We start from the raw sequence: 132,391 nt of genomic DNA, 5'->3' as shown, positions 1-132,391 counted from the left end.
CTGACCCTGGAGCAGGCCTGTGCTCACTGCCCAGGAGAGGGTGAGGTTAAAGGTGAGGCACTAGCACTGTTGGACATGGCAGGAAAATGATGGTTTAGCTCCTTCCCGCAGCAGGTGCTGCCCAGGACACACCTAAGAACCCCAGACAGGGGCAAAGACCAATCCTCAATGGGAACCTGCTGGAGGCCAGTAATGGTAACACGGGGGCGATTCACCCCTCGGGGGCCTAGACTAATGCACAGTGTCCCGGGCTAGTGCAGGGAGGTGTAACAGACCTGCAGGTGCTGCCGGGAATGATTGGGGCCCAAGGACTAAAACTCCAGCCGTGGGAAATTGACATTTCCAGCATGGGGCTCAGTCCAATTTGAAACAAAACTTAAAATTTTCAGCCTTTCCAGGGGAGAGGAAATTCCTAGGAATTTTCATTGTGGGACTAGGGACAGGAGGTGTTTCCAAGAGGAAATATACTCCTCAGGCCTGGTCAGCTGCTGAGTGAAATTAACATGATTGATGTCAGTTTCGCAGCTGCCCACCATCAACCAGCAGCCGTGAAATCATGTCAGTTTTACTCAGCAGCTGCCTGGCTTTGCAGGGTCTGCACTTCTGGGGCCGCAGGGCGTGGACCCTGCAAGCCCAACCCGAGGGCTCCCAGCTCCAGGGAGGAAGTTGGAAGCCTCGCAAGCCCAAGCCCAGGCGTGGGTCTCAGGGCCACCAAGCTCCCAGCCCAGCAGCAGGGAGTTTGGAGACCCTACAGTCCCCAACTCTGGTGCAGCCTCGGAGCTGCAGCCCCTGGACGCCCTGGATGTCGAGCAGCCTGCCGGGTGAGCCGTCAGGGAACCAGGGAGGTTTCGTTCCAAACTGCACCTGTGCTGTGATGAACGTTAACTGAACCTGCCACGTGTCTGTGAAACATTTTGGGCTAGACAAATCAGCATTTGCAACCCTGTTCTGGCGGACAATTCCTGACCAGTTCTACCGAGTCCACAAGTAGCTGTCCAAGGGACACTAATGGCTCCGTCCCTGCCCCCTGCCATCTCTCCGTTATAGCTTTCTACAACCCAGGCACTATTTGCACTTTGGAAACTGCTAAGAAGTGGTTGGGGAAACTTTCACTTGCCGTAAAACTGCAGCCTCTTGGGAACGAGCTACGTGGTGTGTTGGCTGTAACACACACACACACACACACACACACACACTAGAACAGAGGCAAGACATTTCAGATTCCTTCTAGGAGGCAGCAGGGGTATCTTAAAGTGACGTTTGGGTTGTCTCCCAAGAGCCATGCACAGATGTTCTCATACCTGCATAGAAAGAGGGCCTGCTGCCTTTAAGACCCCGCCTCGCTCTCCCCACAACCAGGAGAGGTGATCCTCAGAGTAGAAATGATGGGCAGGAGCAGAGGAGTAGCTTCAAGCAGCATTAACTCCCTGCACGGTCCTCATTAACGGTAAGAGAACAGCCAAAGGGGAACCCAGCCAATAGCAACCAGGCGACTGCTGGATCCACGCTGCCAGGCCCTGGGAGGAGGGGTCCAGAGGAGCCAGGAGACATCTGTGATTTATAAACTAAATGACTGCAATGACTGCGGTGGGCAGAAAACGGATTCCTACTTCTCTGCAGGGAACAGCAAGCAAAATGGTTGGTATCCAAGATACCTCCACAGCAACACTGCGGTGCAGTTCTTTGGCAAGGAGTTAAACTGTCCAAGTCGGGATACTTGTTCCCACGTATGGCCTTTCAGTGCTAACATGCCATCTGCGATGGTGCTTGTAAAAAGCTACTGGATAAAGAGCTGTAAATGACACTTGCAACTATTCGGATCAGTTTGTCCTGCTCTCCAGTCCACTTACAGGAAGAAGGGACTTGAGGTCCTTCAGGACTTAGTATTAAGTGAGTTTTAGCACTGCAGATTGTGTACAGCCCTTTCCCCTACTGGAGGGAGCGAATTGTTCAAAAGCGTGAATTATTTCACTCTCAGTACACTGCAAACTAGATCAAACACATTTGCAACTCAGTCTTTCTTCCTGCCTTCCTGAATTGAAGGCATGTGCGGTCAAGAGAAATCTGACTGCATCTGCAGTTGAGTTTCTTCCTGGTGGGCTATAGTCTGTGTGAGTGAGGGTCACACTTCAGGCAGTCCAGTGTAGTTCAGTGTGTGAGCTGATCAAGCCTGAGATTCATTGGAGGATTTAGGCGACACTGGCACTCGTTGAGGACCAGGTGCACTGGTCACCTTCACAGTCTCTCTTACTAGTTGATCACCATTTGTTAGTTTGTACAGCTACCCACTAGACTGTCTACACTGCAGATCTTACAGCAGCACAACTGTACCACTGCAACCACGCCACTGTAAGGTCTCCTGTGTAGCCGCTCTATGCCAGCAGGACCCACCTCTCCTGCTGGCATAATTAACCACCCCCAATGAGCAGTGGTAGCTACGTCGGCGGGAGACGCTCTCCCACCAAAATACCACTGTCCACATCCGTGCTTTTGTCGATGAAACTTATGTTCCTCAGGGAGGTATTTTTTCACACCGCCAAGTGACAAAAATGTTGCCGACAAAAGTGCTAACCTAGACAAAGCCTTACATTCCCATTAGACTCTAAAATTCACAGAATGAAGGGGAGGAATTGTCTAAAGTAGAGGCTTAAGCGGATAACAGATGAAGATTCAAGGAGATAAATTTAAAGTGCTTCAGAAGAACAGACTGTGAAGTTATCTGACAAGCAGACTTTAGTTTGTCAACTCTGCAACTGTGGCACTAAATGCCTAATAAAGTATGACTGAAACTTGTCAGCCATTCCTCAGTCGTGATCAAAATGCTCTTGGTACGTGATTGTTTTGTATCGCTGCAAACTGTCCAGTTTAATAAATGGTGCTTTTTAAAAATGACAACTTTGGCACCACTTATATGTATTTTATCCATGTGAGGGTGCACAAAATGAACTAATCAGAATAATTTTGTTACACTAGAGACGTATAATGAGTATAGTGTGCAAAACATGCATTTCAGGCTGTCTCTCAAATGATGGCAAATTAATCCCAGGTAGACACTTGACTTCAACTGGTTGCGGCAGTGGGGAGAAATGCAGTGCTAGCCGGTGTATCCAGAATCAGCCGTCACACTGCGGCCTGTGAGCCTGCATTAGACTGAGCCAGAAAGCGTCCGCTTGATTTCCGTAGAGTCTTTTATAGAAGAATAGCAAGAGCAGACAGGTGGCTTTTGCACTTTCTAACTTCCCGATGTGAAAGTGTGACCCAAGCCAATCCAGGATGCATTTGGCCTGTTTAAACGGTAAATGTGAACATTCTAAACGTGGGACAGGGACATGGTGTTGGTCGTGTGATTGTTTTTATGAACATCACAACGGTCTGTTAGCAGGACATTAGTGCAAACCTAAGCCATCAGTCCCCATAGCTTCCTAGGGAGCACACCCTGCCAAAAGAACTACTGAAGGGTGGTCATTTATCTGTAAAACAAAGTGTCAGGCCTGAGGACCTGCAGCTGGGCCTGGGATCAAGTAACCAGCTGAAAGACCTAACTGGCCAGATCACTGGATTGGTTGAGCGGCATTGCCCCGACTGCTCTTAAGTCCAGCAGTAGCACTTGGCCAGTGGTTGCCCAATGCTGTGATTGCCCCTTTCCCTGGCTTCTTCCCAGCCTTGCTTCAGTCCGCTTGATCCCTGCTTTGTTTCTGACTCCAGGTTCCTGACACCGGCTCTGACTCTTCGATCTCGATTCCAACTCCGACCACTAGGATGGATTGCTGTTGTTCTAACCAGTAGGCCGGACTGCTCACACCCCAGTCTGTGGCACAAAGCCTGGCACAATTCCCTTCAATTCATACACTCTATGAGTAGTAGTTCCTAGTCAATGAGAACTGCCTTTTCTCTGTTATTTACTTACCTATTGCTTCGAAATAACGTTTTGGGGATCACCCTGGCCAGTGAGGGATTCTGTCACCATCTTGGATGTCTTAAAGCCGTGCTGCTGTGGTTCAGTGCTCCGACACCAGTACCCACCCTGCAAGCAGGACTTCCACCAGCCTTGTTACTTCTTGCAGGGTGAGCTCAACAATCCCTTCCAGTCCCAAGTGCCCCCAAATCCAGCTCCCCGTGTTCCTCACTACCAGACACTCTGACTTTTCCCTCTGGTTCGTCACCGCCAAAGGCGTGAAACCCATCCCAGGTTAGCAGTTCACTTTGGTGCCCGCACTCCAGTTTGCACAACAGAGAAGCTGCTTGAGGTGCATATGAACAAAACAAAATCATTGATTCAAAGATGAAACAACAAGGAAAAGCAAACACAGGCGAAGTGCACAGAAAATAAACGAAGACACGAGCTCAGGCTTTATACGTCCCCATTAGCTAAATTCCCTCGTCTAATACAAGTGACCTATTGCCTTTGGACAGGTTGTTCCCAGCGTGCCCGTTTCCCTAAAGAGGATCCAGTGTTTCACGGAGAGCACCCCACTGAGATGCTGGCCCTCAGTTTCTGGATACCTTTCAAATCCCTTCCCCGTTAAGAGGGTTTTTTCCCCTTTTTCTCAAACTCTGGCAATTCATGGTTACACAGAGCAGGGCGTTTTCCACACAGGGGGTTTGTTTTCCAGTTCAAGTTGTTTCAATGTTTGCCCATTAACTGTGATGGTCCGACGTTGTCATGTCCTGGCTGGACAATGTTAGATGCTAGGGAAACACCCCTGCCTGATTGTCTCCCCCGCTGCTGTGAGGGGATGGTGCAGTTGCACTGTAGTTACAATGACAATGCTCTACACACACATCCCTGCACACCCAGAACCTGTACACACATCTCCTAATGACCAGCAAGTTCAGGACATTACAAGCTTTCATAACAAACCTTGACATATTTTGATACATAATAGCATTGTCTACAAATTCAAGGCCATGAAAAACGCGTCACGGACTGTGAAATCTGGACTTTTGTGTGCTTTTACCCTGTACTATACAGATTTCATGGGGGAGACCAGTGTTTCTCAAATTGGGGGTCTTGACCCAAAAGGGAGTTGCAGGGAGGTCACAAGGTTATTTTAAGGGGGTTGTGGTGTTGCCACCCTTACTTCTGTGCTGCCTTCAGAGCTGGGTGGCCAGAGAGCGACAGTGATTGGCTGGGCACCCAGCTCTGAAGGCGGCACCCCGCCAGCAGTAGTGCAGAAGTAAGGGTGGTAATACCATATCATGCCATCCTTACTTCTGTGCTGCTGCTGGCGGCAGCTCTGCCTTCAGATCTGGGTTCCCAGCCAGCAGCCACCGCTCTCCAGCTGCCCAGCTCTGAAGGCAGCGCCGCCGCCGGCAGCAGCAGAGAAGTAAGGGTAGCAATACCGCAACACCCTCTACAATAACCTTGCGACCCGCCCCCAACAACTCCTTTACGGATCAGGAGTTTTACAATTACAACACCGTGACATTTCAGATTTAAATAGCTGAAAACATGAAATTTACGATTTTTAAAATCCTATGAGCGTGAAAATGACCAAAATGGACCATGAATGTGGTAGGGCCCTAGTCACGAGGAAGTATCTATAGAAAATATTGTCAATCCAAGGTTTTAAGGTCTTGTCATTTTGAAGTGCAAGACCTTTAAAACAATGAAGGATTTACATGTCACCAAATCAAATGTGGTAGAACCGTGGAAATGTTTAAAACTGAAAAATCCGCAGCAGCAGCATCACAAGTGCTGCAAGCTATAATTGTGTGAAGAATCTATATATTGGGGTATTGCTCTAATTAAGTCTGAAGGCAAGAGGGCAGCAATCCTAAATGGCCAAATAAACTAGACAGCAAAGTCTATCAATATGTTCTAAGTGACAAATATTTTATCTTGCAAATAAATCAATAGCCAAAAACAAAGCCATATGCAACTACAGTAATGCTGTCTTGATATTCCCTCCCTCCACCCCCAACCTTGGTTCTCCCACTTGAGAGTCATTTGTCAAAGGTTTAAGATTTTAAAATCGACTTAAACTACTATAACCACCAATGATCTCATTGACATTCAGATTCAATGAGGTTCTGGACACATGTTGTCTTACGCGTAAAAAGTATGATCAAAGCTGGGGATACACCATAATATGCAAGTAAAAACTCCTTCCAAAAAGAAGCATCACTTAATCTTGTGTCAACAAAAGGAATGAGTTTGAAAATATGGTACAAGATTTTTCAAGCTAAGTGTAACTACCTAAAGCAATTGTGTGAACCGAACTTTGAAAATCTGGACCATTGTTAAAATTATCCACAAGGGAAAAACACAAGGTTAAAAAAAACCCCAAAATACCATCAAGTGTGCTAACAAATAAAGACAAAGCAGCTAAACATTTTTAAGAAGCTGGCGCAAGAGATATGGTGTAGGATAAAATACAACAAAACAGCAATGTCTAAGTTGCAGAGAAAAATTGGAAACTAGCTAAATACTCAGGTGATCAGTTATCAAACACCATGATCTGCAATACAGAAAAGAGAGCGATTATTTTTCAGAAATTCAGGAAAGAAGCCAGTAGTGCAGCATCAGAAAACAGTAGCCATAATGATGGCACATTAGGTAAGTTCATGGAGGACAGGTCCATCAATGGCTTTTAGCCAAGATGCTCAGGGATGTAACCCCATCCTCTAGGCGTCCCTAGCCTCTGACTGCCAGAAGCTGGGAGTGAACGACAGAGGATGGATCGCTCAATATTTGCCTGTTCTGTTCATTCCCTCTGAAGCACCTGGCACTGGCCACTGTTGGTAGACAGGACACTAGGCTAGATGGACCATTGATCTGACCCTCTATGGCCGTTCTCGTGTTATGTTGAGCACTAGGTATTCTTGGACACTTGAACTGTAAAATGCTCAATCAAGTAGTGTCTGGAGAATGAGTGAAACAAAGCAAGTTTGTTTGCTCTTTGCAGAAACACCTTTCACCATTTGTAACAAGAAAATGTTAACCAACACACAGAGACTCATCTAGGGTGTAACAGAAATTACCAATTATATTTGTCACAGACATAAATTCTAGTTATAGATCTCTGGTACTCACAAATTATACTTAGAATACAGAATTTCAATCAGTGCAAAATGTACAGTCAAAATTACACACAAAACCATATTGCAAAATATATACAGAATTATTCTGAGGACAAACTGATGTTTAAATATAAAAGAAAAGTCCACCTCTTTTTTATTTTTTAGTTACTACATTTTAGGAACATTAATTCATAGAGACAGATTACCAGCACAGTGGTCTGCAAGGCAGAAAACTAGAAACTAGTTATACCATGAAAACCCTTTTTTAAGATCAAACCACAAGTAAAGATGTGTGATATGCTTTAATAGTTTGAGGCACACAACACAGAAATAGAATTCAACCACATTAATAGCTACACTGTCAACAAACTGCTTCTAAGAATTATCAGGCAGAAGCACAAAATCAGCACTGCACACTAGCCGAACTATTCAATGGTCAGTTTAGCTTAGCTTGTCGGTGTAATCCACGTGGCCCAACATGTGACAACATTCACAAGAAATGCCGTATGACATCATGAAGTACCTTGTTTTTAAAAAACGTGTTCATCTTATTTAAAGAGCTAGTCCAGTGAAATCGGCTGCTTGGACTAGATGGAAATGGAAAATAACACAAGTACTCAGGTAATGATAATTTACCACATAATGGAACTTTTGCGTACAGGAGGATAATCAAACTTTTCTATGGCTAACAAAACGATCTGTGCTTCTCTGATTTTGATATCAAGGTATCAGATCCTGCCTCCCGTCCCCGCCCTTCATCTCAATCTACAGCTTCACCAAGGTATCTTACTGTTTGTGTCTCAGCCATTTCCAATTTAAAATTTTCTCTTCGCACTTTTGAAAAGCGGAAATGAGCCAACTACTTCTATGACACAGACCTCGCAGGATTTTGCTTTCAAGGAGTTAGGTTTAGGTTTTCCAAGCACCTGTATTTGCTCACTTTCAATACTGACTAATTTCTTAGGCACCTCTTGCTACTCCCTATTTGGCAAATTTAAAAGCATAAAGGGAGGAGAGCAATCACCAGAGCAGCATTTGCCCGATCTAGGATTCTGCATCCCTTACTGGTGTACATTTGGCCCAAGAGACAGCTGCCTTTGGAAGCACAGGATGGCTGCATGGCACATTCACTTTAGGCAGACAGGGTGATAACCAAAATTGTCACAATTTTGTGCCCAAATGAGGAATTTTTGTCCTTTCATCTGTAGGAATTCAGAGATGGAAAGTTAAGCCTCTTAAACAGGTGTTTATATTGTGAATTGTTACAAGAGAAGCGTAAAAGGTCAAGGTGATTAGCACAATATGGCATAAATTGAAGATAAATGAAGCCACATCTTCTGAGAATAAGTGTTCTCTTAATAGATAAGCTAAGTGCATTATGTCTGAAACAAGTTACAAAGGTGTTGCTAAACACAGAACAGAACTAACAGTGAAAGGATCATTTCACTGCCCTATAAAGAAAAAAATGCTTATCTGCTTTGAAATACATTTTTAAATCATGATATACACTTGTTTCAAGAGCTCAGACCAACTTTTTCAACACCACTTAATTGTTTATAAAACCATTTTATACATTATCAAAAATAAACTGGTCCTTTCGGAAGAAATGTTCAATCTAATACTTTTATCAGCACAGAGTCGGTTCTATCAGTTCATAGCAGAAAAGTGAAAATCCACGCTTACATATTTCCGAAGGGTTACTTACGAGCCCAAACTAAAAAGGCAACGATTCCACTCCTGGGCACGGGAAGTAAAAACAATGCTTCCAAAACGTAAAACAGTGCACTGTGTCAAAAGCGAACCAGAGTGCATACAATCAATAGTCACCAATCTGTAAACATTGGAACTGCTGGTCTAATCATACATTTAGAAACAATTTTAAGAAGTTGTGTTCAAACCACTGCATTCCATGTAATGCCTTTACATTGGTCAGTGCAAATGCACAGAGAGGTCAAAGAAGTGAAGGCCTTTTCAGTTGGACTTCTTATCACACATCCTGTGTGTCAAATTAACTACCTGTTAACATTATAAATAAATTTAAAATGAATCTCATGCATTATAAAAATTAGTCTATTAAACCTAATTCATAGAATAGCAGCCAATTTATAATGGTTTAAAGTTTAAATGAACTTTCAGTCAGTTAGATATAAATATGTATTGCAAAAATGTTACAATCTCCTCTCCTTCCCTAATGGGGCACTAAACGAGAGTACAGTAATTTCACTGAAATGAATGCTAGGGAATGTTACAATTACAAGAATAACTAGCATTTTAAATGGCATTCTACAGACTTCTTTGTATTTTAACCTGAAAGTGCATCTTAAGTCTGCAAAAAGGTTTTCCTTATTTACACTACAAACACAAAAAGGCAGTTCTGCCATACACTAAACAACGTCTGTTCTGCATTTACTTGTTAAGTGCAAAATGTCTGGAAAATAATGGAAACCCACACAATCTGGGATCTACGTTTGAAAATGAGCCAAAGTTCCCAATCTGAATCTGAGCCAGGTCAGTAGTAACTGAAGATCTTTGCATTTCGTGGCTGTTGAAGGACGTAAGTGGAAATGAATGGGTGGTCTCAGACCCGCTGCTAGTGGACGAGCGTTCAGATCAAACAGCACCACCAGAATTGGCACTAATTAGTCATCAGTTTCAGCAGAAGGACTGAGAACAAAGGACATGAAGGTGGCGCCAGCGGAGGATGGCAGAGGCACACAGTCATTGTGGTGGCGGTGGGAAAGCAGCCTGTGTTGTAGATTGAAAAAACGTCTATTTCCAGGTCGCAATACTGCACTTTTCAAAGAAATATTCAGCTGAACGATAAACAGACTGCACAAAATACACAAAGTATCAGGCAATGCTATGGTACGTTTTAAAGCATTTGCACTGCTATAGCTTTATCTTTGTTAAACCTTACCATTTTCAACAATTTACCCCAGCTATATACATTTGCTACAATGGTTTAATTTTGCTTGACATTAGGCAATGTTTAGCAATGACTGTACTTACACAACAATAGGCTGGGTGACTGGGTAAGTAACATACATGCATAAACACATCCATCCAAACGTTCATCCAATAGTTAGGATCTGGATTGAGTAGATAAGGTACTCTTAAAAAATGCCACTTACACAATAAGCTTGTATAGGATATGAAGATAATAAATATCCATTCATAAGAGTTTCATTCATTATTTATAGTCTTGTGACTACTAAGAGTATTTCCTAGATTTTTATTAAATGTATTACACAGGAAGAGTTGTGGTTTAGTTTAATATAAAGGGCCTGATTAAAATCTACAGGAAGATATACAGAGGTAAAGCTAAAATATATGCTGATGCTGAATTCTAAACTCATTGCTGGATTTTATAACCAGTGAATCTTGTTGAAAAATACAGGTTCCTTAGATCCATGAGGTTTGTGTTGGGAATCTTGATGACAGTGTCTCTCACGGACCGGCAAGAAGGGGCTCAGACCACTTGTGTGTTATCAATAAGGATCAGAAGCAAATGACATCAGAACCTAGTCACCCAGTTAAATCCACATGAGGATATACTGTGACCAGATGTTCAACTCGCCCAGACGACTTAATCGTTTTTTGGCAAAATGAGTCACTACGTTCACGAAGATCAACTTAGATTAAGCATCACTAAGTAGAAGCTTATACTACCCTAAACCAAACCATAAGTGTTGGAATAACATTGAGGGAATAAGTTACAACCATAAAAGCCAGAAATTGTGAAGTTATGGCTAAAACTCAGAGCAGACATTTTGTCCTTACCCTGTACTATTCAATAACATACGTATCTAGGACTGTATACCTTAAACATGCATTGGACCTGGGTTGGAAAGCTGAGATACTGAATAGCACTTTTAGTGACCCCCTTCTCCTCCCCTACTGACAAGGGCTGGAAAGCCAGGAGGTGAGGCCAAAGGCAACGTTCCAAGCAGGAAGCAGACAAGCAATACAAGTGTGCCCTGAGGCTGTAATCAGACAGGGGCCTACAGCACAGTGTACGTCTCCCTATGAGCCCACAAGGACCACCCATAAGCACGGCCCAGCCTCACCAGGATTCAGCCTCCCTCCCAATATCGTTTCTGAGCTCTCTGCGCCACGTTTTCTAAACCACTCTAGCTCCAAATTTGTTAATGCTATTTTAAGCACTGGCCGAGGGACCACCGTAAGTTTATATAATTATCACATTTTACAGCATTCTCCACTCAGAGCTGATAATGGTATGAACCATGCATTAGACCATCAAAATGTAATTATATTGCATTATCTCACTGGATTTACATAAAACCTAATTATCAGCTGTTACACATGTTTAACGTAACTTATAAGCAACGCCACCTTTCTGCAGGGAAGCCGCCGAGTAATTAATATGAATGCAAAGACTGTACGTGATTAACCCTATCCCCACCCACAGCAGGTGTAATTTTGATAAAAACAAAACTATAGCGCTACAATTCCCTAAGCATCTTAGCCTTTTTAAATACCTGAAATTGAAACAGCTTAAAAATAGTTACTCCAGAGAATTCTTCTCCGTTTTTCAATTGGTTTGCTTATTCTGTGTATATTCACTTTTCCATTCCACTTGCCCAAAAATCTGTTGCGTCTTGAAAACATACAGAAGATATTTCAGAACCAGACTAAGAGACAGAAAGGCCATAAACATTAAGCTTTAAAAAATTGTATCTATTTTCATTTCCAACGTGCCAATCACCAAACTGTCTAGATACCACATGCATCAGACTTCATTTCTGCATGAGCAAGGGTCCGAAGCTTCCCACCACTTCTTCTATCCCTATCAGTGTCCTCTCTGGTGGCTGCCTGCCAGGAAAGCACTATTGCACCAGACTATGGGAGGTATGCACGAAGAGATGGATCTTGCACTGTGCTCTAAGTGTGGAAAGAGTCTGGCATTTATACCAATCAGATGGCAGGAAATTCCACAGCCAAAACGTCTTCCAATTAAAATATGCTGTCCAAAGAGTTTCACCTTCGGGATTGTGAACCACACTATTTCAGATAACAGCCACTGCAATGGGGCAGCGGGGGAGAGAGACAGGACTGAGCACATTATGATCTGTGAAGGTCAGGACTAGCAGCATGAAACAGATCCGGAGTGTCAATTGGAGCCAGCGTAGGAATGGCGCACTGGTGAGATGGGCTCTCTGGTGAGGTCCGTGGAGGAGAGAGGCTTCCGTTTCTGCAGGCTCTTTGCAGTCAACTCAGATAGAGTCTGCAGATGACAAAAACATTCATCTCCATGGCTAGGCCGCATCAGAGAGAACAGAATCAATCTCTCAACTACGTAAAGTCTAAAAGCAGCTTTCCTGGCCACCGTTGTGCCTTGGATACCCATGAGCAGTGATGTATTTCCTTAGTCTGTTGACTTCACCCTGCGAGAGCAGACAGCTTGAAATACAATGCTTTCCTCCTCCCACTATCAGCAGAGGTGCCCACACTCCAGCTGAGCTCAAGCCGCCCGCTTTTCATGCACGTACCAACTTCCAAGCACCGAAGTGGAGCTGATGCTGTGTTCGAAGAGGGAAGATGCACATGAAAGTTCTGCACCATCAGCATGCACATATCTCACTCTCAACAGAGATCTTGTTCTGATGTTGAATAAGAGGGGATGGCGTCCTGTAGCGCTCTTACGGTAAGGACACATGGGGAAGAGGAGCAGCTGTCCCATAAGCGAGTAAAAAGCATCTCTTGATGACGGAGGGTAGAAACTGTTGTTAGATCAAGCCGCATTTGCACTGAAGTTTCAGCTCTGTCCGTGGCAATAAGCGGATTATCAAAGCCGCTGCCATGCCTTAGCTACGTCCGAAGCATGACTAGAAAGTGTCTATAACACTGGTAGAAAACAACCGCGTCAGGCGTTGACTTGCAACCACTTGCTGAGGAGACCGTGAAAAGAGGATGGCTGGCAAGAACACCAGCATCAATTGCTTGCTAAACAAAGGCTGGGCTTTTTCACGTTTTACGGTCGACAGAATGCCATCCTGGAGGTGGCCCTCACGTGGGACCTGGCTTCGACGGGCCATTCCACAAGCAGTGACGTTAAGAGTCTTTTCAGAGCCTCTGCTTGAGTGATTGAGCACGCTACCAATGCAGTCACCGTTTTTCTCTGATTTGCTGCCCCCCGAGCAGAGGTGGCTGTCATGTATTTCATCAGTTCTTTCTACAGCCGAGGGTAAGTGCGCCTAGTCACCTGCTAATAGGACTTAGGTTCATGAGGACATAGCTGGGAGCAGTTCCATTGGTCAAGACTTACCAGACACAACACTGAAAGATCTTAGTCCCCTTTCCCTGGGTGGGGTAGGACTGTACAAATTCCTTCCACCACAATGGTTCTACATCTTTTCACACTGCTGTTTGAGCCCATTCATTTCCACCTGACTTAGATCACCAGAGAACCATGGTGAGCTGAGAGGGATGCAAAGAGAAGGGGTGTTTAGAAAGGCCCATGCGGGAATGGCTGTGGACAACAGATGTAGTGTTCTACCAGACCTTCAGCACATTAGCCCCGGGGCTGGGCAGCATTCTCAAACACCCTGACCCATCATTCTGCGGCAGGTGGACAAGCAGTCAGATCACCTTTCTGGGAGGATGGTCATGCCCTAGCCTGGGCTTACAACATACACTGGTCCAGCTACATTACAGTACAATCACTATGGCCCAGATCCTCAAATGTATTCAGGCTCCTCTTCCAATGAAATCAATGCAAGTTAGGTGCCTAAATAGCGTTGAGAATCTGGGCCTACACCCCTTCTCCATGCCCCAAATACTACGCTACATTGGCAGCCTGCAAGAAAGAACCGTGGCTAAACAGTTGCGGGAATGCTGTTTGGCCGTTCGTTACTTTATTGCTAAATACTCGGTCATCTGAAGCCACAGCATTTTCTACAGCACACGACATATATGTTGCCAGACATACAGTCTTACTGAACACACACTATGCCTCAGAAAAAACTCAAGGAATTAAACTATTGTGTAGTTCCATTTAATGTTAGCCTGCCTCTACGTTCACATAGCGTGGGCTATGTCTACACTCCAAGCCAGGGGCGTGAATCCGCTGCTCGCGTACACATCTCACGGTAGCTCAATGAGAGCCAGTGCAGATACAAATAGTAGTGTAACCATGGCAGCACAGGCAGCAGAGACGTAGCTTAGCTGTGCCGAGCATGTGCCCGCCGATTTCAGGCTGGTTTGTACGGGGTAAAGTTTAGACACGCCTCCACTACTACGTATACTCACGCTAGCTTTCATCGAGCTAGCGTAGGCGGGGAATCGCACCCCTTGTAGAGAGGCAGCCTTAGTGAACTGATAGTCAATGAAATAGTCGTTTTCAGCAGCTTTTTGCCAGAATTAGTACCCATTCTTCTACTCTCTGGAGCTTGTATGGAAAGTCATAGTCAAAATACATTTACACATAGGGCTTTTTTTTTAGAAAATTAATTTGAAACAAGACAGATGAGGACTTGTGGAGGAGTATGGAGTCACCAAAGGTAGAACACCCAGCAGGGGAGAAAAATAAGAGCCCAAGAAGTTTGTTGTCTACATATATTACTGAGGTAAACTTTGCCTCCATTTACTCAAGAGATAGCTTCTGAACTGTTTGATGTGTTTGATGACTGGAAGAGGCTAGACCATTTCATAACTGTTTAAAACATATTTTTGTCCCCATCCACTTTGTCCAAGTAAACCACCTTGAAACGATACTGTCTTAGCCATTTTGACTTGAGTGTTTCAGCGCCGTTTTTCTCCTCTGTACACAGCGCTCTTCACGTTGGGATCATTATCATTACGGTTATTCATCTCGAGTAACATGGTCTCAAACAGCGACGCCTCAAATTGTGGTGTTTGGCCTTGTCCAAGAAGGTCACAGCACAACAGCAAAGAGATGCAACTACTACAGTTCTGTTTGTTGGAAGACTGTTGTTCAGGGTTAGTTTAACAGAACCTTGCGATGATTTGTCTATGGAAGATTATGTAACAAAAAGGGTAGAAATTTCTTAACAAAATGAAAACGCTGCAAAACCAAGTGTGAAGAGCTCCATAGGGTAGAGCTGTGTTATCTACTGGTACAAACCAAAAACTGGGCAATGGTTTAGGGAAGGCTACCAAAGGCAAACATTTCGAATGAAATTAGTGGTATATGAGTAGGTGTGCGTCAGCCACCTAATGAGGCACAATCATTTAACAAACCAAGCAGAACACAGTACTACTACAATGGACTAAAGGGCAGGCTCATTCGGAACCCTTCTTTACCAAACCCCTGCACAAAGCGGTACAGGGCAGGCTCCTTTCATCTACAGTAGCTGGGCTGCCTTTGTTCTGTAAAGGTCCGCTCAATTCAATGTCCCACTTCGGTGATTGATACATTATCTGTTCTTGTCTCTTTCAAGCTTCCAGTTTTTTTCTGCTTCTGTTTGGATTTTTTCAACATGTGGACCTTAAAGAAAACATTTGTAGAGACGGTTAACGAGAGCAACAAAACATCTCTTTACTCAAGCAAATTTAAGAAAGCTATGCTTAGTAATGAATAAAATATACATTAATGCTGCAACAGAAAAGCAAGTTAATAGAGATACTATTAACTTAACTCTCACTTGTCCTTTTTTAACCTCTTATAATTATATCACCCAAGATGACTAGCAGAGTCAAGAAAAGCCTAATTTCTGGTTTGCTTACTTTGCGCATTTAAGAGCGGTTTCGGTACAGTGACTCCAAATTGCAAAATGTGTCTCTCTCTCGCTCTCGTGCAAGAAGGGAAAAGTTTTTATACACTGGCCCTCTTTACAAAAAGGTTAATACTTTGAAAGAGACAAGGCGGGTGAGGTAATATCTTTTATTGGAGCAACTCCTGTTGGTGAGAGAGAGAGATGCTTTCGAGCTATGCAGAGCTCTTTTTTAACCTGAAGAAGAGCTCCGCATAGCCACAAATACTTTTCAAATAATAGAGGCACATTCTGCAAACTCCTCTTTTTTTCTCACGACAAAAGCTTGGCATTCGATGAGATTTCTGGAACTCTTTCTGTAGCAACAGATTTCTGCAGTCGTTCTTAAAGGGGTCATTCAAGGAACTTGTTTGTGTGGGAGTCATCAAATGCACTGACAGTGCAAAAGAATCATTTGGCTGCTTCATTGTCAGCAGAAACTTTAACTCCTTGGATGGGAGAAACTTTACTCTCAATCCCTCCAACCCCTCCTCTGCTTCCCCTCCCATTGCTCATACGTCTCATTTCTCCACTTTCTTGCTAGTGGATTCCTTGACCCCTGGACAGGGAGTGCACTGTCCCTCATGCACCATGTTCCTGGATTGTCTGAATAACCCTGGTCTTCTGCAACGCAAACAACGTAATTAGAACATGGCTCACTGCGGTCTCATGCGAGGCTAAGCCACATTACAAAACCCCCAGGGGGCTGTTTTCTTAAACATGATCCCTCGATACTGTAGTTTTGCTGGTGAAGACAGGCCCTTTAACTAATGTATGTGAACGTCTTTGAATTTCATGGTGTAGATTCCGTAGTGTATATTCACCCAACAGTGCTCACATTATGCTGATTAGCACCTTAAAAATGAAATGCGCTAGGAGGATGAGGAGCCAGACAAATAGCAGGAGACGAGTCAAACAAATGGCACGACTTAGACTACGGAACAAAACCAAACAGGAGAAAAATTTAACGACAACCATTTACATTTTTCTAATGCAAAAAAGCAAACGGACGAGGCAAGCTTACCTTCGGTCCTGCAACCGAAATGATCATCTGGCCTGGCGGCTGGATCCAGGGCTCCCCGTCTACTTGAACGGGCGTTGGTTTCAGAAGCGTCACACGGAAGTAAGCTCCTTGGGCTATGCGGATCCCTGATCGCAGACCGCTCTGTACTTGGCCCTATCAGAATATCAGAACTGCCATTATTTTCTAAAACTCTCTAGTATGTATTGGTGCAGATAAGCCTTAGAAAAGCAAGGACAGGTGCAGATCATGCCGTTGCTTAAGACTTTTGCAGCGCTGGAGTACATCCTGGCCTTTTCCTGTCTGAGCTTTCTACCCCCTAGAAGATTCCAAAATGATGACCTGACATTTTAAAAAGTAACACCCGTGTTAACCCCATGCCGCAGTAAGGCCCTGATCCGGAAAGTGGCTCCAAGCCAACAGACCTCAACTTCGGCTGAGCTCCACTGAACTCAAAGGGGCTCCCTGCTGCTGCAAACTTGTTTGTAGGATTGGGGTCTAGATTTATAAAGGAGTCCAAGTAATTGTTATCCTCGGCATACAACATTTATCAGGATTTGTTCACAAATATTTGTATTTTGTTACAAAAGACACCTAAAAGACCCGTAGAAAATATTGAGATTTTAAATTACTTTAAAAATAACAAATTTTAAAAATCTTATACAGAATCAAAAACATATTATCATAAATTCAAATAAAGTCTAGTTTTTCATCCTGCTAAGTGCTCTGACATCATAGGATTTTGCTATCTTAAGGTAATAAATGCCGCAGGTTATTTAATGCATTATGTTAGTAATTCCTTTTATCATTTTTTGCCTTATAATTTTATTGAGAAGCTTATGAACAATGTGGAATAAGATTACAAGTGGCTTCCACCACATTACATACACGTAACAAGTTTGGAAGAAAGGGATGTAAAAGCAAACCTCCAATAAATGAGTTTCAAATTGTTAAGCTGGAACAATAGGTGCAGTACCAATTATCCACAGCCTAATAAAGCAACCCAGGAAGCAAAATTGAAGCCATCTCTACCCATTCTAATTTCATTTTTTTTTTAAGTTATCAGCCTTTGAAATTTCATTCACCATCCACTTCTATTTTGAAAGAGGGTAAACAAAAGCACCCGATTGACCTAATCTATACCTCTCATTGTTTTGTGCAGCTAACATCTCTCTAAATTAAACAGTCCCATTCTTTATATGGACGTCTTTCAGGGCTTGATTCAAAGCCCTCTGAAATCACTGGGAGCATTTCCATTTACTTGAACAAGTGGTACAGCAGACCCCTCAATGCCTCTAAAACTTTTTACCATCCAGCTCCAGCTTCCTTCTATAATATTGCTGAATTTGGGCACCTGAACAAGGATTTCCAGAGCAGGCTTCAAAAGCTGTCTAAACCCACTCTCCAACTGCCGTCACAGCCAATGCCCCACAGCATGACAGCCAACTACTTTTATAGCCTAACTTGACTAATATATTTTGTATTCTTAAGATTCTTGGAATTTGTATTCTGACTTTTGAGTGCTTCATTTTACAACCTAAAACTATTTTTTGAAGGTGTTGTGAGCAAAATAGTTACCGTGGGGCAAATTCACAGAGATGTTTACCACGGGTTAAGTGAGTAGTGGCTGTTCTCACTTGCTCAGTACCCCCAAACAAACAAAAAGCGGGCACAGCACTGACTTACCATGTGCACAACACCGGTCACCCCCACGACTTCCAGTAAGCCATCATCGATTCTTGGTTTCTCAAATCGATTATCGTGGTCAGATCCCCAGAGATCAGCTCCAGACCCCCAACTGGAGCAGAGCACACAAACATGGCCGCTGAGAGTATGTTGGCATCTGACAATACTCGAGCAGCATCAAAATATCTGATCTGTTAACAATTTAGGAAGCCATTCTGCTCTTCCACAGATTCTCCTTGAGTGGGGTTATGTATTTCTCCTTTTCCACTTTACAAAACACGGTATTTGCCTTCCTAAAATTTGGTAACCTCTTGATAACACTGCTCGGGGGTGGGGGAGGGAGGAGGTGGAAGCAGTGAGGGAGGCCTAAGCAGGTTTTCAGTTGGGGAAAAGTAGATAAGAGGGAAACAGTTTCATACTATTTTGGGTTGCTGGAAACCACAGGTTAAATCTGTGAAGCCTTAACTTTTATGATTACTACTCAGAAGATTACCACAGTTCTTGGTAATATTAATACATTTTTTCTTTCGGAAGACACGATATATTGGAGGGAAGCTAAATACTGAGAAACTGCTGTATCAAATTATTACATTTAGGCATCAAATAGCTTTGTAGAATTAAGCACTTCAAATCATTCCACTGAAATCCTGCCAGTGGGAAATTAATATAATTTTACTTCCTAGAAAATACTTGCATTTCCAGTAAGATTAGTATGTTTGCCTCTCCAATGCACAGCTACTGCTCAACACTGGATATGATTTTTTCCCCTTTTCTAGTTTTCTTAGGAATAAAAAAAAAAATAGATTTAAAAAGAGAAAAAATCTGTAATTCTTGAAGCCATGCCCTAAATTAGAACAAAAGGTACAGCTGGTTAATTTCTCTTAACGGAGAACCCTAATTAATAGCGCCTTTTAAGATAGTTGCTACGGTTAAATACTATGGCAGCCCTTTCAGTAACTATTATACATTTGTGGAAACAAAAAGAAAGCCTGCATGCAATGTACGGGGAGTGGGTAAAAGTTACTAGAAATAAATGAAATAAGAAATAATGAAATATGAAAGGAGAGCAGAGATAGCAAAGCGGTTCTCATTACACTAGAAAAACGAGGGTTAGTTTCTATGAACTCAGGCCAGGACTTTCAGAAGAACTGAAGCGAGTTCTGTCCAAATCTCATAACAGTTGAGCAGCTAGCTCCTTTAAGCACTTCTGAAAATCCCCGCCAAAAAAAGTAAAGAACACCCCTTCCATCTAGTCCTATTGACCACAGAGATTTTGGTGAGTACAACAGGGTGTTTGGTGTGTACAGACACAGACTCATTTCTCACATTTTTACCTGGGGATATTAATGAAAATGAGTCCCTCGATACTTGGTAACTCAACTTCATGCTGGTCCACTTGAAGTTTTATCTCTTTGTGAAGGTTTCTGGTGTGATTTATCCTCTGCAGTCCAACTTTTACATAGACTCCTTTGTTGTGAAACCTATGAACAGAATAGCATTCTGTCACTGCAAGGTTTGACACTATATTGTGGCACTGTTTGAATTATGCTCATTTAAGCTAACACTTTTCTTCTAATTTTGGAACACGTTCATTTAAAGTTTCCTTTAGCTAAAATCACACTTAAGCCTTCTAGTTTTAATCAACAAATCGAGCTATTTCAGGTGATAAACTGTTACTTCATATCCACTTTAATGAATAGAGAGAAAGACAACTTAGGCATTAGGCATAGAACACATGGAAATATATACAAGTAAAGATTCAGAACTGCCTTTCAGAAGGCTTTCTGCTTGAAAATAATTTTATTTTAATCAAAATCTACTACTTTGAAAATGGAGTGTGAAAACACAGAATAATTAAAATGGGCACTGTGCCCATAACCCATCCAGAGTCTGAATAAACAGAGAGCTAAATAAGTCATTTGAAAATATAAACTGCCCAAGCTGTAGTGAGAAAAATTTCTAAATACTTATTATACTGATAACCCTCAGCCATTCTGTGATGTAGCTACTTGCAAGTGTTCCAATTTTACAGAGAAGAAAACGGAGGAAAAGGTTAACCCCTTGTTTACAATATTTTTAAATGTTATTTTAGCTAATACATTTTCATTAAGTGCTGTTTAAAATCAGGTTAGTAAAATGACACCTATGGATAAGTCATCTGCAGGGAGAGAAGCTGGCATCTCTAGATCTAAAAGCACGAATCTCTACTGTGTGAGCTAAAAGATCAGATCCACTAGCCTGCAGACCAGGGGTAGGCAACCTATGGCACACGTGTCGAAGGCAGCACGCGAGCTGATTTTCAGTGGCACTCACACTGCCCGGGTCCTGGCCACCGGTCTGGGGGGATCTGCATTTTAATTTAATGTTAAATGAAGCTTCTTAAACATTTTAAAAACCTTATTTACTTTACATACAACAATCGTTTAGTTATATCTTATAGACTTATAGAAAGAGACCTTCTAAAAACGTTAAAATGTATTACTGGCACGTGAAACCTTAAATTAGAGTGAATAAATGTTAGACTCGTCACACCACTTCTGAAAGGTTGCCGACCCCTGTTGCAGACAGTAATAGTGGACAAGTAATAGTGACCAAACCCCTGTGGTACTCTAATCACTAAATAGGTTCAAAGAACCACACTACATTAGCAGGGATTACATCAGCTCCTCAGGCAGACAGCATTTAGCACCTTTAAAAATGTTAGCTGGGTAAGGTGTGCTAACATATTTTAAATAGCACTTAATTAAAACATGTAACCCCTCCCCCCCCGCCCATGTCCCCCACACATTAGCTAACTATTTATTTATTTAGGAAGGTTTAACAGATTTACCATGCCATGCAAATATCACAGAGAAAATGCTTTTCGCTAGTCTAGACAAGTCTTAAAGGTGGCTTGGTAAATGCAGTAAGTAACATGTTATAAAGTACCCTAAGGTAGACAGGGCAAAGTTGTGTTTTAATACCTTAGCTAGGAGAGGTGAACTTTAGGCACCCCCATAGGCACACTCCATGGGACTCGTACACAGAAAATAAAACCTGAGGCATCTGGCTGCCTCAGTGGGTAAATCCCTGCCCCTAAAGTCTTTCTAGGAAAAAATGCCATGGAATAGCTGTGTCCAGCAAGGCCCTGGTGAGCTAGGCAGGTAACACCTGTGACTTATGTCGTGCTTCCTGCAGACTCAGGAAGACCTCATGCATCGGTTCACATTTTCCAGGTTCTCGTCACAAGGAGGAGGGCTAGAAACATTGTATTTTAAAGTGAAAGCTGGATTCTACAGCAGAATTCCACAGGGGCCTGCCAAAAGTCCCCTCACCAGGGAGCACCAGGGCTGTTATGCCACCGCCTTAATACTCCTCCTCACATATTTCAGTTCTCTAGAGAGAGGACCAGAATGTCAGTTTTGCCTCCCAGATACAGGCAGGAGCAGAGCGACCACATTTGAGCAGCGTGCACAGCACTGTACCTCAGGATCAGTAAACAGAACAACTGCAGCTTGACGTGGGGGTGGCCACAAACACTACTTTTTAAAAAAATGGTCCAAGGTGACAGACCAGGTGCAGGGACTTACAGTTCATGAACAGGGAAGCTCAATCAATAATGAAGTAGTTGATAACCTTCCCCACACATTTAAGTCCTTAGCTTGTTACCATGGTGACTGTCGTAATGAGTCTGTGACCCCAAAGCCCCTTTATGCCAACTGTTAAAGGGCACACCCTGGTCAGAATATTTAGCCAAACACCGTGTCTTGCTAAGTATCATGTAAAAACTGGTAACCCGTGGGTCAATACTATCACTGCGTGATGTATGTACAGATGGCATGTAAAGAGTTGTGTGCGCGTGCTGGGAATACTTTACTAAAATATGTTTTGGGGGCAGACTTGACAAACAAGTTTGCCCTAGACAAAGGAACGTTGGTTTGCCTGTGTCTCCAAAGTAAACTGAGCACGGAGATGCCCGAGACAATGAAAGTTACATTGACATATAAATCAACAGGGGGGCTGGGAAGTGACCAGGAAGAAAAACACAGCAGGGGAGAAGAACTTTATCTGGGGACCCACATTTCAAACGTTTACTAGACTATAAAAAGAAGGGGAGAGAACCCCTTATGTATCCATCACTTAAGGAACAAAAGAGGCCAGAACTCTTGGAATCTGTGAAAGGTGGATCCTTCAACAGTGTGGGTCGAAGACTCTGGGAACTGATTGTAGGTGAGAAATTGCCTGAGACCAGGACTGTGAACTGTTAAGTTGTAGACACTAGAAAGCGTGTTTTCACTTTTGTTTTACTTGTACCCATACCGGTCTCTTTTTCTCTTGCTTAGTGCCACTTAAATCTATGTTCATTATTAATAAACTTGTTTTTACTATAAAACCATCTCCGTGCTGTGTATAAAGGTAAAGAGCATATCCTCAGGGAGCCAACAGGCTGGTGTACACTCTGTCTCTTTGGAGACAGCAGACTTAATAAATTCTGTGTTTGCCAGTGAGAGGGACTGGACACTGCAGAGACGTCTCTGGGGACCTCGGGAGCACCGGACGTTACCTGAAAGGCAAGGTTAAGACTGGCAGAGTCTCAGGTGGTTGACTGGTGAGGCTACCAAAACTGGTGTGTCATAGTTTAAGCCAGGGCAAAGTTCTCCCTTGGTGAGGTAACACAGTGGTTTATGGTTCACAGCTCCCTGGGGAGTGCATTACACGTACTAAACAAACAATTACAATTAGCATGGGCAGCTGCGCCTACGGGCAGGCGTATAAAACAAATTAATTTTGGCTTTATCATCTCCTTGATGAGTCATATACCCATTAACAACAATCTTAAGGTGATTGGTGACAAATCTATTTATTTCTGAAAGGCAGCAACAATCAAGTACTTCTGCTGAGTGGAGAAGATCACAACTCAGTTTTCCGTCAGAAAATGCCATTTCAACAAAATCCAAATTTTTCATTGAAACGTATCTATTTCAACCAAATTTTCGAAGATGTCAAAACAGGACATTTTTGGAATGAAAAGTTTCAATTTTTCATCTCAAAAGGACTTTTCATTTTGAAATTTATTTTGCATAAAAACCAATTAACATAAAAAAAACCCGAAATCTAAATGACATTTCAGTTGACATGAGATGATTTTTTTCTTCAAAAGTTTGTTTTGCAAACAAATTTGACATTTCTGGGGACAAATAAAAGATTTTTGTGAGATGGAAAATCAGTTTTCCAAACAGATCTCCAAAGAAGCGGCCAATCTCATTCTGTTTACACACAAATCTCATTCTGTTTGGGAATTTGTCCTTTCTCCTCTCATGTACAACTCTTAAACACATGACACTAGAAGCCCCTATAGTGTCACCCATTACTAGACATTTGTAATTTGGTGCAGCATGATAAAAATCACCAGAAGAGACGGAATTGTAAATGTACATGTGGCTACATTTCATCTAAAGCAAATTAATAAATGAGACATTAGCAGCTGCTCCAAATGTTAATTCAGTATGCCTACAGCAAAAACACTTGAAGCCTATTCCTGTCTTTCCTTAGAACATTGCATATGAACTGCTATGTGCTTTTGGCTATATGAGGAGGAAAAACACGGCCTCAAGATACACAAAAGCTATTTAGAATGTCATTATGATTATACTCCTTACACTATAAACTCTGCTGACTAATTATGTCACTAGAAAGTTACTGCAATACTCCATGCCACGCAAAAACAAGCATGATTTTCCAAAAAAATAAATAAAATAAAGATGTTCAAAATGTATTACTGCATGTCAGCAAGCAAACTTAAGTACAACAGTCAAGACCATCTGTACAAGTAGCCACACCGAATTTGACCAAAAATATCTATCATTAAACATCAAAGAGAAATATATGACATGTAAGACACCAGGGTTGCTCCTTTACTTATGAGTTTGACCTTTCAAAATAACCTAAAGTGTAAGTCACTATACTCATAATGCGTGTGAGGGACAAAAAAAGCTTTGAAATTCTGTGAGAAGCTACTTTAACCCTACCTCCAAAACCAAGCACTATATTTTACCTGGCCTGGGAAGTAAGACCAAGACCCAAATTCCATACAGAATGCAGCATTGTATTAGGAAGGACAATAGAAGAGAAAGCCTGGCAGAAAGACACTCCATAGACACACATGTGCTTCAGAGTATTTTCAAGTCTAATGCCTTGATTCAGGCCAGTGCATAAACCCACGTTTAATTTTAGGCATGCACTTAGTGCTGTCCTGAATAGAGATGCTTTCCTGAATTGCTGTCTGTTGTGGGATCACACACTTATTCAATAGTAGCTAAAAGCATCTTGGATTTTCAAACTAGAGCTTTCTCATCTGATAGTTTGGCCCAGATTTACTTTATCATATGGCTCTGTATTGAACACGCACTGCTGAAGTTAAAATGCCCTGGGAAGTTGTACACATATTTTAAACTCCAGATACGAGCATCATAGATATTTTGTTTCTGAATACAAAATAGTGCAAAATCCTCACCAGAATATATCTCTGCAGAGTATATGCATGTAGTGGGTTTTTTGACTGATTTAAGGTTTCATTTTAAAAAGTTGGATTGGTATACCTACATTTATCAATTAACTGTAATGAGAAGTAACATTCAGCAACAAATTTAACCAAGCGGTAAGTACGGCATGGTATATACAACATGTGAATTTTATTTAAGATTATAACAATTCACATTTGCCTTGTATCATCAATTAGGAGGAATTTCCCTTTCTTCTCTACCCTTGAGGCCCCCTCATCCCCCACTGATATACTGAACATCATCTTCAAACACATACACAATAACTCATGTCAGACAAACTGAACCACTGCCTTCCTCCACAGAGTACTGTTCATCTTCTCATAGCTCAGTGGTTTGAGCATTGGCCTGCTAAACCCAGGGTGGTGAGTTCAATCCTTGAGGGGGCCACTTAGGGATCTGGGGAAAAAATCAGTACTTGGTCCTGCTAGTGAAAGCAGGGGGCTGGACTTGATGACCTTTTGGGGTCCCTTCCAGCTCTATGAAATAGGTATATCTCCATATATTTTATTTCTGCACTCATTGAGACAGGGAGCCCGTGGAAAAAATACTGTCGTCTAGTATCGTGCTGCTTAGGTACAAAGAAAGAAGTTAAGGTTGCATCATTTCCTGACTTTTGAGTACTTCACTTTACGATCTTGCTGTTCTTTTAATGTAGTTGGTTTTGTATGAACTATCTAAATACATGTGTCTGTGTAACTTTACATTGTATTAATTACACACATAAGGCTAAAATTATTTTCTCTGTGCACTGTTATAGTTACACTTTATAGTCAATACCTGTTATTTTCTGTTCTCAATCCAGAGGGTTGGAGAAGATTTAATTTTTTTGTGTGTAAGTAATATAGTTCTTGAATGTATTACTCTTACGCAGTACACACAGTGTGAAGTGCTATTTTCCCCATGTACTTTGTAATGTATATGAGCACGAACAGTAGATTTCCATTATCCTAACTCTTGAGAAAAATATACTGCTTGAGCATACTGATATCAAACTGTAATGGGGAGAGAACTGTATAATGTTTTATAATATTGATAATTGGTTGCAGTATTTCTGAATATAAATAATTAGGGTTTACTTAATCCATGATGATGACTGTTTGTGCTGGTATCATAAAGACAAATCAAAGGCTCTTTCAAGCACAATCAAAGATGGATATAAAACAGTGGTGGATTGCGCTTACTGAAAGTGATGTTGAAGAATTGTTGAATTCACTAATTACATACAGAGGCTATTTCTTTTTCTTGGTGCTCTTAGAGGAGGGTTTTGTGGGGGGTTTGTTTGTTTTTGGTGTTTATGATCAAACAGATTGTATTAAATAAATAAATCCATTGTAATAAATTGTAATAAATAAATACATCCATGGGAGCTCATAAATACACACACACACTCCAGTACGAAGTTGTACAAAGAAAATTCTGGACACTGAGTATTTGTAATGTGAATTTTTCCCTGCTTTATACCACTGTACATACTTGTACAAATGCCACCAGCTGCCATATATCCTAGATCAGCGATTTTAATATCAAAGTTATTGGAAAAGAAGTAAATTTCGAAACCATGACCAAGTGCTTCCCAAACATTGAACTTCTGATTGCCTCTAGTGTGCTATTTACTGTAAAAATCTGGCAGACTAACACTCGTCACATGGCTATGACTGTAACCTGATGTTTTGTTTTCCATTTTTGGAAGCACCATGTGACCGAGTACCCTCCCTGCATGCCCCCTTATGGGGGTGGGGCAGTGGTTCTGCCTCCGTCCTCCGGGTCTCCAGCTGATCCCCCTGCCTCTGGCGCATTCCCAGTTGAGGTGACTTAGCCCTCTGACAAGGTCCACCCCTTCTGGGGCTCCCCAAATCCAGAACAAACAAAGAAATGTAAACTCTTCTGTCCCTGCTGGGGCTCGGCAGTGTCCAGGGCCGGCTCCAGGCACCAGCAAAACAAGCAGGTGCTTGGGGAGGCACATTTCTAGTGGCGGCATTCTGGCGCCGGCCATCATAGGCACCGACTCCGGGGCATGGGGAAAAAGTGCCCCCGCCGCCCCAGCTCGCCTCCACTACACCTCCACCTGCTCCCCTGAGCGCGTCGCTGCCGCTTCTCCCCCCTCCCTCTCAGGCTTGCCAGGTGCAAAACAGCTGTTTCGCACAGCAAGGCTGGGAGGGAGGAGAAGCCGAGCGACGGGGCGCTCAGGGAAGGTGGCGGTGGTGGAGCAGAGGTGAGCTGGAGCGGAGAGTGGTTCCTGTACCCCCCGTTACTTCCTGCGCCCCCCCACCCTAGCTCATCTCAGCTCTGCCTGCTCCCCTGACCGTGCCGCTGCTCCGCTTCTCCCAGGCTGTTTTGCGCAGCAAGGCTGGGAAGGAGGAAGGGAGGAGAAGCCAAGGGGGGGGGAGCGCTCAGGGGAGGCGGCGGTGGTGGAGTGGAGGTGAGCCGGAGCGGGGAGCGGTTCTTCTACCCCCCGTTACTTCCTGCGCCCCCTTCCCTAGCTCACCTCCGCTCTGCCTGCTCCCCTGAACGTGCTGCTGCTCCGCTTCTCCCCTCTCCCTCGTCTGAGAGGGAGGGGGGAGAAGCGGAGCGGCGGTGCACCCGGGGGAGCAGGCGGAGCAGAGGTGAGCTAGGGCAGGAGGTCACGAGGGGGGGAGGGGGCCCGCAGGAAGCAATGGGGGTGGGGAATGCGGCACGCCCCGGGGAGGAGACGGGGCTGGGGATTTGGGGAAGGGGTTTGGAAGGGGTGGAGTTGGGGCAAGACCAGGGGCAGGGGGCCACAAAAAAAGGGGGGGGGGGGCAGCCAAATTTTTTTTTGCTTGAGGCGGCAAAAATCCCAGGAAAGTGCACACTTCCAAACTCGCCAGGGCTCATGCAAGCCTAAGTCAGTTGCTGGCAGCCAAAGAAGGCAACCGGCTCCTGCCAGGCCTAGCTTTCCACAGTCTGTCTTGGTTCCTGGCCCCAGGCAGCCTGCTCTCCTGCAGTGAAAGCTGCAGATCTGCTCTGCCTCCTGCCAGGGTCCACCCGAGCTGGGCTCTCCCTTTTTAGCACTTCCCTCAAAGCCTCAAACTTGCTTCAGGCAGGGCTGTTTCACCTGCCCAAAAAGGCAGGCCATTAACTCTTTCCTGGCATGTGGGGTGTGTGCACTATATCACACAGCACTATTTGTGAATGCCTGTAGAGTTGTTATATCATATACAGACCCTGCATATGTGATACTATGAACATTCAGTCCACAAAGGTTTTTCCTGAGATTACCTGCTATTAAATTTGCCTGGTTCTTCTTCTCTAGCATGGTGAAAGCCCAAGCTCAATTCTGCATCAATTCCAAGGCCACAATAGTTGTTCATTTGTACAATCTGAAAAACAAAACAAAAATAGCAGTATACTATGGTATACCATTGAGACTCAAATGTACGCAGCAGAGGGTCCCGTATTGGTATTGAAAATTTTCAGTGAAATGGACATTTGTAGATTTTTGAAGTCACTGCACACAAAGCAATTTAGGAGTACATTTTCTCTCACAGATAGCCCCAGTACAAAACACAACATTAAAATGAAGATATGAGAGTATTTATCAGTAACTTCTAGGTGAAAAACACTGCAAGGATATTGTAATTATCCCTAAACCAAGCATTCCAAACCCAGGACATTTGCAATTAATAAGGTTATATTTAAAAGAAATCCAAATATGGTAAAGCATCGAACTGCAGAGTTACAGTACCTAAACAATCTTCGCTTCACCAAGTGCTACCATTTAATAACCATATGACGATGACTGACAAATTGTAGTTTTCGTTGTCCCAGATTAAACCAATTTCCAAAGACATTCGTTTTTTTCATATTTCCCTTCATGGTGTCACTATAGGGGAGAACTTGGCAACTTGTCTGTGCGTGGAAGGAAGCATTAAACAGTATCACCTGTGGATTTACCATCACATCATGCAGCCTTCGTTTCTTTATCCGGAAAGATAATCTAAACACACCAGACCAGAAGATGGAACCAGAGAACACCAACATTTTCACATCTGTGTCCTGAGCAACTCCTGTGGTGCGAACCTAATGTTTCTATTATTAAATCCTCCCCAGCGTGTCAGTTTCAACCACAGCATTTTTCCTCCTGGCACATACACATTCTCTCTCTCTCTCTGCCTTCCATCTTTAGACAATTGAGACAGCCAGGACAAATCTACCCTTGCAACGCACTGTTATGAACGAGTGGTAAGCGAACCACAATGACTTCACCGCCTGATTCTGCTTAAAAATGAGGCAGATCCCTGAGTGGCTAATAAAGTCACAAGCCATGTACTGAGCCTGGGATGTTCCAGCAACTGAACTGCAAAGACAGAAGCTCCATTTTTTTTGTAATCGTCTGCTATTCTTCTCTTTTTCTCCTTTATCTTGTGCCTTGTTTTGTCTTAAAACAGAACCAGACTTTAAACAACAAATCCCAGGGTTACATCTGCAAACGACATTCTCCCTGTCCCAAACAAAGAGATCTGATGTCACGAGAGCCTGTCAAGCAAGATTTTCACTTAAAAGACACCGTACGCAAACAGGGAAAGAGATACAGTAGATTGTTCAATTAAAGTTTTACCGAACCAAACCTCAGTGATGTCTAGCAGAACTTTAACAACCAACTTTCTGGATTGTTTAACAAAGTGTAAGGATTCCAGTTCCATTATAGGGATCTGAAATGTAGCTTTTATCGTCCTCTCAGCAGAACCTATTCTCGCCTGAGCTGGGAACCGATTCCTTCTCAACCTCAGAAAGCAGACACGACTACTGTTAATCAGTCAAACATGCTTTGTGCCCGAGAAATAATTAATATCTTAAGTGTCCATAAAGAATATATTGTGTAACTAATCTCCGACTTCAAGCGTTTTAGAACTGTACTCAAAGAAGCACGTCAGGTTTACCTTTCTGCACACACGGGTTTAGTGACTGAGCTAAGGGCAGAACTTCACTACCCGCCAGATTTGCAGTTAGTAATTGATCTATCGGGGATCGATTTATCGTGTCTAGTGTAGACGACTCCGGAACTCCACCACTGCCAAGAGGCGAAGCGGAGTTGACGGGGGAGCGGCGGCAGTCGACCCTGCACCGTGAGGACGCGAGGTAAGTCGATCTAAGATGCGCCGACTTCAGCTACGCTAGTCTCGTCGCTGAAGTTGCATATCTTAGATTGATCCCCCCCCACCCAGTGTAGACCAGGGCTAAGTCATATAGAATTATTACAGTAACACCCAAAGGTGTGTTGAAATAAAAGACAAATCGCAAGCAGCTATGGTACACTATAATCTCATTCATCCTGGAATAAACCAATAGCTTTTAGAAAACAAAACGGTGACATACCTTTGGAGGATCAGGTTCCAAAATACCATTCTCTGCACTTTCAACAGCCTCCTGAGCATCTAAAAGGATGGTCCAGCGATCCATAAGTACATCATCAGCTTCATCTATAGATATCAGAATAGAGTAGGGATCTTCCCCACTATAGCCAGCTCCCCAGCGAAGCACCCTCCCTAAATCGTTACCTGGACAAGGAAAAAGCAAACTGTTAACTTGTTTAATCAACCAACTGACAGTGTGAAAGATAAATACCTTGTAATAGCTCCAACCACAAGGGTACTAGTCAGACAGTGATCACAACTTCCCAGCAGTAAAACTGAACTGAAAATGTAACTTTAGCGTACATGAAAAGCCTGTAAGTAAATGTTGTCTTTGCTGTTCTGTAAGTAAAAATTATTAAATAGATCATGTACTGCTTTATGTAAGAGACACACACAAAATAGGAATATTTATACATCATCACCTGAAAATTTCCTCTCACAGTAATAAGGTCGGGAGATCTGTCATCAAGGGTGCACCGAACTGTTAAATTTCAGACTGCTTGTGAGCAGAAGCAGGCCAGTCCTCCACTGAAAGAGGAGCATACACCTCCCTCTGCAGTTTCTACTGCTTGAGACAACTTCCACACCAATGTCAATGCCATCTTATTTTCCTACATCAGAAGTCGGGATGATAATATTTTGAAAAGGAAAAGTTTCTCCTACTGAAGTGCATGAGAATAATTTCCCCAGATAAAATAATCCCAAAGCTTTAGATATCAATTTCCATCTGTATTCTGGATGTCCACTTTGTTTCCACAATGGGCCGGGGCCATGGTCCTTATAAACTGAAGAAAGGGAATTTTAAAGTAAACTCAGATAAATTACCCTATTATTTTCTAGCATGCTGGTGTCTCCAGATCCCCTACAATGGGCTTTTTAAAGCACAGAACTGCATGTATCTCCCATTATCTTCGGTTAAAGTCTACCAATAGGGTGGCACTGCCTGGTTCACTCATGAGGGATTCCTTCAAACAATCTGATTCTCTGCATTCACTTGTTGAAGGAATGGAAGAACAGGCCATAGGACCTTGACATCTGCCAATCACAGCGATAAGGAGAGATGCGGAGGGGTTAAAAGAGTAGCTGGATAACAATTACATGAACTCAGGCCCACTGAAGCACGTCTCTGCATGACACCAGCATTCTCAATTGGCTCCTGAAGAGATTGGACTTTTATTTTTATTTTTTGGAAGCATCACTTGTTCTTTTCCTTTATGGCCATCTTCATCTTCTGCCAACATTCTTCCCAGATGAGACTTGTACCTAATGGTATCCAGCCTCGCCTCCAAACCTATGATTGATTTCCCTGGTGTCATGCCTATCGTGAATCCAAGATGCTCTAGAAATGGAAATGCTGTGTGTGGTTTATGCCTTCTCTCTATGCAGAGCCCTGATCAGCAAGCTGTCTAGGAAAGGATAGGCATGAACTCCATCCTTCCCTGAAGTTGTTATTAATAGTACCATGGGAAAGACTCAGAGCGTGGGTCTGACTGAATGGCATTGATTGGAGCTGAAACAGGTGGAACCCTTGTGCATAACAAGGGAATAGTTTGTGGGGTGGTAAATGGGTCGATGGAAGACAATCTGTATATGGTTGTCTGAGTGAACTTGAGAACCTCCATTTTGAACTTTGGCTCCTTTAGGAACTTGGTCAGATGTTCAGACAGAACCCGGCTCTGTTTTTCTCCCCTTCTTTGAGGACAGAAAAAGGAGTGGGAACACCACTCAAGTTCTCGCTACATGGGTTGCATTGTTCCGAATGGGTCCAGCCATTTCCATGGGACAATAGTATGCCTGCGGATTCTTGCAAAGCCTCAAAGAGCAACAAAGCCGAGAGCAGCCATTTGCTTACAAACTGAAAGAGCCTGGCACCAATTTTGGGGTCTAACTTCAAACAAAAGCTGGCTCTGAGGAAGTTGAGAACCTTACCTCCATAATAGCATATGGGCATTCCTTTTAGTACGGCCCCTGGCAAAGTGGTACTCTCTCCTGCTGAATTTCAGAGATGGCTTCAATTTGCAGACCAGACTGGGGCCAGAATATAAATAAGTTTTGATGACTCCATTACTACCTTATCCCTTGTATTTCTGAAAATATTCTCACACTGAAGTACTAAGAGCTGGGAACTGATATGCCTAAGCATCTAACACAGTGACCAAAGATTTGATGTCCAGAGAACAGGATAATGCTGGGACTGGCATAGCTGGTTACGGTGAGGGCATCTCAGAGTCCCGTGGCTTGACATTAGCCCTGCAGGGCAGAGGTGGGGGTAAGCCTGGGACATCACAAAGGCCAGTGGCATGACATAGTATATGATTACATGAAAATTATGGTAACCCATTAGTCTAGGTAAAAACTGAAGGGTATCTCTAGAGGAGGCGGCCAAGGTGGCCTCACGCAGACGGGGCTCAGAGGGACAACTCCAGTTTGTCTACAGACAGAGCCACGTTCCCCAATAGGACACGCAATAAGGCGAGTGAGGGAGGATGCGCAGGCCTCTCCTTTGGCTTTCTCAGCTCACACCTTCTCCCTGTCCCGCTGCAGGGTCACCAAACGCTGCAGCACTTCATAAGAGACCGAGCTGAGGAGAAAAATTCCCCAAAAGGCAAATGCAGCCATGGACCATGACTGGCATTTAGATGTGCAACTGTCAGTCAGAAGTTTGAAACGAAAAGGGGGGATTCTTCTAAGAAAACCTCGGTAGCAGGAAGGGGGGGTTGAGCCCTGCACCTGGCACTAGGAAGGCAAAGGAAAATGGTGGAGTTGGGGAACTCCCCAGCTGCCAGCAAAGCTCATGTCTGTTTCTGTCCTCAAGCTGCAAGCAGGCTGAAGTACCCAGTCGGTTGGCCGTTGCACAATGGAGAAAGTGTTGGCTACACTAGGTAGCCAGGCTCTGCCTGAAACAGAAGAGCTAATGCTGTTGACAGCCATGCCTTATCTGTAAGCAATATGTTGCCACCCCACAGTGAAGTAAATTCATTAGAATGTTCTACGTCCTGGTCACAGGCAGAATCTTGGCCAAGGCATTTAGCATACTGTCACGCACGATTCGCCTATTTGTGAATTTCGTTCCCAGTTAGCACAGTTAAGCACACGCATTTCATGAAAGGTTTTCTGCATCTAGATAAATACATTACCATGAGATACTGGCTGTATACTATGAATACATGACATGAAACCATTGTTCCTTATGACTGCATGTGGATACAAACTCGGAATAAGCGACCATGTTGGCAAGGCACTGGCATAAAACAACTTGACAAAATAAAGTGAATTCATAAAGGACACGGAGGAAGAAAAGTAAGTTGTTGGGTAGTGAAGAGGACACGTCACTTTATATGATAAATATTCCCCCCCCCCCGATGGGTGAAGAGAGACCAGATCTGCCTTTTAGTTCCTCATGCTGTCCGTTAATCCACGTTTCAGTTGTTAATTATTTTCTGCATGCAATAGGTTGAAGATCCTCAGTTTTGTTCCTTTTTTTCTTAATAAGCCTGTGAACTCATGCTGAGCTGATAAACCACAGAATGAGTGTGGGGAAAATAAGAGTTAATCACTTGCATCTGATAAGTTGTCTGAGTGCTATGGGAAGATTAGTTTATTCTGCTTTTCTCAATTCAGATTCCTAATTTCTCATTTTAAGTTTACATGAATGCTAATGAATTTTCCCCCAACCAATGCTTCTGACAGTGATCAAGAGAATTCGTTAAAAACTAATTAGTCTCAATACATTTCCGGCATCACAGATTCTCTATCAAATTAATCAGATTTCAATTCGTTAAGGATGTACAAAAGTTTTCATGTCTAATTTTACTATCGAAGAATCTTGCCTATAACCGTATTCAGTCAGTGAGACAGCCTCTAAATCAATGTGGAATAACTCTCAGGTGTATTCTACAGGAGGGGAGAAACACTCTGGCCTTTTCTTAGATGTAATTCTACAGTAATCATAAGGGCGGTGTGACAAAGTTCCTCCTCTGCCTTGGTGGGTCCTGCGCTCATTGGCGGATTTGCTCGCCTCAGAGGTTCATGGCAGCCCTCAGTTTGGCCACTTTTGCTAGTGGCTCAAACCTGCCATTCACTCAGCTCACTGGCCAGCGTGGGGGAAAGGAAGAACAATCCCCACAGTCTCTGTAGACCCACCTAGTGGGTCGGGGGACAGGCCAGGGACCTTCCCCTCTGGTGGGACCCACAGTCCAGGTCAACTCCTCTTGTATCCAATGGGGGGAGGGGGAAACCCGGGCCCACCCTCTACTCCGGGTTCCAGCCCAGGGCCCTGTGGATCACAACTGTCTACAGTGTTTCGTGTAACACCTGTGTGACAACTACAACTCCCTGGGCTACTTCCCCATGGCCTCCTCCCAACACCTTCTGTATCCTCACCACAGGACCTTCCTCCTGATGCCAGATAGCGTTTGTACTCCTCAGTCCTCCAGCAGCACCCCCTCTCAGCTCCTTGCACGCCCCTCACTGACTGAAGTGAGGTCCTTTTTAAAGCAGGTGCCCTGATTAGCCTGCCTGTCTTAATTGATTCTAGCAGCTTCTTAATTGGCTCCAGGGGTCCTAATTAGCCTGCCTGCCTTAATTGGTTCCAGCAAGTTCCTGATTGTTCTGGAACCGCCCGTTACCTTATCCAGGGAAAAGGGACCTGCTTAATCTGGGGCTAATCTATCTGCCTTCTATCACTCTCCTGTAGCCATCTGGCCCGACCCTGTCACAGCGGGAGGACTGGAGAACTAGGCAGTCACTGGGGTAAGAGGGAGTGGGACTGGTCACTTACTGGAGGGAGGGCTGTAGCATATGGGAAGGGAGGAAAACAGAGCCCTAACCTAGGTGAAGCAAGAGGAGGAGCGAGCAAGAGAAGGAGAGAGTGGCTGACACTCACCACTAGCGGCTAGACAGAGTAAAGAGGAGCCGGTTAGAGAGAGAATAGATCCCACTATTGCACTGGGATTGCAAAGCAACTGGAGTGCTGCTGCCTCTGGTCAGGCCCTTAGGCAGCAGCCCGTGTGTTTCTGGAAACCTGAATACAAATTAATGAGAACATCTGGTTTATCTGGACTTCCACACTCCTAGGTTCATACCACTTCCATTTGTGTGGCTCTCTGGTGACCCTTTGGCCGAGTGGTTCTCAACCTATTTACCATTGTGGGCAGCATATGTAGCTCTCTGTGTGTTATGTGGGCTGCATCCACACAATATATACACTGCCTGTATGGCCCTGAGGATGTCATATGGGCCGTAGCTGTGTGCTGATTGGGCCGGAAGCGGACTGCGGGCTGAGAACCGCTGCTTTGGCCAATGCCGTAAGCATCACTGATGGGTTCTGAACAGAGGATTGCTGCAGCCTTTTGAGGGCAGGATGGAAGAATCAAAGAATAATGATGAAATGGTCTTCATTGTTTCCCTCCTGGATGCACGCCGATTGCTTCAATGTAACATAAGAAACTAAAACAAAATGCCATTCAGGCTACAAAGCCAGTCACGGATGCCATGTGATGAGAAAAATCAACACGAAAAGAAAAACTACTAATTTTTGAGCATGCTTAATAGCTTCCCATTAACATTCCTCAAATCAACCCCGTTCCATACTGTTATTTCTCACCTGTTCCTAAAGGTAAGATGGCTACAGAGGGCTCTGAACAGACGAGCATGTGTCTGATTTCCTCCAGCGCACCAAGGACCCAACCAACTGTGCCGTCACCACCGCACACCAGCACTCGGAAATAGGGAACTTGAGAGAATGTATGAAATCTTCATTTAAAAACAAAAGCATAAGAAATAATATTACACTGTGATGCAGAAAATTAATTAGGCCTCCCATAATATTCTCTTTAAAGTAACACAATTGAGTTCTTAGTCACTATTGCTTTTTCCTTCCCTCGTTTTAGAGTTTCGATTAAGAAAAGCTGATAAAATGGACAATAAAACTTAGAACTATCAGAGGAGTTTTCTGCCTAACAAACTTGAAGTTACATTTCTCACGATGTTTCCCCATAGCCAAAGATGGTAGTTGAGTTCTCTCCCACAGGGAATTAACAAGACAGAGACACAAAAAGGTCTACATTTTTAAAATGTGTTTGTGTTTTCATTTACACATCTGTAATTCTGTTTGTCACTTGGGATTTCTATCTGGTTTTAAATGGAAGTTTACAACACCATTGTCATTCACATTGAATGCAGTATTTGGTTATTAAACAGTGTGCATTTCCTTGTCCGCTAGCATATACTGCTGGGACTGAAAAAAACCCAGAAGGGGGTGTTTCTGTACTACTCTGGATTTGTAAAAACTGAGATTCTAAATAGGATCCCATTCGTACAACACTTTCAGCCCTACCAATCAAGGCACTTTACAATGGAGTTTATCGTTCTTCCCATTTTACAGGTGGAAAACTGAGGCTCAGAGAGGTGAAGTGTCTTGCCCATAGTAACAGAGAAATACTGCAGCCAACAATAGGTTCTATGGGCATAACACTGACAGTCATGCTGTAGGAACCAGCCTAAACGAACCATGGTCCTGACAAAGTGAGAAGACCTGTATTGCTTATTTTTTACTGCTTCTTCGTTATGGACTGTTGACCCCACTTGTACTGGATGAATGTAAAATAATAAAGTTAACCTTTTGAGAGTTTTATTTCAAGGCACTGGAGTCAATTTAAGTAGTACAAAAATAAACAATAACGTAGTAGGATTTAAAAAACACGTTTTTCCATTACAATAAGCAGGCAATACTATTACTGGTAACTAAACTGTGTTTTTAAAAAACCAGTAACACATTGCTTTTGTTTTTCCCATCACATTTCTTCTCACGTCTTAGAAATGGCATTACCATTTCTGAATAATCAGGTCCTCTTAAATTTCTGCAACTGTAGGCAAATTCCAAGAGTAGAAATAGAGACACTTATTACACCCTTCTATTACCTGACGTTAAGAATGGTTGGAAATAGTGGCAAAAATTACGACTTGGCAGCCGTGTTGCTCAAAGCCCTCTCTTTCCTCCCTTCCTTCTCCATCAATTGTGTTAACCACCAGTAGTTATTTGCATTGTGGTGATGTGCACATGCTCCCATCAGGATCTGGACCCTACTGTGCTAGACACATCAGAAACAATTCTGTCCTCTCCTCTTTGTGAAATGTGAACATTTTCCATTTGTTTTTAAAATAAGGACCACAATTTCTAAGAGAGGCCCTGCAGTGTAATTCTCACACGTGCAATACAGGGGTAAATAAAATGAGTTGGAGGAAACTTTAGCTATTTTGTGTGTGTGTGTGTGTGACAGAGCAAGAGATCTAACAAGTATCGGTAAATTACTATTTTAGTGATACTATTCCATTCACTAAAGAGCTATTGTGATAAAAGGTTTACCCAGGCAGTGGACCTCCATTAGTGAGTTCAAAGACCTGATGAGGATTTAGCAGTTTTCTAAAACTGTAGAGTAGATCTCGGCCTTTCAAACCTCCACTTTTGGGATTCACAAACACAAGTAGTGGACGGCAGTTCTGTGGTAGCTTGGTATGCTGGAAGAGGCAAAGAGGTGTTAGAACAAATGTGTACATGTTAGATTATTACAGTATTCCAAAATATCCACTCACAGTCCTTTAGTGAAAAAAGCACAATCAACACGTAATAGTGTCGCTTGAATGCATATTTGATTTTGCTTTTTTGAAAAGTGAAGACGTACAGTTAGCTTGGCCATGTGGTAAAAATGAAGACATTATATGACACAATATTTCCTAGGTATGCATATCAGGTTCAGTGTCTATTGACTTTAGAAAGAACCATTTCAATAATCTGAGTCCATTGAATTCAAGCAGCAAAGCGTTTCCACTGGGGCTCTAAATACTTTTACAAAAAAAAAAAAAAGAAGTCATAAATGGCCCTGTATGGAGCCTGAAGTCTAGGAAAACAGCAATTGCCAGTGTGGATCACAGTCATGATCCAACTAATACAGCATCCTGTCTCCACGAGTGATCAGTGCCAGATGCTTCAGAGGAAGGTGCAAGGGTGGGGCTAGGGAATGATCTACCAATGGGAAATATTTTTTCCTCAACCCCGTCAGTGACAGATTGGCTCATCATCCCATACAAATCTGGGGGATTTGGGGGGGGGGGTCCCCTTGATAATATAACTGTTACATTAGGCTCCATGCCTCTCTCACCACGAAGCCCATGGAGCCTCCACTGCCTGTCAGCGTAGGCTTGAAATGTAAAGGTCTGTCACACCCTTGCCCTGGATTTGAGGGGTGTGTCTGCCCCAGAATGTGATCAAGCTAATTGCGACCATATTATGTGCACTCAGACACCCTGAATTAATGAAACAGACCACCACACTGTTAAGGGTTAATTTGGAGACAGGCTTTTAGAAGCAAGGTCATACCTAGCTCGCAGTTTCTGCAAATCAGAATGGGTGGAGGGGACAGACAAGTAAATAGCTGAGACTGAAAACCTTGGTGGTTGGAAAACCTTGAGTCTAGACGCCTCTGATATTAAAAGTTTATTGAAAGTTAGAAAAGTGATGATGCAGTAGGGGTCCTTATGACCTATGTGTTTTGTAGAAGTTAGTTATAAAAGATCAGCTAATAGAGTGTACTTGGGAAGCCATCTTAAGAAATGTTTTTTCCTAACACCCTTTCTCCCCGGTAGGTGAGCAACTGGTCAGTGTGAACCTGCTGTTAATTACTCAATACTGTTTCAGATGTTAGGTAAATATCTAGGATGTTCTAAACCGGGGTCTCAAACACGCGGCCTGTGGGACTATTTCCTGCGGTTCGCCAAGTGGCCCGTGCACCCCGCCCCCCGGGCTACCTCCAGGCCAGGGGTGGGCAAACTACACCCGCGGGATTGCCCCCCTCGAGCTCCGCCCTGCTCCCTGAAGCGGCTGACATCACGTCCCTGCGGCCGGGGGAGGGGCGGGAGAGCAGAAGGCTCCGTGTGTTGCCCTGGTTTCCAGGCACCGCCCCACCCCCCCCCGCAGCTCCCATTGGCCGGGAACGGGGAACCGCGGCCAATGGGAGCTTTGGGGGAGGTACCTGGAGGAGCAGCAAGCAGCGTGCGGAGCCCTGCGTCCCCCTCCCCCAGGGGCCACAGGGACATGGTTCCAGCTACTTCCCGGAGCAGAACAGAGCGGGGCCGGGGCCGGGGCCGGGGCCGGGGCCGGGGCCGGGAGCCTGCCCTGGCCCCAGTGTGCACAGCTGCCACCCTGGAGCCCTCCTGCACCCTGCCCCTCAACTCCATGCCCTGAGCCCCCGCTGCACCCCGCCCCCCAACTCCATGCCCTGAGCCCCCGCTGCACCCCACACCCCAACCCCATGCCCTGAGCCCCCTGCTGCATTCCACACCCCCTCTGCACCCCAATCCCCTGCCCTGAGCCCCGTCTGCACCCCAACCCGCTGCTGCACCCCAACTCCCTGCCCTGAGCCCCCTGCCTGCACCTCAACCCCCTGCCTTGAGCCCCCTGCTGCATCCCACACCCCTTCTGCACCCCAAGCTCCTGCCCTGAGCCCCCTGCCTGAACCCCAACCCCCTGCTGAACCCCAACTCCCTGCCCTGATCCCCCTGCCTGAACCTCAATCCACTGCTGCACCCCAACCCCCTGCCGCATCCCACACCCCTCCTGCACCGCAACCCCCTGCCCTGAGCCCCCTGCTGCATCCCACATCCCTTCTGCACCCTGAGCCCCCTGCTTCACCTCAACTCCCTGCCCTGAACCCCCGCCACACCCCTCATGCACCCTCTGGGGGCAGGGAGGGGGCGGAGTTGGGGTGGGGACTTCAGGGAAGGGGTTGGAATGGGGGCAGGGAAGGGGTGGGAAGAGGCGGGGCCTCATGGAAGCCGGGGGCAGGGCTGGGGGCAGTGAGGGGAGGGTGTGTCAGTGATGCAGCCCTCGGGCCAATGAACTAGCCCTCATGTGGCCCTCGTGGTCATTTGAGTTTGAGACCCCTGTTCTAAACCTATTGCATATGTCTGTGTGTGCTTAAATCTAATAAACTTCAGTGTTAGATAGAGCACGCTGACTTGCATGAGTCTTATCAGCCGGAATTGCTGTATTCCCACTGATTTATTCCTGACAGTGCCTGGAGTGAATAGTGAAGTTGCCCCTGTTGTGGGTTCTGAAAACCCCAGGTAACAGCACCAAATAGCAATCCAGGAAAACAGGGGGGGCATGACGCATGTCACTAAAATCTACCCTTCTGATTCTGACCCTTGAAAACCTGAATAGTCACGACCAAAATGGTCCAGTGATCCTGATCCCCACAAAAGCCAAGTGCCATCGCACAAGCTATCAAATCACTACTGCGAACAGAATTTAATAATAAACATTGGGGAAATTTTAAATGAGCCATGATCTGCCTCTCTCGGACTTTGTCACTACCTCTGCAGCTAACCACTGAAAGGAAGGGTGGAGTAGTTGGGGCCACATCTCTCTTATAACCTCAGCCTCAAGTATTCAGTGCTGTGAGCGTGCTGTCATGTCACCTCATCTGGCACTACTTTCACCAGAGCTCCCAAAGCTCAGAGGGGCGGGGCGGGGGATCCTTCCAGAAGCCACCTCGAAAGAAGAATAGCATTATGGGCGTTGAACACAGTAGGTGGTTTCTAGGATAAGGTAAACCTACTGCACAGAAGCAGCACATAGGGCTTCACCGGAAGTCAGAATTAGGCAAGGAACAGATGCCAGAAATACGGTATTGGAACGGTTTTAAACCAGTTTTCAAATGATTGGATAAACATCAGAAAACACCAAGCTACCTTTCTTTTCATTTCATTCAGCCAGGCATTACAGAAGAATAACTTCCATAGAGATACAAAGACGGCACACAAAGAAAAGCTGCTTCTTCATTTCTCTATCAGGCATTTTCAACTGAGAGTTTCCAAACCGAAACGTTGGCGGTGGCCCCTTATTCATGGTCATTTGCATTCACCAACGGGACAGCATTCAGAGAACAGCAGTTTGGCATGAGGCTGGAAGGAACGATTTATGAGGAAAGATGAAAAGAACTAAAATATCAGTAGTTTGGCTAAGCAGTGATTAAGGGGATCATGACAACAGACTACAAATATTTTAAGAGTATCTACACCTAGGAAGGGGAGGAACTAGTGCCTACATAATATGGGGATCGTTCCCCACACATAGTTACAAGGGAGTGTAACCAAGAGTAACAAGATAAAACCAACATATGGAAGACGTAAGCTGAATATGAGGAAATACTTCCTGACACAGAGAGATGTTTGCCAAGATTTTCACAAGTGAATAATGACTTTGGGTGTCCCAATTTTGGGGTTCCTAACTTGAGATATCTTACAGGTGCTGGTTTTCAGAAAGGACGGAGCGCCTGCCCTCTGAAAATCAGGCCTTTTAAGATGTCTTAAATCACTTATCATTATGAAAATGTTTGTCTTTAGCATATTAGTCTCCAAAGAGCCCCTTTCACTTGGGACTTGCAAAAGTAGAATGGAAACACTGGAAACACCACTGCAGGTCAAAATCCTGCACTAGCAGGGATAGCGCTTTTCTACCTACAGCGTCTAAGGTTCTAGTGGGTAATAAGAGAAAACAGCCAATTTGAGCTGTAATAATTTGAGAGTTTATGCTACAAATATGCAAATGAAGACAATTTAGGCTGTCAAAGTTTAAAGACAGATACAAGACTTAGGAGTCTGGGAGCGTTATCCAGCTGCTCATCTGGGGCAGCAAATGACAGAATTACTTCTCTTCATCCCAGAAGTCATGTATGACAATACTATTGGGCACATCGTGAAACTTGGTTAGCTTTGAATGTAAGCTGAGCAGACCGGGCAAGGTTCCCACTTTATATAACAACAACGATGCTGACTAAGAAATGCTTTGAGGGGGAAAAGAGAAGAGATGTCAAAGGATTATATGAATGAATATACAGGAATTTGTCATATCTTATCAATACTCCAGCTAAGGGTTCGGGAAGGATGCATCATCTAAGCTTCATTTTCAGTCATTTAAAACAAGGAGTAATGGTCTCAAGTTGCAGTGGGGAATGTCTAGGTTGTATATTAGGAAACACTATTTCACTAGGAGGGTGGTGAAGCACTGGAATGGGTTACCCTAGGGAGGTGGTGGAATCTCCTTCCTTGGAGGTTTTTTAAGGTCAGGCTTGACAAAACCCTGGCTGGGATGATTTAGTTGGGATTGGTCCTGTTTTGAGCAGGGGGTTGGACTAGATGACCTCCTGAGGTCCCTTCCAACTCTGATATTCTATGAAAACTTTCTCCACAAGACTTTTGTTTTTGGGGGTGGGGCTCTGATAGTTCTCATGTTTGGTCTCAAGCCCAGAAAAATTAAAAAAATAATCTTCAAAATGTATTTCACTGCTTGACTTATCCAAATGTGAGGGGAAAGCTTTGTCAAGTGTTAAAAGGATATTTCAGACACTTTCTCTGCTTTATAGCTGAAAACTTTTAAACACTGCAAACTAGGCAAGTACTTCATCTTGAATGAGGATGAGAACTTTTGCTTTTAAATTTTCTTCTCAAGAAATCTGGTTTTAAAATATATTGTGGACATTTAAAAACAGCATAGGAAGCATGTATTTTCTATTATTTTCCTTAATTTTAGAGAGCCACACAGAATTTGGTTTTAAATGTGCTCATTCAAACATTTACTGAAAGCCTGATTTAAAGTCCACCAACAGGTGCCTTAACACTGATTGCTCTGAGCTTCGGATCAGGTCCTACATGCTTAATCAAAAACACGTTTACAGTTTGGAAAGGACCTTGCGATCTTGCTGAAGCAAATATGATACAATCAAACTTTTCTTTAATGTTTCTACTTATACACAAAGTGCTTTATTATAAACAGGAAAATCAATAGTATCATTAAATAAGAAGACAATGATAAAAATACATATATTTGTGCATGATGGGGTGAAAATTCTGCGCCACAGGAAGTTGCAGGGATAGAGGCTGTACTACAAAAAGGAATTATCAGTGGTAGTATGATAGCTAGAGAGTGAATTCTTTTTTCAGTTGTCCTACCACCTCTGGATGCATGTGTACCTTGCTCAAGAGGATTCCTCATTACCACAGGTAATTCTTTATTAGATACTAATTTGGAGTTCAATTCTACAGAAATGCTTAAATAGCAGAACCCTGTAAGGGAAGAAACTTTAAGTGTGTTCGGCATAATGCTTAATTTGTTCTTAATCCTACAATCTGCAGAAAAGTTAAACAGGACAATGCCAAACTCCTATTGGTAAGAGACAAAGCAGCTTCAGTTAGAAGATTGTTCTCCTTTGCATGGGGATTAAATAGTTCTGTGCAAACTGGTTACCCTGGCCAGTATTTGGAAGCACAGCTTCACCAGGTTCTAAGAGGTACATGTCTCCTTTTGTTATTGGTGCACATGACTGTGCACTGGTCACCCTGGCATTGCAGAATTTTTTTAATCCCTTAGTGAAGGCCAAATGGGAAAATATGAATTACGGTTTGTTACTTCGTAGAATGGAATATGTGACTCACACAGTCTTGTGTAGGATGTTTTTTTTCTTTATCCCCACTTTGGTATGATGCTTGAAAAGTGAAATTTGCAGAGGGGTTTCGCGTTGGCTGGTTTTTAGTCAGAAATGTATTCCTTATCCCCCCAAAGATAGCTGGAGGGGCGTGATTTACATGCTGTGGCAGTCACTACAGGTTGTTTTATTTGTCAGGATTAGTAGGCCGTAGTTTTGTGCTCTGACAGATTTGTTATTCATTCTAATCCCATTTCTGCTGAATGTCGGGCATAGCCGTGACTGGTGGTGGCAGAATGGAATGCCTAACAGCAAATGAATACAACGTGTTCTGTGCTGCAAACTTTATCCATTTTTTCTGGTGGGAGCAGTTTTTACCCAGGAGATGCAGACCAGAAAACTCAGCTCCGCAATCAAAGTAGGCATTTACACATGTATTCTCTGCAGCAGCTGTGTTATTATTAAGTTACAACTTTACAAAAACGGCTCACGACTTTTAGGTCAAAATTGAAAATGTGAGAGTTTCTTTTTTCGAACCACGCATTCCTTTTCTGGAATTTTGCTCCATTCTCATTTTAGTCAGTCAATTCTTCCCACTCCCGCAACAGTGACAGAGAAAAAACAAATACAATATTGTTTGGTACAGTACTAAATTTTTATACAAGTATTTCCCACAGCTGTGTGCAGGGCTAAAAGATCACATACAATTATAAAAAAAGAACAAAATCTTACTTGAAGTTCTTGATAGTTTACTCTAGGTAAACAATGAGCAACGTAAGCTACTTTCCACGTTAGATGGCTTGAAACTCTCAATGTTAACTACTAAAGTAAGTTTCATTTTAGAGATTACTGAGAAGAAGCAATCCATTTTCTATCATTTCAGAATTTATTGTAAATCTTCCTACCTATCAGAAGTGCAGCCTGATAGTGCCAGTGAGCCCAGGGTTTCTAGATATAACTTGCATTTTAGGATAAGCATCAGGATCTATATTCTTGACTTCAAAGGGCTCAGCGCTATTCTATATAATGTCAGGAACCCTGAGAGACAGCTAGCGTAGCCAGGTAAACATTTCAGAGTACAGTCATAGAATCACAGAATGTTGGAGGGACCTCAGGAGGTCATCTAGTCCAACCCCCTGCTCAAAGCAGGACCAATCCCCAGACAGATTTTTGCCCCCGATCCCTAGATGGCCCCCTCAAGGATTGAACTCACAACCCTGGGCTTAGCAGGCCACTACTCAAACCACTGAGCTATCCCTCCTGCCCATATAAACTCCCCAGCACTTACCTATTTAACCTGTGAAAGCCAATAACCAAAAAATGACCAACTTTGTTTTTATCCCTTTTGAGACCAATGTAGATTTAGAACACAAGCAAATTGATTTTTCTCTAGAAAAATACCCAGTAATTTCATGGGGTATGTAAGGAGTATTGGATGGGGCTTGCAAAGATTTTTTTTGTGGGGGGAGGAATTGGAAAGTTTCAAACAAATGTCCTTTCAGATTGTCATTAGTTTCATGCCTACACAAAGTTTCCCTTCATAGAGCTTTTTGAAGGCACACATTTTTGAGGAAAAAAATGGTCTAAGACGACTCATTCGAATAACTTCTCTTCTATAGAAGTGGAGGAATTCAGATTTGTAGGTGGTTAAAGCACTGTTCCTTTTTAATAAGTACACAATACTCTTTACAGACTTACACAAAGTCATTTGTGATTTATGCTGTTTCATAACTGCTGTCACATTATCTACATTATTTCAAAAGCAACTTTAAACAAAGATTCTTTTATTTTAAGCCATTGTTTGCATTACCTTCATAGAAACACACATTTTTTCCTATTAATTTTGTATAATTTGGCAAACATTGATTTTTTTCTGTAATTCTAAAGAAGCTTGAAACTAACATCATCATTTTATTTAGCTGCAGTGCTGAGGATGTCAACATATCTCTGGAAAGAGGATATGTTATATCATTTGTATGCCCTCTGATGGCTCTGCAGAAAATGATCACACCACATTTTTTTAATCTAGGTCCTACATCAACTATGCTGTTTTAAAATAACCTCGCTGAACTGCTTTCCCCCCATCTCACCCCAATAGCTCGTTGGAATCTGAAAACTATTACAAATTAAAAACATTGTTAGGAATATTTATTTGGCGGCACAAAGAGGATGACATGCTGTCCTTTTCAAGTCAATTGATATTTTCTGAGATGACTTGCAGTTTGGAGCAGAAAAGTTCTTGGTCAATCAGTACCAAATAAAGCACTTCCGTAGAGTCACAGATTTTAAGACCAGAAAGGACCTTTAGGATCATCTATTCTGACCTCCTTCACAACACAGGCCAGGGAATTTCACCAAATGATTCCTGCACCTAGCCCACAACTTCTGCTTGAGCTACAGTATGTCTTTTAGAAAGACAACCAATCCTCTTCTAAAGTCTTCAAGTGATGAAGAATTCACCACATCACTTCATTAAGAGTATTTCACTGAAGTTTATTGAATTATGGATATTAAACTGTAACCAAGTAAATGACGTATGTCATAAGCTTTACCACAGAACTCTCACTTTGCCTGGGTTGAAAAGCACAGCATTGAGTTAACTCTCTTCCATTTCTCTTTCAGGCAAGGCCCTTTAAAAAACCTCTCCAGAGCCCATCCTAAGTACCCGTCAGAGTTGCCACAAAACAGCACACGATGCACCTTCCTCTCAGGGAAAGCGTCTAGCCTTCTGCATTGCCAGCCTCTCATGCCTGGCAAGGGAAGAGCAAAGAAACAGACTCTCTGCAAGGTGACATATTTCAATGGCTTTGAAGAAAGATAGCAGCTTCGTCTTAACCTACTTTTTGTACTGTTTACTGGAATGCTAGAGAGGTCAGCTAACGTCTATAGATTAAATTATAGTTGAAATATTTGTTGACGTCATTAGTTCTAGATATAAAAAAGAAGGTGATTTCACCTCCAACCAGAGCTCAGAACGAGCATGGCCAGGCTGCGCCGTCAGCCATCCCATGAGTAAAAACATGTAGAGGTCACTCGAAGAAGGAACAAAGCGTATGTCTACAATGCAATTAGACCCCCGCGGCTGGCCAGTGCCAGCAGACCCAGGCTCATGGGGCTTCGGCTAATGGGCTGTTTAATTGCGGTGTAGATGTTTGGGCTTGGGCTCTGGGACCCCCCCACCACACAGCGTCCTAGAGCCCAGGCTTACCCTAAGATTCCTTGGCCCTCCTGTTCCTCCCTCAGGAGGGAGAGGGTGACAAGACTCCTCCTGGGAGGCAGCCCAACAATACAGTATACAGGGTACAAGTTGGTAAACGTGCATGTGCACTCCCACCCCTCTCCCAAACAAGGGAATTCAGCCACTCAGCAAAGGGGAGATCACCCAAGAGTGGGTGGGACTATCCCAGAACTACCCAGGAACCAAGTTTAAACACTAAAGTAACTTCAATGTAGATGCTACAGCAAACTGCTATTAAAAGTAAGGGATTCCATCAAATTTTTGTGATAGTGGAAAGAATTTAGGGAAAAGAATTAAAATTGCTTTTTGCTCCTTTATAGCTTTGTAACTACACTCACATTACCGTTCAGCACTTCATGATCAGTATCAACGTAACAAGCAGCCATTCATACACAGATGTACATCAGGGACATACAATACAGGCTCTTTCTCTATTCTTTATCCGAATGTTTACAAAAGCTCAATTTCAGTCTATTTTTGTCCACCCGTCCCTTCAAATACCAAACAATTTTCACTCCACTCTCTCTCAAAAGAGAGTCTGGCTTTTTCTTACACAGGATGTAACCTAAAGATCTTACCAGAACTTCAGGAATCACAGCGGCAGTAAGCTGTTTGTCATTGACCGTTGTATCTTTAGCTAGCATATATATTCTTTCAGCTTCAGAAAAACAAGACATTTCAAGTACAACAGCACCTGTAACAAATGTATTTAAGTGATTCTTTAGTTGCAAATAAACTAGCTTAATATGAAGTTAAGATAAGGAAAAACAGATTACCATGAAAGAAAATAGTTTTATGGTACTTAAGAAAATATAAGAAAGTCATCCAACTGCAATAAACTGGTTGCCAAGAATGCAAAGTCCTATTTGTATTTAATTCAAAAATCCATCAGCACAGAAAAGAAAGGAAAAACCAAACCAAACCACCTGGGAACATTGTTGAGAAAGATCCACACACTAGTGCTGGGCAAAACTGACGGGGTGTTACAAAAATTAGAGTGGTCAGAGAAAGAATATAAAAGGCGCTTAGATATCTGAGCAGGTTGGGAAAAAATCCATCTGGTAAGAAAAAAAATTCAGGCAAAAGAAATCAGCTGTTTAGTGTGAACGAAATATTGGAACCAATACTAAGGAACTGAACAAACTTCAAACAGCCATAAAAACGATTACATGGATTAATTCATGAGCAGAGAGCTCTGTAAAACACCTACATGTAAACTGGATTTAAAACAAACTATGGATAAGAGGAGGATCATAATCTACAATTATTTTCCATGCTGCAAATACAAAAAAGGGAAAGGAGTTGTTCAAAAACATCCCAGGGGGTTCCAATGGTCTTTATGAGGGAAAACATCGGCAGTAAACACGGGCTTTTGGGTATGGGTTAATGGAATGCAACTGGGCAAAGGAGTATCTCAACAGGATATCAGGAACATTTTCTGAAGATTATTCCACAGTATTGTAGGCCTTAACCTCCCAAATTAAGTCAATGACGCCCCACTAATGCAGTCATTTGAAATTGAAATTGGACAATGCATTTGAAAATAAGCTTTTATGAATCATCATTTGGTGGCAGATGGATAAAAGCTAAAGAAAGTCTTTTCTATTTCATGGTTGAGGATACGAAGAATACAGATGCGTAGCTGTCAGGTTGCAGCACTCCTGATGCTAAATGTTCTAGTGGTTTTGGAGGTGTTTCTTACTTCCCCAATTTCCTTCACCCCAGGATGAAATAAACCTCATTCTTTAACACCAGTAGCAAAGCAACATCTCAAAGAAAACGTGTGTGTTCAGTGGAAGAGTATCTAACAAACTGAAGTAAGAATTTTCCAAAGATAACAGATTAGCCTCATCCCCTCCAGTGTACTTATTAAAACCAAAATGCTGGATCTGTGAAACACAGAGCTTGAAATTCCATTTTTTTAAGTTTAACAACAGAAACAAATTCCAATATCTTATTTTTTAAAAGAACAAAATGAGAAGAGGATGTATGGTATTGCCTGCAACAACTGACTCTCCTAGCTGCTTGAAATTAACATTCAAAACTCACTTTTAACAGATAAAACTTCATCACATTCATACAAGGAATGAAGCCACCTTATAAAAAAGAAAGTTCTAATAAAATATATTGTGGCTTATATAAATATGCTACGATGTTTTACATCTGATTTTTAAAGACTTTTTCTTTAGATGATAAGATCTCTAATATAGTCTTTTATCTTCGAGCTTTTAGCATGTGACTGAATTTCTGAAGTTGGTATGTTTTTACAATACTGAACTCAGTTTATAATGTTAGAGGCTTACCTTGCACTGAGTAAACATGACTCAAAGAAAGCAGATTTGCTGCAAAGATTAAAAGAGAATGTACGTCAGACTTTGGGTAGATGAACAGTAAATTTTAAAAGCACTGATTTCAAATCAAAAACTTTTTAAAATCACAAAAAAACAGATAGCATCCCCAATTAACACTTTCCCTCTTCCAAAGTCACCTTAAAAGTTGGTGGTTGTTTTTCAAACTTTGTATAAGTAAAAAACAACTTCCCCCTGGTGTTTAACTTTGAAAAGTAAAAGCTATATGAAAAGATAAATTTCTTTACTGTAGAAAGGTACAAAGTGAATTTTCAGTAGTGTAGATAGAATATATTCGCTGTAATAAAGCCAAAATTGTTAAATGTACTCCCCCCTTTTCACTTCTGAATTAAATTGTGTTGCCACAATTTGAACTAATATAGCACACAAGCCATATGACAGGTAGCGTGAAGGTATCTGTTAACGTCCCTCAATTTACCTTCTTAAAGAAAGTTAAATCCCAGGTACTATTCTTGGGAAACGATTAATATAATCTTACATATTCTTTGATAAAAAACTGACTTTCAGCTAGTTACTTTTAAAGAGAATGCACTCATTTAGAATTTAAACAGAAAGTAATAATACTTTTAGAAAAACAGCTAAAAAGGTCAGTGTAACCAAATATATATATATAAAGGCAACCCAAGTGCCTTACTGACCATCCTCTGAACAAAAAGCAAGCTGTCACATACATTTTTATTTCTTACACAGAACCGTCAGTATGTTAAGATAAATACAGCCCTGCGCAGATACAAAATTTGTATCCGCATCAGATTTGCAAAAATGACCCACGGATATAAAGTGGATATCCACAGATTTGCAGAGCTCTGAAGGTAAAAGCAGAGGGGAAATGTCACTATTTCAGATAAAACGTAACAAGAAAAAAAATAGTGATTTTTGCAAGACAACATTTGCCAACAAAGGGGTCACAAATATACATAAGCAAAATTGGAAAAGAAGGAACACAATTTTACTATAGCATGTTATTCTACACATAGGAATAGACAGTGAAATCAAGTCCTCGTAGTCCAAAGATAACACTATTTGACTTACTTTTGATAGCTAAGTCATCCTTGAGGATGTTAGTGTATTCTTCAGCAGAGAGCTGAGGTGGCAAGCCACCCACAAACAAATTTACCCGCACGACAGATTTATTATTTTCTACAATGTAAAATCTTGTCTGATTCATCTGACGTATTGAAGTCTAGAAAAAAGAAATCAACTAGTCATGCTACAACTCGTTATATAGCAGGGGAAAACACACAATGTCATGAGAAAAAAAATCGATGTAGCTCTGAAGCAATGCCACTCACTACCAGAACTTTGTGCTCGGAAAGAATTACAAATTACAAAAACTTACGCTCCAAAGCCTGACTGTTCTGTTTATGAGCTTATACAGAAGCTGCAGCTCCTCGGTTTAATGAAAATTAAAATTACCCAGAAATTGAGAAAAAAATTACCCCCAACTGATCAGAAAGCACAAATCAGATTGATTATTTCTTTACTTGTTTACCTTTCTTATGTCCCTAAGTCTGCTAAGGATCATCTCCTGGTCATCCAGCACCATTCGCTGAACTAGAGAAATAAAAGCAATGATAGTGTTTTTCTTTAAAAAGTCTGAATTATTACATAACTCAAATGAAAGCAAAAGCAAATAAAAATGACTGTTTTAGGGAAATTAATGCCTTGACCTATGTTTTACCACTTTCTTTAATATTAAACACAAGTACAAATATGAACACACAAGCTACAAGCCATATTCAGCAGCAAAACTCTGAGGAGGATTTAAATTGCACTACCGTTAATTTGCACAAAGCTTTTAAGTACCCTTCTGGACCCCCACCCTTTATTTATTCATATATATATATATATATATATATATAAAAGGATGATAACATTTTGCAGCTAATCACAACCAAACAATACTCTGGTAACAAACTAATTACTGTATTTGAAAGCAGATGATTGGGAAAAACATGACTCATCCTGACAGATAAAAAAAGAAAACACTAACCACAACATTTTAATACATTACCATTGTGGCAAACAGATGCACAGTTTCTGCATGACCCTAAACAATAGCCCTTTCGCTCTACTGTTGCAAAACCAAATCATCAGCCAAAGGAACATACAAAACATAAACCTCATTCCCAGGGCTCTATGATGAAATAATTTGATGAAGTCTTTGATTTATGATTACATAATTCATTATGATTATAAAGAAAACAAGGGAAAGTTACAATCATATGTTAAAACTCTACCTAAGTATTTCTATGGCCTCCATCACAAGAGTATTCAAGTGCTTCATACGCTTTAATTTATCCTGCCACTGTACAGATTGGGAACTGGAATACAGAGAGAGTGAAACACCTTGGGCAAGTCACTTAGGGTCCATCTCCCTGAAAATAAAAGGGGTGTTTCGAACTTGGGTTCGCTAATTCCTGTAATACAGCAGTGAAGACACAGCACCTCTGCTTTTTACTCAGGTTAGCAGCACGAGCTCAACTCCAAGCTCCCCTAGGGTATGTCTATGCAGTAAAAGTGACGCATGGCACTAGCCTCTCCGAGCTAGCTAGTGTAACTAGCAAGAGCAGCTCAGGCTAGTGAGCCAAATGCACAGCCAGGGTCCATGCCAGACTGGTAGTACTTGCACTGAAGCCAGCACTGGGCTGTCTTCACTACTACTGCTACCCACACGAGCTGGATTCAAGCTCGCTTGGGTAGGCTAGGCCGTGCGCAGCTCCGTAGACCTAACCCTAGAGGCTTTAACTTGAGCTGCTAACCTGAATGCTATGTCTTCACTGCTACTTTAACCCACAGTAAGAACACCTTTTTTGGCAGTGTAGACACATCCTTAGCTCCTGGCTCAACCACAGAGTTCCCGCAGGACTGGGCTGAACCCAGATCAGGAGTCCCAGTCTAGCCTCTTCACCACCAGGCCGTCTCTCCAACCAGAGCAACACAGCCGCTATAGGGACTCGAGCATCCGGCCCTACGTGTCCCTGAACTCCAATTCTTGGTTTATTCATGGAATAGATATAGCCAAACAGCAGCACCGAAAAGCTTCTTTGCACTGGCCTGTGTGTGATCTGCTTTGATAGCAAAGTTATTGACCCCAATTAAGTAACAGCTGCCTTCAAAGGGCATCTCCCAAAACACCAGTCATTTTCACCAGTGAGTAAGTATGCATCAGAAAATTAGCTGGGTGAAATTTCTCATGCAAATAATTTTTTCCACTGAAAAAATTCAGATTGGTGTCAACCAAAACAATTAACAAATTCAGGTCAATTTCGGCAAATTGTTTCGGTCAAATAAAAATTTTAAGTAACTTCAAAAGAGTTTGTTTCAGCATTTCTGAAATGAAATGTTTCAACTTTTTGTTCTGGAATTTCACTATTTTCTTTAAAAAAAATTACAGCCTTCAAAAACAAAACAAAACTTCCAACCCAAAACTATTTTTTCAACTTTTGCTTTTCGTTGGGGGGGGAGGGGGGAAAATATCAAAACAAAACTCCATTTTGGTTCGACTTGAACTGATTTCTCCGCCCCTCCATAATTTTTTTGGTTTGGCCACTAACCTGAAAAATCTCATATTTGCACATCTCTTTGGAAAACACAACCTTGCCATGTGCTTTCTTTTAGTACAAAGAAGGGAGAGTAAAGTACTAAACACAAAATTTATGGTGACAATTAAAAAAAAAAGCATTTCTGATTCAATATTTCAACAGTTTTCAGCATAATTATACACCAAGTATCTGTCAGTTATTGGAGGATCAACTGTAAAAATTAAACATGGATGTATTAACATTAAAATACATAAATGAATACTACAGGACTCAACTACAGTTATTCATTGGAATAGAAAAGCAAATAACGCTTGATTTACCTTGCTTACTGGCCATAAGTACTTCTAGAAGTTTGAAATTCTGGAGGCATTCCGTCTGCCAAGAGACAACACATTTAGATGTACATTTTAATAAGTAATAAATTTGCCAGAGTTTTGTATTCTTTTAGTGGTTACATTATAATATTAACAAGCACAAGAAAATTAAATACCTTAAATTAACTTGAGACACAAGCTGGGTGAGGTAATATCTTTTACTGGACGAGGAAAGCTTTGGAGCTCCGCAGATCTCTTCTTCGGGTCAAAGCCTCAAGAAGAGCTCTGTGGAGCTCAAAAGTTTGTCTTTTTCCACCCACAGAAGAAAACCACAATGGAAGATACTGAATTGTACTTTTCCTTCTCTGGAAAAACCTTCCCTTTCCATTTCTGTTGTCTCTCCCACACAAAGCCTCAAACTTCCCCATTTCTTAGCTACCAACGCAACCCATAAATCAACTGGAGAGACAGCTGCTGAATAGTACAGTTAACTCTCCCCGCTCAGCAGCCGATGGGGCTATTAAAACATTTCCACACAGATGATCTCGCCAAAGGGAGCAGAATGGGGAATGGTACACAACTCTCACAAATGGCCCATCAGGCCAACCAGTGGAAGCAGACTTCACTAACAAGTTATATTAATTATCTAACAGCTATTGACACCACAGATCCATACTCTTGGAGCAAAACACTACTGCATGAACATGGGACTGTTTAAAGTCTTGACACATTATGATGGGGGGGGGGAGGAGGAGGAGGAGGAATCTTATCTACACACCCCTTAGTCCTTGCCTAGAATCATTCATTCAGAATAGAAGAGAAACACCCCGTACACACACCAGAATGGGCAGCTAAAAACCTGAATATCAGATTAAAACAGCTGGTATCGTTATTATTAAAGAATTTAATAATATGATTGTCCAACACTGTCCTAGACACATCTGCTACACGGGACTGGTGAAAGCATACATTCAGTGTTACTATTACTCTAGTGGAATAGGTCATGAAACTTTGGGGACATGCTACCTTTCTAACAGGTCTTGACTAGGAAGTGACAAAATCCCTAACTAAAATCCCTAGGTTCACTTTATGTATTAAGGCTGAGGGCATTTGGAATCTCTCAGAGAAGGACTTCAACATCCACAAGCTTTGGATAATCATCGATCACCAGTTGATGTACAAATGCATCTGCCCTGCTGGATATGAGAAACATTGTACAGGAGCTTTCACATGAGTCAGAATTCCCCCTGCTAAGAGGATAGACACTCCTGCCCATGGAAACGTACATGGCACATGTACATAGTGTTTCAAACTAGCCAAAACCAAGAGCTACGTAGAGAGCTATCTCAGAGGACGCAATAGGATGAATTCTCCAGAGTTTCATGAACTCCAGGAGATGTGACAACAGCTGCTAACCAGAGAACTACATGCTAGCGTGAAGGAATTGAGCTTTTGGAAACTAGTGAAGCTGTCAGAATTTTCATTCTAGCTCCAGGACTGCATATTTCCACCAAATAGTCATTGAAATGTAGGGCTGGAATGGACCTTGAGAAGTCATCTAGTCCAGCCCCCTGCACAGAGGCAGTACCAAGTAAACCTAGACCATCCCTGACACGTGTTTGTCCAAACTGTTCTTAAAATCCTCCAGTGACTTCTTTAAAACACGGCAACACTTTGGGGGAGACGTCAATTGCACACTTACTAGGACAGATCTGATAAAAAAGACAAGAGGGACAGGGAAGCAGGTGCGGCATTGAAGTCGCTAGGCCAACAATTCAATCTCTCCGGGGAAAGAGATTACACATTTTAGTCACACCATCATCGGTTCTAGACTAGAAGAGATGTAACGTTAATCTCTAAATCCTTAATGAAGCAGACAAGATCTGCAGAAATTGGAAATATTCCATGGTCAGATCATGAACCAGTGGGAGTAATATTTGATAGCTGGGATGGACAATCAGCAAAAGATAGTTACACTCACTAATGAAATATGGGTTACTTTTGCTGCCGATAAAAATCTCTATACCTCAGATACTCCGGGCTCTGAAATTATTCAGAAATATCTGGAAGTAGCAGGCTTGCCAAAGATAAGCAAAATTGATAAAGAAACTTTAAATTAAAAAAATAACAGAAGAAGAAATCCTAGAGGCAACAGCAAGGAAGAAAAGTGCTAAAACTCTAGGACCCGATGGCTCTCCAGATGAATTTTACAAGATATTTAAGAAGGTATTAGTGGGTCCCTTGAGAAGCACCTAGGGGAGGAACTTCCACAAACTATGAAAGAAGCTCCTATGGTGGTTCTCCCTAACAATGGAAAAGACTTTTCCTTCTGCACTTCCTCTATGCCCATATCACTGTTAAAAGATACAAATCCCTTGTTATCATTAGACACAGAGAAAGCCTTTGATAGAATAGAATGGAACATTTTGTTTCAAATCCTGTCCCAAATGGGCTTTGGCCTCCGGTTCCTTTAATGGATAATGCTCTTCACAGCAGCCCAAATGCAGCTTTGCGAGTTAATGGGGTTAAATCTCCCGTTTCAGTTACACAGAGAAACTAAGCAGGGATGTCCATTGTCTCCTTTACTTTTTGCACGGCCATCAAGTCTTTTGCCCAGAGGATAAGGGATAATGGATCGATCAGAGGAATAAATCTTGCAGGAACACATCAGAAAACAGCGTTATATGCGAATGACGTAATTTTTTTTTATCTAAACCAAATATTTCCCTAAAATTAGTTTCTAAAGAAATCCAGGATGTTGGGAAAGCATCTGGATTTTAAGTGAATTAAGGCAAATCTGAAATATACAATTTGCCAGACTCTGAGACGTCACTCCTTCAGAAAACATTTGGGTATAAAGGGGCAACAAATTCTATAAAATACCTGGGAATTCAAATCTCAAACACCCTAGAAGGGCTCTAGGATTTCATCTTCAAACTACTACTTTAGCACATGAACAAAGATCTGGAGTGCTGAGGGATGTATGCAATTCCTTGGTCAAGAAGAATAGCCACAGTCAAAACAAATATTCTGGCAAGGATAATTTTCTTGTTTCAAAATTTTCCGCGATTATCTCAGATAAAACCCTAGCAGGAATACAGAGGATGATGTTAGAATGTCTATGGAATAAGAAAATCAAGAGTGGGAGCAGATACTTTGTACAAACCCATTAAACAAGGTGGACCAGCTGTTCCAAAAATTCTATGGTACTATCAAGCCAGCCAGCTCAAAGCAGTAGTGGATGGGGGCACTCTAATCCAGTGTAACACTGGACCTTTATTGAACAAGAAAATTGCAGCAGTGTAAACACTGTTAGGCTACCAGAATTTTGCATACATCCTTTAGCAAAGGCTATTCTATGGGTTTGGAATAGAACTATAGGTAAAATAAACTCTTTTCCCTTGCCAACACCACCCATTGCAAATAATCCAGATTTTAACCCAAATAGCAAACACAGAGAGCTTCAAACATTAAGAGCGCTATGGAATACACCCAGTTGGCCAGCTATTGGGTAAAGCGACTCTTTTAACTTATTTAGAGATCAAAACTAATTTTAACTGGCCCACTCGCTCCTGGTACCAGTACTTTCAAGTCAGGCATTATGCTTCTTAACTTTCTAGTTTATACAGAAAGTGAACTTTAATAGATGTGATGACAACTGGCCAATTAGGAAACAAAAAAATTATAACGTCGTTATATCAATCTTTGCAAACAGCATTCCTAACAAAATTTCAGAGACGGAGCTTTCTGCATTGTGGCCTTTTTCTGAGACCCAGAGGGGTCCAGAACTGATATTGGACATTTCACCTTCTGATCAGAACCCTGAAGAGGTACCATCTCCAAGGGGCTTCACAGCCAAACCTTCTTGAAACAGTAGGGCTTTCAGCCTGTTCTGGAACTCCTTGCATGCTCTCGCGTTGAATACGCTGCAGACAGAGCATCACGAAGTACATCAGCACTCAACAAACCTCTATTATGAGCAGCCATGCCAGGAAGACTGTTGGACAAGGGCTGCACCTTTGAAAGCCTGGTCTCTTCAACTTCAGGTCTGCCATGGAACCAGTAAATGGAATCAAACAGCTCTCTCTAAACTATACTAAAAATAAAACTTAACAGTTAACTTATCCTAAGTCTAACCCTAACTATGAAACAGTAAACTAAGGCACCACGATCTTCTAAGTGAAGGATCTGGCACCAAAGGAACCCAATAGGTGTACATCCATCTGTTGCTGTGGATGGAAGATGCTAAGGTAGCTGAGGGTGCCACATCCCATTTTATCGTCTTGGCCTCAGCACATTCAAGAATGCAGATGGGAGGGACAGGAGAGATGCATGAGCGTGCCAACAGGCCCTGTTATGAGAAGGTTCCACCACCTGACCTGCACTCGTCAGCACATCCCACGAGCGGGACAATGCAGAAGACACTCAAAAAAGAATGTAAGGTTTTCTCCAGTTCCACCAGGACTTGATCTTGCGTATCAGCCTGATTTCAATATTCAAGAGATACAGAAGCACAAAAGCCGTATGCTCTAGATTGAGAATTCTCCTCTTTGCATGAGTAAATTTGCTTGGCCCATAAGAAATGGAGGAGGCTTTCAGTATAGAGCTATTCGGTCTGTTGTATTATGCAGTGCAGTAGCCGTGTCAGAAAGCTCTCTCACCAAGAGAAGTCAGTCCAATAAAATATATTACCCCACCCACCTTGTGGGTCTTTTTTATTATGCTCAGGTAATGTTTTACCCTCAATTTGGCACCACGCAAGGCAGGAGTTATCATTCGCTGAGCATTAAGAAGACTATTTAGTAGAGGGAAAGTAATATATACATTTTTGTAAAGTATGCTTTTTCTTTTGAATGAACTCTTAGGATAGTTCATACGAAGCACAAAGAAATGCTGATGAGCTTTATATTGCTTACCTGCCGTCCTAATAGCCGGAGAACTTCTTTAATTACTGTCTGGGTGGTGCTTTCCTTATCTATTCGTAGAGAGATATATGCCATTCCCACTCTAAACAAAAAAAATATATATTTAAAATTAAAATCACTTATGCAGATGGATTAGCTCAGGAGATTGTACCAGGATCTGGAGAGCTCCTACTCTAAGATCCCAGTAACAATTCAGCCCCATTCAGTAAAAAACTTGTTACCAGCTGATAAAATTAAGCTGTCCCCAAGTCTCAGTCCCACTCACATTGGACAGGTGGGAACCCACTATCCCGGAGACCAGTCACTGACGCCTCGATACTGCTGGTGACTTCACACAAGTAGGCCTGTATGAAGACTCACTGAAACCCATGGGCCTCTGTCTGAGCAGTCCCACTTGCAGGACTATGGACTAAAGTTTTTGTCATTACAACTGGGACCAAGTTGGCAATCTCAGCAGCAAGGACAGACACACAACTCAAACAATTTGGGAACCTTTGGGATGAAAGATGGAACTATAAAACGAAAGTGACTATAAACTGATCAGTCTTATTTCATTCTGGAGGGTGCATAAAATGCAAAACAGTTTCAGTAGTAAAAAAAAAAATAAGATTTTTTAAAAAACTGTTTTAATCATCTAATCCAAGGGTAGGCAACCTATGGCACGCGTGCCAAAGGCGGCACGCGAGCTGATTTTCAGTGGCACTCACATTGTCCAGGTCCTGGCTACCGGTCAGGGGGGTTCTGCATTTTAATTTAATTTTAAATGAAGCTTCTTAAACATTTTAAAAACCATATTTACTTTACATACAACAATAGTTTAGTTATATATTATAGACTTATAGAAAGAGACCGTCTAAAAACGTTAAAATGTATTACTGGCATGCGAAACCTTAAATTAGAGTGAATAAATGAAGACTCGGCACACCACTTCTGAAAGGTTGCCGACCCCTGATCTAATCTATTACTAACATGGAAAAGAATGTAACATACATGTCTTTATCTTAACGTTCCCTTTAAAAAATATGAAGCTCTCACAAGAAAGCTTCTGCTCATCATTTGTACACGGATACAATTTGCTTAAAAAGTTATGTCTCCTTGGATTAACATGTGCTACAACTAAACAAAGACGCAGGATCTGTCCCGATCATGCAAAGGCACCTGTTGACTCTTAAGCGTGCATGACTGGGGGCTAAATCAATGTAATGGTTAATGTTAATGTCAGAGTCTAGAAATGAAGAAAAATGAAAGCTAAAAAAATAAATATCTGTTACACCAACACAGATCCTTGCAATGTAGTGGATTTTGTCCTCCTTTACCCTCGTGCAACTTTAACGACTGCAACACATTTTCCTGGCCACAACTGAAGGCAAAATTGGCTGAGCAGAGTAACCTTGCAAAAAGAAGGATATCACTCACTTCAGCCAACCGGGATAAATTCTTATTACTTCGTGATCCTTAGATTTGGCTCTGATGATCCAAGCTTCGGGAACCGCCTCTCTGAACACTGGACCTGGGTTGGTTTCTTCAGTGGCATCATTCCTGTTGATGATGTCATCAGAAAACAAGGTCTGCTGAGAAAATGTCTGGAGCTCATAGTGCTGCTGATCATCATTTACGTAGTATGCCCTCAGCGCTGCCTCCTACAACAGCACAGGAAAGAGAGTGAGTCGCCCTCCTCTGAAAACGTGCACTGATGTTTGGCTGGGACACAGTTATGAAATTCAGTCAGTTCACTTACTCTAAAAGATTCTTTTAAGGGAACATAAAAACAGCCGACAGGCCGCTATCAAAAATAAGCATATGGTTTCGCAACGAAGTTTTAGTGATGTAAAAACACAAGTGGAAATTTCTCACCAGAATCCAAATATATAGATTTTTGTTGGTGCCTGGAGTATTTTTGTCAAGCGATGGCAATTTTGATTGATGTATCCTTTTAATATAAATGCAGTGAGCTGCAATAGACACACAGCTTCAGGATTCACGCTGGTACGGAGAGGTAAGTTGTACTTTTCTGCACTGTGGTGCATACAGCTGCCTGCCTTTGACCCAGGTTTAAATCAGAGACCACTTTAAGCCCTGGATGCCCTAAGCATCCCTGCTTCACAGCCACTCTGCTCCCCAGGTCCACATCTCCCTCTTTGGGGCTCTCCTGGCCAGGTAAAGACCACTCCACCTGCAGCATAGGGAACTCTGTAGCCATCCTTGCCATTACAGCCCAATTTCAAAGCTAGAGACCTTCTATCACAGCCTGCATCACCTTCGGCCACCACAGACCCTGGAACAAATATGTCCTAGGATGGCACTTTTTTGTGAACTAGGAATTTCTTTTATTTGGGAGAAGACAACAGCCAAAATAATTACGTTTGAAAAATACCAAGCAATCCTAAATAGCAATTTTTTTTTTGCACTGCATATTCTTTTTTTAACTATTTGGATGTGGATCATCAAGAGTAATTTTCAAAATTTCAGTTAATTTTGAGCACATTATCAATGCAGAAGGGGGCATATAATGATAACAGTTATTTACTGACTGAAGCTGAAAAACGTTGGTAATATTCTATATAGGTTCCCACCCTGCATCTATCACAGGAAGAGCACCTATCAATCTGTCTTTTCCCTCATTCTGCAGAGCATTGGGTTTTTATTCAACAACAATTTTAGTACGCCTTGTTTGGTAAACAGAAAAATGGACATATGCAGCAGTCTTAAGAAATAGTTTGTTTCATGTATGTGTAACCCTCTGGTGTTTGTCCAGACTGAAGTTAAAATCATTAAATACTATATATTTAGAGAGAAGAATAGGGGGCTCATTAGCAACCCTGGTATACCAGCCAATATCCCAGCTATCACTAAAACCACATTTGAATGTTCGACAGGATAGGCGAGTTACAGCTTAACACATAATGGTTGCTGCATACATCTATGAAGTCTCTGCAGTCTGCATATCTACATCAGTACCTCATAAAATGGTCTGAAGTACCAGGAATATCAACAGTGCTAGACAGAACCAAATTATGTTCTACTATTCTAGCTAGGGTACAAGCAGGTTTTGTCATCGGCGTTGTGAGATGCATTACATTTGTAAATCATGGTATGCTGGGATAGCTGGAGGCCAATGTAATCTATCAAAGTCGTTATCCATTTGAGAGTCTCTTACCACAACCTCCTCACTTTTTGCAATCCTTGGAACGGAAATCAGTCGAAATTGATTGCGTTTTACTGCATCATTCCCATCAAATATCTTTAATGTTTGTTTACCTAAAGAAAACAAATGTTTACATTACAATAACAACATTTAATATAGTCATGTCACTAATAAGAAGTGTGTATGCAACCAGTGGACAATGCAACTTACAAAAATCTGCTTTTAACCAGTTTTAAAAAGTAACATTTATTTGCATTTTCTTAAGTTTACTTTTATTTTCCTGCTGTTAGGCTAAAATGCAACTTAACAAGGGGAAAATGAACTAAAAATTTCTTTCAAATGGCAATTTCACCATTAGTTTTCATCCAAGTGTTTTGTCCACGATTTTCTAATTATTTTCCCCTTAATTTCAAATCTCCTTAGTCTAATCTTTACCAATTCAGCAACATGGAACCCAAAATAACAGATTGATGCCTTCAGAACAGGTGTGGCAAGTCTGATGACTGTGATTTGGAGAACAAAACATCGTTTAAAATAACCAGTATCTATGAGCCAATTAAATGTCAAAAGGAAAATTTTAAATTATTATATTAAGTTTTTTAAATTGCCCCAGAAATTTTTAAAAATCAAATGTTTTCCTGATCTGCATTATATTTTAAATCTAAAATTTCCAATAAAAACTGCACAAATCATGAACTATAGGTAGACAGCATACTAATACTTCCCAAATGGTGAAGAATCAAGGCTTTTGGCTTCAGCCCTCCACAAACTGAGGTAGTGGTGGAATCTGATACCCTCCACTGAACATTTTTTAAAAATATTAGTTAATTACACAAATTTAAAACAACTCTGCGTACAAATCTTACAGAATGTTTTGGGGGTTTTTTATGCCGGCATAAGACCACCAATCCAACAGACTCATCTTGCCACCTCCAACGTGGGGGTCAAATTTGTTTCATTAATGAGGGGCTACAATCTGAGGAACACCTTTCACTCTTCTGATCCCATTACTACAGAAGAGGTGTGGGTCATAGGGGGGTAGTTATATTTAGTCCCCTCCACAGTCCCCAATGAATGGAGAAGTCCGGCAATATATCACGGCTGTTACTCAGTTTCCTGCACAAACGACACACCATTTTTGCTCTAGAGGTGTGATTTACAGTTTGAACTCTAGGCCACTCTTCACTGGCAATGTTCGGAGCATTCTCAAACCAATCCGATCTCGTAACCAACCGCTCCCCGTGCATTCAGCACACACTGAGATGGTCACAAAGCCAGCGGCACCTTTACGGGATGTGGGTAAATACCTTTTACCATTGAAATAATAAAAGCCTGAAAGGTAATCCTTTTTGTACCTTGATACGAGGCATGTGAAGAATGAATCCTGAGCTCAACAGAAATACATGTATGTGCACTTAATTATACTGGTATACAACTTCTTCCCTCACTTGGAATTAGTTCAGAGTATGATAGCAAGGACTCAAGGGGTTTTGCCCGCAAATAATCTTGATATCTATGTTCCGTTTATTGTGTTAACCCATAAGAATTTCCCACAGAAAGAGGATAGCAGATGAGATGGGTGGACATGGATGAGTAAAATGAAAAACTAGCTACTGCAAAAACAAGGCATAAAAGCGCAGAATCCTGCGGAGATATCCAGCCCAACTCATCTCTTTAATCAGGCACCCAGACATGACAATGACGGACAGGCCATCAATGTCGACAATAAAAACGCAGCCTGGGCACGTCAATATTTTGCTGCAAGCTTTCAGAGCCATCCGAGACATAGAAACAGCATATCCTATGGATCACCTCCGGTTCTACTATACGTTCTGTCACCACAATTAACAGGCCTGGTTTGGAACAAATGGGCCATACCAAATTATGCTCATAACGGGCGGAATCTTTCCCAACAAAAGGCCTCTCTCTCTATGGCCCTTGCCCTTGGCCTATGTCCTGCAATAGAAAGTGCAAGACTTCTATTTCCTTTCCACTTTTCTGAAGAGGTAAAGCCTACACATTGCCTGAGATTTGGGAGGGGGGGGGAGGTGCAGAAAGGGGGGAGGACAGGACCCTATTTGTTAGGTTTTCCCCTCCTCTAAGATTTTGCTTCTCCATTGCCCCCCCCCCCCCCCGCCCCCATCATAACACAAAAGTTATTGCCTGTTAAGGTGCTGCCAGTGTCTTTTGGGCACGACTCCCAGAACTGCATCACTTAATACCTGCGGGTGAAGGCGTCCAGGCCGCACTATGAACAAGTTCCACTCAGTGTGGAAGTGAGAAGCAATACAGATGGAAGTCTGGTTCTCAGGCCCAGCATATTCATGATGGCAATATTGTACAAAATGGGGTGCAAGAGCCAAGATCTTGTTTATGTTACATTTTTACAAGGTATGTTTTATGAACACAAGCGTTTATGCACAAGTGGCTGCGAGTGTCCTGTTTATTCTCCTCGTTACAACCGTGGCTGCTACAGCTATGAAAGAAACCAGACGTGGAGATAAAAATTCTCCAACTCTGTGTGATGACAAGCAAGGAGAGCTGGGCTGTATTAAACAGCAGGGATGCTAGCCTTGCACAGAAGGCTCTCATGGGGGGGGGGGCGGCGTGGGATGCTTTAGTTTGTTGACAAGTCTTTATTTCAACTGGTCTTTTACTCACACTTTCTTCTTCAGGGTCACCCTGCTACTTCCCCCTCACTCAAAGGCCTTCCATCATGTGGATCTTCCCTCTTGCCATACTATGGCAATATGGATGCTGCTCCTTTGGCAGTCCATCAACGTTGCCCTGAGCATTTGTCCTTCAGGAGCTGAGCACAGGACAACGGCAGGAGCTTGTGACCGAAGGATCTGAACTGTGATCCACCACAACCAGATCACCATGCCAACAGCTCGGGGGAAAAGGCACATTTTGAAGTGGAGCTCCAAACTCTCCCAAAGACAAGCACCCAAGGGCTTCTACTGTACATTCTGCAGCACGTACAAGAGGAACATTTCATTACTCGGCAGGAGGTTGGTCAAAGCAGCTGTCAGGAGTAGTTAAGGATCACTACAATATGAGACAATACAATAAGTGCTCAAATTTTGCCTCTGTTCCATGGATGTTTTACAACCACCCTAAGCTACCGTACACCACGCATCATCAGTACCATGTTCTGATTTTCCGTGACAAGGGAGAAATGTATTGAATTTATTTTTGTTTTTTTGGATGCGAAGGAGATGGGTCCTGTTCTGAAGCAAGGTGAGCAGGGCATAGATAGATGGCTCTGCACTGCTTAAGGCTGTAGGAAGACTGATGAAAGGATAAAGATGTCAAGGTTAGGTTTTTGACTAAAGGATTCCCACTATTCACCATAAGCCTGCAGAAGTCTCTCCCTGGGGGAAGAAAGAGGAGAAGAAAATCTTTTAGGAATCACAGCACTGAACATTTTGCAGCCAAAGGCTGTATCCGTGGACACCTCTGTTCAAGCGCTGCCACCTCTATAGTGATTTTCGCTTCAGCCCTTTCCACTGCATCCACATAGTATGTCATGTGAGCTAGAACAAAAAGGCTGCAGCTCCTTTTAAAGCCACTGCAAGGGCGGAAATGGGTACAAGTTAACGTAGCAAATAAGGGGTGAAAAGGTGGGTGCTTACCATAGGAAAAAAGAGCGACTAGAATGCTAAACTCAAAGACAACTTGAGCCAACCTACCAGTTCAGCCATCTGCATTACAAACAATGCTTAGAGAAGCGGCAGCGAGCGCTACCTCTTACCGCGCTCCACCTTCCCTGATTCTGCAGAAGATTTTGTTCCTGCCTATTGCCTCAGTGGAATGAACTTTGGAAGCAGACCTCAAGTTTCTTCTTTCCTAGAAGAATGCTTTAAAAATGAGTATCTAAACAGCAACCTTATAGAAACCTCACAGTGCCCAAGATCGGTTTAAGAAACACACGATCTAGACATAGTGTGTATTGACTGACAACATTAAGAGAGCCCAAATTCTTTTTCCAGAAGCTGGCTTGGGGAATAGAATGATAGGTGGTAAAGACTGGAAGTGTCCTCAGATCAATGGAAATCCTTTTTTAATGTATTTATTTGGCATAGTCCATCTTAAAAGGTATGTTGACTGATTCTGGTATTACAATCTGATGAAAGACTGTGTCTGCTTTACTTCACTTCAGCTACTGGGAATGAACTCATGCAAGACCACTTAACTAGGAGTATGCAGAATGCCCTGTGAGCTAATAAGAACTAGAATGTCTCTCCAGATTCAAGTCAGCACAGTGAAGTTCTTTCAACAGGACTTTTTTTTTTGGTTACACTTTTTAGAGTGGAACATACCATTTTTTTTTTTTTGGTGGTAATGACTGTACTCTAAGAGAAAGATTTGTGTGTAATTACACAACTCTTCCCCTAGACTGACCATCAGGTCCCCATTCTGAAATGAATCCCACACTTTTTGTTCTGAGGCTAATGCTCAATGCAGCCGTTATTAAAAATCAGTCATCTAGATACGACATCCTTTCTTCGGTCAGCATCTTATTACCACAACTAGTCATTTGTACAAATATTTCTCTTCTGATCTGTGTGTAAACCCACCACAAAGGGGGCATTATATAAATAATTTGCATACAACTTGTCTGACTTCTTTTCTTTTGGAAAATCTATTTAAATATTTGTAATTTATATTAGATGATGCTGCACGTAGTATCCTCTCCAATTCTCATTGCTAAAGGAAAAGGCTAAGAAGATCAACTGTGAAATGAAGTTGGCACACAGTTTAACCTAAAAGCTTCGTCTTCCTACTATGTAACTAATTATAAGATGATTTCTGATCAGAGAGTTATCAACTGATGCATCATACAAATAGCTCCTTGCAACAGAACTTTTCCCCCCATTCTCGAGTCTTTAGACCTCAAGTCTCTTCTTACAACTAAATCGTAGTTTCACCTTCTGAAAGCTGATTTTATCTTTTGCATCAATGGCTTCTTTCAGAGCTGTCCAATTTAAAGAGCAAAACTGGTTTGGTTTTGTTGTTTTTTAAGCAGGAGGCTACTGCAAGGTCAATGTTCGGTACTTGTTTACGAAACCTGATTCAGAAACACAGAGTTTCTTTGGGGACAGGATATGTAATACGTGGTGAAACCAAAACAGCTTTCCTCATATTTGAGAGCCTTGTGGCTAGGGGGAGCCTTTTTATTCTTTTCTTACTTTTCAAAAATCTAAGCACAGCTTGAAAAAAAAAAAATCTATCAATCAATGACGAGTGGGAAGCTTTTCCCTGGCAAGCACAGGAGCCTAATCCAACAGTATCAGCAGAATTTAAGGTTTTGAAAAATAAGAAAATGTTCTAAATATGAACAGAGTGCAAACCAACTGCAGTGCTGTCTTCCTTACCCTGTACCCTGCCTGCTCCAGTACCTGTACTTCTACTGCTCTCAGCTGTGCCAAGCAGCAGCAAGGAGAAATTAGCAAGACTCTGGTCAGTTTCATTGCTGCCATTCAAAACCCAGTTGGGCAGCTATGAAACTGACAAGAATCATGTGAATTTTATGCTGTTGTTCCTTTGAAAAACCAACCTCTTTCCCCAGGTCATCCTGGTTCTCTGACTATATCACTGGCCGTTTCATCACTACTGGGTCTCACCCAATGAGACAGGCCGAAACTCCAGCTCTAAGGGATTTTTGGACCACAAGGCTGTGAGAGCTGCCAGCCTTTCACGTGGGGGCTGCATGCTCGCCCTGGGCCTTAACAGCTGCTCATGGAACTTTTTCACCCATCTGCCATGAGCAACACTGCAGATTCCAGCCAGAGCAGCATCTGATCCGCTTTCCTCTGTTCACCTCTAGCTTCAGGGGACACGGATCATAGGCTTTGAAGCCATCTGAGCAGGAATAAGCTGTGCCCAGGATTCCCTGTGAAGCACTGTAATGAGCTCAAATGTCTTCTTCGAAAAAGACCTGACTTGTCTGTGGCGGAGAGTGAAACCTCACCTTGGAGATCTAGTCTCTCCTTTGCCACTCTGGAAAGTGCAGTGCCCACTCGCAGATCCTCAGTAAACACCTCCGTTTCTCTGGCAGCAGATTCAGCACTTGCCCAAGCAGAGTGTGGAGCCAACTGATCTGGGCATGTCCACTTTCACATTACAATGCCCTACCCCATGACCTGGAGGTTGGGGACCACTGGACAAACAGGCTGCAGTCTTGATGGGCAACAGATGGGGGCAAAGGCCCACTTTACCCCTTGTTTCTTGGACATGATCATTTAGCCCTCCCCACCCCCACAACGAGGGGAGGGAAGAGGGAGAGAGTATTCCTTGACAGCTGCCTATGTTCATGGCGTGCAGCTACCCCAGTGTTGTCCTCTTGGTTACTCCCTGGGAAACCTGTGGGTGTCAGATACGCTGAGTCCCACAGCAGGCAGTAAGCAGCTCCCTGGGGACAGCTAGAAAGTATGGGTGTCCCAGTGCAAGGGGGATTTCTGAGGTCACAAGCCCTTCTTTTCCCTTCAGTCCTCTGCATCTGCCAGCAAAAGTACTGATCTCTCCACCTGCTGGAAACACCAACAATGAGCTTACACAGCGAGCAAGTCCCCTGTGTACAGGGGATGACACCTCCAAACACGTTTCGCATACTATCCCCATCTGCTGCCAGGGACAAATTATACCTAAGCATCTGGACTGGCATAGGGGATCAAAGAGAATCTGCAAACAGAGGAAAAACCTGAACAGGATAGATTGCCATCACACCTTCACTCAGTCTGAATTTATTAATTCATTAAACCAAATCATAAAAACCCTAAAGCTCAAATAAAATCAATCAGTCAAGGAAGATAGTATGTGATGCTCAGAATGCCATATGCCTTTTCAATAGTCACACACCGACAAGCCAGCCAGAGGAGGAGGTTTTAGCTTTGCATGGCACTAAAGCCATCACCCTGGCTGAAGCTCGACTCTGCACAACAGCAGCTTTCAAAAGATGTTTGTTACTCTTAAGTGTCAGTAGCCTCGGGAAGAATGGCCAGGTGCTTAACACGAAGCACTGTAAATCCCGGTCTGTAATGAACAACGTTTGAGACTAATCACCAGACTTTTACCTGTTGTTTGGGGAGCAGGGGGTCTCATTGCCAACTGTGACCGACAGAAGCCTTAAATGAACAAAAACATCAGGGCCTGATCATGCAGGTTGCACAAGCCCTCAACCTGCCTTGATTTCTGGCAAACCACCAGAGGCAGAGTCTAGCGTCTTTATGTTCCGGGATCCCTACAGATCCAGGAACTAAGAGCTCACCGTAAATAATTTTTATTTTGAGAATTATGGAGATCTCTCTTCTGGGGGTTTGTTACATCTGTATGATATCATCCAAACAGTATTTTCACCCTCTAAATCTCCAGTTATGAAGGAATATTAGCAAAGATGGGAAATTAAAGACGGTTTGTTTGTTTGTTTGCCAGACTAGGACTGTGATTCTTTATGTTCAGCATCATTTTCAAACACGGCCTCAGCTAAGAACAATGTGCTTTGTCTGTAGGAACACAGGAATTGCCATCCCGGGTATCCCGTCTCCAGTTTACCAGTATAGTTAAACAAGTACAACCCTCGGTGGGAACAACTCTTTTCAGGTTAGCTTAAACCCCTTCCCAAAAGACATGAGCGAAACAGAAAAAAGGGCCTCACACCAGAATAAAAGGCTTTCATGATGGAATAAGAGTAACCGCACAGGGATTACATTATATTGGTTAAAATTCACACTTTAGCTTATACCAATATAACTTTTCTGTGTAGACTAGCCTGTAGACCCTACTTTATGTCCTGAAGTGTGAGGGTTCAGATCTCTTCCCAAACTCATTTTAAAAAAAAATATTTACTATTGTAACTCTGGATATCTGTGCTACCCATCTAAAATATTCTAATCACTCCTGATAAGTTCTTGGCCTCAATAATATCTTGTTACAATAAGTTCCACAGTTTAATAATGCATTGTCTTAAAAAGCCTCTATCAGTTTTAATTTTTCTCCCTATCAATTTCATTTAATGTCCCCTTGTTCTCACATTATGAGAATGGATGATCAAAAGATCCTAATGTAACTTTGTTTATAAACCATTCTTTATTTTGTATTCTTTTTATCATGGTTCTTGTTAGTTCCTTCTCTAACGTAAATAGCATGTCTTACAAACCAAAATTGGCCAGGCATCTATCCTTTCACACCCCAAAAAATATCCTGCATTTTATTTTTCACTGCTTTTTTTTTTTACAGACCTGTATCTGTAAGGTATATGAAACCAGGGGCGGCTCTATGTATTTTGCCACCCCAAGCACGGCAGTGAGGCAGCCTTCGGCGGCATGCCTGCAGGAGGTCCGCCGGTCCCGCGCCTTCGGCGAACCCGCCATCGAATTGCCGCCGAAACCGCGGAACTGGCGGACCTCCCGCAGGCACGCTGCCGAAGGCAGCCTGACTGCCGCGCTCACGGCAACCGGCAGGCCACCCCCCGCGGCTTGCCGCCTCAGGCATGCGCTTGGTGCGCTGGTGCCTGGAGCCGCCCCTGTATGAAACTGAGAAAAAACAACAGCTACATCTTTTTTGGAAGATAAAATAGCAGGTTAGCTACCATAACTGTAAAGGTGACCAACAGTTCTAGTATCATGTTCCCTTACACAGTAAAAGTCTGTGCACTCTGAAAGAAGAGCTTGACTTGAAACAGTGATGCAACAAATGTAGAGATCCCTCCTGCAAAGTCAATGAGTGGCTCTCTCTCGACCCCTTGGACTACATACAGCAGCGGGCAGGATCAGCTGTAGGAGGAGTAAAGCCTTACTACCTGGTATCAGTTACATTAATATTTGAAAGTGTTAAGCCAATGATTAATCAATACTTCCCACTGAACACGATGCCTTTGTTTTCAATAGAAGCATTAGAATTTCTCTCCTACCAACACAGTAATCATCAAAAATCAGGGCATGAAAGAGAGCCAGTTATGTTGTGTTAATATGTAATAAGGGGAAGCAATTCATTTTAGTACAACCATTTTATTTAAACCACAGGATTAAAGATTCTTTGCATTGGTCTTTGAAAATATACAGTGTGTTCCTGTTCTCCCCAGTTTTACTGATTGACACTGTAGAGAAATGTGTGTAAGGAAAAGTGAAGTTTAGAATCTCTTTTTGAGTGCAGTGTCTTCATCTTCTTGGTCAGTCCGTATAAAATAAGGCGTACTGGACTAGCAGTGTCGACCAAGCCATCTGAGATACCAGGATAGACATCTCACTCCCTTTGACAGCCACTGATGGAGAAATACCAGCCTCAGTCAGTAAGATATAGAAGTAAAAACAGGTGCTGGCACAGAAAGGATTATTTCGCATTGCTATTTGAAAAGCCGCCCACTGGAAAAAGTGCAGGTTTATTTGACAAACCACAGCTGGTCACAATCTGATCCTACAATATGGAAGTATATGGTGTGTCATAAATTCCTCACAGTCATCAGGAGAAAGTGAAGTTTAAACCCTATTTTAAAATGAAGGGGACATACTAACACATTTGAGCCCATTGTCAGAACTATGCTAAGTATTGATCTGGAATGGCCCTTGTCACATGGCAATTTCCTCAATAGTCTTAGATCTTGAAAGAACATGAAGGGGACATGGAAGGCTCTTTCTTTCTTTACTTTTTCTTCAATCTACTTTTTCGTACTAGAGCCATTTATGCAACCACATCATGAAAAATGTGATGATTTGCTGGTTTTAGTCATTTATTCCACTTCCTTTTATTTTGTTTTAATAAACTGTGGTTGACTGCACTATTCAAGAAAATGAGATTAATAAGAGCTAATATCAAACGTAGAGCAGTCAATGGGTAGAAAAACAGTATTGCGCAGTTGCCAATGGACTTCAATCCTGACATAAACACCACTATATTTATTCTTACTGGGCCTCACCTGAGCAGAGTGTAGATTTCATTTTACTTATGCCCTTGGTAAGATTTGAACCCAAGTAGCCATAGATGAAAGGCTAGTTGCTTTAAAGAAATGTACTGCCTGCCCTCCAAATCTATCACTTAACATTACTGGATCGTTAAATACAAACACATGATTTCTCAATTGTTATTGTGAGAGACGGCTAGCTGTGACTTACCGAGAATACTACTTACAGAAAGCGATTAACTCCAGAGATACTCACCTGTGGAAAACACCTCAAGAGAAGGTTGACTGCAATGATCTAAGGAATACCATCACCTCTTTTCATTAAAATGCTCGAGTGGATTTCACAGAAGGCCCTAACCATTATCACTTCATATACATAAAGATGTGCTGACCCAATACAGGATACACAAGATCTGTAATTACCATTAGAACATAACTGTCTGACCAAAGTGAAGCTTTCTTTAGGAGTGCTATTCTTCATAAGGAAAATCAGGTTAAGCTAATATAATAAAGGCTGCGTTAAGCCAATATTCCCAACTTACTAAAATTCTACTTACTTGAATCTGTTGAAATTTGGGCATCTTTCACTGACCCTTGTGTTAAGCCATCAACATCCTCATCTTCATCTGTGGAAAGAAAAGTTTCGAGGAGATGGTTACCTTTCCATTGCACAAAATAATAGTTGAGTCTTACTTAAAAATAGTTTAATGGAAGTATCAAAGACAACAAAAGTCACAGGGGGAGGATACACTACAGCAACGACCACATTTCCTCTTCCAATACTTAGCTTTTTAAAATTAAAATCACTACCACAATATCCCAATGAATGTAGCAGTGTAACACACTGACAATAAGGATTAACATGTAACCACTGTGTGGGTCATAGGCTCAAATTCTCTCACGGATTGTCTCAATATTACTACTTGCAAATTTAATTCCTTTCTCGGCCTGTCATGTCTGCCTATGAATTAAAAATAGACTTTCTGATAATAAGTTTTAAACTACGATATTGTAACAGGAATCAGAGTATTAAATGCTGTCCGATCAGATGTTTCGATTTAATAAAGATAATTCCAGAACTGAATAGTTGCAAATAAACACAAGATTTTGTTTGTCAAGCTCTAGAAGAGGAAACTTGAGTTGATTTATTACTTAAAACTGGGAGCCAATGTATTAGATGATATTTACAGTTTATATAGTCAAATGTTTAATGCTGACAAAATAATTAAGAGGAAATTACTGACCTGTGGTTTTGCTTCTCTGAAGGTATCATCCTGACTGAAATCCCACTCCTGTGTCTCGCTTCTCTAGTGCGAGACAGATGGAACTCCTCTTGACAGATTTGGTTCTCCAAGAGCAGCAGTAGCAAGGTGGAATACAAGCCAGCCCACCATACTGAGAGATAGACATGTAGCCTCCACACAGTTTAACTGCTGCCCTTGGAAACCTCCAGTCAATTACTGACTGCGTGATTGGCCAAAAAAAAAAAAAAAAAAAAAGTCAGCCAAAAAAAAAAAATGATTAAAAATCTGATTTAAGAAGAGATGAAAAAAAAACCGAGGCCCCCAAACTCTGCTTCAACAAAGATAAACCTCCAGACTTTGGGGAAAAGTGGGTGAGTGAGTGAGAATCCTGATATAATGATCGAAGGGGTAGCCGTGTTAGTCTGGATCTGTAAAAGCAGCAAAGAGTCCTGGGGCACCTTATAGACTAACAGACGTATAGGAGCATGAGCTTTTGTGGGTGAATACCCACTTCTGTATTCACCCATGAAAGCTCATGCTCCTATACGTCTGTTAGTCTATAAGGTGCCACAGGACTCTTTGCTGATATAATGAAATCCTCAAAGAAGCAAAATTACAGGTTATTAATTTTCCCTTCTCTAAAACTACCATTTACTGGGATTCTCACTACTGGCGAGTAAACGACTTGACAGATCTCTCAGTGAAGAGTTATAGTAATGTTTCAACAGGTAGAAAAACAAGTTCCAGTCTACTTAACCCCTCCCTGGTTCCTCCTCCTCTCCTTTCCCTATTTATGTTTATGTAGGTCTTTTCCTATTTTCTTAGTGTAACTCCCACCCAAATGTGTTATGTCTTTACCGGTGTGTCTGGTCTTGCAGCTTTGACAAATTGTAAGACTACATAATTCTTTTTGAGATCCCATGAAGCGTGTGGTATTCAGGAACGTATACAAGCTACAAGTCATTTGCCTTTTTGGACTTTCCATGGTTTGGTTTTATTATAAAAATCAATACAAAATGAATCGCCATACCGAAGGCCAAAGCCAACAGTGTTACCAGCAATGGTGTTTTGGAGATTATGGTTTTTAATAAAGGAGGGATCCGACATTTGCCCGTCACCACCACAAGTAACAACAGTAGCATCCTGCATGATGAATTAGAACCAAAATTCAATAAACTGTATAGCCTTGATACAGGACAACTCCGAAGAAACAAAACAGAGAGCTTAGACTTTCTCCCTTAGAAAGGAATTCTGAAACATGGAGACCCTAAAACAGAATTCCTTCTGGACTCCAAGCAAAACCGCGTTGTGAAAGCACCGAGCGCGCAACGAGCCTGCCTTAGGTATGTCTGGGATGGAAATATCCTTTGCTGTGATCAAGCCTTGACAGGCCAGCCACATCACAGCCAGGCAAAAAGCAAACCGTTAGACATGGCTGCTTATCAAGTCGGTGCAAAATGTAAAAGCGTGATGGTCTTTCTAAGGCGTTAGTCAGCTCTAGTTAAAGACCTAAGGACCTCTGAACCTCAAGCATTTAGAGAGGATGGGCATTCAGGCATGGGAAACAGACTGTGGGAGAACAGGGTCATTAAGGTGGAACTTGATCCCCACTAGAGAGGAGCCTCAAATGAGTTTGTAGCGCCAGCTTATCCTTCGGAGATTTGGTATAGACTGGAAGGAACGCTTGCAGGGCCTGAAGCCCACTCGCTCAGATACAGTCACTACCACCGCTGAAGTGGCCGTTCACGTAAGGAATTAAAACTCCTAGGAACCAGGTGGTTCAAGAAGGAGCTTTCCAGCCTGAAAAGGAACAAGAGGGATGGAAGGAGCGAGCATCCCCACGGTCACCAACAACAGCCTGCAAATACCACTCTCCCCTGGAGGAAAAGAGGTGGGAACAGTTCCCTGTACCCACCATCTGCCACAGCCCCTACCCCGGTCTGTCCTCAAGTCCAGTGGGAGCAGAGCTGGCATCTATACCCCGTGCCGCGGGGCCTGCCACCCATGCCAAGGGAAATGAGCAGGAAGGTTCTGCACTGTCAACAAGGACTTGCACAGGATTTTATGTAATGTTTAGGCAATTTAATATCTACCTTTGTATACCAGACTGCGTTGGCAGGTATGTTCCTACCAGGGGCCAGGCAGCGGGCTCCGGAACTGGGATGCACTGCGACACCATGGTCTCAAATGATGATCTGAGGCCAGAGACTCATTCTGAGGGGACCAGTTTTTACCCTGTAAAACTGCGTTGAAAACCACTCTTGCCTGAGCCGATATGGTGCTGTTATGATAACTGAAATTCCGTCACTTCTGGGCTTTGAACAGACCTTGATACAAGAGGTGTCAGTGGAGAAACATATAGCACCATCCTCCGTCAGCAAATGAGGAAGGTACCTTTTAGTAGTAGTAATAAAAGACTGGTAGATCCTGGTTTACGTCGGACGTGAGGCAACTCATCTCCAGCATCCCTCACTGGAGGAAGGGGTAATCCGATCTGCCACGCCCCAATCCAGAAGACATTCAGAAGGATGCGACACAGATCAACTCAAGCTGACTGTGATCATGTGGGCCTTCCTTGCTAGGTGTATGATAACTTGTGAGAAAATGCCCACTCTGGCCTCCTGAAGGCTTTCCCAATACACAGATTGCTCATTTGACTCAGGACCGCCTTTTGGAATACTAGGTCTCTGACAATCCTTAGCAGATTTATGACTGACCTTATCAGAGTAACTGGTGAATGACAATTGCTGGAGAGACCAAATTCCCTTGGTGTAGAGTTCCACTGTGTGAGCTCCCTAGACTAGGCAGGAGATAGCCATGGCCATATAAGTTAGGGAGGTGGTGTTTGGAATTTCTCATTGCAAACTGTCCCTGGACAGCCACCAAGTCAGACTTGCCCAGAGGTTCTCTGTTACGCAGGGGCAGTGTAAAAAGGCCCTGTATTGCTTGTGCGTCCTCTGGTGTCTCAGCTCCAGAGAGGTTAAACTCAATGTGGAGATGTGCTACAGGTGTTGGCCAGGAGAGCCAGAATTTGCAACATGGAGTGAGTTGCTGCCTCCTGATTCTGACCATTGCCCCCCATCAGACAGGTGACGTATCGCACCCAACCCCTGGCGGGAAGGCTGGACATGAGCTGGGTAGCAGGGCTCGTACACATTCCAATGGTCAATCTGGGATGAGTTGAGGTTTTGGGTGAGTTACCACAAACTCTGGTGACTCCCACACTCCAGTGGTGACACACGCTGATCTGACACCCAACTGAATGAGGTCCTCCATCATCAACCAACCAAATGGAGGAACACCTCACTGCCAGCCTGGCAGAGTGGCCCCAACTATTCCCAAGCATTTAATGACCATCCTTCCCTGAAGACTAAACAAGGAACTAGCAGAATAGCTCTCCTGTAACAAAACAGACACCACCAGTCCTTGAGAAGTGCCCATAATATGCACGCAAGCCTTAGAAAGAGCCACAGCAAATAGCCAGGCCCCCTTCTCTAGGGAAGGCAGCTCCCAGAGTGACCATCTTGAATTTTTCCTTGACCAAATAAGCAGCTCCCAGCCTCCTCAGTCAGGAAGGTCCTGACCAGCTATGCACCCGGGATCCTTTCACAAACCCTTTAGTCCTTGGTGCTCGCTGACAGGGAGCGTGGGACCATTCCATGATTGGTGTTGATGCAGAGTGCTCTGCTCTGTGGGGTTCTGAGTTGCTGCAAAAGCCAGCATCCAAAGCAGATTCCTTAGCCTTCCTGGGAGAAGGGATCTGAAAAGTGAGTTAAAGGTCCAAAAGCACAGAGTGACAACCCGCTCCTTGGCACTCAGAAATGACACTTCCACTTGCTCCCCAAACACGTTACCTCCAGTGGAGGGTCGGACCTGGGAGTTGTGCTCGCAGGATGGAGAGCGCCAAGACAATGCACTGAGCCCCAAACACTGACAGGAAAGTACCATCAAGGCACCCAAGTGTTCAGAGAAAAACAGGGGCCAATGCGCTGAACAAAGTGTTTCTGGCAAATGCTCTCCCATGGCCATCGTTCCGGAGAGCCAGGCCTGACTCTACTGGAAAGGTTTCCTGCCGTGCTTCAGAAAGTCTGGGGAGAAGAGCTGAAGCAGCAACGGCAGAAGCCTAGCTCCTTTGCTGACCAGCCAAGAAGAAAGTGTCCGGTGAGGCCCAAGGCAGCTGTTCAGGTTAGCAGGTGGTGCGCAAACAGACGGGGGAGGGCGATTGGCTTGCTCTCGCAACTGCACAACTGTCGCCTTAGTGATCAACAGTCTTTTGAAGCCTGCGGAGCACTACCAATCTCAGGCTGGGGAGCTGAGACCCAGGAGAGAGAATCCTGGCAGCTGGGTCATATCTCTACAGAAGAGACTTTTCAGAGCCTCACTCTATATCCTTTGTCTACATGGGCTGGAGCTACAAAACATGGATGTGAATTTCAAACACCCCAAAGTTTGTGTTTTGGTTTCACTTATTAGAGAGTTGTGGGAATAATCCATAAAGTCCATATCCAAGTGCAGTTACTACTAACACCTGCCCCCCACCAAAGGAAAGTGGCTTTCAGGTCTGGTGCTGTGGTGGGGGCCTCACTGTTGGTTGTTGGATGTTCTGCTTTCTGTGCTTTGAACATGCAGAGTTAATGACATGAAAATGTACCCTGTTAAAATGTATTCAGGCAACTTGAATTTGGGTAATGCAACTTTGTATAATGAGCATATATAATCCTAAGTATTAAAATGGAGAAAACCTTTGTCTGTCACCTAATGTAACAAACCTAGTGACTAGAAGCGGCAATTGTTAACATACTAGTCTTTCACCCATAGAGATCTGGGTTCAAATTTCACCTAAAAATGACCTGCAAATAAAGAACAATGAATATTAAACTTGTGAGGTTTTTATTAAATGATGTATGAAGGCATTCTGAAAGGATGACATCACAAGAGGAAAATTACGGAATACTGAACTAGAGGATTTTTAATCAGACAGTTTTAAAGTCTGGTTTTTGTTAATTCCAATTTAATGACTAACATTTTTGAGAATGGAAGACTTTGTTAAATATTAAACACTTAACATTATTCATTGTCTGAGACCCTGAACAAGCCCTCCAGCAAAACCAGGGAGGTCCAGAGTAAACATTCCTGATATTTCTAAAATAAAAAACAAGTAGGAAAAAATCATTAAAACCACTCGGTTTTCCAGCATTTTATGAACATCATAAAAAAGCAACAAAGGGTACAAAACCAGTTATTAAAAACCACACATTTGCAGGTCACTTTAAGTCATAAGTGAATCTATGTTAGATGGTCCTTACCAGTTGTGTTTCACTGCATGGTTTTTGTAATATAGATAAAAGTCCACTAAAAACTAGCTTGTCTGCTCAAGAGAGGCTACGATAGCTGGGAAAGTGTAGGTCAGGATTGAGGTCCATTACCAAAGACGCTGGGGTAATATTACAGCTTGTGCATGTATTACAGATGACTCTAGCTAGTGATAGCTATTAAATACCAAGATACACTCAAATGTTCAACACCACAACAGTAAACTCACGTCCAACTTGTCAGGAAGCTCTGAAGGAAACAAGTTTCAGACATTTTAACCTCCCAAGACTGGCAAAGTTTGGTGTATTTAGCTTCCCTTTCAGTCTTAACGTACAAAAATAATTTCTAAGTAAAAAAGGTAAGTTTACATTTGGGATGTTTGAAATGTAAAGCACAAAAAGAAAGAGGGCAATGGCATAAGAAAAGGCTTGCTCCTGAAAACTAAAGTAAATAAGGAATACGCACTCTAGGTGGCAGCAAAATGTTATCCTACAAATTAAATCCCTTCCACGTGAAAAGGACAAATGTTTAATTACAAACAGGGAAAGCAAAACATTTACTAACATGAGCTGCTAAATAAAAGTAGCATTTATATCAATGATTGCTTATATCATCAGCATCAGTAGCCTAGTTAGTCAAAGACGACTCCAGTCTACAGTTTCCACAATACACACTACAACTGTTAAGTTACTAAATGTATGTGAGGTGGAGGGGAAGACATGTTTGATTGAAAAAGGTGCTTAAAATGCAGTTTCTTTCTCCTCTGCCGTCCCCCCCCGTATATGGAGATTTATTTTTCCTATAAATGCAGAAGCAATATACTGCTGCTTCAGCTCTGGAATAACAGAAGCTACAGGCTAAGACATGATTTTGCTCACAAAAAAACTGGTCCTCTCCTTCATAAAAAATGTCCTATGTTTGTAAATATACAATCATGTTATGTGCAAGTTGGAACTAAGCTTTCTTTAGAACATGTTATAGCAAGAAAACCAAGGTACCTACATATTTATTGTCAAACTCAGTAGAACTGATGCCAAATAGTCAAGCAGAAACAAGAATTCAGCAGGCTCTGTATTTAGAATCCATATCATGTAGCAGAAGTAGCAGCCTTAGCTAGTAACAGATTAATATTACATCCTCAAAAAAGACGTACTACATGATCAGCAACCTTAAAAGATTCAGTTCAGTATTGATGTAAAACATAGTAACTCCACATATTCAGCACTCTGTTGGATACCGTTTTCAGAGTCTTTACCTGGTTCTGTTTGCAGGCTCTCTGATATTCGAAAACAGTGCATTTTGCTGAAATTGCGAGAAACTAACCGCACACAATTCGGCGGAAGAATCATATTCCTTAATCTTCCAAAAGTACATTCTGGTGGTACAATAATGTAGCAAGAAGCATGAGCCTATAAACAGAAACATCATTAAACACTTGTCAAACCTCAGACATTAAACTTGTAAAAAAATTAACTCACTGTAACAAAATAGGCAGTGGCCTTGCAAACCGTGCTGGAACCAATTCATACTTACTGTAAATTGGTCCACCTCCTGTGCAATGAATGGAGTTGCAGCCACTTACATCGGGTTTGATTTTAACTCACTATATTTTTATTGACATAACAGTGAGAATTCGTAACATGTGACAACACTCTTTAAAATATTAAAAACATTCTACTGAAATCTAAAGTTTTACCTACATTGACATAAAGGAACAATAGTAAGATTGTTTTGCATCGGAACCATTGGATTTTGCATTCTAGTGGTATTCACAAGTGGGAAGATGATCAAAACATGGACGCTCGTGTTATAATTAATAGGTTACCCTGTAGGAAGTCGGGGCTGCGATTTCCTCCTGGGGTTTTTCTTCCATTGACAAATTCAGGAATTGTCCTTTCTGAAGCTTATGTCATCAGCCCAGACCCTTGAGTAAATTTCTGCCTTACATTTATTCTAGACCATCTATTATCCTTGGAATCAGCTAATGGTAAATACATATGACAAACTGATGAACAGAGCCAATAAAAGAAGTTCGCAAAATTTTTTAAAAAAAATTAAAGAAAAAATGGTGATCTGTGTTATTTCAGTTATTTGTTTTTTAAAAGTATTTTTGAATATCTAAATAATTCACATAAAATATACCTGAAACACTGAATAATTGTTAATCCTTAAGATACAGGTAAGCTTGCGATTGTAACTTAGTGTGGCAATTCAAAAATACTTTTGTTTTTAATTATTAAATATGTTTTTCACTTCCTATCCCCTAACGATTTGCGTGTTATTTCTAGGCCCTGTTTCTGCATTTCACCCTCTAGGTGACTAATGATGGATGCAGTGACCCCTATTCTACACAGTAGGTTGTATATCAGTTTTAAGTCTGTAACCAGTTTTGGTTCTCTTCTGGATGAGAGGATACTTTTGTTGTATGGGAATCAAACATTAGCAGTACAAAGGGATGACCACAAAATCAAATACACGTTAAGAAATGTTGGGAACAATCTCCGGGGTTCAACAACATTCCATGCTGAAAGGGAACACGAGCAGGTTAGAAGGAGGGATTCTATGTAATCAGCATAAATCTTTGTTTCTTTTTACAATTCACATCAATAATACAAGGACTAACTGGTAATATACTGAATGGGTGAGAACCACAAGACAAGAAATGGAATAGCAGCCATGTACTGAATGAAGAAGCATCAGTTAACTATGCAGTGTTTGTACCCCAAAGAATCCTGTTAAGACACAGCATTAAGAATTTCTTAATTTTATCCGCTTATTTTAAAATTCCTCCACTTTGGAAACAAAAGGAAACAAACCCCAAACTTACTTTCGCTCTGATTTATCGAGTGTCGTCCAACAAATTCATGGCCAGTTTTAAATACATCAAATTAACCAGGCTTTTATTTCCACAGACATGCCCAATACCGTTTACATACCAGAATGCCACACCACTCACACCTCATGCCAGACAGCACCTCCGAAGAGCCACAGGTTTTCTTGCAGACCTCACAGCGAGCACTGGACGAGAGATTTCCCTCCCTCCAGTGATGATGGTATGTGTCCTGAGAAAATGGATCAATCGATTGTATTATACCGAATGGCAAATACAACCGTGTCCCTACATTATTAATTTACAATTAACCCTAAAGGCTTTAGGAAAAACATCACAGAATGTTGTGCATATTTAATGTAATTAATATATAAAATATTTAATTATTTTCCTATTGAAATATGGAGTAAGCAAGTTTGCAGCAGGCCATTAAAATCCCACAGAAAATCTAGGATAAAGAAGTCTCACTGTCCCATTTTCCTGAGCATTGTAATGTTTAGTTCTGTAATAAATGCATCAACTTAAGGAAAAATATTTGGCACTTACATAGCACTTTCCATCCTCACAGCCCATTACAAATCTTAGTTCTCCAAATATTCAGAGAGATTAGAATTAGCACTTTACAGTTTAAAAAATTGAGGAGCAAACGTTAAACATTTTGTCTGAGACATAAGCAGCAGCCAGCCTGAGGAATGGGTTTAGAGATCTCAGAAATGTGTGGCTTCTATAATAACTCTCTGTGTCCTTGGGGTGTGTCACATTGCTCAAAAGCTCAAAATGCAGAAAAACCACAGGAAAACGATAAAAGCCAAAAACCTCACATCAGCTGTGGGTGAACACTTTTCACAAACTATCACTCTATGTCTGCCCTATCAGTCCTCATCCTCAGAGGAAACCTGCACAGTCCTTTCAAAAGATGAGCCTGGGAGCTTAAATTCATAACTTTGCTAGACACTCAATATCATGGCTTGAAAAGAGACAGTGGAGTTATGACTTATTACAACTATCTGTATCCACTAACACACACACACACCCCCATCTTCCTTCTTCCCCTAACTGCAGGGGTGCTAATAGGCCACTTCACTTGGAATGGTCCCTTGAAATATGTGTTAACCACTTATGCTAAACCATCTGTTCCACCTTGTACTTAGCTGTGACACTCTGAGTACATTTCCCAGACCTGAAGAAGAGCTCTGTGTAACCTCGAAAGCTCTTCTCTCTCACCAACAGATGTTGGTCCAATAAAGATATCACCTCCCCCACCTTGTCTCTAATATCCTGAGGCCGACATGGCTACAACACTGCAGACAGAAATATTAATTTTTATTTCATGTTCTATAAACAGTCCACAATGTATTATTCTTACACTAAAGCTCTACACAGCAAATGACTTTGCATTTGATCTTTGGCACCTATAGCTACTACAATAACAGACCCTTTCAAAATGCCTAGTCAGTCTTCAGTACGAGACAGAGAAGGCCGAACATTTTTAAAAGTGGTGCTAAAAGCTACGGGACTACTAACACCCCATTTAGGCCTGATTTTCAGAAGTGCTCAGCATTCAGCAGTAACTGTTACTCCCATGGAAGCTGCCGGCTGCTCAGCACTTCTGAAAATCAGGCCTCAATATCCACTTAATTACCCTAATTTTCAGCAGCCATCTTTTAAAGTTTTGGCCACGAAATCTAAATTAACTGAAGTACAACAGGGAGAAGTGCAACAGCTATACAATCAGTTGCCCCTTCACAAAGAGGACACTACAGTTTAGAAATGATCCATCAGTATGAAGGGCACATTGTATTTTGATGGTAATTATATTCGTCCTGCCAACAGGCTTGTACTGTTAGCATGACAGTTTCTCTAAAAATGGTTCACATCATGAGAAGCAAAAAAAAAATACGAGGCAGAAGCAACCTCGGAGAGAAGAGGGAATTTCCATTTCCCCATCACCAGATTGGTCTTTTGTTTTTTAAATAAAGCCCGAGATTTTCTGAACATCCCTGGGTATGCTCAACTTGAGCTCCACCAAGCATGTCTAAAATTCAGCAGCAACAACCTGCTCTCCACTGGACAAATTCAGTAACACGTTAGAAAACAAAAAGTAGCATCAGTTCACAACAAAATCCAATAATATACAGGATGTATTTTTCTGTTCCTTATACGTAAGGAACATATCTACCAAAACAATGTCACTCACACATTAAGCCACACAACAGAAACTGGAGGAGGATGTTATTGGGGGAGGGAGAAGGATTCAGGTTTGTTTTACATTGAAAGTAACTGATTGTACTTCATACTCTGTTCTAGCCACACAAGTTAACACTCACATGATCCTGATGCCCATCTTGATGGCACTGACGACAATCGCTGCAAGCAAACGGGAGACAATCTGTATGCACATGTAGTTCACACACTGAAAGTAAAAAATTAAACAGGAAATGTCTTTAGCACCCAGGTTTGTTTTATTTTCCTATCTCCCCACGTAGCATTTCTCATGCCTTTTACTGTTCAGCAAAGACAGGCAAAATGCAAGACGTTTATCTGTATTATGGTGTGTGTTATTCAATTTACTTTGCATTTAATTGATGCAACTATTATTTAACTAAAAAAGCAAGTATGTAGGAAGGCAAAGCTAATTTTGCGCTTAAGTGATTTAATTATTTCTTCCAATAAAGTAAGATAAGAACAACAATTGACTAGTTTACTATAAGGATGTCTATAGTCTGATTCAAAGAAACCAGTCCTCTTCCCTAATATAATCACCTCTCTCACCTTAAACTGGAAATTTTGCTTTAACAAAATGAGAAAGTAGAGTTCAGGAGACCCCCATTAATAGAAAGGGCAACTTTCTCTATTTTCTATAGCTGAAAAATAATGAAGTCCTAAACACAGAAGAGCGGTAGCCAACCACCAAGTCGTATCCCCAAATACTCTGACATCGCAGGGGGACAGGAGGCAGTCAGCTGTAGACATTCCAAAAATCACATCTTCCAAATCCTCCACTCTGCCTGACTCGGGGTCTCAGTAGAGGTCCCAGGGAATGAACAGACATGGAGTCTGACAAAGTGTCCCTCCAAAGCAGGGTGAGTGTAGCGTACTGGGACACTGAACTGTTAATAGTGTTGTACTGCACGCTTGTAACCTGATGCCTAAATAAGGGACAGGCTTCCTCCTTGCCACATCTTTAGCTGGCCTAGGAGCAGACAGTAAACACACACACACCGGTAATGGAGTGTGGAGGAGTTTGCACTGCCGCTGCCTCTACAGTATGTTGTACCTGTTCGTTGGGAACCAGCGTTCCATCATCAGGACCATTACTCCAGCACCTTTAATGACAAGTCTAAAGGACCTGAAGAGTTCATTAGGAGCGTCAAAGAGTTCTTGTAGCACCAAAAGGAAATATTTTTCCATGTGCCTCTGTCTAGCTTGTTAGGTTACCCAGGAAACCTAGATCACCTTTCCACTGAATATACACAAATACCGTGTGTGCAATACACAAAGAGGGATTACATTAGACAACCCAGATTCATAAGTGGACTTTAACAGCCAGGCAGCAGAATTTTACCCAGGGACTAACATCTGAAATGACCCATTTTGCTGTCAGATGCCAACTTGGATTCCTTATTTCAACTTGAATATATTCTAGAAGAAAAGGGGCATATCCATCCCATATAGGAGATCTGGTCCAAATCTCTTTGCACTCTATATCCTAATCTCCATCTTAATGTCAAGAGACAGAAAACCGGAGTGTGGGAGGGGGTTTACCGCCTCCCCTTATGCCAGATGTTTTAGAAGTCAGATATGTCCAGCTGTTAGATTTCCACCAGAAGATGCCTTACTGTGGCCTATGAAGATTTGGATAAGTTTTCCTTTTGGACCAAAAGTAGTATTTTGATTTCCTAAAGGCTGACCTGAAGCTTCAGCTATAAAGGAGAGGCCACTGGCCCATCAGCAAAGTGGAATTCCAAGTCAACAGCTTCAACAAAATGCAACAGAACTTGAATGAACTGGAATGACAAAGTTCTGTAATGACCTCCTTAAACACACATGTTAATGTAACAAAACGGATAAAAATGCTGGAAGACACACCCCAAACGTAAAATTACACAGGGACAAATGGCCATGAACCTATCTGGAAGAAGAAGAAAAAGAAAAGAAAATTAGCTACGTTGTAAACAGAACTGTTCTTTAAAAGTGAGCATTCTGGGCAGACAGCAACATTTGTCTCTTCAAATAAATCAAAAACATGAATCTCAGGATTCCACCAAGCCTGCAAACCACCTCTTTCTGTAGCATTCAAGGAATCCATTGTTCCAACCACCTCACACAACTCTGAGAAGAATTCCAGGTCTGACACCGGAGGTCAGCCACGCTGACAGCCATTAACAATGACAGTCATGCTTTCTACAAGAATCATCAAGTTACCCATTCTGTAAACTTAATTTTAAAAGTGCTCTATAAGCAGTAAGAAATAAAGTCAATAAGTACATTCTAGCTAATTGTAGTCCTACACACGGCTGTGGATGTAATTCCCCATTGCACATAATAAGCAAAGACTGTCTTATGTTTAAATCTACAGGAGAAGCAACATTTTTTTTCTTTTCTGAAAAGAATCCTTCTGAAAACTGCTATAACAAGGTAGTAAGTATGAGATCCCTAAATAGATTAAGTACTTCCTAACTTGACTACAAATCTGCCACAAAAATTACTTGGTAAAAAAAGATATTGTGCAGTTCCAGGGTTGTTATTTGTCAACAATTTTTTTAAAAAAAATACACATTTGATAAGGAAAATGTTGACAGTTTTGTAAATTCAACCTGGGCTTAGAGACAAGCTGAGTTCTTTCCATCCACACATCACTACCAGTAATAAAGTTTCTGCAAACCAAATCATGATTTCAGTGAGGTTACACAGGCGTAGCTGATTGGAACATAGCAACAATTCTGTTGTTGGTACACTCGGTAAAGTACAACCTGCAGCTCACGCAGCAAAGCTATGTTGGCTCTGTATTATTAATAGGAGTAAAAGCTGGAAACTGCATTGCAGTTGGCAGGTATGCCTCCAAATCCTGAAAAGAACGGATTTGTTGAGTAGGAAGGGGACAGTTTAGAGACAGCCACTTTCATAAGAGAAACAGTCTTTAAAAAGCAAGATTTAGAAATGACTGGGGAGAACTGTTAATGTCTCAACTTCAGCCCAGGAGCTTAGGGTCAGAACTGAGCAGCGTTTAGGGCTCTTTCATAATGCATATTTTGATTGTTTAGTTTACAACTGAAGGCCAGTATCTGCAGAAAGGTAGAGGAATTGGTCTGTCAAATACAAAGGCAAGTCATCAAATCAAAACTCATCTCAAGCTATAAGTGCCTCTCTGTCAACAATACCATTTCTTTGAACTAGTCAATATGAAGACCATCAAAAGAGAACACAAGTTTTATCACCCAATTAAAAAAAATCTTTAAAACTAACTTTATAAAGCTTTTTTCTGATGCTGCTTACAAGGGTCTTCAGAATGGGCCCAAGACTATCCAACATGACTCTAGGTTCATCCCTATTCCCTCTTCCCTCCATGTACGCTCCAACCTATTGTCTCTTCAGTTTCTGCTCTCCTGCCATGCATACAGGGGAACACTAGAGCAGGGATAAAGTTTTCAGCAGTGCCTTTCCGACTCCCAGTGACTTTCATTTTTGAAATGGCCATGTCATTCATGAACGGCACGGCCATGTGTGAGTTAGGCAGGTTGCCCCAAACAAGTGCCAACGAAGCCTTCAGACCAACATGTATTTGGTTTATGGCACTTTTTACAGAAAGCTACTTCGGAACATTTTTAGAGTAGAATTATTTTTAGTGATACTATTTTCATGTCCCTTCAGGTGCCCTGATCAACAGACAGTGATTGAAAAGTGAGAATATGTTAAAAGCAGTCTAAAATAGCTTTTCTGTCAAAAGTGTTGGTATTTATTTAAGTCCCAGTATCTCATAAGCCTTCAGGGGTAGGTGTTCGTGCTACACACTAACAGAAAGCTCAGAATCACATTTCTCCGAGGGGAGGAGGCTTGCTTTTGGGCCTGTCACTGACCCGCAGCAGCGTCAACAAAAATTCAAGGACCAGAGTAAAATCAGGGGATGGAATCCACATTTGGTGAAGAGACGTATGTTTGCATGTATTTTTGTTCCTTGTTTTTACAGTAACTGTTTGAAGGTACTCGGTAGTTTGCAATGTTAGTTCAGACACAAAGATTATTGGACAGAACGCAAGTGAAGCAGCCCAGAGTACAAACTAAGTCGAGCTTATCTCATAAATGCAAAAAGAAAGGAATTTATCTCGGGGTTATTATTAGCATACGTTATATATCTTTAGAAATACACATATATCTATTTTTATGTGACACAACATGACTGTGCATATACACGTTTTAAATTACCTTCACATCGAAATGCAAGGGACTCGAACTGCTTTCTGCACACGGTGCAAAACTTTCTTTTGTAATGTCCCGGAGGTCCAAAACAATGTGCAACTGGAATCTGTCAATGAAAATATACAGGGTACATCTTTAACAATCACTGTCATATCAATAACTATTAAGAAGAATTCTAAGTCATTGAAACTTCCTTTGTATACTAGATCCTGCAATACATGACTTTATACTATGTGCACCCACAGAAACGGGGAGGAACACAAATTGAAAACAAATACGCTCGTTTTATTACAAACACCCAGGCATCTCCAAATTTAAAAAGTGAAACAAGAAGAAAGTGGCACTAATGAGGTTTTATTATTGAAATAGCACCCAAAGGCTCCAATTATTATCAGGGTCCCACGCAGAGACATGGTCCTTGCCCTTAAGAGGATTTGAACAGACAAGACAAACACAAACAACATACAAGAAAAATGCCAAAAGATGCATATATATCCAGCGAATAATCTTTTTAAAAATGAAAAGATTTTCCTCCATCCCACTATGCTCCATGTCTTTTCGCTCATCTCAGTTCCATTGCTAACTAACTGACCAAGGGTGCTCTCTCCACATGGCCCTCCCAAGGCGCAAACTGACCATTACCCAAAAGAACAACTTAACGTTGCAATGCCTGAACAGCAAGACACCCATGCCAAACTGCCGCAGTCACAGCTTGAAGATCCCTTATTACAGCGAGGTGGAAGACGACCAGATTGTGTAAATTACTGTGCTGAATCACAAGGATGGATGTATTAGTATTATTGCGACACTGGAAGCCAAATCTGTGGCTTGGCTCAAAAATTGCTCAACTTCCCAATGGACAGTGGTATCTCAAGATTCTGTTGCTATGGACAACACTAACAGGTTTAACATAACATTTTTAGTGTCGCTATACTCTTCTTATAAAGTAATGCAACAAAAATCTAATTATTTCTCTCACATATCGATGATTGCTGCTAGATCGGAAGTGCAGGGCCAATGGAAAAAAGCACGGGTGGAATTTCATCTTCCAATACAGTAGGAAAAAAGCCTCAACAGTGTTAAACAGTCTTTTAACACTGCATCTTCCTATTCATGACACAGTCTGGATCTAGTAACAATAACTACAGCTGAACCTTGGGACTGAGTCTTTTCTTCAGGTGATACCAAACAAACAACTACAGACAGGAATAAGAACATAAGAACGGCCATACTGGGTCAGACCAAAGGTCCATGTAGCCCAGTATCCTGTCTTCCAACAGTGGCCAATGCCAGGTGCCCCAGAAGGAATGAACAAGTAATCATCAAGTGATCCATCCCCTGTCTCCCATTCCAAGCTTCTGGCAAACAGATGGTAGGGACACAATCCCTGCCCATCCTGGCTAATAGCCATTGATGGACCTATCCTCCATGAATTTATCTAATTCTTTTTTGAACCCTGTTATAGTCTTGGTCTTCCCAACATCCTGTGGCAAGGAGTTCCACAGGTTGATTGTGCGCTGTGTGAAGAAATACTTCCTTTTGTTCGTTTTAAACCTGCCACCTATTAATTTCATTTGGTGACCCCTAATTCTTGTGTTATGAGAAGTAGAAAATAACACTTCCTTGTTTACTTTCTCCACACCAATCATGATTTTATAGACCTCTACCATATCCCTCCTTAGTCGTCTCTTCTCCAAGCTGAAAAGTCCCAGTCTTATTACTCTCTCCTCACACAGAAGCTATTCCATACCTCTAATCATTGCCCTTTTCTGTACCTTTTCCAATTCCAATACATCTTTTTTGAGATGGGGTGAACACATCTGCACACAGTATTCAAGATGTGAGCATGCCATGGATTTGTATAGAGGCAATATGATATTTTCTGTCTTATTATCTATCCATTTCCTAAGGATTCCCAACATTCTGTTCGCTTTTTAGACTGCTGCTGCACATTGAGTGGATGTTTTCAGAGAACTATCCACAATGACTCCAAGATCTCTTTCTTGAGTGGTAACAGCTAATTTAGACCCCATCATTTTATATGTATAGTTGGGATTATGTTTTCCAATGTGCATTACTTTGCATTTATCAACACTGAATTTCATCTGCCATTTTGTTGCCCAGTCACCCAGTTTTGAGAGATCCCTTTGTAGCTCTTTGCAGTCTGCCTGGGACTTAACTATCTTGAGTAGTTTTGTATCATCTGCAAATTTTGCCAACTTTACCCCTTTTTCCAGATCATTTCTGAGTACGTTGAACGGTACTTGTTCCAGTACAGACCCCTGAGGGACACCACTATTTATGAATGAAAAGTGAAAACACGAAATGGAAAATTTAAAAGGATTCTTATTTATGTATTTAATCCACACTCTGGAGACACTAGTATTTGAAGTAGCATATTCCCGTCTCATTAGTACGCTCATACAATAAGCCAGAAGTGCAAATGTCTCTTTTAGACTTTAGAATTCAAATGATTGGTGTCACAAAGTTCAGGTATAATTTAGGTTAATTACGTTGTAAAATTTCAAATTTACAATCTTATATTACACACAGTGTGCCTCTTGAATTGAGTAATCCACGTACCCTTCATGACAAGCTACGACATCACATCATTTATCATCATCTATGGCTCCATGACAATTAGCCTTGTCACATTCTGATAAAAAACTATCTGAAGTATATTTGGAACAACATTTCACTACGACATTGCACAATAAAAATCATTTCCAGTAAAAATGTGTTAACAGCAGCTTTTAGATGATGAGCTCACACAAATACCACATTTCCATGCTCACTCCAGCAGACCACCCCACAGAATTATTAAGCAAGATCTGACTGTTCCTTGAGTATTAGGATTTTCCTGTATTTGCTAGCAACAATCTGAAATTGATCAGAATCACATCATTCCAGTCAGTTTCTAAAGGGTTTGCACTGGGAAGCTCTAATATACCAGAACACAGTCATGATTATGCTAAGCAATTCTATTCCAGAAATGTTCATGACAAAGTAAGTGAAACAAAGGTTTGTCAGTCGCAGGATGGGGAAAGAGATCCCAGGTGATTGGATGGGTGCAGAATGATGGGACAGAAACTGACACATAAATGAAACAAGGAATGGGGAAATCAAAAACAAAGTAAAATACTTTTTTTTTTTAATTGCCGGAGCAGATTCCTAACATGAATTGTTGATCTCCTAATCTGAATTAATTCAGGTGGACAAAAGGGGGAAAGAAGATGATGATGATGATGATGATGAAAGGATTCCCTCCCTAAAGGCAAGAATACAACTGAAACACTGTACTTAAAACATATTCCCAGGTATATTAAAATCATGTTTTCCTCACACTAAAGTTATGACCATAGATGCATAAATGTCAATATAATTCCCACAGCAACCATAACTCACAGCCCTGCGCATAGGCACTAGTTTTTAAATTTTCTATTATGACATAAAATGGCACTTTGGTCAAGTTATGATGATTCCTATAAGTATACATGTATACACTGTAATTTCAAATTTCCTAATATGTGTGTGTAACATCTCAACCACAAGACTGTATTCACATTAGTGCTGGTCAAAAATGTTCGGACGGAACACTTTTCTGTCAGAAAATGTCCATTTGACGGAAGCTAAACGTTCTGCAGCAACAGAGAATCATAGAAATGTAGGGCTGGAAGGGACCTCAGGAGGTCTAGATGTCCAGCCCCCTGTGCTGAGGAAGGACCAAGTAAACCTAGACCATCCCTGATGAATGTTTGTTCAGCCTGTTCTTAAAAACCTCCAATGATGTGATTCCACAACCTCCCTTGGAATCCTGTTCCAGAGCTTAACTATCCTTAGAGTGGGAAGTGTAATAGCTAGTGTAAATCTCCCTTTGCTGCAGATTAAGCCCATCACTTCTTGTCCTGTCTTCAGGACAATTCCTTACCAGGGAAGGTCTGGTGATGAGCTTGTAGTCCAAGTCCTGAAATAGTACTCATTTTGAAATGAGATTCAGTAGCTGTATTAATATTGTGCATTAAAAGCACGGGAGATGGCTTACATGGTCACAAAGAGAGTTGCAATTTCTTGGTTCTCATCAATTACTGAGCTGCTTTTCCAGTCCGATGACACTAAAATCAATTTGTACAGAACGATATAGAAATTTTATCCATGAAATGCCATTAAAAACGTCTAAGTGCCAATACAGTCCTGACCAAACCTCTATTGACACAAAGGTCAGTGTTAATGCTTATTTCAATTTATACCTTGAAATGCCCTTGAATACCCAGTTTACTTATGAACAGAGTATTCCCTAATTCTTCATTTCAGCATTTTGTTTCCAGCCATAACTCATGAAGACATCTGAGTACTGTCCTTTGGATACTGTCTTGCCATGTAACTGGATATTGTCTTGCTGGATTACTTACTATACCGTATAGAAATGTAGCGTACACTATAAACAAACTGCTTTTACCATCATCAAATGGCTCTGCTTTCAATAATCTTCAAAGGCCTTTTGTTGCTACCACTATAAACACCATCCTTTACTATGATTAACCTTATTTTCTTCTACATTTATATGATTTACCGACCACGGCACTTCTAAATTATGTTAAAAATTCTTCCTATCGGGTGGCTGAGATGCAAACTACTGTTCATAAAGTAAAATCAAGAGTATTGTGTAGACAGAAACATGAACCGGTATTTGTGGTACGGGGATGACCATTCTGTTTTCAGCTATCTACAGCAGCTGTACTTGCCTTTTCTAATTCTGCTAGGGATTTTCCAATTCTCTTAACCTTTGCTCTACAGAGAAGCTCCCAACAATGCCACGCATAATTGCGTCTAGCCTACAAAACACTCTCAAAAGTATATACCCAGTCAAAAGCCTTAAGGCTTTGAAAGCATTCTCCCTGGGAGAACAATGTGTTATTGGAATGTTAGCTTTCCAAAAATTAACATTACATTAGATTGTAAGCTCTTCAGGGCAGGGCATTACAGTGTTGTGAAACTGGGGACAGGAAAAATCAAACACTGTCTTGCCAGTTGTTTGCAAAGCACTTGACACAATGGGGCCTGTTTGGTGCCATCGGAAGCTGCTAGATACACTATTAAATAATGAAAAAACAAAGTATGCGCAAAAGTCTGGAAATTCTCAGCTAAGATTCGAACAACCGACTTAACATGGTTGCCGTACTCCAAACCACTATCTGCTTTCGAAACAGACTTCCATTAGCTGCCACATGAAGAAAGTGAATTCTGCCTTCCTATATATATTTATTCCACAATAATGGGGAATAATAGGGAAGGCCGGCTGGCCTCGCTCTTATTTAAGGAACTTGGTTTTCTCCTGTGAGTGCTGAAAGTCATCACATCATCAAGACAGCCAGTTCTCAGCCTGCCAGCGAGGAGAGCTAACTACCAGCACCACAAAGACATGTAAGATCCTGTATTGTATTCCCTTCTCTTGTGTTATCTTCTGCCCACAGTTTCTCTCTTTCTTCCTAGCCTATCTCACTCCCGGCTTTTCATTGAATCCTGAAGTCAACTATACTGCAGTCATCCAATCCTGCCTTGTCTAAGGAGAAAGGATCCAACCAGATGACATAACCGGATCATAACTAACCAGGGTCAAAGCAGCAGGTGTCTTGGTCGACTACCCAGCCAAAGCATCCACTCGTAATTAACCAGCGATCCAGTGTTCCAAAAATATCAACCAAAGCCATATTTCACCCATCTTTTCTACCCTGATTCCCCTCCACCTTTAGTCTGCCTGCTTGCTAAGAACAGGATAAGTAGATGCCCTTTCATCAAAGAAAGGCTGTTCTGAAAATAAGAGACTGATAGTTTGACACCAAAAGGAGAGAGACTTTGGTAAGGTCTAACTAAGTCTGTTTTACATCATCACTCAACCACAGTTTCAATATAAATGCTTGTTTTAATTTCATGTTCTTTCTTGTGTTTAATCAATAAACTTTCAATATGAATGAATACTTTTGGTTGTTTGCTAAGTAACTGAGTAAAACCAAGGGCTCTGTTTAACAATAACCCAGAACCCACCTATTGCTGTTTAATGTTGGACAGTGAAAGAGTTCATGAATACCTTTAACTCTTTAGGCCTTTAAGATCGTTATCAATACAACATGTCTTTAACAGAGGAAAAGGACTAGGAAATATTACATCTATGCAAAGTGGACGAATTAACATTACTTGAAATAATCTTAATCTTCAGAATTTTCCGGACTTTTAAAGGGCTTGATCTCATAACAAAAACAAAACCCCAAACACCCAACAACCGGCAGAAGTCTCCTTTTTCCAACTTCTTCCCCCACTAGGCCATTTCCTCTTTCAGACGATTTCTAATTTGTTATAGCTAGGGCCCTACCAAATTCACGTCTGTGAAAAATGCGTCACGGACCGGGAAATCTGGTCTCCCCCATGAAATCTGGTCTTGTGTGTGCTTTTACCTTATACTATACAGATTTATTTCTCAAACTGGGGGTCCTGACCCAAAAGAGGCTTGGGGGGAGGGGCTGCAAGATTATTGTAGGGGGGTTGCGGTATTGCCACCCTTACTTCTCCACTGCCTTCAGAGCTGGGTGTCCGGAGAGTGGCAACTGCTGGCCAGGCGCCCAGCTCTGAAGGCAGCGCCCCGCCAGCAGCAGCGCAGAAGTAAAGGTGGCAATACCATACCAGGCCATCCTTACTTCTGCGCAGCTGCCTTCGGAGATGGGTCAGGACTCCTACAGTTACAACACTGTGCCATTTCAGATTAAATAGCTGAAATCATGAAATTTACTATTTTAAAAATCCTATGACCGTGAAATTGACCAAAATGGACCGTGAATTTGGTACGGTCCTAGTTATAGCCTTTTATTTTTCACCCCAGGATTACTTACCTTAATTGCCCCTTGTGAAAGAGCTGAAGGTATTTTGAACAGCCAAATAAGTCACATCAACTGCTTCTCCTTTATCCACTATTTTGTTGAGATGCTCAATAAAATTCTAGTTTACTGTTAGGGTACAAAATACCTTAACAAGATCTCGATCACATCATGCTCAACTAGGTGTTTTAGAATGGTCTTTAATTAATACTTCAACCAATATACCTGATACTGAAGTAACACTCACTGCTCTCATTCCCAGAATAACCCCCAACTGCCCTTTTAAAAAAGTAGGTAAGTTTGCTATCCTCCAGTCTAGAAGCTGGTTTTAATACATGATATCTTATATTTTTAAACAGACTAGCCACAGGAATGGGAGACATGTCTAAATCCCCAGGACTGCTTTGAAAATCATAACACTCTCGCCCCCAGTTTCTTCAGAACTCTTGGATGAATGCAGTCTAGTCCTTGTGACTACCTGAAGAGCTCTGTGTAGCATGAAAGCTTCTCTCTTTTACCCACAAAAGTTGGTCCAATAAAAGATATTACCTCACCCACCTTGTCTCTTTGCTATTCAATTTATCATTTTATTCCAGTATTTCTTATTTTGACATTTCAGTCTCTGTTAGTGCCTCATCTGGAAAGAGTAAAAGTCTGGACTAGATGTCAAGTCCACATCCTATGTGTGGGAGACTCTTTCACAGAAATGATTTAGTTTCTCTACAACATTCACATCTGCCTTGGTTGCTCCCTTGACGCAGTGGTTGTCCAGGGGACGCCTTCCTGCTTCTAATATACCTCAAGAATTCCCTGAGTTTTGATTTTTTTGTGTGCGTGTATTTGTTAGTTTTCTCTCCAAATTTTCTTTGCTTTCCTAGTTTCCATCTTACCAACCACCACTGTTGTTTTCTATTGACTTCACTTGGTCTGGATTTTTATTTTTTGAAAAGTAGGCTTAGTTTGAATAATCTCTAATCTTGTATTTTAACTATACTGGGTTTTAGCTTGCCTTCCTGCTTTCTTTTTGGTTAGGAGTACATGCACCTTCTGTAACTGCTATCTATTTATTTTTATAAATTGGTCTAAAGAACACAAATAGTCTCCATGCTGAGTAACTATGTTAATTTCACCACTTTTCTTGGGACAAGAAGAATGCAAGTTAAAAGCAATTTCTGGTAAAAAGTCCCAAGTCTTTCTCATATAAATTTTGTAATCAAACAAGAATTAACATTACAAAGGGGTGGGAACATATCTCAGGACAGGAAACAGATGAATACAGTTAAAATTAGCTAATATAGCCAATACCCAAAATTTCTATTGTGGCTGATGCAAGGGAAACAGTATAAATCTGTACATTACTTCACTATATCAGAAGCAAATGTATTCCTACAGTTGACCCAATTTGTCTGAAATGTGTCATACAAACAGCAGATTAGACCCACTGTTGGTGGTAGTTCTCAAGGGCAGCCTTGCAATTGGAAAGCTTATGGTCAATTTCATGCAGTCTGAATACACAGGTCCCCAGACCCTATGGTACTTCTATAGCAGAAAACTTTTTTGTATGAGTCATGCTTCTACTTGAAAGAATGACTCATTCAATAGAGTTTTCTGCTATCATCAAGCCCTGCTGGAGACTGTTCCTTTTCGCAACATCAAAAGCAAACCTGATAACTGAGAATAAAAGGACACCTTGCCTTTATTACCACTACAGAAATCCATGCTTTTATGGATCCTATTAAGGGAAGAAAAACCAAAAATAAAAATAGAAAATGAAATGACAACCTCCCAGGGAGTATCTATTCTACTTCTAGGAATACTTGTGGCACCTTAGGCCTGGTCTACACTAGGACTTTAATTCGGATTTAGCTGCCTTAATCCGAATTAACCCTTCACCCGTCCACACTACAGAGCCAGTTAATTCGAATTAAAGGGCCCTTTAAATCGATTTCTGTACTCCACCTCGACGAACGGAGTAGAGCCTAAATCGATTTTGTTAATTCGAATTAGGGTTAGTGTGGACGCACACCACCGAATTACTGTGTTTAAGTTAATGGGGTAGTGTGGCCGCACACCACCGAATTAATGTGGTTTAAAACCGAATTAAGGTGCTTAGTGTGGCCGCGCACAATCGAATTTATACAACCTGTTTCCCAAATTCGAATTATCTAAATTCGGATTAATCCTGTAGTGTAGACATACCCTTAGAGACTAACACATTTATTTGGGCATAAGCTTGCGTGGGCTAAAACCCACCTCATCGGATGCTTATGTCCAAATAAATGTGTTAGTCTCTAAGGTCTCCTCGTTCTTTTTGCTGATACAGACTAACATGGCTACCACTCTGAAACCTATCCTATTTCTGAATGTGAAAGATTGTGAATTCAGAGCTAGTATGTGAATTCTCATGACAGGCTACAGCTTATATCAAGTTTACAAGAATTTAGATGGTGTTCTCCTGCCTAGGGAGGTAGGACATGGGGGTTTGGAGGAGGAGATGAAGAATTTGGAGCAGTGAAAACATTTGGAACAGTCAAAAAATTGTATCAGTTTAAGTTTCCTGTGCTTATAATGTAAGAAAAAAAGTACACTGTGCCTCGCTTTGTGGGTAGCTCAACAATTCGTCACATCATGTCTCCCACCCTTTTGTGAGGCTCCAGGCAATTATCTTGCGGGAACAATGCAGCTCACAAAACCCAGGATGAACCGCAAGAGATCTGTAGGCAGATCCTTCTCAGTCAAGGGGGCACATCTGTCAAACAACCTGCCAGATAAGACTGGATTAGTCTGGAGCCTGACCACTTTGAGGACATGCTGCAGACCCTTTGGCTTGAACAGAACTTTCACACTAAAGCCAAAGAAACCAAAAGTGGAGGAGCGGAAAGAACAGAGTCAAAAAGTTGTATACACACAGGAAAAGGAGAAGAGTAGAAATATCATGAAGTCTACTAGGGGGGACCTCTCCTTGCAGAACCAGAGAAGCACTTAGGCAGTACAACAACTGGCACTAGATGAAGTCCTCAGACAGATGCATCTTGAACATGATTGTTACATGTACAAGTTTATGCCAAGAAAATAGTATTTAAAAGGTGTTGGTATTTTAACCTACATGTTTGCTAATCTTCAAATGGTTGACTAAAATTAAATAACTTTTAATTACAATTTTAGATAAACTAATAATTAAGTAGTAATATTAATAAGTTGATAATTTAACTTTCAACTAAGAATTAACTTTTTATTTGTTACAGGATAATTAAATTCACAATCATAAGCCCACAGCAGAAGTTTTGACTACTGTTACAACCTACAACACAAGACCTTCTACCAACACTTATTGCTAAAATTGATACAAATGAAAAATCTCCTAACTGAAAACCTGTCCAGCTTTGGTGGAAGTCAAAATTAAAAAAAAAAGGGGGGGTGGGGGGGGTGTCGAGGCTGAATTCCCACTCTGGCACTCCGAGTGCAGAAGGTGGGGACCCGCAAGGATTCAAAAAATTAATACTGGCCACTCCAGGCTTGTATTAAACTCCCCAGGTTACAGCTTTTCTCGGACCTTGGCTTGGTAAATACTGCCACCACCCAAATGCAAAAACCCCCTTGGACCTAGGGCCGGCTCCAGGAACCAGGTGCTTGAGGCGGCCAATGGAAAGGGGCGGCACGTCCAGGTCTTCGGCGGCGGGTCCCTCAGTCCCACTCGGAGCGAAGGACCCGCCGGCGTCTTGCCACCTAAGAATGAAGTGGCGCGATAGAGCTGCCGCCGAAGTGCCGCCCATCGTGGCTTTATCTCTTTTTTTTTTTTTTCCCCTCCCCCCACTTCGCCGCTTGGGGCGGCAAAAAAGCTGGAGCCGGCCCTGCTTGAACCCAGGAAGGAGCACTTGGGAATTCCTCCCGGTAGGGTACCCTCAAGCCCTTTCACCCACCCCTCTGGGGAAGAGCTGAGAAAGAAAACAAAGGAAATTAGCTTTTGCTACCAGTTAATCAAACAACATGCACAAACCTCGGAAGACACCAAAAATCCAATCCTGTTCTTAAAAAAGGTAAATTTTATTAAAAACAAAAAGAAAGAAAAGACATCTGGAACTTAGGCTTTTGCTAGATTTTAAAAGAGCAATTCCAAAAATTAAGCACCCAAAATAGCTTTCTTGGGAGTTCAGCTTAAAGGTTACAAGCAAACAAAAGCATCTGGGGTTTAGCACAGAGGAGTCCACAAGCCTTTCAGAAATAAAAGAAAATAACCCAGTCGCGTCTTTCTAAACTTTTCTGATCCACTTACACATCTGGGGTTTCAGATAAGTAGGTCTGAGGAATGAACTGATGTTTTTTCATACCTGATTTTAAAGCTGCTTACAGCATAACTTCAGCCCTGTCCTGCTCTGTCCCCCCTCTCCAGAGAGCAACCACAGACACAAAGGGAAAGCTTCTTTCCCCATTTTAAAAAGTTCTAGCCCTCCCATTGGCTCTTTTGTCAGGTGCCCTTCTCTTTCCCTGGGTGACTTTGTTAACCCTTTACAGGTAAAGCAAGCAGAGAACAGCCACCAAGAGGGACTTTATAGCTAACTGGCTGGCTGGGTGTCCATAAAAGGGAGCTATTCCCCCCCCACACACACACACACCCAACCTTCATTTATCACAGGGAGAATATATAAACTTTCCTTTTTTAAATCCATGAGTGCTGAAGTCACTCATCTCATACCCAAATATGTTTATATGAGAGGGAGAGGAGAGTTTTATAACCAGTGTCACTAGTTGTGATTCATACAGAGATTGAGCTCACCTGTCCATCTATTTCCCGGCCTCTTAAAACACAAATACACACACACACAAAATTCACCACTTTAAAAAAAAAAAAAAAAACGGAGTTCCCTCATTTCCACCTCTAAAATCACCCCTGTCTCTCACAGGAATAATGTTTGATGTCAGCTGATTTTTAGAACAAACAAAATTCTTCTAGTGACCGGCCATCATACTGACCAGTCTAATCTTCAAAGCTCAGGCGGGCTGGGCTGGGTCAATATTGGATGGGACACTTCCAAGGAATGATTTTGATGATTCAACAGGTACTGCTCGTCTCACTGACGGGGCACTATTACGGGGCACCATGACGCTGGAAATGTCACCGCTCAGCAGATGAGCTACAAAGCTGGGGTCATTTGCTATGGCACCTCATCAGAGCCCATGATCCCAGCCAAGATCAAAGTTGGTAACTAGCTGCTCTGTTCGACTTCAGATCACCCCGAGTTATGTTTAAATATCCCTTCACACACACACACACACACCCCGGGGCATCAGGCCCCAGCAGACGCCGCCCCTCCCCAGGAACCGCAAGCATCACCACAGCACTCCGGGCAGCAGAAGCAGATTCCAGTAGCAAGCAGCAACTCCTGAAAACAGAAGTGAGGGAAGGCTGAGGCACCTTCAGACAGGTGATGTCAGGAGACGGCGTTCTCCACTGGGATTCTGGACACGGTTTTCTATCTTCTGATAGGCTGTTTGCCCCAACCTCCTCCCACTCCTCACTCTCACCCAGTCCCTCCACCACTAGCCTCACTTTCTCCACCTTCCACGCTCCTCTCCTCCTTTCCATCCCTCGTTTCCCCAAGCTATCCCTGTCCCAGTGTTGTTCCCTCCACCTGAATGTAACACGTTTGTATCTGAAATCTTGGAAGTTATCAAATGCCTGATTTTGATAAATCTTAGTAAGTGATTGAGCACTCTTAGGCACTTCCTTAAAATCTCAGGCAAACGGGGACGGTGATGGTGATGCTATTTGGATTTTCACCTCTTTGGTGGCACTCACTCCTGTGAGGCTCCTAATACCGAGGCAAAATGCTACAGTGGTGAAGACTAGATAAAGAGGCCTGGAACTGTTACCATCAACCATGGAATGTTTAATGCAGAACGGATTATCAATAGTTTTAAATGGGGATTAACCTAACTCTGTATTCCCTCCCCCCGCACACGCCTTTTCACGTCTTCCAGCAGCTTAGGAGAAATACAACAACTGACAAATACAACCAATCAATTGTGCATAGCTGGAGCCAATGGGGGGAAAGTATCAGGTCAACGGACAAGGTCAACCACCTGCTCATGATGTCACAGACCCCTGGAAAGCTGCACTGACATTTCCCTCTTGCCCCCACTCTGTCACATCAACCTGTAATCAGGGCAATAAATCTGTCATTTGTGAAAAAGAAACAAACAATGTAAGCTTTCCCAGGGTTCAAAGGGAAATGTCTCTGGAAGGAAACTTAGATTTCTACCTACTGGGAGCAAATGGTGCTCAGTCAATCACAATTCATGGGCATGGGAGAAGGAGATGCTACATTCACCAGTTTCAGTTGTTAAACATCCACCCAAGACACTAGTAGTCTGAAGCAACCGTAGTGACATCTCTTCTGCAAGACAGTCAACAGCAAATTCTGGTCTCTGGGCAACATTTTATGGGAACTATAATCTTGATTTCCCAGTATCTGAATCAGCAAGAAAAAAATTAAATACCAGTATCACACATGCAAGCAACCAGTAACTAATAAGTTCTAAACAAAATTACTATACAGAAAACTTGTAAAAGCCTTAATATAGACTTGCAGTTCTAAATCAGTATATGTGCAATCAAGAATTGTAGATGGGATCTATCTCGGCATGCTTTTGTATAGATACCCTAGTTTGCACAAAATTAATATGCTATTGTTGGACTATGACAGATTCTAGTCCACATACAACTCCAGAAATATAAATCTTGGGTAACAATTGCATTAAACACAACTACATTCATAGAATCATAGAAGATTAGGGTTGGAAGGGACCTCAGGAGGTCATCTAGTCCAACCCCCTGCTCAAAGCAGGGCCAATCCCCAGACAGATTTTTGCCCCAGATCCCTAAATGGCCCCCTCAAGGATTGAACTCACAACCCTGGGTTTAGCAGGCCAATGCTCAAACCACTGAGCTCCTCCCAAAAGTAACATCAAAGAGGACTCCAGAAAGACAGATTTTTAAGATCTTGGTAAGTAGTTTATCACCTGACCAGGGACTTAAACCCTGGACCCTCAGACTAAAAGTCTGATGCTCTACCAACTGAGCTAGCCAGGCTCAGATAACAAGTACTACAAATACCTCACTTCTCTAAAAGCAAGCATTTATCATAGAAAACTCATAAAAACTAAAAAACTTCTCTATATGGCCACAATCTGTTAAATCAAAACAAAAAAAATGCAAACATTTCTATGTCCAGGCAAAGCCCGGAGAACACTTACACAACACATAACGTCGCCTACATAACTAAGATGAAACACACAGTGAGGATGTGTAATGTTTCCCGCTAAGGACAATACAGTTATTTTTTAAACACCTCAGACAGTACAAAGAGTACATTTTTTTTTAAAACGACAACACACAGAACTAAAACAGAAACACCCCATGAACAGCAGAAATGGACATTTGGCAAGCTGGACTCTCTACAAACACAGGTTTTGAAATACTGATTCCAGTCAAACACTGAGAGCAAGCAAAAAACAACTTGGTACGGCATCCTTGCGAATCTCCTAGTCCAGAACTTATCTGAGACCAGCTGCAGTCATGACATGTCTGAGACTGCATGAGCCTCTGCTTGATCCTGGAAAGCAAGCTCTGTTTAGGTATGAAAATTTCCATGAGACAATCATTGAAAAACGGTTCTCTGACAGTCTGATTTAACCTCAAATGAAACACTGTCACAGATGGACTTTAAAGGCTGTTGTCTGTTCCAGATAAAATCCAAGAGATTAAAAATGTAATTTATGTCATAAGCTTAATATTAATACATGAGGAGAAAATGACAGGAAAAATACCCTCTTAACACCGCCTCATACATCAGAGCTTTCCATAAAGAACCACATGTAAATAATCTGAAGGGATGGTGATGGATGCAAAAATGAATTTTCCACATATATTATAAACCATCATTAGTTGTTTTGCTTTGTTATGTTTTTTAATTAAGAACCAAGTTCAATATTTACTTCATGTAGACTACACACAAAACAAGATCTCCCACATGGCAGCCTTCACTTGCTGAGCGGGCCAGGTTAACAGAACTCAGATAACCACATCAAGAAAACAAGAACATAAGAATGGCCATACTGCGTCAGACCCAAGGTCCATCTAGCCCAGTATCCTGTCTTCCGACAGTGGCCAATGCCAAGTGCTTCTGAGGGAATGAACAGAACAGGCAATCATCAAATGATCCTTTCCCTGTCACTCATTCCCAGCTTCTGGCAAACAGAGGCTAAGGACACCATCCCTGCCCCTCCTGGCTAATAGCCATTGATGAACCTAACCTCCATGAACTTATCTAGTTCTTTTTTGAACCGTGTTATAGTCTTGGCCTTCACAACATCCTCTGGCAAAGAGTTCCACAGGTTGACTGGGCATTGTGTGAAGAAACTGTTCTGTTTACTTCTGGACTATCTTAAATTTTATATAGCACCTTTCTACATGAAGGCTCTTCAGCCTTTTACAACTCTGTACAGCAACACTGACAGGTGGACAATTCTGAGTGTGGAAAGCTGCCAGTTCTTACAAGGCATGCTGCACAACCGTAGGGGTAGGAGAGGACGATCTAAAGTTAAATAAAATAAGCTATTGTTTGTATTTTGATTGTTTAAGCAAAAATAAAACATCAGATAAAATATTAGAGAAAAGTGGGGAAAACAACCTGCATCCAGACACAAATAAAAACAACTAGACTACAATATTGTAATATCGAACAGATTTTAACATTAATACATTCAGACTCATGGTTTTAGTCACACAATTAAGAAGAACTGATATTTTAAATCACATGCCAAATTTAAATGAAGGAATCATAGAATATCAGGGTTGGAAGAGACCTCAGGAGGTCATCTAGTCCAAACCCCTGCTCAAAGCAGGACCAACACCAACTAAATCATCCCAGCCAGGGCTTTATCAAGCCAGGCCTTAAAAACCTCTAAGGATGGAGATTCCACCACCTCCCCAGGTAACCCATTCCAGTGCTTCACCACCCTCCTAGTGAAATAGTGTTTCCTAATATCCAACCTAGACCTCCCCACACTGCAACTTGAGACCATCGCTCCTTGTTCTGTCATCTGCCACCACTAAGAACAGCCGAGCTCCATCCTCTTTGGAACCCGCCTTCAGGTAGTTGAAGGCTGCTATCAAGTCCCCCCTCACTCTTCTCTTCTGCAGACTAAATAACCCCAGTTCCCTCAGCCTCTCCTCGTAAGACATGTGCCCCAGCCCCCCTAATCATTTTTGTTGCCCTCCGCTGGACTCTCTCCAATTTGTCCACATCCCTTCTGTAGTGGGGCGACCAAAAGTGGACACAATACTCCAGGTGTGGCCTCACCAGTGTCAAATAGAGGGGAATAATCACTTCCCTCGATCTGCTGGCAATGCTCCTAATAATACAGCCCAATATGCCGTTGGCCTTCTTGGCAACAAGGGCACACTGTTAACTCATATCCAGCTTCTTGTCCACTGTAATCCCCAGGTCCTTTTCTGCAGAACTGCTGCTTAGCCAGTCGGTCCCCAGCCTGTAGCAGTGCATGGGATTCTTCCATCCTAAGCGCAGGACTCTGCACTTGTCCTTGAATGAATACTTGATCAGTCACACATTTCCAAGAAAAATGATCATTTCTCTCTCTCTCAGAACTTGAACTAGTTAACTGTTACTTCATTGATCTATGACCCTCCCCAAGCTTACTCACAAACTTATCCATACGTCATGATGTAGCTGACCCAGTTGTTGACTTACAGTGCTGTAATATCTGCCTCTTTGCAGAGAGTGACATGAACAGTACAATAAATAAAGCATGTAGCCTTGGAAATAGTGCCTGTTGTTGCAGCCACAAGCCCATACACCTAAAACAACAGGATTTGGAGCAGTACTTTCCAGCCCAGTGGTCATGATCCAGGGCTTTGGAGCGGAGCCCGGAGCTGGAGCATGGAGCAGTTCTGGAGCTGCAGGTTTTTGCCTGGAGCTGGAGCGGAGCCGGAGCACAGCTCCAGAGCCCTGCCATGATCCACAAGTAGGTTCACCAGGAGCGCCTGGTAAGTCATGTCCCAGGAGTTGAAGGAAAACGCAGCAAAATCCGATGGACACTAGGATCCAGAAGTTGTGAATGAAGAAGACAGGTGAGCTCTTCTTGCCATCCTTTTCCTGTTGCCTCTGCCCGCCCTACCCAGCACCAGCCACTCATACCAAGCACCCAGATCCACACATCCTCCACCTAAAATGGCCACAGGCTCTTGTCATGACCCCACCCTTAGCATCCTAGTCAATTCATATTCGCATGTTCTAGGTCACACACGGTGTACAAATATACCTAAGGAAAAGTTTCAATCAGACAGAATGGGTGGGTTTTAATGACATTATGTATAAGAACTTGCAGTTCACATTCGAGATATCAGTATAAGATGACGCTGGCTCTCCATTGAAACGTTCCCAAAACTATCTGATTATCTTCTCTGTTATACCTATATCAACATCCCTTTGATTCACCGAGACTGATTTAAATGACAGATATCTCTAACTCTTCCATGTTTTCTTTATTTAAAGCTTCCGTGCCACTTAACACTTCACCAGGCATTGTACTGCCCCCGTCTTCCCATTTCCATCTTCCTCCAGCTCCATGATACCTCTTTGTGCTCTTCCTCTTTAGTAATTAAATTGAATCCAATTTGTGTGTGTGTATTCATACTAGTTCTTTTTTGAACCCTGTTATAGTCTTGGCCTTCATAACATCCTCTGGCAAAGCGTTCCACAGACTGACTGTGTATTGTGTGAAGAAATACTTCCTTTTGTTTGTTTTATACCTGCTGCCTATTGATTTCATTTGATGACCCCTAGTTCTTGTGTTATGAGAAGAAGTAAATAACACTTCCTTATTTACTTTCTCCACACCAGTCATGATTTTATAGACCTCTATCATATCCCCCCTTAGTCGTCTCTTTTCCAAGCTGAAAAGTCCCCGTCTTCTTAATCTCTCCTCATACGGAAGCTGTTCCATACCCCTAATCATTTTTGTTGCCCTTTTCTGAACCTTTTCCCATTCCAGTATATCTTTTTTGAGATGGGGGCAACCAGATCTGCCCACAGTATTCAAGATGTGGGCGTATCATGGATTTATATAGAGACAATATGATATTTTCTGTCTGTATCCACCGCTACAATTAAGACTCAAAAAAGAGCACACGTGAACAAAAATGTTAAGATGCACCAACCTACAGAAGTCAAAAACAGCTCTTTCATTCAACAGCAAAGGCTTATCACCCTCTATTGAAGTGTAATTGCTGTAAAAAACGTGGTAATGTCCAAAAACCTTGCTCAGAAAACCATGTATAAGAGTGTACTGTACCTCTGCACCTCATCTGAATCAGTTACCACATTCAAGTATGACAATTCTACCAGGCAATGACACACCATTAAAGCACTTTGGTAATCTTTAAGGAACGCAAGTCAGCATTTTTCAAGGCAGTTTGTGCATAACCACCTATTCCAGGCAGGTTCAGAAGGGCTTAGATTTAAAACTTTTGTCATGGAAAAGATGTAAGAGGTTGAACCCATGAATAACATTTCGCTTATATTAAAATCATTAAATTAATGAGCGAATCTATTTTTTTTATAATTAATTTACTAATGAGAAAGATATAGCAAATAAACTTGAGCCACTGGCTAGGTAAAGTACATCATAACACATGCCGACTCACCCTTACGAGACTTGACGCAATACACGAGCATGGTATCTTCACATGCTTGAGGCACTTTTCATGAGACATAAAGTTGCAAACTGTGGAAATAAAACATGAATGTTTCAAAAACGTGAGACTTTTCTTTTTCCAAAGCAGATCAAATATATTCAAGAACCACTTTCTAAACTGTACTATTACTAATGTCTCAGGGTTTGAGAACAGAGTTCATCCTATCCCTGTATTGCCCATTCTCCTCTTCCCAGCTGTCAAAGGAGCCATGTCCCCCCACCAGCACCACGCTAGGGGCCTGCTACCCCAAGCAGCTTTAACTACAGGGAGGCTGCGTACAGCCAGAACCAGCCCTAGGACACGGCCCAAGTGGGTGGGCTGTGTACAGAGGAATTCTTCCCCCTACAATTCATGACGTGGAGGAGGACTATATGGTGGATAAACATGGCATCAAACCCACTGGAGCAGTGGAGAAAGAGACGACAAAGCATAGGCTGCTTAGAGTATTGAAAATGAATTGCAATTTTTATTGCAGAAGTCATTAGTAACACTTCCATGTAAATTTTGCTAAAATTAATAAATATATTATTAATACCTACAAAGGGCTGGAAAATTGTTTCACTAGCTTGCTTTTAATGCTCAGGAAAAAACATTATAACTGCATAGGTGAAGTGTGTAGTTCAAGCAACGGTACGCATCTCCACTCCTGAAGTAGGAATCTCTGGGAGGAGTTTTGGGATGGGGGACTGTTGGTATGGGACCAAATCGGGAGCCAGTATTTTAATACAAAGTTTCAGAAGTACAAAGTTTTAAGGAAAGCTCATTGAGCAACTGTTCAGGAAAAAGGACACACTGTCCTGACAATGTGAGACTCTTTATAGAATGTTTATTGCTGAACATTAAAATTAATCATGATCTACTAAGAGGGATACCGTTGAATAAGCAATAAACTCCCTGCCATTCATTATCTGTATAGTGTCACTAGCTGGGATTACTTAGGAATTAACACGTCAGCCCGTTAATGATACATAGCCCTCACTGTATTCAGAAGCAGACAGTGCCAGTTGGATCGTGAGGATGAACGTACTAATATAAGGTTCCCGAACTTGACAAACCACACAGGTGCAGACATTTCAGAGCGTTGATGACTTTGAGAGAAGTTAACAGCAGAACTTGGTTACTCATAATATCCGTAAGTGGAGCTCTCTAGACAGAATGCCTTCACAGACCCCTGCTTTTGGAGTTGTGTGTCTCACCACACGGGGTCTAGTGTGGGATAAGACCCCACAACTGATAAAAATCCATTAAAATAGTCTATACAATTCACTTATGCCAATTGCCACCAAATCTATCTATCTGACTGGCAAGATGTTGGTCTGTGTTCTCATTCAATTCCTCATCTTGCTTGAGCAAGGGCAGAACATTGCATCACAAGTCACCACACAAAGACTAGTGAGCTGCAAGACACTCCTGTACAGAGAGGTAGTAGCCATTCACAGAAGACAAACTGTGAAACCAACATCCCAAAGCAGACACCCCATTTCCAATCTACACACCAAAGCTGAATACATGATTTACTGAGCCCCACGCAGTTTCTCTACAGATTTCAGAGAGGAATTCTTTACTGAGGGAAACCAGAAAAGATGCCCTAGCTCTGGTAGGATAAGCCTTGAGATCTTCTAATATCTGCCTCTCTCAATTCATCTAGACAATCTACACCAAGACAGATTTCTTCTCAGCTCATGGGCAACAAAAAGTGGGAAAACCGCTTACAAAAAGATTTTTAATGGAATCATTTTCACCTAAGAAGTGAGTATCCAGTTGGGTAGAAGAGTTGGGCAAGGAGTATCATGGAGCACAGGGGAAATGCACAGAGATGTTGTTAAGGAATAACTCCAACAATAGAAATCTTAGGCAAGGACAAAGTTCCATCTTAGCATTTTTTCATAATGGTAAAAGGTGAGTAAGACATAAGCACCTGCAGTTTACTGATCTGGCTCAGGGGAGTACAAGGAAAAATGGCCAGTCTCAGGAACAAAAGTTAACAAGGGTAAAATTTCAGAAAGAGGATTACTGCTTTTACTGGGAAGCAAATTAAGGAACCCCAGAGACAGCAAGAGCGATCATCAGAGAATCTATGGGGAGCTAGCAGCAATCACTACGCTTAGGTCGCTCAATAGTTCCATAATAAATGATTTGTTTAACCTTTTTTTGTGAAGCTCTCCCACGTCCATTGTTTGCAGCCGGCCTTGGAATTCAGCAGGGAGAAAAGCTCTCTGACAGCAACAGTGCCTTTTCTTTGTCTCATGAAACTCCACTCAGGTTTAGCCAAGGCATGAACTGCTAAAAGTCACCACTTCCCTTTCCTGTCCTGTCCCTCAGGAAAATCTTGGCAGCCCGCCAAAACAACAACTGACTATGGATATCCTAAAACGTTGGGTCCAGGCTCCCAACAGAGCAGCAACACCACAAGCTGCTCTAGAACTGCCGGAAGCTGCCGGAGCAAGGACAGGACCTCGCTGACACAGGCTGCTCTGTGCACTCCCCCTTTTAAACACATCTTCTGGGCCTGGCACATGGTGCCAACAGGGCATTCTCCTTCCTCCCTGGGAGCACCGCTTTGTCCTGCTGCCACCTAATGCAGTTAGTTCGGTAGCTCAAGTGACAGACCTCTGTGCTCCACTGTTGAAGGTTCAGGGATTCAAGTCCTGCTGACGTTGCAAGAAGTGAGCATTGTTACAGTTGTACGTACTAGAATTCATTTTCAACTTTTTCCTTTTTAAAGAAACCTAGGCAATGACATACCAAAACTTTAAAACTTTCAGTTCAAGTGCTTGACTTTGCAGAATTAGGATACGCTAGATTTACCATTGTCCATGCAGCCTTAATTCTACCTGAGTGCATATCCATTATGATGTCCTAATAACATGATTGCATCCCGGGGGGTAGAGCCCTGCAGAAGACCATTTTTTTAAATCCCACTCCCGTCCCATCCTGCCCTGCAATACCCACAGGACGCAATCATGTAATTAGACTATTATAACACGTATGCACAAAGGGGCAGAGTTAAGGTTGCACTGAAGCCGTATAGCCAGTATTTCCCAAATCTGGGTGCTTGGATTCACAACCTGAATAAATAAAGGTTTCTCACTTGTAATCCAAGTCCTCTGAGATGAACTGCACGTTCACACTCAAAGGACGTGCTAACAGTGTGGCCGGATCTGCACTATTGGAGTATCCCATGAGTGGGAATGTGCAGCGGCCATTCAAAACACCTGCTTTGAACTTTGTTCTTTGGTAAGTCATTACTTGCTATTTGCCTTACTATGGGACCTAGAGGTTCCCCATCAAGATCAGAGCCCTATGGTGCTAACCCTGAACATCCACCCAGTAAGAAAAAATCTTGAACAATCATATGCCAATTAAATTTTAAACTACAGCCTACACAGAGGGAGAAATATAAATCCGGCCATGCAGTGCCAGCTCCATGACCGAAGAAGCAGGAGTTAAAAAGAAGACAAGGACAGAAGAGGTTTTGTGTTTCCATTAAAATAGCACGTGCTAGCTGGATATCTAATGCATCAAACCATTTAGTCTGGTAAAGTGAAGCATCTCAACTCCTGGAGTGGGAATCTCTGGAAGGAGTTTTGTGATGGGTGATTGTTATCTATGGGACCAAATCAGGAGTCATTATTTTGAATACAAAGTCTCAGAAGCATATAGTTTAAAGAAAGCTCATTGAGAAACTGGTCGGGAAAAGGACACACTGTCCTGACAATTTGAGACTGTTTACAGAGATGCTTATTGAACATTAAAATTGATCAGGAGCTACTCTGAGGGATACAGCAGGGAGTACAACAGAAATGTCTTATTTTTCTAAACCATTTTGAACACACAGTTTTTATATATTAATAGATTACGTTTGGGAGGTAGGAATTTTCAGTGGCGTAGCCTGTTTAAACAATATTTTAACTCTTACTTCAAGTTCCTAAGGGGAAAAAGACTATGTCGTATTTGTGTTTTCTTACCTTAATTTATCATATTTTGCCACATTTTTCAGAAGCCTGAAGCTAGACACCTACATCCCTGTTCAAGCTCCACCAAGTCACCCGATATTCAGAGATGCTGTGCACCCATAATTCCCACTGATGTCACTGGCAATCCCTGGGCACTTACTGCCTGTGACCAAAACATTGGGCACCCTCTCTAGGCACCTAAATATAGATTTAGGTGGGTAACAGCAACCATGTTTGAAAATTTGGGCTATTTTCTGTAAGTACCAACATGACTCAGGCATTTCACAGGATGACAAAGGGACATGTGGCTATCAGAAGCTGGGGCACTTATGATTTGTAACTGCCCCCCCCCCCCCCGCCCCGGTACACCCTCTCGTCTCAGACTGGGCACCGTTCCAACACAGGGACGGGGCCTGTGATGTGGTAAAGGTACGGGGGGTGGGAGGGAAGGAGAAAATGGGGGAGTGGCCATGTAACTATGGTATCAGTGGCTCGTCAGAACTACTCTGTTTGCCAAGAAACCATCTCTACTCTGTGTTTGCCCTTGAGTCAGGAAGGAGGGAGATGACGGCGGGAACTGTTGTGTGTTATTGCAGAGCTGTGGTAAGCATTCTAGTGAAACTAAAACTATTTATAAGCTCGATTGTGCCACACTGGCTCACATCCTATCGCGTTTCCTCCCAGCCCTGAAGGCAGAGTTCAAGGCTGGTTCCAAAAAGGAAACCCGGCCAGGCAGATCACAGCGACCCATCCTGTATGATGCAAACAGTGTATCTGATTCACATGCAAACAGAAGGCAGAGTCCGAGCCACTTGTGATAGTAGATAATGTTTTCACCCCTCAGCTCAGAGAGAGCTGAAAGCAAACCTCTTCTCTCACCTATGCCCCACAATGCGCTTTGGCAACCAAAGACTTTAATACTAAGATTAAGCTCTTTGGGGAAGAGGCTGTATCTACCTCTCCACCTGAAAGCAGCTAGCACAATGAGACCTCAACCAGGACTATTGCCTCTGGCTGCTACAAATTTAATAACTAATCATAAATTGTGATTTCTACAGGAACATGCAGAAATGCCTTTGTCCCCTACCTGAGGTATTCCACACTATTCCATTTCTTTTTTCCAAGCTCTTCTTGCATTTGCCAATCACCCAGAATAACTGCTCTCTAGGTATTCGGCATGAGCAGGGTCAATGGAAGGCAGCCGAAAAGCTAAGAGATTGCTGGGTTTATTTTCTAATTCAAACATGACTCATTTATGACACGGAGCCAATGCACTATGGCCCCAACCCCTGTAACCATTTATTTTGCCACTGATTTCAGTAGAAGCTGGAGTGGGCTCTATGGGCTTGGTTTAACTCCCACTGGAGTAAATGGAAGTACTCCCATCCCTTCACAATGGGTTTTGAATCAGACCCTCTGGTCCCCAATTCAGGGAAGCTCAAGCAGGTTTAAGCGCACGCTCAAGGGCTTTCTTGGAATCCTGACCTAACATTGACGTGATCACCACAAGTTCTGTACACGCCCCCTGAGTTCTGTTCACTCCTCTGAAGCTCTGGAGACAGGATATTGGGCTAGATGGACCAATAGTCTGACCCAGTATGGCCGTTCTTATATTCACCCTCTTGGATGACACAGCAGGGACTGAACTGGGACCCTCCAGATGAAAAGGATGAGCTGCTATGGCTTGAACTAAAGAGACAAGCCTCTGAAATGGGCGACTGTAACAGCATATACTTTATGGATTGGCACACAGGGGCACCTGTAACAGGGTTACATGAACTCATTAGAAATAGCCATTTCAGCACTTGTCACAGACTCAGCACCAAAGAAACTCAATCTCCAGCATGAAATGATTACAGTAGAACCCACTAATTTTCACGAATAACTGGGCCACCTGTTGTGAATTATTGGATTTTGTGTTTTAGCAAGTAGCATACCCCTCATTAACTTGCACTTTGCTCATCTGCATACCCCATAAATTTCATTGGGGGAAAAACACGTCTCTCCCAACCACTTTTCAAAAACGATAGAATGACAGATTAACAAAGGGAATTCTGTGATGCACTATCCTTGCTTTTACTACGAATTTGCAAAATTCAGTCACTAACAGCTCCCCCAGTCATTAGTGCAAATTAGTAAGGTTCTTCTGTAAATGAACAAAGAATTGAAGTATAATGCATCACAGAATGTACTTTGTTCATTTATTCTGGCAATTTCAGTTTAGTTTTATTTATACCAATATACTAACAAATGTTCTGTAAAATATCGTGTAAAAGGCAAGGGCTGTAAGCTTTTTGAGGCAAGGACTTCTTACAAGTCTATTAGTGCCTAGTACACAATATGAAACCTCTCTACCATTCTAATATAAAACATGCAAAGGTGGGAAGACCTGCAATGTTTATGTGGATCATAACATCAAAGGATTAGCAAAGTCCTGCAGTACAGCGTATTTCTAGCATACAATTTAAACATGAAAGGTGTTTTTCAAGTTTGATGGCATGTGAAAGCACTGCACAGTACGCAGACATTTACGGCAGTGAAAAAGGATTTAATATACCACTAAAATCAGAATGGCAGTATTTTCACCCACGTTCACTGGCGTAAATAACTACAGAAGATGCAGAGCAACACAGAATCAGGCCCTATGGTTTTACTTTGGTTTTTCACATATGATCACCAGAGAAATTGTCAAAAAACGAACCCTTATATAGTATCTTTGGATCCATTTTGCTTAAATTACAGGGTCAACAAAAAACAACATAAGGAAAAGGCTAAATTTCAGGTTACGGTGTTCATATGACAATGCACCCTAGTTTTGGTGAGCAGGGAGCATGTTCCTGCCATATCATCTCCCAAAGTCACATAACCCAACAAACCAATGACAACTGCAAATGGAACAGACATTACACTCAAACTTGTGATCACAAAACAGAAGATAATCTGGAGTGTTATTTTTGATTCAATGACTGCCTAAAAAGTGTTCTAGGTACCATCTAAACATAAAACAACCCCATCCACTGTCCCGAGGAACTTGCATTCTCATTAGGCCAATTCACAGAGAAAATTTATAGATGAAGGGACAGGGTTATTGGGGGGAGGGATAGCTCAGTGGTTTGAGCATTTGCCTGCTAAACCCAGGGTTCTGAGTTCAATCCTTGAGGGAGCCGTTTAGGGAATTGGGGTAAAAATCTGTCTGGGGATAGGTCCTGCTTTGAGCAGGGGATTCGGCTAGATGACCTCCTGAGGTCCCTTCCAACGCTGATATTCTATGATTATATTAAGAAATTTAATCCAGATTTAAATCTCACTTTTTGATGCTTGCCTCCACACTTCACCACTGCCTGTTTTGTTTTGTTTTTTTGGTTGCCTTCATAAATCTAGCTTGTTGTCCCTTGCTGTGAAATGTAACACTATGCTCACATATTTTTTAATCTAACCTTCACCTTTTCTATGTAATCTATTTTCATCCTTTACTGTTTATATTTAACCCTTGCATATTCCTACTGTATACATTAATTTTAAGCTTTAGCTTTGTTTTCACTTTAACCCCATTCAAATCATTTGAACCTTTAAAAGCCCATTTCCTATTGCAACATGTTCACAAATCTACGAGCTTCCATATAAGGCAGCCTCATTTATTCATCGTATGGCAATCTTCTGCCTATCTCTGCACACCCTCCTGGCAGAAACCAGAGATAAGCACAGTCCAGTTTGCTTCTGAACACCATCTGCTCTGGTCAAGCCCTTCCTTTTCCATCTGCACAAACCCCATCAACTACAGAGGATAACAGTCTACTGAGACAAAATGTGCTATTGGCCAGAGGGTAGGAGCAGACTCCTGAAGCAAAGGAAATATGCCTTTTATAGGGTGAGCCCACAGATGTGGGACAGAATAAAGCTCCCGACGTACAGTGACTATAGGACACGTTGGGAAGGCGGGGAGAAGAGGCAGTGTTCCCTGAAGTCTGGGTCCAGTAGGGGGGCAGAGAGATAACGCCTAAAATAAAACTTTAAGAGGAATAATGCATAAGTGCTTAACATTTGCATCACTGCGATGGTTTTGGACGTATTCTGGACACGTGCTGAGGCCCCAGTCCTGTCCTGTCATTTGTACGGGTGCAGCCCCTGGATGACAATGCAGGACAGGGGTACGAGCTTTTAAAAAGCAGATGTATGCAAGTGTAGCATGCGCTTCAGTTTTAGCAGCAGGAATTAATTTTGAAGTGCATTAACATGGCCTTAAATCCGTTACAGTAAGTCATCAAATCTGAGAGCAAGTTAGCAAAAAAAATACAGAACTTCACAAGAAGTCACAGTCACTATATGAATCTGTTTCAAAATATTCTGCTACAGCATAATGAAATTTAAGAAATTCACCTACAGCGTCACATAGTATAATATATAGCATTAGCGTATACTAAAATATTATAAACTTTAAGAGCAAACATAAAATAATCTACAGATGAAGGGCCAGAAGCTCAGATTGTATAAACCAGCATACCTCCATTAACTTCAGCGAGAGGGTGGCCAACTTTCTAATCGCACAAAACTGAACACCATCGCCCCGCCCCCTTCACCAAGACCCCGCCCCTGCCCCACCCCTTCTCCAAGGCCCCACCCCTGCTCACTCCATCCCCTCTCCCTCCATCGCTCACTCTCCCCCACCTTCACTCACTTTCACTAGGCTGGGGAGCAGAGGGTTGGGGTGTGGGAAGGGGTGTGGACTCCAGGGTGGGGCCAGGAATGAGGGTTCAGGGTGCGGGAGGGAGCTCCGGGCTGGGGCTGGGGGTTCAGAGTGCAGGAGGGGGCTCAGGGCTGGGGCAGGGGTGCAGGAGGTGGTGCAGGCTCTGGGGTGGGGCCAGGGATGAGTGGCTTGGGGTGCTGTGCAAGAGGGGCTGTGGGGTGCAGGCTCTGGGAGGGAGTTAGGGTGTAGGAGGGGACTCAGGGCTAGGACAGGGGGTTGTGGTGCGGGCTCTGCGAGGGAGGTAGGGTGCAGAAGGGGGTTCCGACCTGGGACAGGGGTTGGGAGTGCAGGCTCCTGCCGGGCAGCGCTTACCTCAGGCAACTCCTGGAAGTGGCTGGCATGTCCAGCTCCAAGGCCCAGGGGCAGCCACGGGGGCTCCACACACTGCCCGTGCCCGCAGGTGCTGCCCCTGCAGCTCCCATTGGCCACGGTTACCAGCCAATGGGAGCTGTGGAGACAGCACTCGGGGCGGGGACAGCGTGTGGAGCCCCCCTGGGCGCCCCGCGCATAGGAGCGGGACATAGAATCATAGAATATCAGGGTTGGAAGGGACCTCAGGAGGTCATCTAGTCCAACCCCCTGCTCAAAGCAGGACCAATCCCCAGACAGATTTTTGCCCCAGATCCCTAAATGGGGATTTTGAACTCACAACCCTGGGTTTATGCCAGCTGCTTCCAGGAGCCACAGGGAGCCTGCCTTATCCCCACTGACCAGACTTTTAACGGCCCAGTGAGCGGTGCTGACTGGAGCCGCCACGGTCCCTTTTTGACCGAGCATTCCGGTTGAAAACCGGACGCCTGGCAACCCTATTCAGGAAAGCTATAGCAATCTACACCAGCTGAGAATCTGACACGGTGTTTCTATTTGGAGTCAACACAATAAATCATAAGTAGCATCATGTCCATGCAACACTTCTATATTTGTATTTATCAACATGAAAAAAAAATTGAAATAGAGTATGCACCAGAAAACATTTCCAGTACTTCCTGCCAAGCTGACTTGATAAAAGATGACAGGAAATTCTAACAGTACATCCAAAGACAGCAATATTTCTTTTACTGAGACATAATTATGGCAACTCTTGTGTTTTGTGTATCACGAGCCCAAATGAACCATTAAGAATACAGGGCAGGTGAAATCCATTTCAATTTGCACCATACTACTGCAGCTGTTCCTAAACCTAACGCAGTGGTTCTCAAACTTTTTTACTGGTGACCCCTTTCACATAGCAAGCCTCTGAGTGCGACCCCATTATAAATGCTGGAGACAAAGTGGGGTTTCAGGTGGAGGCCGACAGCTCGTGACCCCCCCCCCCGGAATAACCTCGCGACCTGCTGTGGGGTTCCAACCCCCAGTTTGAGAACCCCTGACCTAAAGCCTTTATGAGAACAACTGATTTTTTTTTTTTTAAGTAGAAACTAAATATTTCTTTAAAATGATAAAATACCCTCTTGCTCCAGACAGCCAAGCTTCGGAATGTTGCACACTCAGCAACCACATTCAATAACAAACCCTCCGATGTAAATGAAGTGTAGCACTGATACGATCCAAAGAGTCCCACATGGGGCGCCTCTGAGGAGACGGCTGATGTGGAGGGAAATGATGGGGACCCTGCCAGTGGAAAAGAAGGGATGCCTTATAAATATATTAAATAAAAAAACTCAATAACGGGGTTCAAACCCATATGTGACTCACACCAACCAGAAATGAACCTAAGCACAAAGTGATTGAAGAAGACTGGCAGCTTCTCTAGTTTGGTGGGTTTAATGTTAGCAGGTTCTTATGTTTTACTAAAGTGCACCACTTTGAGAATACGAGAATGCGTGCTGATTGGGCCATACGCGGCCCGCCCACGGGCCACAAGTTGAGAACCACTGCGCTATCAAACAATAGTCTGAAACTGACACATTTGCAACAACATTTGAAGACAAAACACCCTGTGCGTGTGGGTGAGCCCGTAGAATTTTTTTCAAAGGAAACTTTCTGAGTTTCAGATTTGCCAGCTTAAAAGGAAAGCAGCTTCAACTATGTCTACAAAAGCACTTGAAGCTTCATATGCGGTCTCCCTTCTTGTAGCAAAATCAAAGAAGCCGTACACAATTGCAGAAGGTCTGATTCTGCCTGCCCCTGCGGCGCTTGCAGAAAAACCATGCTTGATTAAAAAAAAAAAAAAAAAAAAAAAACTGATTCTCTCAAGAACGTACGCTGATCAAATGACACTGTGTGTCATCGAATTAAAGAAATGACTGAGGATATTGTCTCTCAACTTGTAGAGCAACTTAAAATGGCAAAAACATTTGCCCTTCAGCTTGATGAGTCCACGAATATTAGTGGAGAATTGCTTACGTTAGATACCCTGAAACCACTGATATCAGTAAGCAGGGACTATTTTGCAAAGGTATACAGGCAAACTCAACAGAGGACATTTTTAAACTAATTGACTTTTTTCCTGATCATGATTTGAGTTGGAATTTATGCAAATTCCTCTACACTGACGGGACCACTGCAATGACCAGGAGAGTGTAGCTAGGATCAAGAAAGAAAGTCCTGCCTTCCAGTGGGTGCACTGGACCATACACAGGGAGGCATTTGCTTCAAAAAAAGACGAGTTCTGAGCTGCATGAAGTTTTAAACAAGTCTGTCAAAACTGTCAACTTTCTCAAGTCCAGCCCACTCAATGCTCACCAGTTTCGCATTCTTTGTGAAGAGATGGGGGCAGAACATCAACAACTGTTGCTTCACACAGAGGTTAGCTGGCTTTCAAGAGCAAAAGGACTAGACAGACTGTCTGAATTACGCACAGAGGTTCACACGTTTCTTTCTGATCATTCATTCCCTCTTGCCTCGGTCTTTGACCATACTGTGTGGTTAGCTCAACTTGCCTACCTCACAGATATATTTAGCAAGCTGAATGATCTAAATTTGTCCATGCAAGGTCATGACACTGACACTCAATCTCTATGACAAAGTGAATGCTTTTATCGAGAAAACCGAATTCCGGAAGTCCAAATGTGGAGACAAAGACTTGATCTGTTTTTCACTGTTTCATGCATATGTCACTGATGTCTGCACCAGGGAAATTGAGCAGAGCAAAATTAAAGAAATAATAGAAGATTATTAACTTGACATCTCAGATCAAGTCATATTTCCCCAACATTCAACACAACTCAGCTCAACTCGACTGGGTAAGAAACCCATTCATTTTGTCAGATGTTAGCAGCAGTAACCTCTCTGCCAGTCAGCAAGAACATCTTCTTGAGCTATCTTCAGACCGTAGTCTGCAAATGAAGTTTAATGCCTCCGCACCAGTTGTTCTCAACCTATTTACCATTGTGGGCTGCATCCAATACTACCTGTATGGCCCTGAGGATGTCACATGGGTCGCAGCTCTGTGCTGATTGGGCCGCAGGTGGCCTGCAGGTTGAAAACCACTGTTCCACACTAACCCAGTTCTGGTGTTTAGTACAAAAAGACTACACTGGCCTTGGGAGCCATGCTTTGAATGTTCTGTTACCTTTTGGGTCAACGTATCTTTGTGAAGTCTCGTCTTCTGCTACAACTGCCATCAAGACAGAGTAGGAACAGAATCAATGTGGAGAAAAACTTAACTGTTACTGTCACTTCACCACTCACACGTGAACAACAGGCTCAAGTATCACACTGAAATGTGAGTATGATATTTATATTCCAATTGGTTTATTTTATAATTATATGGTAAAAATGAGAAAGTCGGCAATTTTTCAGTCCTACTGTGCGCTAGCACTTTTGTGTTTTTATGTCTGATTTTTTAAGCAAGTAGTTTTCAAGTGAGGTGAAACTTGGGGGTACACAAGACAAATCGGACTCCTGAAAGGAGTATGGTAGTCTGGGAAGGTTGAGAACCACTGGACTAGATGACCCTTGTGGTCCCTTCTAACTGGATGTTTCTAATGAAACAAAAAGAGAAATTACAGCAATTGGACTGGGTGCCAATTGAGGGGAATATCGTCCAACATGTAGCTGCTGCAGAATACTTAGTAACCGAAGGGAATCTAAAAGGACAAACATCTGTAGATGGATTCAGTAAAATAACAGAGAAATCTAGCAAAGTTCCTGAGCAAACAAACTTCCATGCTGCTGTGCAAAGTGACACCAACAGACTATCGACAACAGATAATCTCGTTCTTTAATCAGCGGAAAGTATGACAGAGTGAAACGCATGCACCAGGAACAGGGAGACAGAGCAGCAGCTAGTTCAATCAAAAGAAAGCAACGAAAAGGTTGATTCTCAGATTTTTGCTAACCGTGTTTGACTTGGGTTGTCCCCCGCCCAACCCCATCCTAGCATGCTCCCGCGGTTCAGACGTTTCGTTGTGATGAGCAGACGATCTGGTACAAAACATTGAATGTGTCATATGTTAATTTTACAGCTCAGTGGGTTTTACAACTTTATTTCTTGAGCTGTTGGCTTCTTTCTACTCTAGGATTTTCTCTTCCTGTGGGAACTGGCTTTGGAGCACCGAGGATAATGATAATTGGAACCTAACTGCTTTGATGAGAAGCTGGGGACCAGATCAGCTAGGACCGGCAAAACAGGTAGATTTTCTTAAAACATGAGAGGGCCAACAGATGGCCTTATATGGGCTGGAGCTTTCAGGCTAATGGATGAGGGGATATTTATGGATAACTTCACCAAGTAATGTTTTCTTTCCACTGGGTGCATGGGGGATTAACTTTTACATTTGTCATACAGCTCTGATCGCTTTATATTGTACTAGCCTTGCCAACACACAGTTACATTCAGCTATTTCAGAGCAGTGACCTTAGGATCAGAGTATTGTGAATAAGCATTCAAAGGAAGGTTGGACTCAAATTGTAGGACCTGTCAGCGTACCTTATTTTCTAGCTCGAAAGCAAATGTGAAGGTTGGTGTAGGGAGCATTGACATGCAGAGGATTGACACTTTGCAGGAGAGACTTCGCATAAGGATGCATCCATTAGAATTAGATTTCTGCGCAAAGCTTCTTTGATGGGCAAGTACATCTTTGAAGTTAAAGAGGCGAGTCCTGCAGATCAAATCCATTGTTCCCAAGCTTACAGAATTCTAATTTTCCACAAAGAAGGAAAAAGCAAATGTTCTGGATAAAACAAAAGACTCTAATTCCAGGAACCTCATTGGGCTTCCTTCGGCCTGACAATGGGGACTAGCCTCGTCCCAAGGAGTGTTCTCTTCCCACCCATAGTATTCCCTCCACTGCCCCTTGACTTTGGTCTCTTGGGATTTTATAATCCTGAGGAGTCTCTTAGGCCTTCGGCGCTGTCAATTTTCCAGCTTAGGGAAGTATCTCCACATTTGATTTCAGGCTTTTGCCACCAGTCTGCAACTGTCCCTTTAAAAATGTTCCGACAAGGTCAGCCACCATTGTTTTAGGAAGTGTTTTCAGGTGAGTGCCAGCAACTTCCGCAGAAATTAGGCCTTCATTAAATAAAAGCAAAAAACCATCTAAGTCACTAGCTCTTATGACTGTGAATACGTAATAGGAACTGAACGTAACCTCATGCAGTGTTGTCTTCCTAAGTCCACAGATCGCGTCAGCGCCTCTGCTCAGAGCTTTCCCAAGCTGCAGCAGAGAGAAAATTGACCAGTCTCATCACTTCTTACTGTTGCTGTTCAGAACCCTGAGGACACCCAACGGCGCTACGTTTCTGTGCTAAGTTACATTGTTCAGCTGCTGGGGAAAGCTCAGAGCAGCACAAAAGGCTGTCACTGATGCTATTCATTGGTGAGAATAATCTAAGAGAGGGGGGCTGGGGAAGGGAGAGTGCAAGGGAAACATTCCCCTTCCAGCTGCCAGAAAACAGAGCCGCAGTTGAGTAGTGGAGTTGCACAGCTCTATCACTGCAGCCCGATACCTGAGGGGATGTCAAAGTACCGGAGATGCCACCATCCCAACTCCTAGCAGCCAGGGAGCTCTTGAACAGGTTTGGGAGGCAGAAAAAGTGCTCCTTGTCCCCAGGGAATAGTTTGGGGTTTACCCAGATACACAAAAAGCACATTCATAAAATACTCATATTCTACAAACTCCTTTCCCCCTTGGCATTCTCCTATCCTGCTACCTAATGCACTAATGTGGAGCTTCACGTTTAAAATGGAAGGCTGTACAAGCTCAACCGTGGTCTTTCAAAAATCCACCTCCTGTCTCTTGGAAGGTCGGACTCACATTATTGCAAACTTCTCAGTAGTGTATGCAACAGAAAGCAATACGTTTAACGGTCACACATCTACATTGTTGTCAATGAGAGGGAATTGTTTCCCTTTCAGACATGTTGCTAGAAAAAATACAGCAGGAAATCAAACGATATTGAACTGACAGTCAAGCAAATGCAACAACGTACTTGAACAGTGATTCATAAAAGCAGAATTCAGTTACAGTAAGCTGGCTTGACTTGTAAAAGCCTCAAAAAGGCCACAGGGCATGTTGAGAATCTCCATTTCTATTATGATTTAGGATTTACTCATTTCAAGATATGAAAAATAAATTTCTCTTGCTTTGATGTTTTCCATGATGCAAGCCCAGGACAGACAAATGGATGAGTCACCTGTCCGTCAGCCCAGTTGTACCAAATCCAGATCAGGTTTTTCATGTCTCGCTCCTCTTCACAACTTGCAGGCAAGAGTCCCCAGCTAAGAGCCTCCAGAGCTAGAGAAAATATATGACTAGGCTACACTAGGCTTACTAGCTAGGTCCATATGAAGCCTGCATATTACAGGAAACAATTAGCCAAGTATGAGCAGTTCCTTTTGCCATGGTGTAACTGACATCAGTTTGGCCAAATGGACTTGACTGGCAGTGACCATACTCAGGGAGGGAAAGAGGAACAATAGCCAAGCTGATGAAATCCAACTTGAAGCAACATCAGCTGATGCATTCAAATCCATCTAGTAGTGTCCTGATTCTCTGAACCAAGTGCCAGGTGGCACACACAACAGAGTCAGGCCTCCCCATGCTACACCCATGACATAGCCACTGACCATGTCAAGCGTCCTTGAAGTTTCTTGACATGGGAGGCCTGAAAGTGAGTAGGAGAGTTAAATGTAGACGCCGACCAAGCAGGAAAAGCAAACGTTCTTCCTATTTTCAGGCCTTTCAATCAGCAAAAACAGATTTGAACAAGGACCTGACCACCTCTGAGAGCAGGCTAGACCCGGAGTTTGAGGGGCACGGGGTTAGAGTGAAGGATGAGACCCTTTCCTTCCCAAAGGAATAGCTAAAGGGGGTCCACAAACCAGGTTCCTCTAGGCCAGCCTAGGGTTTTGATCATCAGAAGGCACTGATCTCTTTTCCCACTTTCTTCAGATCCCACCTGCAATATGGAGAAAGCATCCTGCACCCAAGCCTTGGGGGCAGGTGTCTGCTGAAGTGCCTGGAGACTAGGGAGTTGCAGCCAAACACAGAGGCTAACAGAGGGAAGGCCAGGAGCAGGCAGCTAATTGATTGAAAATCTTTCAGTGGCGGGACCCTGCCTCCGAAAAGAGACACTTCCAATTCATGATTTAGACTAGGGCTACATACATGTAGACCCTTGACAGACCCAGGATTTTTCTCTGTGCAGCAGAAGAGTGCATTGGATTCCCTCTGGAGGGAAATGCTCCGAGTTCTGCAGTGACATGTCGCATCTGATCAGGATGTGGCTGTGGGAGGAGATCTCTAGCAACCTGAAAATCAACCTGATAGCCCTGCGCTCTCTGATGCCGAAGTGGAGCTTCCATGCTTGAGAAGACCATTCCTTGGCCCAGCTGAGATTAACTGTGAGCCTCCAATCTACAGAGGCTTGCAGTAGTCTGTGTTGATGTAGAGGTGGGAGAGCCCTCCCCTCAAAAATCCTCCGTCATGTGAAATCAGTCCAGCTGCTGGTTGAGGAGAGCCAGCTAAATGCTGGACATCCTCTTCCACAGAGGCAAGGTAACAGAGATCGGAATGATCGAGAACCCAGCCCATGGGACAGAGTCCTGGCACAATGCCAGGCCTTCCAGCAAGGTTCTACACAAGTGGATGGATGCTGAACCCCTGGACCGGAAGAGATTAATCAGAGGCTTGTTGGGGGGCAGGTGGAGAGAATGGCTTATCTGGTATGTTTAAAACCACTCGCAGATCAAACAAAATCTGAAGGAAGATGCATCTCTTTTCACAATTTACCACCACGCCAAAATCATGGAGCATCATCAGGGTTCTGGAGCACCTGAATCCAGCCCAGCCCATCAACATCCAGGTAAAGAATTAGGCAGACACCTAATGTGACTACTGCAACAACCCACAGCCACAGAGCCGAGCAGGAGCACTGAGCTAGAAACGCAGCGGTCCCGTAGAAAATCAAATGAATCTCTGATGGGCTTAAAACATAGGAGGATGGGAAGACAAGTGTCCTACAAATCAATGGATACTAACAGTTTCACAGATCTATGTCCACAAGAAATGAATGAAAACACCATTGTTAAATTTTCTTATCTGTCAAACTGATTCAGTCATTTTAAATCTAGCATCAGTCTCTGCTCTCCTCAGCTTTTGAGGACTACAAAGTACCTGGGATATACTGTGTCGCCCTCCAATTTTTGGAAATTAGACATATGGCCCCTTTCTAGTGAAAAAGTCCACTAGCCTTCTGAGGCTCCTAGGGAAGCAGGGTGAAAGAGAACTGGTGAGAAGGAACTCCGACATATCCACCCATGTACAATAGAAATCTCCAAGGACTCTGAAGTAATCCTGCTCCAGGAGGTTCAAGGAACACCAGTGTCTTGATGTTCCTGGAGGTCCAATTCTGTCCCACTGGCTCCCAATGGGATGAAATGGAACATGGTCTCCCACCCCTGCTCAGGACAGCTGTGGCATTTCAGTGGGAGGCCATTGGGGCTACAAGACCGGCTGAAGAAACCTGCTTCTAAAGATTGCAAAGCAGACATACATGAGACGCAATCTTTGGTCTTTTTCCCCAGCTTTTACTAGGCAGAAACTTCCTTTGTTGGCCTCTGTGGTGGCCAAGAGCTCCAAGAATAACTCAAAGAAGGATGGATTGCATTTTAATAGAGAAGAACTGGCTGCAACTCTTTCCGGTAAAGCAGAGGAACAACTTCTGCAGACTAAGTGGAGGAAAAATGCAGACAAAAATCGTGCCTTCAGCTGCCTGCCTGACAGCTGAGGACTCAGCCCATTCAATCCATCAGGGAGATAGTGCTGCAAAAGGCTGTTCTGTGGTCTGTCTGTGTTTACATATCTAATTTACGTATTTACATTCTAATTATTTAACATAAAACTTGTAGTATTCCTATGACCGGGTTCTGTTGTTGCCCACAACAGCTTTTGCATTCTACTGAAAACAACAGAATTCCCTATGAAAAGGAATGCATTGTGTCAATTGCCTACTATTGTTCCTCAGCTGAATCACAATTATTTTTGCCAAAACAAAGAACTATAGGCTTCAGCATTCAAAACAGATTCATTTGACAAGTACTCTACAATCTCCATCCCAATGATCAATTACAAAAAACACTGGTTTTTAAATAATTTGACATTTGCCGCGGGCATTTCCACAACACTGTATGCTACAAAGTGAACGTAGCTCTTTCATTTTTAAATTTGTATCCCCCATGTTCAGTGTCTGGTCCCCAACCTCAAGCACCGCACACTATCCAATCTGCCATGCTGTTGGAAAGAAACGGTATGTGATCATAAAAAACTATCCACACGGGCAAAGAGTTAAGTCTGTTCAGACAATCAGACTTTCGTGTGTTTAAAAGAATATCAAGGATGCCAAGTGAATATAATTTTTTATCCTGAACTTTTTTTTAAAAAAAGAAAAATGAACAAAAATCCCACGGCAAGGAAACCTATTATAAGCAGGCCACTTTGTACTGCACACGCGTCACTGTGTGAGGCAAGAGTCCCTGTGGCCATTAACAAATCCTGCAGAATGAAGCAGGGCTTGCACGTAGCACAGCGCACACACCTGCACTCCGTGTCATTCTGCGGTCAGGCGGACAACCACCGTGGGTCTAGGAGAAATCAAGGGTTTGTTCACAGCTCTGTGACTTTGAGCAAGTCTGTACCACCAATCCCGTCTGTAAAATGGAAATGATATTTAAGCCTCATGGGGGGGGGTCACAAAACAAGATCTGTGAAGTGCACAGAATTATTAAAGCCACTTGCGGCAGAAGGTAGGAACATAATTTAGGACCTATTTCCCACAGGCTACAGTGGAGGAGAATGCTGCAACGGCAGCAATCAACCTACTTTGGATGAGATCCAGAATCTCCCATAATATTCCAAAAGCGTGTCCAGTTTAGAGCCATCCTGAAATTTAAAGCATCTTAACCTAGCTATGCACGCATATGCAGTTCATACTCAGGCATGTAAGTCTTACACTTAGCACAAAGATCTACTGCACACGTGCGGTAATGTAATTTTAGTATACAAATAAGTGAAAACAAAGCCATTTCTTGAGGAATGAAGCTGTCTCAACTTTCTAACCTCAATCATTTCAAAAAGAGTAACACTTTCTATGTACTGGAGAGAAGTATTTTCCATCACTCTGCTCTCACTCAAAAACAGGTGAACACGAAGCGTCCAAAAAATTAAGTGTGAGTGGAAAGAGGGGGCAGAATGGAAACTGTTTAACCTTAACTACAGCAGTGGCTACCATGCAACCACTGTAACGTTATGGCTTTACAAGCAATACATTTATCAGCATTTTAACATATGCTGAATTATTTCTTAATCACCCAACCTATATACCATTTCTATATTTAGAAACTTTAGAACTTTTTTGCAAGACATTAACTAGTGTGTCACACCACTCAACTACACGACTCTATGTTCTTTTGTTTCATAAAGGCATAGATGAAAGGTTGCCATAGCAACCTTTACTTTTAGCTTTTGAGGTGTTCAGTTCCTAAATTGGAACCATGGAACATCAAATGTGTGCAAACATTCACGGATGTCTAGGACCCTACCAAATTCATGGCCATGAAAAACGCATCACGGACCGTGAAATCTGGTCTTGTGTGCTTTTACCCTGTCCTATACAGATTTCACAGGGGATACCAGCGTTTCTCAAACTGGGGATTCTGACCCCAAAGGAAGTTGCAGGGGGGGTCTCAAGGTTACTTTAGGGGGCCGCAGTATTGTCACCCTTACTTCTGTGCTGTTACTTTCAGAGCTGGGCGGCTGGAGAGTGGCGACTGCTGACTGCAGGCAGTAGTGCAGAAGTAAGGGTGGCAATACCATATCATGCCATCCTTACTTCTCTGCTGCTGCTCGCGGCGACACTGCGTTTCTTCTGCCTTTACACAGTAGTCAAGATGTGGGCGTACCATGGATTTATACAGAGGCAATATATTTTCTGTCTTATTAGCTACCCCTTTCCTAAGGATTCCCAACATTCTGTTCGCTTTTTTTTGACTGCCGCTGCACATTGAGTGGATGTTTTCAGAGAACTCTCCACAATGACTCCAAGATCTTTCTTGAGTGGTAACAGCTAATTTAGACCCCATCATTTTATATGTATACAGTAACTCCTCATTTAAGGTTGTCCCACTTAACGTTGTTTCAATGTTACATCCCTGCTCAATCAGGTAACATGCTCGTTTAAAGTTGTGCAATGCTCCCTTAGAACGTCGTTTGGCTGCCTGCTTGTAAGATTCTGTGGAAGAGCAGCGACTTTACAAGGGAGCATTGCACAAGTTCCGCTTCTCCGCCTCCTCCCCCTCCCTCCCAGCGCTTCCCCCCAGTGCTTAGGACTTTCTAGGAGGGAAGGGCAGGAGTGGGGAAGCGCTGTGTCTCCACTCCTCCCCCTCCCTCCCAGAAAATCCTAAGCACCGCTAAACAGCTGTTTGGCGGCGCTTAGGACTTTGGGAGGGTGGGAGATGTGGTGTGCTCCGGAGAGGAGGTGAAGTGGGGGGTGGGAAGAGGTGGGCCTGTTCTCCGGGGAAGCTGCCGCTGCTGCAAAGGTGCTCCCTAGCGTCCTTGCCTGCAGCGGGCTGTGAGTGTGTGGGGTAAGCCAGGGGCACTTCCCAACCACAGTACAGTACAGTATTGTACAGCATACCGTATATAATGCCTTTTGTCTGCCCCCAAAAAATTTCCTTGGAACCTAACCCCCCCGCATTTACATTAAATCTTATGGGACAATTGGATGCGTTTAACACTTAAAGTTGCATTTTCCAGGAACATAACTACAACGTTATGTGAGGAGTTACTGTAGTTGGGATTGTTTGTTTTCCAATGTGCATTACTTTGCATTTATCAACATTGAATTTCATCTGCCATTTTGTTGCCCAGTCACCCAGTTTTGTGAGATCCTTTTGTAGCTCTTCGCAGTCTGCTTCGGACTTAACTATCTTGAGTAGTTTTGTATCGTCTGCAAATTTTGCCACCTCACTATTTACCTCTTTTTCCAGATCGTTTATGAATATGTTGAATAGGACTGGTCCCAGAACAGACCCCTGGGGGACACCACTATTTACCGCTCGCTCTCCATTCTGAGAACTGACCATTTATACCTACCCTTTGTTTCCTATCTTTTAACCAGTTACCAGTCCATGAGAGAACCTTCCCTCTTATCCCGTGGCAGCTTACTTTTCTTAAGAGCCTTTGGTGAAGGACCTTGTCAAAGGCTTTCTGAAAATCTAAGTACACTAGATTAATAAGACTTAAGCACCCGCTTAACTGTAATTATGGAATATCCCATTCAAGTCAATGAGACTATTCACAGTGAATGAAGCCAAGGATGTACATAAGCCTTTGCAGGAATGCAGCCTAAGTCTTCCAAGGCAATACTCTTCTGCTACGAGTACACCAGCTTCTCCAACTCTGATAGCTCAGTATATAAACTGATCAAATCCGAGTGCCAGCTCAAGCCAATTACAGGTCATTTTTAAGGAGAGTCTACATCTAAAATTACGGTTCTAGAGGACCAGGTTGATGGGGCAGTAGAAATGCAAGCTCACATGCATGAGGTGGCTGCCAGGAACAGAAAGCAGTTTTAGGGGAAGCGGGTTAATAACAAAGTATCGGTTATTAAAATATTTGTATTATACAAAAAGCCAGAGCTGGCTGAAAACTAGATTGAGAGAGACGACTTTGGGACTGCCCCAGAGGAAAATATATTCAGAATCAAAATTACATTTGTGAGAAAGACTCAAGGCGAGAGAAATGTTTCGGTTACCTTTCTAGACCTAAAATCCAAATTTTAAAAAAAAAAAAATATTTGATCCAAACAAAAAAAAAAAAAAAAAAAAAAAGCTTTTAATGAAAAATACAGGAAAGCTTCCATTTTGTATCCAACAAAGCTCAAGGCATTTGCTAATACAGGAGCGATTTTGGAGTAAAAAGGAGAGAGAGAGAGAAACAGAATGACAGAGGACAAAGGCAGCAAGGACACCAAGATACTTGAATGTACTGACGGGTATTTTTAACCTTATGCTCCCGCCTAGTTTTGCAAAAGGAGCAAGATTTCACTGGGGAGGTTTTATAGGATAAGCTACCCTGGGGAATTTGAGGCACTGGCTAACTCCCTTTCATCACCACTAGCAAGAGAGACTACAGTTATATAAGTTAATGGCACAGAAACCAGAGCAGGAATTATTTCATTTGTTTTTATGCCCATGGGAAAGCTCTCTCCACAAATCCTTACAAACATAAGGGCATGAGTGCTACATTTTAGCGGGAAGTTTTATTTCTGAATCTCTTGAAAACTACCACTTCAGTTTTAAATACATTAGGACCTAAAACCTAATATAAATGTCCCCCACCTTACCCCACCACCATGAAAAAAACACTAAGCAATCCACTTGTTCTTGGCTTACCTGCATTTCTCTACCTCCCTAGATCTTTATTTTGATCATTCTCTCAGCCTGTCCCTGTCCATCTGCATTTAACCACACAGTAGGGTTCATGCAACTACCCACTATTGTGGTAAATTCTGAACGCCTCACACAATCTACAATAAATAAGCACTACAGGCATGCATTAAATGAATATGTGGTGGCTTTAAGTCAAAGTTCTCAATTTTTGTGGCTTTAAACATTAAACAAAGTTATTTTTATACTGCAAGTGGTGTGTTTGACATTAACTAAAACCATACAAGTGTTATTTAGAAAGGAACAAACAAGATGACTAATATCAGCATAAAGGGCACTTATAATGCTGAACATAAATACAAATGGATCACTCTCATACCAAGTTCCAACAGAGAGGAATTCTTTCACTCTAGTCAAGGAAGAAGAAGAAGAACTAGAAGCAAAACTACAAGGAGATTATGATCTAGTGAGCGTCACTGTAATTTGGTGGGATTATTTTCATAACTGCAATGTTAACAGAGAGTGATATCATTTATAAAGAAAAGAGAAAGGGGTAGTGCTGCATAGAAAACCATTTGCAGTACATTACAATTCAGCTTTGTATAGTGTAGCCCAAAGGTGTTTCCACACACAGCTCCACCTCAACATACAATCTAAAAAGACAAGAGACAAAAGATGGGGCAAAGGAAGACAATATAAAAACAAAGTGATCAAGGAAGTGACACCATACATTATTTTCTAGCTTGTTTCAGGGTTTCTATATACAGTATTTAAGCTAAACATCCTCCCCCTTCCCTCTGCATAACTGAGGTTATTCAGGAAATACAGGTCAATTGACAAGTAGATAATTCAGTGATATAATTTCCTGGAGGAGTTGTGAAAGAAGTGGGTTTGCAGGAGGGAGGGCAGTGTCTTTGAGAACCAGCTCAGGAAGGCCATGTCATGAGTAGAGGACAACATGAAAGACCATAGTGTGGTGAAGGAGACCAAATTGAGACTGACACAAGACACAAGCTCACAGAAGCAGCAAGGGACAGAGTTATGTAAGGCTTGCCATGGTCACATAGGGAAAAATTCAGGGTAAGGGATGAGAAAGAAAGAAGCTGCCCTAAAATGGAATGACTCCAGAGATAATTTCAGAAGAGAATCTGGATTTCTGAGTGCATAGATAGAGCCCTGCAGATTGGCGGATATCCGCTTTATATCCATGGATGAGGATATCCGTGAGCCATTTTTGAAGATCAGATGCAGATACAAATTTGACTTTACGTGTGGAGATGGCTGGAGCAATAAATGAAGACATTATGGATGGCTGATCATTTTAAGATGGAATAACCAAAAAGAGCAGAAGAAGAAAAAAGGGTGAACATGGGGGTAATGTTGTCCAAAAACTGACCAGTGGGAAAACAAGATAACAGTCTATGTCTAAGGATAAGGAATTAAGCACAAAAGTAGAACCTCCATAGGCATGTCTGCTACATAGTACCAGAACTAGAGAAGAACATTAACAAAAAGGCCCTGAATCAACTGTTGAGAACTCTAAATAACAAGACACTCTACTCAGATTGCATTTGCTGCTGGGTAACTGATGCAACCAACATGCAAAAAAGATTCCTACTTTCTGTAATAGTTGTCAACAGGGAATCGTCACTGAACTGATGCATTTCTTGTGGGGTTCCACAAGGATCTGTATTATACCCAACGCTATTCAACGTCTTCATCTATGATCTGGAAGTAAATATAAAATCGCTGCTAACATTTGAAAACAAAAATCACACAAAAATTGGCCAAGTAGTAAATAACGATGAGGATAGGCAATCAAACAGAACAATCTGGATCGGTTGGTATCCTGGGCCCTTTCAAACAAAATGTGCTTTAATACAGCCAGATGTCAGGTCAAACGTCTACGAACAAGGAATGCAGGCCATGCCTACAGAATGGGGGACTGCCCTCTGCAAAGCAGCAACTCCTGTGTGCTTTTCAGAGTCACCGTGCACAAGCACTGAACAGGAGATCCCAAAGCCATGCTGTGGCTAGTCTTTGGATGAACGAACAGGGGAACAGTGAGTAGGACTAGGGGGGCGATTTCACTTATGGGTACAGCATTAAAGAAAGAGATACTAAAACGCGGAAGACAGTTCTGAACAGCGGGTTAAAAACTCGACCTATTTAGCTTATCAAAACGATTAAGAGGTGACTTGATTTCAGTGTATAAGGACCTTCACAGGGAAAATATAATGGGCACTAAAGGTCTCTGTAATGTAGGAGAGAAAGGCAGAACCAGAACCAATGGCTGCACAATGAAGCCAGGCAAACTGAAATCAGAAATAATTTTTAACAATGAGGGTGATTAACCATGGGAACGAACACCCAAGGGAAGTGATGGATTCTCCATCTCTTGATGTCTTCAAATCAAGATTGGGTGCCCTTCTGGAAGAGATGCTTGCGCCAAATATAGGTTACTGGGCTCAATACAGGGGTAATTGGGAAAAATTTAAGGGCCTGTGATAGGGATGTGAGACTAGATGATCTAACAGTCCCTTCTGGCCTTCAACTCCATGAACAGCAGACTGACCCGGAAAGTAGATATGATCCAAGAAGGAGCCATCATTAATCTACTTCTTAACGACAGAAACTGAAAGCCTGATTCAATTGCCATTGCAGACAACAAGACTCTTTCCACTGAGCACAAGGACAGTTGGATTATGCCCGGAAAGAGAATGACCGGGGCAATGAGAATCTGCGAGAAGTTACATGGAGAAGTCAGCAAGTTAGGGAATGAGATCACAAAATGCAGCAAGCACCACCATGGTGTTTGATTTCAGGAAAGCAAACGCTGGGGAGTTAAGAAATCTGGAACACAGTTCTTCATTCAGTTCTTACTCAAACCAAATGGCCACTAAAGTCTATGGAGTGTTTGTCAGAGAGCACTGCAGGATTTGGCTCGCAGTAAGGGGGAGATATAAAACTCCAGTGTGGAAGACACAACAGACTACAACTCTTCTGAAAAAGAAGACCGCAAGGAACAAGTGGCCACCTTCTCATGCAAACATACTTGTGGATTTTAGTCCACTCTAAAATCTGGAGTGAGCAGCGTCCCATTTTGTTGGTCTTTAATCTTTTTTCACAAACTGGTTTGTAGAGGTAATAACTCAGAAAAAAGGTAGTTTTATTAGAATACAAAATGTAACACTTTGTACGACCCCGCTGCACAAATGCCCTCTATAGCAAGTTACTTTCTGCCCTGTTGGAGCTGCTTGACGTGTATTTGAGGGAAAGAATCCAACAACTTTTAGTGTATCCTCCAATGACAATCGCTCCTTTCTTTCTGTTTGCAAAATTCTTCTCCTTTCCTTTGCATTGTTCAGTGCGACAATTACAGTTCTCTCTCAATTATTACTAGATTGTGGAGGGGGGGGGCAGGTAATGGAAAGAAAGGTCAAAATTCCCTTCAGGATAAATTGGCTCTTCCTTCAGACCTAGGCCCAAGAAATATGGAATTATGTCTTTCGCAATGTCAGTCGGTAGCTCCAAGTATTTTCCCCCAAGGTCTCCCAAGACAGGTATTTTTATATCTGACAGGAGTTCCAATTAGTTTCATGAGTCTACTCATTAAAGTTCCAATCTCCATTGTTTTACCCCTCCTGTAGTGACTGCTACTCCATTGTGTTGCAAGCTACATTTCTATTTTTCCCACTTCGTTATACAGACCCAATTTACGGTTCCTATCTTTGAATCCAATGCGTGGAACTTTGGGTTCAGCAGACTTGAATGGCTTCCACCTCTAAGATGGAAGCATTCCCGTGTAGGGTTTTAGCTGCTGAAATGGGTCTAGAAAATTCTAGCTGCCTGTGGGATGGAAGCAGGTGGCTTCAAAAAAGGAATCTCTCCGATTTTACTTTGGTTTTGCCCATTTGTAGCTTTTATTTTTAGTTTAAGCATGGACCAGAAAAGCTTGCCAGCCACAGAGAAAATGTCTAGTGCTCTGTAATTGTGAATGTTAAACCTTCCTTTCTGGAGCTCTCTCAGCACATTTGCTTTTCTCACAACTAAGCTATGCCCCTACTTGGGGAATTTCAAGTGCTTGTCTCCAGGAGGAAATTAGCTAGGGATCTGAAGTCTG

At 42.4% G+C, this 132,391-nt stretch overlaps 1 protein-coding gene and 1 non-coding gene across 2 annotated transcripts; both read right to left on the bottom strand.

The window, feature by feature from the left end:
- Nucleotides 1–15,118: 15,118 nt before the first annotated feature.
- LOC113409453 (diacylglycerol kinase theta-like) lies at nt 15,119–107,985 on the bottom strand. The gene is made up of 23 exons (XM_026663376.1): nt 107,883–107,985; nt 105,687–105,766; nt 87,102–87,201; nt 83,006–83,091; nt 80,785–80,910; nt 79,104–79,257; nt 71,849–71,917; nt 61,406–61,506; nt 59,665–59,888; nt 58,240–58,330; nt 53,330–53,384; nt 50,957–51,018; nt 50,497–50,647; nt 49,399–49,437; nt 47,674–47,789; nt 37,743–37,894; nt 35,982–36,130; nt 30,339–30,520; nt 28,242–28,342; nt 19,797–19,943; nt 18,463–18,574; nt 16,780–16,932; nt 15,119–15,490 (listed from the first exon to the last, which is right to left on the bottom strand). The coding sequence occupies exons 1-23, from the start codon at nt 107,983–107,985 to the stop codon at nt 15,392–15,394; spliced, it is 2,652 nt and encodes an 883-aa protein (XP_026519161.1). The 3' UTR covers nt 15,119–15,391.
- TRNAK-UUU lies at nt 100,979–101,051 on the bottom strand. Its single transcript has one exon. It is a non-coding gene; the product is annotated as a tRNA-Lys (tRNA).
- Nucleotides 107,986–132,391: the final 24,406 nt, after the last annotated feature.

Source organism: Terrapene carolina, unplaced genomic scaffold (assembly GCF_002925995.2).
Source record: "Terrapene carolina triunguis isolate 2854851 unplaced genomic scaffold, T_m_triunguis-2.0 Scaffold33392, whole genome shotgun sequence".
NCBI classification, from domain to species: domain Eukaryota; kingdom Metazoa; phylum Chordata; order Testudines; family Emydidae; genus Terrapene; species Terrapene triunguis.
Note: the sequence above shows the minus strand (reverse complement) of the source record. Positions and strands in the feature narration are given on the sequence as shown.

Coding starts and splice junctions, on each gene's coding strand:
- LOC113409453 (XM_026663376.1), bottom strand. CDS start 107,985: ATGAGACAAAGAAAAGGCACTGTTGCTGTCAGAGAGCTTTTCTCCCTG. Junction 37,895..47,673: donor CTGTGATTCCTGAAGTTCTG/GTAAGATCTTTA, acceptor TGCCTCTTCCAG/CATACCAAGCTACCACAGAA. Junction 16,933..18,462: donor TGACCGGTGTTGTGCACATG/GTAAGTCAGTGC, acceptor ATATTCTGATAG/GGCCAAGTACAGAGCGGTCT.